This window comes from Diceros bicornis, chromosome 22, assembly GCF_020826845.1.
Source record: "Diceros bicornis minor isolate mBicDic1 chromosome 22, mDicBic1.mat.cur, whole genome shotgun sequence".
NCBI classification, from domain to species: Eukaryota; Metazoa; Chordata; class Mammalia; order Perissodactyla; family Rhinocerotidae; genus Diceros; species Diceros bicornis.
Window position 1 is genome coordinate 41,461,747 of NC_080761.1, and position 144,179 is coordinate 41,605,925.

The window sequence follows — 144,179 nt, forward strand, 5'->3', positions numbered from 1 at the left end:
ATCAAATATTTTTTGAGGGCCTATCATATATTGGTTACTCTGCTAGGTACTGGGGATCTAGAAGAGAATATGACATGTGAATACACAGATGTGACATATGTAAACCCTGATCTCACAGAGCTTACAGTCTAGTATGGAATTCAGACATTAAGAAACCACAAAAATAACTAATTACAATAATCAGATTAAACTATTAGATTTATATGCTTCTGTTAAACATGGAATTGAATAAAACAGATAAAAAGTATAGGGCCGGCCCCGTGGCTTAGCGGTGAAGTTCGCGCGCTCCGCTACTGGTGGCCCGGGTTCAGATCCCAGCGCACACCGACTCACCGATTGTCCGGCCATGTTGAGGCGGTGTCCCACATACAGCAACTAGAAGGATGTGCAACTATGACATAAAACTACCTACTGGGGCTTTGGGGAGAAAAAGGGAAAAAAGGAGGAGGATTGGCATGGATGTTAGCTCAGGGCTGATCTTCCTCACACACACAAAAATAAATAAATAAAAAGTATAGAGGTATAAAGGTCTTTGAATATTCCTTTGAAAGAGCAATGTTTTGAAGTTTTTGAAGAGAATAAATAGGAAGATGAAAATAACATGGCATGCTGCAGCCCAGGAAATGGCTGCCAAAAATATCTTGCTTATTTTAAGAAAATTTTCAACATTTCCATCCAACTGATCCACAGAAATCTGCAGAGAGTGATCATGCTCAGTCAGATGTCCATATTCCCCTTTTCAAAGGGCTGAGTGATTCTTCTAAGCATTGTTGTATTTCTACAGGTTGAACTGAAGCTGTGATACTATAACAATTATAACAATTATGTTGTTAGTGAGCTCTCCAGCTCCTCTCCCACTTTTTAGACAGTCAAATTGGGCACTTAAGAGTGCAGTTGAGAAGGCTGCTGAATCAAGGACTTTCAGACCTAAGAACAGCTCCTTTAGACAAAAAATTAGGCCCAAAACATACAATTTATTCTCTGAAATTTTGGGTAGAAAATGGCAATGAAAATCTATGGTAAAGCTATAGGACAATTAAAATAGTCAAAAAAATTAAAGAAACTCTTAAATCTTACATTGCAAATTGAGAGGAATGTGTCAATCAAATGGAAGAGATATACTGGCTTCCATTTTTCATTTCTGTGGGTGCAAAAAACCAGGAAAAGATGAAAAAACTTTCAATCTATGAGTGTTAATGAAATGTACCCATTAAGACATCTTGTCTATATTCGATGTTTTTAAACTATTAATTAATTAGCCCTTGAAAAAGGAAGGACAAGAAGTCTACAAGCTAAATTTTGAATTACTAGTTCCTTTTTAAACTTCTGTCCAGATTGTCAGTGTCAAACATTGGTTTCCACTGGGCTCAAATTGACTCCAAACTATTACTAAATAAGGCTTATTTCTACTGCTGTGAATTTCTACTGAATCAACTGTGACTGCTAACGTGGTTAGGAAAATAGTTTCTGCTATTGGCTACAAAATTCAAATTATCCATATACGCAATAAACTTTAGAAGTAAATTGACAACGGGGCCTTCATGACGGAGGTCTAATCTCGTACTTCTGGCAAAAATATAGATTCAACAAGGAGAGAATAATTCTCAGAGAATGATCATTATCTATGTGAATACTTATCAGATATGCACAAATCTTATTGGTTCCAATAATCACCTGCCATGTAATCTGTGAAGTCACTCACCAATTTTTTTGGCCAGGAAGTAAAAATTTCTAATTTGTTTCAAACCACTTGCTTCTTCCTGAATAACTAGTTGTTATTCTTTCTCACTATAATAACTTCAAAACGTTGTCAAAAATATCTCGCAAAATTTGCATGAAGGCCAAACGACTATGCACGCGTCGGTTGTTGAGAACGAGGCTACACTTACTTGGGAGGCAGGAGAGGATTGATTATTTAAACAAGCGATTTCCACATTTGGAGTTCCCATCCCGCGACATCGCGGCCGAGGTAGCGACACGGGGCGCGGCCGAGGACCCTCACGGGGCGCTGCAGCCTGGAAGGGACTTCGGGGAGCGCGGGTCAGCGGGTTTCTTTCCAGAGACCCCCAGTTATGTGTGGGAATTCCAACTCCCACCCTGGGAAGGAAACTTCTCGTCCAGAGACCTGCATCCCTCTCGGCACTCTCCTCAGTGACTTTGAGGGACTCGGCGTCACTTTGCCCGTATTTGAAAGACCCGAGAGGCGCAGCGGGCACCTGCCCGAGGGCACGGCAATAAACCCGCACCACACCTCGAGCCCGCAACCCGCAGGCAGGGGTGCAGAGCAGCGCCCCGGGCCCTTGCTCCTCAGCTCCGTGTCTCCTCGGGACCGGCCGCGCGGACGCGGAGGAGGGGCTCGCAGGCAAGGAGGACTCGAACCCCGAGCCCCGCGGGGGGTCGCGGCGGGAGGCGGGGGAGGGAGCGGTGGCCGCGCTGCCTCTTCCCTCCCCGGGGGCGGGGCTTGAGTGAAGCCCCGCCCTCGCGCCCTCCCTTCCCCACCCCTCCCCCACGCCCTTTTCCACCCGCCCCCGCAGTGGGAAAGGGAGAGGGAGGGGGGAAGGAAAGTGCTGTTCTGTGGAAAGGGCGGAAAGAGGGGGAGAAAAAAAAGAAAAAGGGAACAGAAACATGGCCGTCAGCTGTTGAGGCGGCCGTGCCGCGGGCAGCTCCTAGGCGACCCGCCGTCCGCACGGCCGGCCTCGCGTGAGCCGGGCGCCGGCGCGAGCTCGCGCTCCCGGCCGTTACCCCTCACTGCATGCAGCGCCCCTCGAGACCGAGTCCGTGAGGCGGCGCAGGCGCAGATCGGGCCGTGGCGGCGGCGGCGGCGGCGGCGGGCGCTGGAGTGAGTCCCCCGCCTCGCCCTGCCGAGGGCGCCCAGGCCGCGAAGCCAGCGCTTTCATGCCCCTGGAAGAGGCTGTGTTCGGGTAGCGCTGAAGGAGCGGGCGGCAGGTGAGTCTGCGGTGGAGGGCCTTTCGCGGAGGAACCCTGAGCCGCGCCTCCGCCAGGCCCGCGCCCCCGGGCAGGGAGGGCGCCGGGCAGGTAGCAACTCGGCGGGCTGGGTTCCGATGGCCGGCCTGCGGGGGGTCGCCGAGGAGGCGGAGGGTGGCCGGGGCTGGCATTCCTGGCCTAGTTTCCCCGCGGTTTCCGGGGGCGGGGAGTCCCCGGAGCCTGCAGGGTGTGATAGGGGAGAGGCTGCGCCAGGAAGGGCCTCCCCGCGCCGCCGCTCGGGCTCCTGAGTGCCGCTCGCGTGGAAGCGCGAGGGGTCCGGGCCCTCGGGACCGCCTGGTGGGGGCAGGGTGGGGCGGGGGTGGGGATCAGGGGTCCCCGAGGGGGATTGGGGCAGAGCCGGCGGAGAGCTAGGGCCCACGGTCTCGAAAAGGATCGGGAGACAGGGAGGGGGGAGAACCGAGTGCCCGGGCAGGTGTCGCAGGTGAATTGAGGGCATTTCCTCCTCTGCCTTAGAGTGGCGGATCCTCAGGGCTTCTTTGTTGGGAATAACTTTTAGGAAGGTAGGTTCCATTCAACTCCGAGTGACTAAACACAAATAAAACCAACTAATGAGCCCATAGTGCTGACTCTTATAAAGAGCTGTAACTTTTCTGCACTGAGGATGCTGTCATGTCCTTTTTTCTTCCCTTTTTCTGCTTCATAGACCTTTTCCCTCCCAAAGACTGCCGCATCAGAACAAATAAGGAATGACCCACTTTTTAAATAGTACCCCCCGCCCCCAATTATGTGTTTTTGTTTCACACGGGAAAATTTAGGGCAGTTACCAAAGTTACGTGTGGAAATGTAAGGGAAAGTGTCATCTCCAGTAATAAACACTCAGCTGTCTGTGTTTTTGCCGCCGAGAGATTGTCAAGCATTGTGGTCTGGGAAATTGATTTACTGAGCCTGCTTAATTGTGTGCAAAACCGCGTTAAGGCTTTCTCTCTAGACCCCAATTTACGATAGGAGTAGGTCTTCCCTTCTGGTCCCCGGTTTAGAAGGTGAAGGGTATAGTAAGATAGGGGAGAATGTTAGGGCTAAGTCGCTGAGTTCTCAATAAATATTTGATTTGAGGTGATCATGTGTATTAAGCTATCTGAAATGCAGAGTGTCGTGTGATTTTCTGTGTACACGTGATAAGAGCAAAACTAGTTGCAAAGAAAAACTTCATCTCTGAGCATTCAAGGATACCTGTTCTTGATCAATATAACCGTGAAAAAAACCTCCTATATTTTATTTTCTGCCTTGTTCTTTGTAGTACTGTTAAATAGTTGGTAAACTGCCTTCTTGGTGTGAGACTGGGAACTCAGATATCAACTTAGACTTGTATTCATGAGGATGATCTGCCTCTCATGTGGGCTTGCTTTGACTTATTGCTCTAGTAGTGGCAAACTCAATTCACACTTTCCCGTCATTGGTATTTCCTGTGGCCATTTTGCAAAAGAGTTCATTGGGATTAGGAATCTGATCTTTTATATTAATGATTTTAGTGAACTAATATGTGGGTTGATTTTGGCCATAGTACATCACTTTGTGTGGTACCGTTCAGACTTGTTAATTTGGATAATAGAAAAGTTATGATGTTGGAAATGTTGAAGTTGTATATTGGAGTAATTTACTCTTGTATAATTTGTAAATGCGTGCATTCTGTTGTTGAGAGTAAATATAGTATTTTGTAGTATAAACTCGAGCTTTTCAGCTGAGGAAATTGGCAGAAGAGTTGGTACGTGGAGACTGTTCTTAAAAGGCAAATGTTTTAAATTACAAGGAACTGCAGTGGTGTGTAGGCTGTAACATTTCGTGGTGCCAGACTTGGAAGGTTATTTGGTTGAGTTGCTCTCTATATAAAGAAACGTGTTGAGTATCTGCAGCAAAAGCTAATTTGTAGCTATACACAAGGGATTTTGCATGATAAATAATAACCCAACAAGGCACCTTTGCTCTTTATGTATCTGCCGGTTAAGACCAAAACATCTCGGTGGCTTAGCGGTTAAGTTCGTGCGTTCCGCTTCGACGGCCCTGGGTTGGCCGGTTCGGATCCTGGGCGTGGACTTACTCACCGTTCATTGACCCATGCTGAGGCAGCTTCTGGTAGAGAAGAGGTACAACTCTACAACTATGATACACAACTATGTACTGGGGCCTTGGGGAGAAAAAAAAGAGGAAGATTCACAGCAGATGTTAGCCCAGGGCCAATCTTCCTTAAAAAAACCCAAAACATCTCATCTCTTGAATGGAGTTTTCTGCCAAGACAGACATTGATTTTGCATTGGCTTTGCTGCTCAGTTTGAAAGTTAGATTTCAGTCTTATCCTTGCAACTTAAGCACAGGTTGTAAAGTAAAAAAGAAAGCTGCTGAGTCAGAGGCAGGTTGTCTCATTTGGTCTTTCTGATTTGCAAAAATGGAATTTGTTATAATTTGAATTTCCAATATAATATACTTACTGCAACTTAGTAAGAGCAAATAAGCTTTCATAATAATATGGATTAAAATTTTATCTTCTCTATGCTGGTACCACAATTTGTACCTCCTCTTTCAGATTGTCAGTTTGACAGACTTGTAGTAATGGGATGCTTTGTTGGAATTGGAGATTATAAGAGTTAGAACTTGGGGAAAGAGTTTTAAATAGTACAGCTGGTGTAAAATAGTAGGTCTTTAGTATCATTGTAGGAAATTCCAAAATCAGATAATTTTATTATTTGAAATTTAAAAGTTTTTATTTCGTGAGAAGAAGTTAGGTAGTTTATAAACTTAAAAATTTTTCTGCTTAGGTCAGTACATAATACATATAAGTGTAGTTGAGCTTAATGTGCTATATGAAAAGCATGTATTGGAAAAGAATATAACATGATTAAAGGAAATTCAAAAGGAAAAAAAAATTAATTCTCACCTATCTTACAAATACGTTTTTCTGTACAATTCTATTGTACTTGCATAATATATTAATTAGTATAATATACTAATCCTCTCTATACTTGTTTATAATTCTGTGGTTAACGTTCATCTAATTGTCTTTTTAGACATAACATGTTTTCCCTGGTGCTGCATATTACTGTTATTTTATGGTTTTGTAGTAGTCCAAAGTTTTACTGCCACAGTTTATCTAACCATTTTCCTATCTTTTTAACCTTTTAGTAGTTCCACTTTTTTACTCTTAAAATAATGCTGTAATGAAATCATTTTGCTAATATGATGGTCCAAGCCAAATTTCTTTTTAAACTTTTGAAAAAGTAAACATTCTTTGAACTACTTCCTTTGTAGTGGATCCTTAGGGCTCCTATAATATAGTATTTGAGAACTGAATTAAAGCAAGGTGAAAAACTGTAGATGCGCATGTGTGACTTGAATTCCTTGAGTAGGAATCAAAACATAAATTCATAATACTCCCTGCTACAAGTTTCTGTCTGTTAATTTTACTTTTACAATATAATAAGTAATATTCTTATAAGATTCTTAATACTTACAGTAATATTGTGGGGCATACATGTTTCTTAGTGTACCTTATTGCATCCAAACCTAATATTTACAAATCTAGATTCATAATCTTTTGACTTTTAGAAGAGTCATTTTATAGAATTTTAAAATATCTTTGAAATATTTTAAAGGATTCCTTGAATCTAGTTTTTTTATTGTGTATGTGCAGTTCATTTATTTCTTAATTTAGGGATGCTTAGATACTGAACGTAAAATGTTATGAGTCTGTTTTAATTATGGAATAAAGTATCTATTACATAGGTACTATGCTTTCTGCTAGGGATAAAAAGGTGAATAACATACAGTCTGAACATTAAAGGCTAGTAGGATTAACAGTCTTATAAATAAGCACCATAACTACAACACGACAAATCTACAATAGAGCAAACGATGCTATAGGAGCAGAGGGAAATACCTAACTGTGTTTGGTGTGGATTAGAGATAGTTTAAGTGGAGAGTAAGTAGGGGCTATGTCATGAAGGGTCTTAAGAGTCAAATAAGAAATTAAGACCCTACCTTGTGAGGAACAGGGAGCCCTTTAATGATTTTAAGCTGTTAAATATCTTTGGTTCTATTGTGAGGGATGAATTTGGGGGAGCAGCTGGAGTGAGGCTGCAGGTTCATCAGCTATAAGATCTTGAAGGCATCTAGGTGAGCATTGAGAACAGCAGCAGTAGGGATGAGAAAAAATGGATAGAATTGAGAACTGTTATATATTTTCCTCTGGCTTGAAAGCCCTGTCTCTTTAGCCTTATCTCCTTGCCTGCTGTGCACCTATCACACCAGCCTACTTTCAGGTTCTTTCCTTTAGAGCTCCTCATATACTATTCCATTTACATGTTACTTCTGAGAGGTCTCTCCTGATCACACTGGCTAGTTAGGAGATCAGCTATTCTGATAGCACCTTGTTATTTTATTCTGTAGAATTTCCTTCTTCCCTTCCTCCCTTCTTTCCTACTTGCCCTCCCTCCTGCTCCCCTCTTCCCCCTTTACTAGTTTGGAAGTTATATGCAATCTAACTCCTTTTCATTTTTTCTAAGTGTGGGTCTATTTCTGGTCTCTTTCTGTTTCATTGGTCTGTATGTCTATCCTTATATCAACACTATATTGTCTTTATGACTATTATAGCAAGCCTTGCAATCAGGTAGTGAATGTCCTCCAACATTGTCTTTTTTTCAAAATTATTTTGGTTATTTTAGATTTGTAGCATTTTCATATAAATTGTAAAATAAGCTTGTCAGTTTCTACAAAAAGCCTTATGGGGAGAATTGATATCTTAATAATATTGAGTCTTCCAATACTTTAACATGGCGTATCTCTCCATTTATTTAGATCTCTTTAGTTTTCTCTACAGTGTATTTATAGTTTTCATTTTTTAGGTCTTGCACATATTTCGTTCAATTTATTCATAAGTATTTCATGTTTTTTGATGCTGTCTATTGTCAGTGATACTGTATTTTTAAATTTCTTTTTCCAATTGTTTATTAATAGTATATAAAAATACAATTGATTCTTTCATATAGTGCTTTTGTATTCTGTTACCTTACTAAATTCTGTTTTCACTTCTAGCAGCTTTTATGTAGATTCCTTAGGATTTTCTTCATATACAGTTATCATGTCTGCAGAGAAAGCCAGTTTTGCTTCTCCGTTTCCAATCAGTATACCTTTTGCTTTTTCTTGCCTTATTGCCACTACCTAGCTGAATGCTATTTACTAGAAATATAATGTAAGCTACATATGTAATATAAAATTTTCTAGTAGCTCCACACTAAGAAGTAACAAGTGATGTTAAATTTAATATATTTTTTTATTCCACTACGTCCAAAATATTATTCACATACGTAGTAGTTTCCCTGGGGCTGCCGTAACAAATTGCCACAAACCGTGTGGTTTAAAGCAAGAGAAATTTATTCTCTTTCACTTCTGGAAACTAGAAGTCTTTTTTTTTTTTGCGAGGAAGATCAGCCCTGAGCTGACATCCATGCCAGTCCTCCTCCTTTTTTTCCCTCTTTTCTCCCCAAAGCCCCAGTAGATGCTTGTATGTCATAGTTGCACATCCTTCTAGTTGCTGTATGTGGGATGCGGCCTCAGCATGGCCAGAGAAGCGGTGCGTGGGTGCGCGCCCGGGATGCGAACCCCGGGTCGCCAGTAGCAGAGCCGGCGCACTTAACCGCTAAGCCACGGGGCGGCCCTTGGGAACTAGAAGTCTTAAATCAAAGGTGTGGGCTGGGACATACTTCCTCTGAAGACTCTGGGAAAGAATCCTTCCTTGCCTCTTCTTATTTCTGGTGGTTGCTGGCAATCCTGTTTCTGCTTATGTCAGTTTTGGTAATTTGTGTCTTCTAAAGAATTTGTCCATTTCGGGGCTGGCCCCGTGGCGTAGTGGTTGAGTTCAGCACGCTCTGCTTCAGCGGCCCAGGTGTACAGGTTTGGATCCTGGGCGCCAACCTACACCACCCCTCAGCCATGCTGTAGTGGTTACCCACGTGCAAAATAGAGGAAGATTGGCACAGATGGTAGCTCAGAGCTGATCTTCCTCAAGCAAAAAAAGAGGAAGACTGGCAATGGATGCTAGCTCAGGGCGAATCTTCCTCAGGAAAAAAAAAGGAAAAAAATAATTTGTCCATTTCATCTAAGTTATTGAATTTATTGGCATGAAAGTGTTTATAATATTATTCTCTTTTTTTTAATGTTTAAAGGATCTGTAATGATGTATCTTCTTTCTTTTTTTTTTTAAGATTTTTTATTTATTTGTTTTTTTTCCCCCCAAAGCCCCAGTAGATAGTTGTATGTCATAGTTGCACATCCTTCTAGTTGCTGTATGTGGGACGCGGCCTCAGCATGGCCGGAGAAGCGGTGCGTCGGTGCGCGCCCAGGATCCGAACCCGGGCCGCCAGCAGCAGAGCACGTGCACTTAACCGCTAAGCCGATACATCTGGGCCGGCCCAGATGTATCTTCTTTCATTCCTCATGTTAGTAATGCCTGCCTCTCGCTTTTTTCTTAATTTAGAGGTATCGATTTTTATTCTGTTACATGTCCATTTTCAATTTTACTGATTTTTGCTCTTTTAATTTTTTTCCTCTACTTTCTCTTGGTTTAATACGCTTTTCTTTTTCTAGTATCTTAAGGTGAACACTTAGATGATTGATTTAAAAACTTTCCTCTTTTTTAAGACAAGTGTTTAAAGCTATAAATTTCCTTCTAAACACTGCTGTAGCTGTATTTCACAAGTTGATTTCTGTTATTTTCATTCAGTTAAAAATATTTTCTAACTTCTCGTGTGATTTCTTCTTTGATCTATGGATTATTTAGAAGAGTTGTTTAATTTTTAAATACTTGGAGAATTTTATAAGCTATATTTCTGTTATTGATTCCAAAGTTAATTCCATTGTGGTCAGAGAACACGTACTCTATGATTTAATTCTTTAAAATATTTCCGGGCTTGGTTTATGGGCTAGCATATGGTTTATCTTGGTAAATTTTCTGTGTGTTCTTGAAAAGAGTGTCTGTTTTGCTGTTGTTGGGTAGAGTGTTCTATAAGTATCAATTATCTCAAGTTAGTTGATAGCATTCTTCAAATTTTATGTATTCTTACTGATTTGCTGTATACCTGTTCTATGAATTACTAAGTGAGGAGTGTTGAACTCTCTTTAATTGTGGATCTGTTTCTTCTTTCAGTTTTTTCAGTTTTTGCTCCATATGCTTTGACACTTTCTTGTTAGATGTATACATGCTTAGGATTATTATGTCTTTTTGTTGTTGTTGTTGAGGGAGATTGGCCCTGTGCTAACATGTGTTGCCAGTCTTCCTCTTTTTCTTTTTTCTTCCCAAAGCTCCAGCACATAGTTGTGTATCATAGTTGTAGAGTTGCAGCTTCTCCATATGGGACACTGCCTCAATATGGGTTGATGAGCAGTGAGTGAGTATGTCCATGCCCAGGATCCGAACTGGCAAACCCCTGGCCACCAAAGCAGAACGTGTGAACTTAACTGCTGCGCCATGGGGCCGACCCCAGGATTATTGTTTTGATGAATTAACTCTCTTATTGTTATTATGAAATGTTTCTCTTTATCCCTGCTCTGAAGTCTTCCTTTGAGTGTTATTAATATGGCCACTCCAGCTTTCTTATGATTAAAATCTATATGTTATATCTTTTTGCATCCTTGTACCTTTTTGAAAATAGACTATATTTCTTAGAACAATTTCAGATTTACAGAAAAATTGAGAAGATATTACAGAGAGTTCCCCATACCCCAGATCCAGTTTCTCCTACTATTAACATCTTTTATTAGTATGGTATATTTGTTACAATTAATCAAACAATATTGATACATTATTAATAACTAAAGCCTATAGTTTATTCAGATTCCCTTAGTTTTTACCTAATGTCCTTTTTTCTGTTCCAGGATCCTGTCCGTATACATTACTGTCATGTCTCCTTAGGCTACTTTTGGGTGTGACAGTTTCTCAGACTTTTCTTATTTTGATGACCATGACAGTTCTGAGGAGTACTGGTCAAGCATTTTGTAGGATGCCCCTCTGTTGGAGTTTTTCTGATGTTTGTCTCAGGATTAGACTGGGGTTATAGGTTTTTGCGAAGAAGATCACAGTAAAGTGCCATTTTCATCACGTCGTATTCAGGGTGCATACTGTCAACATGATTTATGACTTTGATGTTGATCTTGATTACCTGGCTGAGGTGGTGTTTGTCATGTTTCTCCACCGTAAAGTTACTCCCTTCATCCTGCTTTCCATTCGTACTCTTTGGAAGGAAGTCATTAAGCTCATCCCACGCTTAAGGATGGGGAATTATACTCACTTCTTGAGGGCAGAGTGCATAAGTTATTTGGAATTCTTTTGCGTGAGAGGTTTGTCTCTTTGCCTTTGTTTATTTCTTTATTTGTATCATTAACTTATATCAATATGGACTTGTGGATATTTATTTTATACTTTGGGTTATAATCCAGTACTACTTTATTTTCTCAAATTGTTGCAGCTTTGGCTGTTGAGAGCTCTTTCAGTTGGCTCCTGGGATCCTTTGACATACACCCATCAGTGTGGGTTTGTTTGTTTGCTTGCTTATTTGTTTTTTGAGCACTTACTTTCTGGCACTAAAAAATGCTCCAGACTCATTAATCACTCATTTCTTCAAAAAGCCTTGGTTCATTTTATTGGAGAATAGTATTAGAAACCAAGATCTGGGTGCTAGGTGTGCTGATTGCTACTGGGGTGTCATTATTCTAGTCATTCTCGGCTGATTGAACAAGGAAATAGACTTGTGTATGTTAACCTATTGTATGTATATCTATAAATCTTTCTATATGTAACCATCTGTATTTATATTAAGCTAAATATGAGGTCATACTGAGTCTCCAACTTTAATCCATTACTACATGGCTCATCCTAGCCTCCTCCCCTTGCTTATCTGTAAATTCCTACTCCGACGGTGAGAAACTTGGCTCCTACCATCCATCATCCATTTACGTAATTGTTCAATTCCAGTATACATATATAGCAGTATCAGAATTGTTAACTCATACCCCTGGGGGAAACAATTTTATCGACTAGAATGCCTGTTTGCAGTTCCTTTTGCCTTTGGTTTTACAGACTCCCCTCATTTCTAAAGTTGCTTTGGTCAAAATCTCCCTCTCCACCCCACTTCAGTGAAGTTGGTTCATACATTTGTAATACAGTTATATTCTCATGACCTACTTCACATTCCTCCAGGGCATCCCCTGACTACCTCAATGTTTTTTTGTTAAATTTTGCATATATTAAAGCAGACTCTGTGCTGTAAATTTCTGTGGGTTTTGACAAATGAATAATGTCATGTATCCACCGTTACAGTATCACAACGAATAGTTTTACTTAGGTTAAAAAATCCCTTGTATTTCAGCTCTTCAACCCTCTCTGCCTCACCACAAAGCCATGGAAACCACTGATCTCTTTCTACTGTTTCTATAGTTTTGCCTTTTCTAGAATGTCATGTAAATGGAATCATGTAGCATATAGTCTTTTCAGACTGGCTTCTTTCACTTTGCAGTATGCATTTAAGGTTCCTCCACATTTTTTTCATAGCTTGATAGCTCATTTCTTTTTATCGTAGAATCATCCATTGTATGGGTGTATTACAGGTTATCCGTTCACCTGTTGAAGAACATCTTCCTTGCTCCTAGTTTTTGATGATTATGAGTAATGCTGCTATAAACATTGTGTGTAGATTTTGCACAGACATAAGTTTTCAAATCTATTGGGTAAATACCTAGGAGTGTGATTGCTGGATCATGTAGTAAGCTTATGTTTAGCTTGGTGAAAAACTGTCCCACTGTCTTCCAAAGTGGCTGTTCATCTTGCATTCCCATCGGCAATAAATAAAAGTTCCTGTTTTGCATCTTCATCGGCATTTGGTATTGTCAGTTTTTAAAAACTTTTAGCCATTCTAATAGATGTATATTGATATCTCGTTATTTCAATTTGCATTTCTCTAATGACTAATGATGTTGAACATTTTTTCGTATGCATATTTGCCATATGTATATCTTTGGTGAGGTGTTTGTTCAGATCTTTTGCCCATTTCTCAATTGGGTTGTTTGTTTTCTTACTGTTGAGTTCTAAGAGTTGTTTATATATTTTAGATACCAGTCTTTCATCAGATATGTGTTGTGTAAATATTTTCTCACACTCTATGGGTTGTCTTTTCATTCTCTTTAGCAGTGTCTTTCACAGAGCAGAAATTTTTAATAAAGTCTACCGTATTAATTTTTTGTTTCATAGATTGTGCTTTTGGTGTTGTGTCTAAAAACTCATTGCCAAACCCAGGATCACATAGGTTTTCTCCTGTATTTTCTTCTAGAAGTTTTATAGTATTGCATTTTATATATAGGTCTGTGATCCATTTTGAATTACTTTTTATAGAAGGTGTCTCAGTCTAAATTCTTTTTTTTTTTGCATATGGACATCCAATTTTTCTATCACTATTTGTTGAAAGACTATCCTTTCTCTGTTGAATTGCCTTTGCTCCTTTCAAAAGTCAGTCATCTTTTTAGTTTATTGCGTGTCTTTATATTTAAAATATGTTTCCTGTAGATAGCTTAGAGTTGTCTTATTTTTTTATCCAGTCTAATAATTTCTGTCTTTTAATAGGAGTGTTTAGACCACTTAAAAATTTGGTTTTAAAATCAGCTTTATTGAAATATAATTTATATACCGTAGAATTCACCCACTTAAAGGATATAGTTCAGTGGTTCTCAGTACTTTTACAGAGTTTTACAACCATCAGCATAATCTAATTTAGAGCATTTTCAACACCCCAGAAAGAAACCTTGTGTCCATTAGCAGTCACTGTCCAATCCCTCTCTCCCCTACCCCAGCCATAGGCAACCATTAATCGATTGACATTTCACATAAATGAAATCATACAATATGTGATCTTTTGTGACTGGCTTCTTTCATTTAGGATAATGTTTTGAGGTTCATTCGTGTTGTTGTATGTATTAGTACATCATTCTTTTTTTAAAAAAATGGTGGCAAAATTCATATAATATAAAATTCAGCATTTTAACAACTTAAAATGTACAATTCAGTGGCATTTAATACATTCACAATGCAACTATCACCACTATCTAGTTCCAGAATGTTTTCATCACCCCAAAAGGAAACCACTTTCCTTTAAGTAGTCACTGTTGATTTCCCCTCCCTGGGCGCCTAGCAACTGCTAGTCAGCCTGCTTTCTCTATGGATTTGCCTATTCTGGTTGTCTCTTACAAATGGAATCATACAATATGTGACCTTTACGTCTGGCATCTTTCACTTAGCATAATGCTTTCTGGGTTCATCTGTGTTATAGCATGTATCAGTAGTACTTCATTCCTTTTTATGGCTGAATATTAGTCCATTGCATGGAAATACCACATTTTGTTTATTGATTCATGACTTGATGGATATTTGGGTTGTTTCATGTTTTGGCTATTTTGAGTAGCGCTGCTATGAATATTTGTATACAAGTTTTTGTGTGGACATATGTTTTCATTTATCATGGTAGGCCACTTAAATTTAGTGTAATTATTGACATGGTTGAGTTCAAATCTATTATCTTGCTATTCGTTTTTAATTTGTCCTATCTGTTCTTTGTTCCTTTTTGAATTGAATATGTTTTAGTATTCCATTTATCCCCACATTGGCTTATTAGTTATGCATCTTTTTTTTTTAAGTAGTTGGCTTAGAGTTTATAATATGCATCTTTAACTTACCACAGTCTGCCTTCAAATAGTGTGATACTACTTCATGTATAACTTAGGACTCTCAATTCAGTACACTTCCGTGCTCTTCCATTCTTCCTCATCGTTAAAAAGAATTCTTACCTTGTTGGGTTGTTATGAGTATGAAATGAGTTAAGGCGTGTAAAATACTTTGAACATAGCTCATGCTTTTATTTATATTGGGAATAAAAGAAGGAAACTTTGTTTAAAGTTCTTGAATCTGCAGATTACAGGTTTCTTTTCCAACCTGAGTCAGCTGCCAACTTCCGTGATCACACTTAAAGACTATTGGTTCTCGATTTTGACTGTAGGTTACAGTTAACTGGGCAGCTTAAAAAATATTGATGGTAGTGTGCCATCCTCAGAAATTCTTATTTTATTGGTCTGATTTTTTTTTAAAAGTGTTCCAGCTGGCTGTAATGTGTAGTCAGAGTGGAGAACCATTACCCTAGACTTTATCACTATGATCTATAACTTAAAATATTTTAAGCGTGTAACTCTGACTTCCATCACTCCTTTTGCCAGCTTGTATACTCTGGTACCCTCTTTTGACGTTTCTTGGATTCCATCTAGACCTCCAGGCCATTAGTCACACCACTTTTTCACTGTCCATCATCCCCCTCATATAATAATTCCTTTCCTTACCCAGTTACATTGATTGATGGAATAAAAATTTTAATGCCTACTAGCTCTGTACTATTTTGTGGGGTCAAGTTATCAACTTTCTTGTTCCTGTCTTCCTTCACTGTAAATCAGGGCAAAACTTCAGCCCTGGTTCAGTTCTTTGCCAACTCTGTGCTTCCTTGAAACTGAGCAGCTGAGTGTGACTGGAAAAAACAAACAGCAGTGCTGACTAGTCTCACTTTACATTTATGGCCACAGATATCAGTCATACCCTCAGCATTACCTAGTCATTTTGCTCTTTCACTTTCATTACTAAGAAGACTATTTAATCTCTTTTCCTTCCTTACTCTTAGCTAAATATTTCTATGCCAATCCTTCCATCTGTGCTGTGGCCTCTTGCCTATTTAAGGACTTTGCTTCTGGAGTTATCCTTACTCTCCCCTGCATTATCTTTCTTGCCTGCTGAATCATTTTTATAGGCATATGAATATGCTGTAACATCTCAATTCTCTCTCTCTTTCTCTCTCACATACACCCCTTTCTTTCTCATTTATAGCAAAATTTGTCAAAAAGAATTGCTCAGACTCACTGTCTCTACTTTCTTACTTTGCGTTTTCTCTCCAGCTCACTCCAGACTGGCTCTTCACTCCCACCAACTAAAACCACTCTTATCAACGTTCTCAATCGTAAAGTTACTCTACCTCTCATCAACATTCGGCACAGTTGATTGATCAGTTCCTATTTTTTGAAAAGCTTCAGTTGGTTTTCTGGATGCCAGACCATCCTGATTCTTTTCTGATTTATGGCAGTTCCTTCTCAGTCTTGTTTTCTAGCTTCTTTTTCCTTACCTCTAAAGGTTGGAGTGCCCTAGGCTTAGGCCTTGTATCGTTTGTTTATCAGTATTTGTCACTTTTTTTTTTTTTTTTACGAGGAAGATCAGCCCTGAGCTAACATCGGATGCCAATCCTCCTCTTTTGTTTTTGCTGAGGAAGATTGGCCCTGGGCTAACGTCCGTGCCTACTTTGTATGGGACGCCGCCACAGCATGGCTTGACAAGCAGTGCGTCGGTGCACGCCGGGATCCGAACCTGCGAACCTGGGGCCGCCGAAACGGAGTGCGCGCGCTTGATGGCTGCGCGACCGGGCCGGCCCCACAGTATTTGTCACTTTTTAGGGTATCTTATCTAACTCCATGGTTATAAGTATCATTAATTTGCTGTTGACTCCAGACTTGGTATCTTTTCAAACTTCACACTATATTGGACTGCCTTCTCCACTTGAAGGTTTAGTTAGCATCTCAAACTTGTCCAAAACAGAATTTTTGGTTTATTTCCTCATACCTACCCTTTCCTCACACTTTACCATCTCAGTATATGGCACCACCATTCACCGTCTTTACTTGGTTAGGCCACGAATTGGGCATCATTCTTACTTTCTCTTTTTCTCTCATACCTCCAGTTCATCAGCAGCAGTTTTACCTTTAACTGTATCCCAAATCTTGCTATTTCTTGTCGCTCCCATTCCTTAGCCCTAATATAAGCCATTATTCTCTCTTCTGGACTATTGCAGTTGCCTTGTGATTGCTTTCCCTGCTTCCACTCTTCTCCCGCTAGTCTGTTTACAGCAGCCTGTGTGATTTTTTTTTTTTTTTGAGGAAGATTAGCCTGAGCAAACATCTGTTGCCAATCCTCCTCTTTTTTGCTGAGGAAGATTGGCCCTGGGCTAACATCCCTGCCCATCTTCCTCCACTCAGTATGGGATGCCGCTGCAGCATGACTTGATGAGTGGTGCGTAGGTCTGCACCCGGGATCCAAACCTGTGAACCCCGGGCCGCCAAAGCGGAGCGTGGGAACTTAACCACTGTGCCAGCTGGCTGGCCCCCTGTGATTTTTTTTAAAGACATAAATAATAACACATTACTCTCATCATTATTAATGAGAGTATTCCCATCACACTTAGAATAAAACCCAAAGACTGTACCTTAGCCTAAAATGTCCTATATGATTTCCTCCTTTGCTGACCTTTTCTCCCAGTATTCCCCTAAGATCCAGAGCCATGACCTGCTGTTCCTCGAAGATCAAGTTATTTACTTGCCTTAAGCCTTTTTATTTTCTTCCTGCTTGGAATGTTGTTTTCTATCATCCTGTGATTTACTCCTTCATTTCAGTTAGACTTCTGCTCAGATCTTATTTCCTTACTTCTTCAAAGAAGTCATCCCTGAGTGCACTATAAAAATAAGCCCTTCCATATCACTTTCTTTCCCTCTATCTTTGTTTTTTGTCATAGCACTTATGCTTTCTGAAATTATTTATTTGTAAGTCTATACTTGTTTACTGATTATTTCCCAACTATATTGTTAAGTTCCATGAAGACAGAGCATTTGGTATTTTCATTGCTTTAATTCCCAGCATTTAGAACAATGTTGGAGACTCAGTTGTAGGTTGTTAATATACCAGCAGTGATTGTTTAGTCAACATAAGAACTCCTTCCTGTTAGCCACAAAACTGTAAAATACTTATGAATAATCCAGACAAACAATGTGCAAGACCTGGGTGAAGAAAATCATGAAACTTAAAGGCTTTTTTTAAAATAAGAATATTTTTTTTTTTCTCCGAATAAAACGGAGAGCCTACCATGCTCCTGACTGGAGAACTTAACATTGTAAAGATGCCCATTCTCCTTAAATAATCTGTGTTTTAGAGCAGTTCCAAACAAAGATCTCAACTCCCCCCCCGCCCCTCCGAAACTTGATAAGCTTGGATGAATAAGCCTGGAAATTCTTACAAAAGGGTGAAGAAGGAGTTTATCTACCAGATCAAAAAAACATAAAGAACTATTGTAATTAACTATGGGTAGTACTAGCTTGGAAATTGGCTGAGGAAACAAAATAGAGGTTATATATGAATATATATGAAATATTTTAGCAGATTTTATATTCTACCTTTCTAACTTTATAGAGAATGTAGCTAAAATTGGATATATTCACATTAGCAATTAGGCTTTCCTGCCTGCTTCTTGAGTTGAAACCAGTGTTATTCCACTCTGTTGTTTTCTTACCTTTCCCACTTTCTTCCATTTTCCCCTATACTTTTGTTGAAATCTCAAAGGACAGGAACTGCTTTTTTTGTGCTGACGAAGATTAGCCCTGAGCTGACCTCTGTTGCCAATCCTCCTCTTTTTTCCTGAGGAAGATTGGCCCTGAGCTAACACTTGTGCCCATCTTCCTCTACTTTGTATGTGAGGATGCCTGCCACACATGGCTTGATAAGCATGTGGATAGGTCCGCACTCAGGATCTGAACCTGGAAACCCCGGGTCACCAAGTAGAGTGTGTGAACTTACCCACCACGTCACCGGACCAGCCCCAGGAACTGCTTTTTAAAAACCTTTTTATTTTGAAAAAAATTCAAACCTTTAGAAAAGTTGTAAGAATATTTTAATGAGCTCCCATTATGCTTTTCGCTTAGATTTACCAGTTATTAACGTTTTGCCACGTTAGTGCTCTCTCTCTATGCATATTATTATTTTTTGATTAAACCATTTGAGAATAAGTTCAGCATGTATTTTCTAAGAACAAGGACATTCTCTTACACAACAATACAATGATCACATTAGGAAAATTAGCTTTGTTGCAAAATTATCTAATATATAGTCTACACTGAAAATTTTCCAATACTATGCTTTATAGCAGTTTTTTGTTTTTCTGTTCCCAGATCCCTTCTAGGATCACTCATTGTATTTAGTTGTCATTTATTTGGTAGATTACATAGACAGTCATGTGTGCAAATAGGGACAGTTTATTTCTTTTTCTATCTTTATTATTTTCTTCCTTCTGCTTTTTTTGGGTTTATTTTGATGTTCTTTTTCTAGTTTCTTAAGATCGAAGCTTAGATTATTAATTTGAGAGCTTGCTTTTTTTCCTAATAAGTACTTAATGCTATATATTTCCCTGTAAGCACTGCTTTAACTGCATCCCACACATTTTGATATGTCTTTTTCTTTTTGTTCAGTTCAAAATATTTTGTAATTTCTTTAAAATTCCTCTTGAACCATGAATTATTTAAAAGTGTGTTTAATTTCCAGGTGTTTGGAGATTTTCCACTCATTATTTTGCTGAGGAAGATTCACCGTGAGCTAGCATCAGTTGCCAATCTTCCTCTTTTTTTTTTTTTGGCTTGAGGAAGATTAGCCCTGAGCTAACGTCTGTGCCAGTCTTCCTCTATTTTGTGTCTGGGTTGCTGTCACAGCATGGCTGACGAGTGGTTTAGGTCTGTGCCCGGGATCTGAACCTGTGAATCGGGGCTGCCTGAAGTAGAATGCACCAAACTTAACCACTATGCCACAGGGCCAACCCCTTGTTGTCACTCATTTTTTTTTGTTTTTTTGTGAGGAAGATCAGCCCTGAGCTAACATCCATGCCAATCCTCCTCTTTTTGCTGAGGAAGACTGGCCCTGGGCTAACATCTGTGCCCATCTTCTTCCACTTTATATGGGATGCCGCCAGCATGGCCTGACAAGCGGTGCGTCGGTGTGCACCCGGGATCCGAACCCGGGCCGCCAGCAACGTAGTGTGCACACTTAACCACTACACCACGGGGTGGCCCCTTGTTGTCACTCATTTTGATGCTCAGATTTTGATCTCCTTTGACCTGGAACAGTACCTTGGACTTTTTTCCCCTTTCCCTATATTGACTTTTTTTTTTTTTTTTTTTAGAATTCAGCCCTTTAGTTTGAGTTTGTCTAATCCCTCATAATTAGATTAAGGCTGTGCATTTTTGTCAGGAATACTACATAGCTAATGTGGTGTGCTTCTTAGTGCATCACATCAGGAAGCACATAATATCAGTTTGACCAATTATTAGGATGTTAACTTTGACTACATGGTTAAAGTGGTGGCCATCAGATTTCTCTGATGATATATTTTATTCCTTTGTAATTGTTAATATTTCTGGGGAAAGACTTCGAGATTGTATAAATATCCTATTTCCAATCAGCATCTACCCAGTGCTTTTAGCATCCATTGATAATTCTTGCTTGCATCTGAATACTATAATGATTGTAAAATGGTTTTCCATCATTCCTTCTATGTTTATTAGTTGGCATTGTATTGTGAAGAGCCTTCCTTTCCTTCTCTTCCCTTCATTCATTTATTTTATGATATCAATATGGACTCAAGGCTTAAAAAATTTATGTGTTATTATCCATTACTGTCATTCATTTTAATGCTGAAATTGTTCCCAGTTTGGCCAATGGGAGACTCTCCAAGCTAGTTCCTGTGTTCTTTTGATAGGACCTCCATTAGTCTGAGCAGTGCTTTTTCTTCCTTGCATAGGGTGTTCTACGTGTATCTTGTGCTTTTCTTGCCCAGCCTTGGGACTGGCCATTTCTCCAAGGAATGGTGGGGAATGGTTTTAAAAAAAAAAGATTTAGGTGCTGAGTATGTTTTCATTGCTGGTGGGGTGACATTGCATCTGGATTTTCTTTTTAGCAGATGGAAGGAGGAGATATACGTATACACACACATTTTTAACAGTTTTATTGAGAGATAATTCATACCACACAATTCACCCATTTAAAGTATAGAATTCATTGATTTTTACTATAGTCACAGATTGCTCAACCATCACCACAATCAATTATAGAACATTTTCATCACCTCAAAAAGAAACCCCATACCCATTAGCTGTCACTCCTCCATTTCCCCTCAGCCCTAGGCAGCCACCAGTCTACTTTCTCTCTTTCTATAGATTTGCCTGTTCTGGACATTTCATATAAATGAAACCATACTATTAATAATGGTCTTTTGTGACTGACTTCTTCCACTTAGCATAATGTTTTCAGAGTTCATCCATGTTGTGGCATGTATCAGTACTTAATTTCTTTTTATTGCTGAATGATAGTCCATTGTATGGATGTACTACATTTTATTTATCTCTTCATCAGTTGATGAACTTTTGGACTGTTTCCATTTTTTCTCTGTTATCAATAATGTTGACACAGATGTATTTAAAATTTTTGTTTTTGAAGTATTTTAGGTTTATAGAAAAGTTGAAAAAAATAGTACAGAGTGTTCCCGTATTCCTCTTTGGCTGACAGTTTACAATACTGTAGTACATTTGTCAAAACTAAGATATCAACATTGTTACATTGCTATGAACTAAAATCTAGATTTTATTTTAATTTCACTAGTTTTTACATTGATGTGCTTTTTCTCTTCTGTGATGCAATTCAGTGTGCCACATTGCATTTGGTATATATGTATTTTAAAGTCATGAGTTCATACTGATACCTCTAATTCCATTCTTTTCTTTTTTTGCTGAGGAACATTCACCCTGAGCTAACATCTGTTGCCCATCTTCCCTTTTTTTTTTTTTGTATGTGAGCTGCTGCCACAGCATGGCCACTGACAGACGAGTGGTGTAGGTCTGCACCTGGGAACTGAACCTGGGCTGCTGAGGTGGAGTGCGCCGAACTTAAGCATTAGGCAACCAGGGCTGGCCCATAATTCCATTCTAATACACAGATTCTTACTTGCCTTCTCCCATCCCATATTTATGTCTCCATTTTCTCATAGCAAGAACTGTGGCTTCCAATAATTGTTCAATCATAGAGTACACACAGAATAATTTCAGAATTGCTACAATACCTCTATAAAAAACAAACCTTTTAAGTAAAGGTCAAAATTTCTTTTCAGTTCTTCATATTAGAGTAAATTGTTCGGAAGTTACCTAGATTAGTTCTTTTTTCACTCCCTTCTATGTGGTTATGTTATCAATTTGATAGACATAGTTAGGGTCACTGGTTCACGTATGTTTAAGGGTGGAGTTAGGTATTTAACCAGGTTAGTGTTTTCTTTTTAATGGAATTTAAAAATTGTTCTTTTCTAGACTTTTAACCTTTAGAGTGAATATACCCTGCTTTTGTGTTTTGTTTGAATTTAGCAGTGTTTAAGAATTTTGAATTAGTAGCCGATTTTTTAAAACTTGGAGATTTACATAAAAATCCTGATTTCTGGCTTCTCTTAAAAAGGCAAAAAAAGGTTCTGGTTTTACCAAGTCCATTTGGCGACAGTTGGATGGATCTGACTAGTAGTGGCTGCCTGCGTTCTCTAGTTCCCACGACTCTTATGTCCTGCCTGACCCCTTTAAGCATTTGTGTTTGCAACCCTTCTTTACAACCCTCCTTCTTTACAAAACTTTCAGTGGCAGGTGCAACAGTAGAGAATTTCATTGCTTTGTGTTCTGTAAAAGGGACTGATTTTTATCTGAAAGGACTTACTTTTTCAATTGTGTAGTTTCATAACCTAGCCAGTGTAACTGATGTTGATAATGCTTTCTAAATGGAATCACCAACGCCCTATTTTAAATTGCTTAACTGTAGCAAATAACTTTGATAAAACTGTACTTTGTGGTTTAAACAAAAGTCATCATTCATTCTGTGTGGTTTGGGACACCAAGGGGCACACAGATATCTTTGAAGCTTTAAGAAAATCTTTTTGTTACAGTGAGAGGAATTGTGTGAACTACATTTAGCCTTGTAAATTGAAGTTAATAATGTTAACTTCAGCATTTATTTATTAAAATGTATGCCGTTCTAAACAGTCAAGAGAGGTGAAGTTGATTCTGAAAGATTAACTTAGCTACAGTTGGGAAATGAAATTTAATTACTAAACTAAGTTAGTTTTTATAAACATTTTAATTTTTTTCAAAAACTTTTGTAAATACAGACTAATTTTTACCAGAGATAAAGAAGGTCATTTCATAATGATAAAGGGATCGGTTAAAAAAACATAATTCTAAATGTTTGTGCCCTTAGTAACAGAGCTTCAAAATACATGAAGCAAAAACTGACAGAACTGAAAGGAGAAATAGACAAATCTATGATTATAGCCAGAGATTTCAATACCACTCTTTTAGTAATTGATAGAACAAGTGGACAGAAAATCAGCAAGATATGGTAGACTTGAACAACGCAATTAACCTACTTGACCTGGTGGATATCTGGAGAGCCCTCTGTCTAACAACAACAGAACACACATTCTGCTAAAGTGCATGTGGTATATTTATCAAGATAGACCATGTTCTTAGCTATAAAACTAGTCTCATGAAATGTAACAAAATTCAAGTCATACACAGTATATTCTCTAGCCACAATGTAATTAAGTTAGAAATAATAACTGAAAGATTCTTGGAAAATTCCCAAGTACAAAATTTGGAGACTGAAAAACATACTTTTCAGTAGCCCATTGGTCAAAGAAAATACTTTAAGAAGGGGAAATTAAAAAGTATTTTGAATTGAATAAAAAACACAGGGCCGGCCCCATGGCTTAGTGGTTAAGTGCGTGCGCTGCGCTACTGGCGGCCCAGGTTCGGATCCCAGGCACTCACCGACGCACTGCTTCTCCGGCCATGCTGAGGCCGCGTCCCACATACAGCAACTAGAAGGATGTGCAACTATGACATACAACTATCTACTGGGGCTTTGGGGAAAAAAAAAAGGAGGAGGATTGGCAATAGATGTTAGCTCAGAGCCGGTCTTCCTCAGCAAAAAGAGGAGGATTAGCATGGATGTTAGCTCAGGGGTGATCTTCCTCACCAAAAAAAAACAAAAACAAAACACAACATACCCAAATTTGTGGGATGCCACTAAAACGTTACTTGGGGGGTGGGGGGATTTATAGGGCTAAATAACTACATTAGAAGAGAAGAAAGATCTTAAATCAATGACCTCAGCTTCCACCTTAAGAAACTAGAAAAAGAAGAGGAAAGTAAATTCTATATAAGCAGAGGGAAAGAAATAAAGATCAAAGTAGAAATCAGTGAAATATGAAACAGAAAAGCAGTAGAGAAAAATCAATGAAACCAAAAGCTGGTTCTTAAAGAAGAAGAATAAAATTGATAAACTAGCCAGACTGATCAGGAAAAAAAGTGAGAAGACACAAATTACTAGTATCAGGAATGAGAGAGAGAGGTGACATCACTACATATTCTATAGGTATTATAAGGATAATAAGAGAATATTATGAACAACTTGATGCCAATAAATTGACAACTTAGATGAAATGGACAAATTCCTTGCAAGACACTGCTATAGACTTCACGTTTGTGTCCCCTGCACTTCTTATGTTGAAACTAATCCCTAATGTGATGGTATTTGGATGTGGGGCTTTGGGAGGTGCTTCAGTCATGAAACCCTCATGAATGGGATTAGTGCTTTTCTAAAAGAGACACCAGAGAGATCCCTCACTCCCCTTCCATCATGTGAAGTTACAGCAAGAAGACAGCCTTCTATGAAATAGGAAGCTAGCCCTCACTAGACAAGGCACTGAATCTGCCAGTGCCTTGATCTTGGACTTCCCAGCCTCCAGAACTGTGAGAAATAAATTTCCATTGTTTCTAAGCCACCCAAACTATGGTATTTGGTATAGCAGCCTGAATGGACTAAGATAGTCACAAACTACAAAAGTTTAATCAAGAAGAAGTAGGTAGGGCCAGCCCCGTGGCTTAGCGGTTAAGTGCGCGCGCTCCGCTGCTGTTGGCCTGGTTCGGATCCCGGGCGCGCACCGACGCACCGCTTCTCCGGCCATGCTGGATCCGCGTCCCACATACAGCAACTAGAAGGATGTGCAGCTATGACATACAACTGTCTACTGGGACTTTGCGGGGGGGGGGGGAATAAATAAATAAAATCTTTGAAAAAAAAAAAAGAAGTAGGTAAACTGAATAGCCCCATATATGTTAAAGGAATTGAATTTATAGTTAAAAACCTACGCACAAAGAAAACTCCAGACCCAGATGATTTCACAGGTGAATTCTATCAAATATTTAAGGAAGAAATAATACTGAAGCTATACAAACTCTTCCAGAAAATTGAAGAGGAGTAAATTCTTCCCAACTCATTCTGTAGGACTGGCATTACCTTGATACCAAAACCAGATAAAGACATTCCAAGATAAGAAAACTACAGACCAATATCTGTCATTAACATATAAAATTTCAAACAAAGTTTTAGCAAATAGAATCCAATAATATGTAAAAAGGATAATATGTCATGGTCAAGTGGGGTTTATCTCAGGAATGCAGGGTTGGTTAATAACTTTAAAATTAATCAGTATAATTCATTATATTAAAAAACAGAAAAAGTGTATGATCTCAGTAGATGCAGAAAAAGTATATGATAAAATCCAACATCTATTCCCGATAAGAATCTCAGGAATAGAAAGGAACTTCCTTAACTTGATAAAGAGCAGCTATGAAAAACCTACAAGTGACATTGTATTTACTGGTAAAAGACTGAATGCTTTCCTCGTAAGATTAGGAACAAAACAAAGATGTCCGCTGTCAATATTTCTCTCTCTCCTTTTTTTTTGATCAAAGAAATGTGTATTAATTTCTTTATGTCCCAGCTTTTCTGGGGGTATTCCCCGTTGTTGTTAGTAGCCAGCAAAGCCAGATATTATGACACTTGTGTCAGTTGTGCTGGGTTCAAAAAATACTTGTAGCAGCAATGCTCCCCAGCTCAGGTCCCCTACTCCTCCAGGGAAGGCTGCATACCTTTAGATTGCTCCGGGGCGGCTGTGAAGCCTTGTGGCTTGTGAAGGTGGCGTTTTTTTCTCTCCAGAAGGGAATTTCTGCCTCTTTCACCTCCGTCAGGATTGTTGTTTGTTGCAAGGGTTCCTCTTATCCAGTTTTCAGTTCTCTCTCAGGGGTAATTGTTCCAAGATTAGTTGTAAGTCTGCTCTGTCTGTGGGAGGAGGTGAGTTCAGAGTCTGCCTTTGCTGCCATCTTGTAGGGTCTCAGAAATGTGTATTAAAACAACCTCCTTGCACCAGTTTTACTCTAACACAATAAACATAAATACAATTATATCACCCATTGGACCATAGTTACATTACTGTTGCCATGGTAAATTGGTATATTCTTTTCAAAAGGCAAGAAGGTAACATATAACAATAGTTATACAGGCATTTATATACTCTGATCTGGAAAGCTGACTCCAGGAATTTATAACTTAACAGAGACCCAAAAGTTTAATGTGGAGAGATGTTTATTGATGCATTCTCTCTCTTTTTTTTATTGTGGTAAAATATACATAGCATAATATTTATCATATTCACTATTTGTAAGTGTACAATTCAGTGGCCTTAAATACATTGGCAATGTTGTGTAGCCATTGCCACTTTCTTTTTTTCTTTTTTTTAATAATTTTATTTATTTATTTTTTTTCCCCCAAAGCCCCAGTAGATAGTTGTATGTCATAGCTGCACATCCTTCTAGTTGCTGTATGTGGGACGCGGCCTCAGCATGGCCGGAGAAGTGGTACATCGGTGCATGCCCGGGATCCGAACCCGGGCCGCCAGCAGCGGAGCGCGTGCACTTAACTGCTAAGCCACGGGGCCGCCGTTGCCACTTTCTATACCCAAAGCTTTTCCATCATCTCCAACCTAAACTCTGTACCCATTAAACAATAACTCTCCATTCTCCCCTCTCCCAGGCCCTGGTAACCTCTGTGCTACTTTGTGTCTCTATGAATCGGCCTATTTTAGGTACCTCATATAAGTGGAATCATATGATATTTGTCCTTCTGTGTCTGGCTTATTTCACTTAGCTTAATGTTTTCAAAGTTTATCCATGTAGCATTTATCAAAATTTGATTCCTTCTTATGGCTGAATAATATTTCACTGTATGGATATACCACATTTTGTTTATCCATTCATCTGCTGATGGACACTTGGATTGTTTCTACCTTTTGGCTCTTGTGAATAATGCTGCTATAACTAATAATGTTGAGCATATTTTCATGTGCTTATTGGTCATTTGTATATCTTCTTTGGTCACGATTTCTCTTGAACATTGTACTGGATGTTTTAGCCAGTACAGTAAGGCAAGAAAAAGAAAGAAAGAAGTAAAATTGTCTATTTACACACGTTATTATCTATGTAGAAAATTTGATGGAACCTACAGAAAAGCTCTACAACTCATAAGCAACTTTAGCAAGATTGCATTATACAAGATCATTATATAAAAATCAATTGTAATTCTATGTAGTAGCAATGAACAATTGAAAATTGAGTTAAAAAAGGAAATGATGTCATTTACAATAGCATCTAAATTATTAAGTACTTAAGGATAAATCTGACAAAAGATGTGAAAGACATGCTGTAAACTACAAAACATTGATGAGAGAAATTTTGTAAAATCTAAATAAATGCAGAGATAAACCTTGGTCATGGGTTAGAAGACTCAATATTGTCAGTCTTTCTTAAATTGACCTGCAGATTCAACACAATCCCAATTAAAATCTTACTAGGCATTTTTTTTTGATGGATAGAAATTGATAAGCTAATTCTAAAATGCTCATTGAAATGCAAAGGACCTTTTTCAAAGCAATTTTGAAGAACAACAGAGTTGAAGAGTAACACTCCCTGATTTCAAGATTCATTGTAAAGCTACAGTAATAAAAACCATGTGGTACTGACACATGGACAAATAGATCAATGGAACAGAATAGAAAATCCGGAAATAAACACACACATAATTGAGCAAATCAAAGGTACAAAAGCAATACATTAGAGAAAAGATAGTCTTTTCAACCAGTGGTGCTGGAAAAATTGGATATCTATATGTAAGAAGTGAATCTTGATTCATACCTCACACTATGTACAAAAATTAACGAAGAATAGATCATAGATCTAAATGTAAAACCTAAAATTATAAAACTTTTCTAAGAAATTATGGGAGAAAACCTTTGTGATCTTGGATTAGACAATGATTTTTTTAAATATGACACCACAAGCATGATCCATAAAAGAACAGATTGATAAACTGGACTTCATCAAAAATAACTTCTGCTTTTCAAAAGGCACTATTAAGAGCATAAAAAGACAAGCCACAGATTAGGAGAAAATATTTGCAAAGCATATGCCTGATAAATGACTTGTCTCTAAAATATATAAAGAACTTTCAAAACTTAATAATGAGTAAACAAACAACCCAATTAAAAAATGAGCAAAAGGGGGCTGGCCAGGTGGTGTAGTGGTTAAGTTTGCATGCTCTGCTTTGGCGGCCCGGGGTTCGCAGATTTGGATCCTGGGCGCACACCTATGCACCACTTATCAAGCCATGCTGTGGCAGGCGTCCCACGTATAAAGTAGAGGAAGATGAGTGCGAATGTTAGCCCAGGGCCAATCTTCCTCAGCAAAAGGAGGAGGATTGACAACGGGTCTTATCTCAGGGCTAATCTTCCTCACCAGAAAAAAAAGGCAAAAGATTTGAACAGATACTTCACCGGAGAAAATATATGGATGGAAAATAAGCACATGAAAAGATGGTCAACATCACTAGTCATTAGAAAGATGCAAATTAAAACTACAGTTAAGTGTTACTCTAGACATATCAAAATATCTAAGTTAAAAAGACTGACCTCGGGGCCAGCCCCGTGGCATAGCGGTTAAGTGCGCACACTCCGCTGCTGGCAGCCCGGGTTTGGATCCCGGGCGCGCACCGATGCACCGTTTGTCCGGCCATGCTGTGGCGGCGTCCCATATAAAGTAGAGGAAGATGGCACAGATGTTAGCCCAGGGCCAGTCTTCCTCAGCAAAAAGAGGAGGATTGGCATGGATGTTAGCTCAGGGCTGATCTTTCTCACAAAAAAAGTAAAAAAATAAAAAGACTGACCTCATAGATCGTTGGAGAGGATGTGAAACAACTGGAACTCTCATATACTGATGATAGGAATGTAAAATAATACACTCAGTCTAGAAGATTATTTGGCAGTTTTTTAGAACGGTATATACCTGCTAGGTAATTCAGCCATTCCGTGTTAGGAATTTACCTAAATAAATGAAAGCATGTGTTCATAAGGCTTGTACATGGGTGTTCATGACAGCTTTATTTGCAGTAGCCCCAAACTGAAAATAACCCAAATGTCTATTTTATTTTATTATTTTATTTTATTTATTTTATTTTATTTTATTATTTTATTTTATTTGTAAGATCAGCCCTGAGCTAACATCCATACCAATCCTCCTGTTTTTGCTGAGGAAGACTGGCTCTGAGCTGACATCTATTGCCAATACTCCTCCTTTTTTTTTCCCCAAAGCCCCGGCAGATAGTTGTATGTCATAGTTGCACATCCTGCTAGGTGCTGTATGTGGGACGCCACCTCAGCATGGCCCGAGAAGCAGTGCGTCGGTGCGCGCCTGGGATCCAAACCCGGGCCGCCAGTAGGGGAGCGTGCGCACTTAACCACTAAGCCATGGGGCCGGACCCCAAAATATCTATTAATATAGGTGAATGTGTAAACATATTGTGGTATATTCAACAATGGAATACTAATCAACAATAAAAAGGAATAAACTTATTGATATAAACAACATGGATGAATCTCAAAATAATTATAATGAGTGTCATATGTGGAAGATAAACAAACATGAATAAAGAGAACGGATTAGTGGTTGCCAGAGGTGAAGGGGGTCGGGGGTGGGTGAAAGGGGTAAAGGGGCACATATGTATGATGATGGATAGAAACTAGACTGTTGATGGTGAGTATGATGCAGTCTATACAGAAACTGACATATCACAATGTACACCTGAAATTATACAATGTTTAAACCAATATGACCTCAATAAAACAAAAATTATGATGAGTGAAAGAAGCTAGACCAAAAAGAATATATACTGTATGATTCCATTTATATCAATTCTAGAGACTAATCCATAGGGACAGAAAGCAGGTATCAATCATTGCCTGGGAAGGGAGAGATAATAAAGGGTACAAGAAAATTTTGGATGTTGATGGATATGTTCACTATCTTGATTGTGGTAATACTTTCACAGGTGTATACATTTGTGAAAACTTACCAGATTATACATTTTAAATATGTGCATTTTATTGTATGTAAATTACACTTCAACAAAGTTGTATTTAAAAGGCACTTAAAATCCCTGGAAATATTTCAAACCTCAGAAGCTTAATTTATTTTTAGAATATTGAGTTTAAAGATAATAGAAATCTTGACTCAATCTTCATATTCTCTAGGTTTCTAGCATGTAGTACCTAACTCTCTTAATGTATATTTTGCATAATTTTGCCTTTGGTTATAGTTTTTTATAGTGTATCTGGTATTTGTATATGAAATATGTAATTATTCCTAAATTTACTTAGTTTACATGGTGTTTCTATAATGTTTCTTAGCTATAAGGGACAGACTCCTAACTGAATTGCTAAGAGACTGGTTTAATTATATTTATTACTATTACCTTTGTTTTTTTTGTGTTAGACCTTGACTAATTCATGATGAACTCATTTGGTTTGTTTAAATGTGAAACTTAGCTCTTGGAATTCTGTAACTTAAAAGAGAATGATTTTTCAGATCGTCTGAATATTGTTCATTAAGTGCATTTTGCTCAAAGGAGAGCACCGTAGCCCACCTCTGACAATTTGATTATTCTTAACAGAGCCTTGGGCACCTGAAAGGATCATAGGTGCCGTACAAATGAGTTGGTGCTTTAAACTTGTATCTTATAAGAGGTAGAAGCTGACAAGATGATACCAAAACAGGCTTCTATAGAATGACAACAGTTTGATTATAAATCCAACTGAGAAGTGTGCTAGTTGATCCCTATTAGCTCAGGAGTATTTTAATTTTAATGAGTCAGGATAAAGTATTTTATTTAATTGATGTCTTTTTTTTTTTCCTTTTCTAGGAAACATAATAGCAGCCATGATAGCAGACAAAGGGCCAAGAGTGACCGACTACTTTGTTGTGGCAGGTCTCACTGATACATCTGCTCTTTTGGATCAAGAAATAAATCGTTTAGATACTAAGTCAACTGGACCTAAAGCTCCAATTACAGACATTGCAGTTATTAACAAATCAGCTGGGGAAACAGTACCTGAAGGTTACACCTGTGTTGAAGCCACTCCATCAGCTCTCCAAGCAAACTTGAACTATGGAAGTCTGAAAAGCCCAGAACTTTTCCTCTGTTACAAGAGAGGGAGAGACAAACCACCCCTTACCGACGTTGGGTATGGTGACTTATTTTCTTTTGCTGTAGAGAAGAGAATAAAATTTATTTAAGATACCTAGGAATAGAAATTTGAAATCTTTGATAGTTTTATTATTGTTTGTTACTTCAGGATCAAGTATAGTAAGATATTACATATCTCTGTCCACTCTTACTGAATTTCTCTGTATTGTACTTGAATCATTAGATCATTTCCTTTCAAAAGAATATTGTAATGAGGGCATTGGAGCTTGAAATGTGATTCCATTTCTGTTCTGCTTAGCAGATAAGCTTATTAATTAAACATAAAAGAGCAAGAAGTTATAATAAAAGTATATTTTTAGGGAGCTACTTGAGTTATGTGATGAGTTTTTGTGAAGCCCTGAACTCATTTAACAAAGGAGCATTCCTGGTTTAAAAAACAAAATTGTGCTGTGTGGTTTTTGGTGCCAGGAGGAGGGTATTTACAGTTTAGAAGGAGTGTAATTGTTATGAGGTATTTAGTATCTAGTTCATAGCCAATGAAGAACATTCTTCTTGGTAAAAGCTTTTGTTCCAAAAATGTCTATTTTGACTCTTCTGTAAAGAAGATGTGCTTTTTAGAATACCTGTAATACTTTTTCATGTATACGTGTCATGTATTAAGCTGTTCTGTTTATTGTAATTACCAGCAGTGTAAAAACGTATTATAGGTACTTGAGAACATCTTGGGAAATATTTGGGATCAGCTTGTCCATTTATGCAAAACATGCAGTTGAAGTTTTGATGGGGATTGCATTTAATATGTAGATCAGTTTGGAGAGTATTGTCAGCTTTACAGTATTTAAGTCTCCCAACCTATGAACATGAAATGTGTTTTCATTTATTTAGGTTTTCTTTAATTTCTTTCACCAATGTTCTATGGTTTTTAGTGTATAAGTCTTTCACCTCCTTGATTAATTTTATTCCTAAGTGTGTTATTCTTTTGGATTCTGTTATAAATGGGATTATTTTCTTAATTTCTTTTTCGGATTGTTTGTTACTGGTGTAGGGAAACACAGCTGAATTTTAACGTTATATGTTAATCTTGTACTCTGCAACCTTGCTAATTTGTTTGTTAGCTCTTATAGCTTTTTTTTCTTTTTTTAATTTTATTGAGGTCATATTGGTTTATAACATTGTGTAATTTCAAGTGTGCGTCATTATATATCAGTTGCTGTATAGACTGCATCTTGCTCACCACCAATAGTCTAGTTTTTATCTGGCACTATACATATGTGCCCCTTTACCTTTTGCCCTCCCTCCACCCCCATCCCCTCTAATAGCTTTCTTCTGGATTTTGGGGGATTTTTTAATATATAGGATCATTATTTGCAAATAGGAATAGTTTTACTCCTTCTTTTGCAGTTTGCTCTATTTGCCCCCTTGTCCTGTTGCTCTGACTAGAACTTAGGGTACCATGTTGGATAGCAGTGGTGAAAGCAGGCATCTTTGTCTCATTCCTGATCTTAGGTGGAAAGCTTTCAGTCTGTCACCATGGAGTATGATGTTAGCTATGAGTTTTTCGTAAATGCCATTTATCATGTTAAGGAAGGTCCCTTCTATTCCTGGTTTTATGAGAGATTTTCTCATGAAAGTGTATTGGATTTTGTCCAAGGCCTTTTCTTTGTTAATTGAGTTGATCATGTGGAGTTTTCCTTCATTCTATGAATGTGATATATTACAATGATTGATTTTTTTATGTTGAATCTCTCTCTTTTAATGTAACCATACTATCACACCTAAAAAAATGATTAATTCCTTAATATCATCATATATCCAAATTTCCCTGATTGTCCCATAAAGCTTTTTTTGTTTTTTAAACAGTTGGTTGCTGGTTGTTCTGTTGATAGTTGTTCAGATACTAAGAAAGGTAGTGAGCTGCTGCATTTGACCACCACTTGATATGCTCATCACCTCCTCCACTATTGCAGCCAGAGCTCTGGTAAGATTGTCCTAAGGTCCTCATTATGTTCAAATTTCCAAAGCCAAAGGATGATTTGTCCTTATCTTGCTTGACCTTTATGCAGCACCCATTTAACTCTTTTTGTATCGTCCACCCTGTTTAGCTTCTATGATTTTCCTTCAAGTCAATACATTTAGGATGGTGGTTAAACAACTTTATAAGATCATTGGACACAGGAGCCAGGTTAGAAAGAGTTGAGAAGTGATTGGCTATTGGAGTAATAGAGGCTTCTTTTTGAAAGCTTGACTTTAAGGGACGAAGATAGTTATGTGCTTTGTTATTCAAGGTGTGTTCCATGGACCAATATCGTCCATAAGGCCTGGGAACGTGTTAGAAATTCAGAATCTCAGGCATTGCCCCAGACCTACTGAATCAAAATTTTTTTTTTTTTTTTTGCGGATGAAAATTTGCCCTGAGCTAACATCCGCTGCAATCTTCCTCTTTTTGCTTGAGGAAGATTAGCCCTGAGCTAACATCTGTGCCAGTCTTCCTCTATTTTGTATGTGGATTGCCGTCACAGCATGGCTGACAAGTGGTGTAGGTCTGCGCCCAGGATCTGAACCCGTGAACCTGGGCTGCCGAAGTGGAGCGCGCAGAACTTTAACCATGGGGCCACAGGGCCGGCCCCCCTGAAATCTGTATTTTAACAAAATCCCCAGAAGCGGTGGTTTAGGATATCTGAGGAGTGAGAGGGTACAGAGTCAGGGCTGTTTTTTAACCTTTCTCCCAGAGGATAACCTTGGACATCTTTATACCGAAAGAAAGAAACCAATGGAGGGCCGGCCTGGTGGCATAGCGGTTAAGTGCTTGCGCTCCACTGCTGTAGGCTGGGGTTGACGGGTTCGGATCCCAGGCGCGCACCGATGCACTGCTTGTCAAGCAATGCTGTGGCGGCATCTGGTGTAAAGGAGAAGATGGGCACGAATGTTAGCCCAGGTCCAGTCTTCCTCAACAAAAAGAAGAGGATTGGCGACAGATGTTAGCTCAGGGCTAATCTTCCTCTCACACACACACACAAAAATGCAAAAAAAAAAAAAAGCAACCAATGGAGAAGGAAGAGGGAAAATATAGGAATGAGAGGAGATATTTGATAGAATAAAATTATGAAATAGGTTGAAGGGGTAATATGAAATAGATTGAAGGGGTAATGTCAACAGTGTGGGTGACTGGATTAGTCTTTAATGGGAGGAGCTTTCTCTTTGAGAAGGAGAAAGGAAGTGACAATGGGTGTGAACACAAATTATTGTTTGTAGTGAAGTGCTTCAGGGCATGTAATGGTTTTCCTGTCAGTTCCTTTTATTTTCACTATGGTTTTCTTAAGATAAGTAATATCCGTAGAAGGGTGGGTATAGGATAAAATTTTGGTAATATCCATGTCAGTTGAAGGGAAACCAGCTGGAGAGTTATCTCATGTACTAGCCCTCACTGTTCCCTCTGTTAGCCATCCTTTAAAGGCCGTCTTTTCACATCCTCCTCCGCAACCTCCCGTACCATACAGTCGTGATTGGAAGGATGTGAATCCCTGAAAGATTGTTGTTGCTTGTGGTTCAGGGGCACAACTTAAAAATAAAATCATGACTTAGATATTATGCTTAGACAGTTGCTTTCAGGTTGCAGTTGGCCCTTTCGTATACATCTTTCAGTTCCCTAAGGCTTCTAGTTTATGTTATGGTAGTTTACAGATCCAGGTTTGCTAAAATGTGTGGTTGTCTTTTAGCTAATCGTGGTGGTAAATGTTTTTTTCCAGGTCAAATAATTGTTAATATCTGATGACTTAAATGTGTTGACCTGTCCTCCCCACTTCCCCCCTGATTAAGCACACTAGTGAAGTTTGGAAAACCTATTAGCCACTGTAAAGACAGTCACCTATCTTATTCAACTAAATGTGAAACACTGTTGTCAAACTTTTGATCTTTCTAATTGTTTTATAAACTGAGATATTTATAAAAATAGTTTTTTTCTAGAAAAGACTTTAATTAAAGTATATGAGATCTGTTATTCCCTCATAATGTCAAATACTCTCTAAAGTATAATTTTAATAGGGCAATGTATTATCTTAGATGTGTTTAAGATAAAGAATCACAGACCCTGCTATACAAAGTTCTTATCTTCTGTTTTTCCGATTCATTGACTTTCAAATGAGTTTTTTCTCCAACACTTTTGTTTTTTGAAAAATTTCAAACATACTGAAAAGTTGATAAAATATGTTAAACGGCAGTATTTTTTCCTTATAAATGATAGACTGTAGTATAATGAACAGTATTCTTTCCTCCTATGTTCAACAAAGTAAAATTTTTCCAAATTTTTGCTAAACTATTTGAAAGGAGACTGGAGATATCATGATAATTCTCCCATGAATACTTCACATGCATCCCTTAAGACATGCTCTTGTATAACATAGTATATAGAAAATAAATAATTTCATCATAATTTTCCATATCTGTTCCCTATCCAGATGCTCGTAGTTGTCTCAAGAGTGCTTTTATACCCTTTTTTAAAAAAAAAAAATCCAGGATCCTGTCATGGTTTACCTATTGCATTTGGTTGTTATGCCTCTTTAGTCTGTTTATCTAGATAGTCCCCAACATTTTTCTACGATATATGCACATTTTGAAGAGTTTAGGCCAGTTGTCTTGCAGAATGCCCCACATTCTAGATTTATCTGATTATTTCCTCATTGTTGTTTAACTTGTTCCTTTATTGTCAGTATTTCCTGTAAACTGGACGTTAGGTTTAAAGTCTGGATTAAATTTATGTTAAACGTTTTTGGCAAGAATACTTACAGGTAATGCTAGCATCAGGAAAGCATGTTGTGACAGATTGTCCCATAATTAGTGATACCAAGTTCAATCACTTAGTTAAGGTGGTAATCGCCAGATATCTATTTTAAAGACATTTTTATTTTCTCTAAGTAATTTGTAGAGTTATGGGCATTGTTTAAATATCTTATTCCCTGGCACCTTTTCACTTACTTACTGTTTTTTGGCATCCATTGATCGTTGCCTGAATTAGATCTTACATTGGGGCATGTAAAATGAGGCTTTTCTAATTCTGCCATTTAAAAAATACGTTTTTTAACTGGCATTTTTCTATAATGAAGAGCTTTCCTCTTCTCTCTCTGTCTCATTTTTTATTGTTTTTCTATAACGAAGAGCTTTCCTCTTCTCTCTCTCTCTCATTTTTTATTGTTTTGTGTATGACTGAGGAACTATAGATTTTAATTTATTCTATGTGATAAAAATTGATTACAGTCCTTATTCCGTTTGCTCAAATTGTCCCAAATTTGGCCAGTGCGAGCCCATTCCAGCTGACTGCTGTGTCAGTCAAAATCTGGAGCTATGTGTGGTCATTGTTCTGGGGTGTCTATTGTATATATATTTTATATTTTAATATATATTTTATTTTATAATATATATATTTTAAAATCATGAGTTCATATTAATATTTCAAGATTAAATTTAACATTGAAGAACTTTTTCTTAGCTCATGTTGGATTGTGTCTTGTTTCTCTTACACTGAAAATCTTCGTTCTTAAATCATAAATATATTACTTATTGCTTTATCTTATATACGTAAGGTGATCTCAAGGTTACAATATCGGTATTACTACCAATAATAAACTTGTTTACTGAGTTCCTTGTCCTTAGAATAAAATGCATTAAGCATTTACAGTGTACTGTGTTAAAAAATTATATGAAATAGTTTTTCTATGTGGTTGTGTTACCAATTTGCTATGCAGTTAAGTTCATCTTTCTATTTGTGTTTCATTTGTTTTAAAATAATTTGATATGGAAAATGTTGTCATGGTTCAAAACATGTAAGAAGATAAATTTAGAGAAGTATTGCTTCAGTCTCTATTTCCTCTACTCCTTTCTCTGTACTTCCTGCCCTCTCCTCCCGTTATGTGGTTTCTGATTTATCCTTTTGCTGTGTGTTTTTACAAAAATAAACAAACATGTATGTGTGTGTATTTTTATTTCTTTCTCTTAGAGAAAATGTAGATACTATATACACTATTTTACACTTTGCTTCTTTCACCTAACAATGTATCCTGGGTATCACTCCGTATCTGAACATGGAGATCTTTCTCATTCTTTTTTTACAGTTCTATAGTACTTGTTTGTGTGGATGTATGGGCTATACTTTCTTCAACCAAACTTCTACTGATGGACATCTGGGTTCTTTCCAATCTTGTGCTATTACAAGAACGCTTTGGTGAATAACTTCGTGCATATATTGTTACATATTTCTGGAGGTATATTTTCAGGTAGATCCTAGAAGGGAATTCCTGGGTTAAAAGATAAATGCATATATAATTTCGTTAAATGTTACCAAATTTCCCTCCATTCAGTTGTACCAGTTTATACTCCCACCGTCAACATATGTGCTTCTTTCCCCAGAGTCCCATTAACAAAGTATGTGATCAGATTTTTGAATTTTTGTCAGTCTCACAGTAGAGAAATGGTATGTCAGTAATTTTAATGGGGTTAAGCATTTCTTCACATGTTTAAGGACTGTTTTCCTTTTTTCTTTTGTGAATTGTTAATGTCTTTTGGCATTTTAACTCTTAGTGTCTTTTTAAAAACAGGTTTTTAGCCTTGTTATGTATTATTTTATGTATTTATGTAGTTTTATGTATTGTGTTTTCTCCAAGTTTGTAATTTGTCTTTTTGACTTGGCTTATAGTGTTTTTTTGTCGTGTAAAAGTTTATTTTATGACGTCTATTTTCTTACTCTCTTGCTTCTAGATTTTGAGTCATAGTTATGTTTTTCCCACTGCTAGGTTTTCTTTTAGTACTAGTATGGTTTCGTTCTTTATATTTACACCTGTGATCCACTGGGAGCCCTGCCTGTGTATAGTGTGAAGTATAGATAGAATTTTATTTTTTTCCCAAACTGCAAGTCAGTTATCAAAGCACTGCTTAAGTTAACAAGTCCATCTTTCTCTCAGTATATTGAGATGTCACCTTTATCATATACTAGGTTTTCTTTTGAGTTCGTTGTTCTTTCTGTTCACTTGTTTGTCAGTACTATCCTGATTTAAATATAGAGGCTTTATGTTATATTTTAATATTACTTAGGCTTTAACAGCTTCATTGAGATATAATTCACATATCACACAATTCACCCATCTAAAGTGTACAATTCGGTGGTCTTTAGTATAGTCACAGAGTTGGGCAGTCATCACTGCAATTAATTTTAGAACATTTTCATCACACTAAAAAGAAACCCCATACCCGTTAGCAGTCACTCTCTCATACTCCTTCCCACCCTCTAGTCCTAGGCAACTACTAATTTACTTTCTGTCTCTATAGATATGACTATTCTGGACATTTCATGAATCATATAATATGTGGTCTTTTTTGTCTGGCTTCTTTCACCTAACGTGTTTACAAGGTTCATCCATGTTGTACCATGTGTCAGTACTTCATTCCTTTTTATTGCTGAACAATATTCTGTTATATGGCTATACCACATTCTTTGTATCCATTCATTAGTTGATGGCCATTTGATTGTTTCCACTTTTTGGCTATGATGAATAATGCTGTTATGAGCATTTGTGTACCAGTGTTTGTGCAGATGTATGTTTTCATTTCTCTTGGGTATATACTTAGGAGTAGAATTGCTAGGTCGTATGGAAACTCTATGTTTAACCCTTTGAGGAACTGTCAAACTGTTTTCCAAAGCAGTTGATTTCCACCAACAGTGTATGAGGATTCCAATTTCTCTTCACCCTCACCAACACTTATTATCTTTCTTTTTTGATTATAGCCATCCTAGGGGATGTGAAGTGGTATCTCATTGTGGTTTTGATTTGCAATTCCCTAATGGCTAATATGTTGATTATCTTTTCATGTGCTTTTGGGCATTTGTGTATCTTCTGTGGACAAATCTCTGTTTAGATTCTTTGCTCACTTTAAAAAAAAAGAAAATGTTTATTATAAAATATTTTTAGTTTTACAGAAGAGTTGTAAAGATAGCACAGAGAATTCTCATACATCCTTTGCCAGTACTGTGCCCATTTTTAAATTGTGTTATCTTTTTTTTTTTTTTTTATGGTAAAGGAGATTGCCCATGAGCTAACATCCGTTGCTAATCTTTCTCTTTTTGCTGAGGAAGATTGGCCCTGAGCTAACATCTGTGCCCATCTTCCTCTATTTTATATATGGGACACTGCCACAGCATGGTTTGGTGAACGGTGCGTAGGTCCGCGCTCGGGATCTGAACCTGCGAACCCCGGGCTGCTTAAGCAGAGCGCACGAACTTAACCACTATGCCACCAGGCTGGCCCCTGTTATTTATCTTTTTATATTGAGTTGTAAGAGTTCTTTACATATTCTGGAAAGAATTCCCTAATTAGATATGTGATTTGCAAATATTTTCTCGCACCCTGTGGGTTATGTTTTCACTTTCTTGATGGTATCAATTGTAGCATAGAAGTTTTCTTTTTTTTTTAATTGATGTCTTAATAGTTTATAACATTGTGAAATTTTTGTGGTACATTTTTGTTTGTCAATCACCATATACATGTCTCCCTTCACGCCTCGTGCCCACCCCTCACCCCCATTGCCCCTGATGACCACAATACAGTTTTCTCTGTCCATGTGTTGGTTTATATTCCACATATGAGTGAGATCATACAGTGTTTGTCTTTCTCTTTCTGGCTTATTTCGCTTAACATAATACCCTCCAGGTCCATCCATGTTGTTGCAAATGGAACTATTTTGTCTTTTTTTATGGCTGAGTAGTATTCCATTGTATATATATACACCACATCTTCTTGATCCAATCATCAGTTGAGGGACACTTAGGTTGCTTCCACTTCTTGGCTATAGTCAATAATGCTGCAATGAACATAGGGGTGCATAAGCCTCTTTGGATTGTTGATTTCAGGTTCTTTGGATAGATTCCCAGTGGTGGGATAGCTGGATCAGAGGGTATTTCCATTTTTAATTGTTTGAGCAATCTCCATACTGTTTTACCTAGAGGCTGCACCAGTTTGCATTCCCATCAGCTGTGTATGAGGGTTCCCGTTTCTCCACATCCTCTCCAACAGTTGTTGTTTTTGTCTTGGTGATTATAGCCATTCTAATGGGTGTAAGGTGATATCTTAGTGTTGTTTTGATTTGCATTTCCCTGATGATTAGTGATGAACATCTTTTCATATGCCTATTGGCCATCTGTATATCTTCTTTGGAGAAGTGTCTTGTTCATTTCCTCTGCCCATTTTTTGATCAGGTTGTTTGTTGTTTTTGTTGTTCAGTTGTGTGAGTTCTTTATATATTATGGAGAGTAACCCCTTTTTGGATATATGATTTGCAAATATTTTCTCCCAGCTGGTTGGTTGTCTATTCATTTTGATCCTGGTTTCATTTGCCTTGTAGAAGCTCTTTAATCTGATGAAGTCCTACTTGCTTATTTTTTCTTTAGTTTTCCTAGTCTGAGTAGGCATGGCATCTGAAAAGATTCCTTTATGACCACTGTCAAATAGTGTGTTGCCTATATTTTCTTCTATGAGTTTTATAGTTTCAGGTCTCACCTTCAGGTCTCTGATCCATTTTGAGTTAATTTTTGTGAATGGCGATAGCAGATGGTCCACTTTCATTCTTTTGTATGTGACTGTCCAGTTTTCCCAACACCATTTGTTGAAGAAACTTTCCTTTCTCCATTGTATGTTCTTAGATCCTTCGTTGAAAATTAGCTGTCTGTACATGTGTGGTTTTATTTCTGGGCTTTCAGTTCTGTTCCATTGATCTGTGTGTCTGTTTTTGTACCAGTACCATGCTGTTTTGATTGCTATTGCTTTGTAGTATGTTTTGAAGTCAGAGATTGTGATGCCTCCAGCTTTGTTCTTTTTTCTTAGGATTGCTTTAGCTATTCAGGGTCTTTTGTTGCCCCATATGAATTTTAGTATTCTTTTTTCTACTTCCATGAAGAATGTCATTGGGATTCTGATTGGGATTGCATTGAATCTGTAGATTGCTTTAGGTAATATAGACATTTTAACTATGTTTATTCTTCCAATCCATGTGCATGGGATATCTTTCCATTTCTTTATATCATTATTGATTTCTTTCAATAATGTCTTGTAGTTTTCATTGTATAGGTCTTTCACCTCCTTGGTAAGATTTATTCCTAGATATTTTATTCTTTTTGATGCAGTTGTAAATGGTATTATCATTTTGAGCTCTCTTTCTGTTAGTATGTTATTAGTATACAGAAATGCAACTGATTTTTGTAGGTTGATTTTTTTACCCTGCGACTTTGCTGTAGTTGTTGATTATTTCTAATAGTTTTCCAATGGATTCTTTAGGGTTTTCTATATATAAAATCATGTCATCTGCAAATAGCGAGAGTTTCACTTCTTCATTGCCTATTTGGATTTCTTTTATTCCTTTTTCTTGCCTAATTGCTCTGGCCAAAACCTCCAGTACTATGTTGAATAAGAGTGGTGAGAATGGGCAGCCTTGTCTCGTTCCTGTTCTCAGAGAAATGGCTTTCACACTTTCCCCATTGAGTATGATGTTGGCTGTGTGTTTGTCATAAATAGCCTTTATTATGTTGAGGATCTTTCCTTCTATGCCCATTTTGTTGAGAGTTTTTATCATAAATGGATGTTGGATCTTGTTAAATGCCTTCTCTGCATCTATTGAGATGACCATGTGGTTTTTATTCCTCATTTTGTTGCTATGGTGTATCACATTGATTGATTTGCGGATGTTGAACCATCCCTGCGTCCCTGGTATAAATCCCACTTGATCATGGTGTATGATCTTTTTAATGTATTGCTGTATTCAGTTTGCCAATATTTTGTTGAGTATTTTTGCATCTATGTTCATCAGTGAAATTGGTGTGGAATTTTACTTTTTTGTATTGTCTTTGTCTGGCTTTGGTGTCAGGGTGATGTTGGCCTCATAGAATGAGTTAGGAAGTGTTCCATCTTCCTCTGTTTTTTGGAATAGTTTGAGAAGGATGGGCATTAGATCTTCTTTGAATGTTTTGTAAAATTCACCGGAGAAGCCATCTGGTCCTGGACTTTTATTTTTTGGGAGGTTTTTTTGATTACTGTTTCAGTCTCTTTACTTGTGATTGGTCTATTCAGATTCTCTATTTCTTCTTGGTTCAGTTTTGGGAGGTTGTATGAATCTAAGAATTTATCCATTTCTTCTAGATTGTCCAATTTTTTGGCATATAGTTTCTCATAGTATTCTCTTATAATCTTTTGTATTTCTGTGGTATCTGTTGTAATTTCTCCTCTTTCACTTCTAATTTTATTTTTTTGAGCCTTTTCTCTTTTTTTCTTAGTAAGTCTGGCTAAGGGTTTGTCAATTTTTTTATGTTCTCAAAGAACCAACTCTTTGTTTCATTAATGCTTTCTACTTTTTTTTTTTTGGTCTCAATTTCATTTATTTCTGCTCTAATTTTTATTATTTCTCTCTTTCTGCTGACTTTGGGCTTTGTTTGTTCTTTTGCTAGTTCTGTTAGGTGTAATTTAAGGTTGCTTGTCAGGGCTTTTTCTTGTTTGTTGAGATGGGCCTGTATTGCTATGAATTTCCCTCTTGCGATCGCTTTTGCTGCATCTCATATGAGTTGGTATGATGATTTTCATTTTCGTTTGTTTTCAGATATTTTTTGATTTCCCCTTTAATTTCATCAATGATCCATTGGTTGTTCAGTAGCATGTTGTTTAACGTCCACATCTTTGTCACTTTCCCAGTTTTTTTCTTGTGGTTAATTTCCAGTTTCCTAGCATTATGGTCTGAAAAGATGCTTGTTATGATTCCAATCTTCTTAAATTTATTGAGGCTTGCCTTGTTTCCCAGCATATGGTCTATCCATGAGAATGTTCTATGTGTGCTTGAGAAGAATGTGTAGTCAGCTGTTTTTGGATCGAGTGCTCTGTATATGTCTACTAGGTCCATCTCGTCCTGTTTTTCATTTAAGTCCACTGTTTCTTTATTGACTTTTTGTCTGGATGATCTACCCATTGATGTAAGTGGGGTATTAAGATCCCATACTATTATTGTGTTGTTGTTAATATCTCCTTTTAGGTTTGTTAATAGTTGCTTTACGTACTTTGGTGCTCCTATGTTGGGTGCATATATATTTATAATTGATATGTCTTCTTGGTGAAGCATCTCTTTTATCATCATATATTGCCCCTCTTTGTCTCTCTTAACCTGTTTTATCTTGAAGTCTGCTTTGTCTGATATGAGTATGGCAACACCTGCTTTCTTCTGTTTGCCATTAGCTTGGAGTATTGTCTTCCATCCTTTCACTCTGAGCCTGTGCTCGTCTTTAGAGCTGAGATGTGTTTGCTGGAGGCAGCATATTGTTGGGTCTTGCTTTTTAATCCATCCTGCCGCTCTTTGTCTTTTGATTGGAGATTTCAATCCATTTACATTTAGAGTAATTATTGATATATGAGGGCTTAATGTTGCTGTTTTATCACTTATTTTCCAGTTCTTTTGGATTTCCTTTGTTTCTTGTCCCATGTGTTTCGGACTGCCCATTCAATTTGGTTGGTCTGTCTTATGACTCTTTTAGTTTTCTCTTTATTTATCGTATGTGATTTTGTTCTCATTATTTGTTTAGTGATTACCTTGAGGTTTGTGTAAAAAATCTTGTGTATGAGATAGTCCATTATCTGATGGCCTCTTATTCCCTTATACTAAGTCAGTCCTATCTCTTTCCTCTCCCCCTTCTAAGTTGTTCTTGTCACAACTTATTCTTTTTTTTTTTCAAGATTTTATTTATTTATTTTTTTCCCCCCAAAGTCCCAGTAGATAGTTGTATGTCATAGCTGCACATCCTTCTAGTTGCTGTATGTGGGATGCGGCCTCAGCATGGCCGGAGAAGTGGTGCGTCAGTGCGTGCCCAGGATCCGAACCCGGGCCGCCGGCAGCAGAGCACGCGCACTTAACCGCTAAGCCACGGGGCCGGCCCTGACAACTTATTCTATCTTGTGTTATGGGTGTGTGTTTAAAGTGATGAGGTTACATTTATTTTTGGTGAATTCCTTCCTTTGATCTTTGATTTTGGTATTTAAGTGGTTGCTAACCTATTCCAGTAAAGATCTACTATTTTTCTGGTTTTGTCTACCTATTTTTCTCCTTGCTCCAAGCTTTGTAGTCCCTTTCTCTTCTTTTTTTCAGGCCTGAGGGCCTTCTTGAACATTTCTTGTAGTGGGGGTCTCGTGGCCATGAACTCCCTTAGCTTTTGTTTATCTGGGAAAGTTATTATTTCTTCATCATATTTGAAGGATATTTTTGCTGGATAGAGTATTCTTGGCTGAAAGTTTTTGTCTTTCAGTATTTTGAATATATCATTCCAGTCTCTCCTAGCCTATAAAGTTTCGGTTGAGAAATCCGCTGAGAGCCTGATGGGAGTTCCTTTGTACGTTATTCTTTGTTTTTGTCTAGCTGCCCTTAATATTGTTTCTTTGTTGTTGACTTTTTCCAGTTTTACTACTATATGCCTTGGAGTGGGCTTTTGCCTCTTGACGTATTTAGGCGATGTATTGGCTTCACTTACTGGTATTTCCTGCTCCTTCCCCAGATTTGGGAAGTTCTCAGCTATTATTTCCTTGAATAGGCTCTCTGTTCCTCTTTCCCTCGCTTCTCCCTCAGGAATACCTATAATTCTTATGTTACATTTCCTAATTGAGTCAGATATTTCTCGGAGACTTTCTTCATTTCTTTTTAGTCTTAGTTCTCTCTCCTCCTCCATTTGGAGCATATCTGTATTCCTATCCTCTATAATGCTAATTCTTTACTCCATATTGTCAGCTCTGTTCTTTAAAGATTCCATATTCTTCTTTATCTCCTCCATTGTGTTCTTCATTTCCATCAATACTGATTGGTTTTTCTTTATGATTTCAATCTCTTTTGTGAAGAAACTCCGTATCTCGTTGAATTGTTTATCTGTGTTTTCTTGTATTTTGTTGAGCTTTTTTTCTTTTTGTGAGGAAGATCAGCCCTGAGCTAACATCCATGCCAATCCTCCTTTTTTTTTTTTTATGCTGAGGAAGACTGGCCCTGGGCTAACATCTGTGCCCATCTTCCTCCACTTTATATGGGACGCCACCACAGCATGGCTCGACAAGTGGTGCCTCTGTGTGCTCCTGGGATCCGAACCCAGGCCGTGAGCAGTGGAGCGTGCACACCGCTACACCACGGGGCCGGCCTCACATTGAACTTTTTTATGATAGCTATTTTGAATTCTCTGTCGTTTAGGTTATGGATTTCTGTGCCTTCAGGGTTGATTTCTGGGTGCTTGTCATTTTCTTTCTGGTCTGGCGATTTAATTTACTTTTGCATTGTGGTTGCTGTATTGGCTTTGTTTTTCCTCATCCTGGCAATATCTGTTTGCAGTTTTCACCTGCCGTCACCGTTTGGGGGTCAAGGGCTGTGTAATCTGAGCCCGCTGCTCTCTGCTGCGGCTGCTCCGCCACCGAGGGCTGCCCACGCTCCTCCGGGGCTGCTCTGATTGGTCGGCTGAGCTGTAGCGTCGGGCATGCGGTGGGGGAGGCCTCTCTCTTTTGCCTGCTGGGTCCCTGGGGGCAGGATGCTTTTTGCTCGCCCCTCATTATCCGCTCTCCTGGGGTGCTCAAATGTTGATGGCACCCCTCCAGCAGTCCTGAGTCCTCTGTGTGGGAGTTTCCCACTGGCTGAGAGAGCCTGAAGAGGAAGCCTACGGTTTCCCCACAGAGGGCCACCTCTCCCCTCTGTCTGGGAGCCACGCGACCTGAGTTGCCGATCTGATGGGGAGGGAGAGGATTTCTGCTTACCTCTCCCCACTCCCTCAGGGGGTCCCAGCACGTCCACTCTCAGATGTGCAGCACTGTGGGTCTTTCCCATGTCCCTTTGTGCAGTGTTAGTGTCTCTTGTTGGTCTATGATTGACCCTTTTGTTGTATCTTATTGGGGGAAGAGTTTACGGGAAAGCTCACTCTGCCGCGATGCTGACGTCACTCCTCTAGAAGTTTTTAATTTTGATGAAATGCAGTTTATCTGTTTTTCTTTTGTCACTTGTGCTTTTGATGTCATATATAAGAAGTCTTGGTCTACCCCAAGTTCACGAAGATTTGTTCCCATGTTTTTTTCTAAGAGTTCTGTAGTTTTATTTCTTACATTTAAGTGTTTGATCCTTTTTGAGTTTTCTGGTGTGTAGTGTAAGGAAGGGGTCTGACTTCATTCTTTTGTGTTTGCATATTCAGTTGTTCCAGCACCATTTGTTCAAAAGACTGTGTTTTCCCCATTGAATAGTCTTGGCACTCTTGTCAGAAGCAATTGACTGTAAATGGACAGGTTTAATTCTCGACTGTCCGTGCTATTCCATTGATTTATATGTTTGTTCTTATGCCAGTACCACGCTGTACTGATGACTAGATTTGTAGTAAGTTTTGAATTGGGGGAGTGTGAGTCCTCTAACTTTGTTCTTTTTTTTCCAGATTGCTTTGGCTGTACTGGATCCTTTGCATGTCCATCTGAACTTTAGGATGATGTTGCCAATTTTTACAAAAAAAGGCAGCTAGCATTTAGATAGGAATTATGTTGATTCTGTAAATCTATTTGGGGAATATTGACATCTTATCAATATTAAGTTGTCCTATCCGTGACCATGCGATATCTTTTTATTTATTAGCTCATCTGTAATTTCTTTAAATGTTTTGTAATTTCAGTCAAAGGATTTTTAAAGGTAAAATTTTGACAGGAATTATGAAGGAAAATTTTGTGAAAACATCTGAATACTTGATTAAAACTTCTGGGAATTGACCTGAAGATGTGTATGATGTTGCCCCTTTCTTCTTTCATATGTTTCTTGTAATAAATAAGCAATAAAAAATCAAGTTGTTTGATCCTATTTACATCTCTTAAAATTATATTCTACCTGTTGAAAAATAGTAGTTAAGACATTTATAATTCTTATAAAGTAATAATTTTAGTTTCGGTTTGCAATTAAGATTTGAGAAACAAAGGAGAGGCCAAAGGGGTTTTTTGTTGTTGTTGTTTTCGAGAAGAAAACTGGCATTAACCTGAAATGTGTTTACTTATCTGTCTGTCTATGTCTCCCCTCCCTGCCATGCAGAGTTTTATACGAAGGGAAAGAAAGGCTTATTCCAGGATGTGAAGTGATCCAAGCCACACCCTATGGTCGCTGTGCCAATGTCAACAATAGTTCAACTACGTCACAGAGAATCTTTATCACTTACCGAAGGGCTCCTCTAATTCGACCCCAGAATTCCTTGGCTGTAACTGATATCTGTGTTATTGTAACCAGTAAAGGAGAAACCCCTCCTCATACTTTCTGCAAAGTTGACAAAAACTTAAACTGTGGAATGGTAAGAAGAAAGTTGTTTCATTTTCAAAGTTTCATATGAAAACCAAAAAATATATATATATAATTTTTGGACTCCTGTTTATTATTGCTTGTATAATTTATATTTTCATAATTGTTTTTATTACTTTTAGCTCTCTAATTTTTATGATTCATAATGATTGTAAAAGTCCTTGGCTATCAGATATTTTAGAATAATTTCATCCAGAAAATAGATACTTGAAGTCAGGGATTTTTCTTTTTTTTTTTTTGTACACGCTAATATCGCCTATGTTATGCTAATACAGAGGTTTTATTAGCTTTTACGTTTCAGTGGTGTCTTCAAAGACAACTGCAGGGAGACTTTGCAGAGACTTCCTTTATGTTTAATTATTTTATATATAGTTTTTGGGGCCGGCCCCGTGGCTTAGCGGTTAAGTGCACGTGCTCTGCTACTAGCAGCCCGGGTTCGGATCCCTGGGGCACACCGATGAACCGCTTGTCGGGCCATGCTGAGCAGCATCCCACATACAGCAACTACCAGGACGTGCAACTATGACATACAACTATCTACTGGGGCTTTGGGGAGAAAAAGGGGAAAAAAAAAAAGAGGAGAATTGGCAATAGATGTTAGCTCAGGGCTGGTCTTCTTCAGCAGAAAGAGAAGGATTGGCATGGGTGATAGCTCATGGCTGATCTTCCTCACAACAAAAAAATAAATAAAATAAAATAAATATTATAATTTTTACATACTTATTTTTTTAAAAGGCTCTGATGAAAAACATATACATTTGATTTATAGTTTTATGAGGCTCAAGTTTACTGAGTCAGATTTATTTTGAAAAATATCTTTAGATATCTTTAGATATCTTTAGATCAAACTAATATTAGCTTAAAGTTGGTATAGGCGGAGGTGACTAATGCACCTGTGGCACTTAGTAGACGCAGGTTTGCCTCTAGAGGTGATGACTTCATAGCACCCCAGTGACCCCCATCTTCCCTGGTTTGGGCTCCAGTGCCAACTCCACTTTGTGCTGACTCTTTCAAATAGAGGCAGTCTTTGGGTGATTACAGAATTCTAAACTTTTTGAAACTACCTTCACATCAGTTTAATTTTTGTGGCAGTGTTTTTTACTCCTTTCTTTTCTTTAGTATTGTCAACTTCCTGTTTTACTGTATTTTATAGTATATAGTCTGTTTGATGAACATATGTTTTAAATAGACTTCTCTGAATAAATAATTAGAATCTTTAGAAGACATTCAACAAAATCAATTTATTTTCACTCTTGTCTTTTTTAAACCTAATTTATGTTTTACAGTGGGGTTCCAGTGTGTTTCTGTGTTATAAGAAGTCTGTGCCTGCTTCTAATGCAATAGCATATAAAGCTGGTAAGTACATTAAAAAAATTCTCTATTACTGTACTGCACATTAACAGTTGGTTAGAAGAGACAGTGTATGCTCCCTCATGTAGTTTGTAGAATCGATCTATTCATAAATTGATTATGTTACTTTTAGTATGTAAAGGCATCAGTTTTCTTAAATACATATTACATATTACAAAATATGTTAATATTACCCCCTCCATACACAAAAACGTGTTGTTAGTTAAATAGAAACTTTCATCTTAAGCAAGCATTTGTGGAATAAGCATTCAAGCTTTTAGTCTACACTAATAGATTTAACAGTTCATTGGAAAACTGCTTACTCTCTGACCTTTTATATTTTGGCAATCAGAAAGGTGTCAAACTGCATCTTTACTTCTTATATTTCCTTCTCTTATCTCTGTGTGTCTGATTTGAAACCACATGTTACTTGCCATGAAAGGTGGACTTGCTTCCTTTCTCCCTTGTTGCAAAGAATCAGCTATATGGAGGAGAGGAGGGCCTGAGAAACTTTTCTGCCATGAAGTGTTTGAGAAATCTATCGCCACATTCTTACTGCACAGTAAAGTGTCAAGGGCTGTAAAGATTTAAGTGTGACCTCTTCATCCCACTGGTATGGTGGGATAAAAACTGAAAATACAGGTATGCTCCAGTTGTAAATAGAAGAGATACTGGATACTTCTTTGTGAAAAGAAGCAGTGTCAAATTACTTTTTGATCATGCACAATTTTTGGAATAAAGTTTTACTTAAGAGAAGTCAAGCAAATCCATATCTGAAAAATTTTGTTTGTCCTCGTGAAGACATTCATACTAATGAATCAGACCGTTTAGCTTATATAATAAAATAAAATGCAGCAACTAACAATTATAAATTTCAGTATCATTTTAAAATGTTAACATTGCTGTAATATGTTGGTTGTATGTGATTTCCTAAAAAAATTTTTTTTGGTGGGGAGAAAGTGTCACTTTTTGGAAAAAAAAACTTACAGAAACAAGCTTTGTGAAAGTATTCAGGTATTTGATATAAGACATATTTTAGAATACAGAGTTTTGGAGACTGAATTTGGACTCAAAATTCTGCTACTGATTTTCAAGTGTTTAACTTAGATATGGACTCCATATTAGAGACATCAGAGGCTGCTGAACTGATGCCATGTAGCTGCTTTATTCTGAAGGGGCTTTGTTATGCTTCTCACAGTGTCCCCTGCTCCTACTTCTTTAATCTCACATACTCTGTACTCAGTCCCAAGGGTTTCTGTCTCATTTACTTTTCATATTGCATGCCTTTTACACTGCTTCTCTCTCAGGATGAGTGTAGGGGCTGTGATAATTTCTGTTGCCTTGGCATTATTTCATAACACTTGTCTGTTCCCTGAATTTTTTACAGAAGACTAACTGAAATAGTTGGTAAATTTTCCTGTATGTTTCTTACTATTCTCTGTAAGATGTTGGCAATATGTAGAAGAAAATGCATTAAGATTGGTGATCCTGTTGAATAGACTTTTAACTAGTATATTTAATACATTTTACTGTTAGAATGAACTTACGTCCATGGGTAAAAAATAACGAGTAAATTTATTAATTTAATTTCTGATATGGCAAGAGAAAAATTGATTTTGAAATTTTACACATAAATATTTCCATGGAATTTGCTATTAACATATCCTATTAATAGGTATCACGTATAATTTATGGAAAAGTAACTATTTAAAAAAAATTCATTATTGTCTCCTTTCTCCAAAAGGTTTAATTTTTAGATATCCAGAAGATGACTATGAGTCATTTCCACTCTCAGAATCTGTACCTCTCTTCTGCCTTCCTATGGGAGCTACTATTGAATGTTGGGATCCCCAAAGCAAATACCCACTTCCAGTTTTTTCAACTTTTGTCCTGACAGGTTCTTCTGCCGAAAAGGTATATTTTTTCCTCTTTTATTAAACCTAATTTGTCCGTGATTTTATCCCATAAAATGGTTAATATAGGTTTTATTTGAATGTTAGGATTATTTGGATACAATACAATTTAGTTTAAATTTGTACTATAATGCCCAAGGTGAGAAGTCAACGTGAAAATTGGTATCAAGATGCTGATACCCCTGGAGATTGTACAGAAGCAAATATAAAGTCTCTCTGGAGAGACACCCCTAAAACCCAGGCCTCAAGATCAGAGTATAGTCAAAGTTAGAAGACATAGGTATCATAGGAGAAATCAACAAGACACAATACAAAGCTGGATTAGACCCTCAAGATACTGAAATGATAGAATGACAATATGAAAGATATTATAAATTGAATATATAATTGAAATGATTCAAGACCTAAAAGAGGGGCTCAAAACATCAAAGAAAAAACAGTATTTTGAAAAATGAGTAGACGGATTGGAAAAAGAATCAGATGTCTAGAAATGAAAAATGTGGTCCTTAAAATTAAAAATTTAGTGAATAGTTTAAACAGCAGATAAGATATATATGAAGGGAGAATTAATGAAATGGAAGATAGGTTACCTTAAATGTAGCACAGAAAAACATAAAACATAAAATAATTTTAAAAATGTAGAGGATAGAATCAGAAGGACCAGTAGATATTTAATGAATTCCAGAAGGAGAGAGTAGAAAAGGAAGAGGCAGCATTTTAAGAGCAATGGTTGGTTGCTAGTTTTCCAGCATTAATGAAAAATTAAGTCTTCAGGTTAAAGATGTTCTCTGAACCTTCAGCAAAGAAAAAATAAAAATACAAAACCATGTCTTTTTGTATTATAGTGAAATTGTGGAACACAAGGACCAAAAACAACCAGAAAGAAAAGACATATTTGCTTTCAAAGGAACAACTATTAGATTGATGGCTAATTTCTCAACAACAATGAGGGTCAGAACACAGATGATGTATTAAAATGGAAGGAATAAGCAAAGCTAGTTGAAACTGCATGCATAAAGCACTAGCCATAAAAGAAAAGATGACTAATAAGACCTCAGTGGAGTTGAGAAAATCTGTTCATTCGAAGATACCATTAAGAAGGTGTAAAAGCAGGCCATAGGCTGGGAGAAAATAATGCAATATATGTATTCAACAAGGGTCTTGTATCCAGAATATATAAAGAAGTTCTACATTATCAGCAAGGAAAAGAAACAACCCTGTAGCCCAGCAGTTACACTCCTGAGCATATCCCAAGAGAAATGAGTGTATATATCCTCCAAAAGACATGTATATGCTTTATATGTAGTAGCCAAAAATTGAAAGCATGTATTGTATAAAGCAGTAATAATGACATAGAATGATAATTTAAAATAAAAAAAGATGGCAAAAATAATATTATGAAATAAAAAGTAAATAAAACTACAGATATATTAGAAATTTTAAAATTAAAAATTTTCTTAGGAGATTTGATAAGTCAATTTTATTGAAAAGTATAACTAATCATAGCTGACTCTTGTGAGTCACACACAGTACATCTGTGGTCTCATTCTACAGGCTACAAGTTTACAACCACTGTATTAAGATAATGAAGGTTAAGTATCCAGCACAGTGTCTTGAACATAGTAAAATACTCCCTGAATGAAGACCAATACTGTATTAACTGGATTGCTTTACAACTAAGCTGACTCTTTAGCTTAATAATCATTTACAGTTTTTCTCATTGAAAGCAATAAATATAAATGAAAATTTTAAGATCTTCAAATACTGAGTTACCAAATTTACTTTGACCAGCAGAGAACAACAAAGCCTCATTGAGATGCTTTTGTCACATTGCTTGTTAAAAACCTTTGAAATTACTTTGGAATAATTGTATCTGGGAGTGTTGTATCTGTAAAGACAAGGGTTAATGTGATATCTATCTCTCTCTTGATATATATATAGTGATTAAATAGTTATAATATTTATAAAATTATCACTATCTATTTCCAGAACTTTTTCATCACCCTAAACAGAAGCTTCCCCTACTCCTACCCCAAGTCCCTGGTAACTTCTGTTTTACTTTCTGTCTCTGGGAATTTGCCTATTCTAGGTAGCTCATATAAGTGGAATCATATAATATTTGTCCTTTTCTGTCTGGCTTATTTCATTTAGCATAATGTTTTCAAGGTTCATCCATGTTGCAGTATCTATCAGAATTTCATTCCTTTTTAAGAATGAATAATATTCCATTGCATGTATATACCACATTTTGTTTATCCATTCATTTGTTGATGGACATTTGAGTTGTTTCCATCTTTTGGCTCTTGTGACTAATGCTGCTATGAACATTGGTGTACCAGTATCTGTTTGAGTCCCTGCTTTCAATTCTTTTGAGTATATACCTAGGAGTGGAATTGCTGGATCATATGGTAATTCTTTGTTTATCTTTTGGAGGAACCACCAAACTGTTTTCTACAGCAGCTCCACCATTTTATATTTCCATCAGCAATGTTTGAGATTTTTCTTCATTTATCTGTCATATGTACTCTAAGCAAATATTTCTTGTAGAATAAGAGAAAAGGAGAAATTAATTTTTAAAAACAAACTCAAATCTTATAACAGAATTCTATTACTCTATAGGTATATGGAGCTGCCATCCAGTTTTATGAACCTTACTCTCGGGAACTTCTAACAGAGAAACAGCTTCTACAGCTGGGCCTGTTGACGCCTGTGGAGAGAAAAATGGTCTCCAAATCCATCAATTCAAACAAATGCATTTGTTTACTCTCACACTGGCCTTTTTTTGAAGCTTTCAGAAAATTTCTCATGTTTGTCTACAAACTTTCTGTGTCTGGACCACATCCTCTTCCCATTGAAAAGTATGTGTAATAATTAGATGTCTGGTGGAAAAACGGGATGTATATATATATACATTTCATTGTTTACCTGACTTTAAGCAGCAAAGTTGAGGGAAGGAGAGTCATAGTCACCCTGCTTTTTAACTTGCCCCCTTCTTCACCTGAATCGTTGACTGCACATTTAAAATTGAGGAGTGGTGGTGAGGATGACCAAATAATAATCTTTTGAGAATTCAGCTGAGGAGGAAACTCATATAAGTTGTATTGTATGCGTTCTTCCTATTCATTCTGTTAATCAAGAGAAAAATAGCTGTTGATTTTACACACACACACACACACACTCCAACCATACAAGTGGTCATTCCAAATTCTAACTATAAAACATCTCTAAACTGATGTAGAAATTAATAAAGGTGAGTTAATTGATATTAAAAGTGAGATTTGGGTTTTAGCATTGATAGAATTCTACGTGTTTTCCCTTTGATTTGTAATTTCCTTTGTCGTGGAAATCTTTTGTAAGCAAGAAAAATAAATATGGAGCCACTGTCTTTTTATTTTTTATTATTTATTTATTTATTTTTGTGAGGAAGATCAGCCCTGAGCTAATATCCATGCTAATCCTCCTCTTTTTGCTGAGGAATACTGGCTCTGAGCTAACATCTATTGCCAATCCTCCTCCTTTTTTTTTTTTTCCCACCAAAGCCCCAGTAGATAGTTGTATGTCATAGTTGGACATCCTTCTAGTTGCTGTATGTGGGATGCAGCCTCAGCATGGCCGGAGAAGTGGTGCGTCGGTGCGTGCCCAGGATCCAAACCCGGGCCGCTAGTAGCGGAGCGCGCGCACTTAACCGCTAAGCCACCGGGCGGGCCCCGCCACTGTCTTTAAAACCACATCTTTTCTGACTTCTAGTGGCATGTAGACTTTTGTTTATTATAGTAAATAATTTATGTACCCTGCTAATAAACCAAGAGGTGTCAAGAGCTTTGTGGAAATGTATTATAGTATGTATAAACATAGATTTTTCTTACAATTTAAAAAATTTCACATTGGGGCCGGCCCCGTGGCTTAGCGGTTAAGTGCGCGCGCTCTGCTGCTGGCGGCCAGGCTTCAGATCCTGGGCGTGCACTGACACACTGCTTGTCAGGGCATGCTGTGCACGGATGTTAGCCCAGGGCCAGTCTTCCTCAGCAAAAAGAAGAGGATTGGCATGAATGTTAGCTCAGGGCTGATCTTCCTTACACACCCACACACACACACTAAATGAATAAATAAATGAATTTAAAAATTTCACATTGTAGCCAAAAGAATATCAGCGAAACACTAGTTTAGTGGATAAGGTGGAGGCAATTATCTGTAGGTTTTAAAATAACGCTGCTCAAAAATCAACTTTAAAAAATAGTAAAGTACTGTGCATACAATTATCACAATTTGGTATAAAAATATGGTTTCGACTTTCATGTTGTGCTCCTGGAATGCCAATCTAATGGTTCATAATTCTAGATTTACTTTTCAGCTGTCAGATAAAATAGTTTGAAGTAAAATTTAATGTTAGGGACAAGTTAGCAACCTATTTGAAAAATTAAGGTTCTGTGAATAGTTTGTGAAAATAAAATCCGTAGGCGATCAATTTTTTTTCACTTGAAGTAGTACTTTGCATTTTAGTGGCTCCTAAGTGCTCAAAACTTTAGAGAAACTTAAGAAGCATTATTTATAGGTAGAGAAAGAAAGTAAGTGGTTTGCCCAAAGTTGTAGTAAAAGAACTATATTAATAAAATTAATATTAAATTAATAAGATTGAATTCTATATTAGTTTTAATGCGTTTTATCACAATTAGTTGCTCCCCATATTGGCACTGACAACCAGGGCAATAAAAATCAGCTTCTTTCATGAAAGCTATATTTATATTACTCCTATTTTTCTGCAAATAATAGTCTATTAATATGAACTTTTAGTCAGTAGATACATTGTGCATTTCAGAAGTTTAGCGGGATGAATACATTTATTTACATTAAGTAAATTTATTTATTTAGCATAAGTTTTAGGTAAGCTTCTTTGTCAGATCTGGGATGATATATAATGATATTTAAGATTTGTTAAAATCTATGAAGCATTTTAGAAAAGTAATTATAATCTTTATTTCAAATTTTTTTCCAGGCACATTTCACATTTTATGCACAACATCCCTTTTCCTTCACCACAAAGACCAAGAATCCTTGTACAGGTAATCAAAAAAGAGTGTACTTGAGGGGAGCTCTGCATCTGTTCATTCTAGTCACTGCAGAGTGGATTCTGTGGTTCTTTGGGTTTGAGGTGGAGCAATATGCATTCAAAAAGTCCTTGAATTTTCTATATTTTATATCTTTAGTGAACATCCTTTTGTACTGGCTTTTTGAGTTTCGGGTATACAGAATTGGAATAATTATAATCCTTGGTTCATGACGTTATCATCATTGGTCCATACATGGCCTTTATGTAACTGATTTAATAATGTAAAACGCAGTACAATGTTATGGGGATGTTTTTAATATTGGAGTGACTAATAAATATTAAATATGAAATGAGTTACGGTTAGAGGGCCAAAGTGAAATAGTCTTAAATAGTGCTCTTGACACTGTCTGTGTTAAAGGATGTTTCTTTTTATTTGCAATTAGTGACAGACCTATAGAAGACCTGTATAGTTTGTGACATATGCAGCTTACCATGTGAGATCAGTATAGACATGAACTTGTCTACACCCTGTCCAAAGACATGAGTCCACTGATCATGTACTTGAATGTGGGAGCAGTGTCAAATTGCCTTAAAAGTTTCTAAATGGCTTACTTTCCGTGTATATACTATCTCTTCCTGGACCAGTGACAGTTTCTAGACTGGCACTTTGAGTAGCACTGATCTGTAAAATTTTTTGCAAGATGTTATCAACATTATATGTGATATGGTAGCATTAAGTGAAATATTGTTAATCTTGAATGTACTTTAGTTCAGCAAGTATTAATCTACATGAAGCAACTGCCAAGTGCTTACCAGTCTGTAGAGTAAATAAATTTGAGGCTTTTAAAAGGCAATTATTCCATAATTTTTAAATAACTGTATTTTAATCAGTTAACTGAATCAAAATTCAGTTGAATTAACCATTTAATTAAAAAGAACTAATACAATACCTCTGAATAAATACAGCTGTTGTTTTATATTATAGTATATGTTTCCAAACTGTCAGTATGCATATTAAACTATTTTCCATTTTAGTCTTGATCTAAATGTTTAGGTTTCAAAATTGGCTTGGTTAATTTATCTTTTTTTTTTTTTTAAGCTATCAGTCCATGATGCGTTAATATTATCACAACCAGTTTCTACACCTTTACCACTAAGGTAATTAATGGTATCTAAAATGATATATTTATCCAGTTGGAGCAGAATGCTTGTTAACCATATTAAGGGTTAGGATAATAAAATTAAGTGTTTTTTTTACAAACTATGTAGTGATAGTGTTACTGTTTCCAACTTTGATAGCTGGATGGATGGTGAGGCTGTCCACCATTTTAAAAATGGAACACTTAACAGAGTTGCAAGATTGGATGTAGGGAATACGTATTCTTCCTTTTCCTCTCATCTCCCCTCCTTGTATCCGGTCCATAACTCAATGTTCAAGGTGAACTGATTTTAACCTCCTAAAATGTCTCAAATCTATTAGCTTCTGTTAGTCTGCATCACTAGTCCAGGCTAGCATGATCTCTCACCTGGACTGATTCATTAATAAGCTCTTAGTTGGTGTGCTTTTGCTCTTGTCTTCCTTCTGCTCTTTATCCACACTGCATCCAGTGTGTCCCTTTGAGAATGCAAATATAATTGTGTCATTTCTATTTTGGCATAGTCTCTTGCTATTTTCACCCCCTTCCTTACTATGCTTTAGTCATAATAGGTTTATTTCAATTTCTTAATGTGACAATAGCTTTTGCTTGCCTCAGGGCCTTTGTACGTGTTGTCTCCCCACCCAGCCGCTACCTCCATTCTTTTGAGCTCAGTTCAAATGGTGGTTCTTCAGGAAAATCTTTCCTGATAAATGCCCCTTTGTTACCAAAGGATGAGTTTGAATCATTTTTTTATACTGTCTCATTAAATTTGCTACTTTTCTATGATAACTAAATCAGGACTTGAAATTAATGCTAGATTCTCAATCTGTTAATATTTAGGAAATAATTTAATAAGCAGATCTTAACATGTTTTAGTGAAATAGTTCTTAATCATCTCTTTTTCTCTCTTTTTCTAGTGGAGCCAACTTTAGCACCTTGTTAATGAATCTGGGTCCTGAGAATTGTGCCACACTGCTGCTCTTTGTTTTACTTGAGAGTAAGATTCTGCTGCATTCTCTTAGGCCAGCAGTGTTGACTGGAGTAGCCGAAGCTGTTGTGGCTGTAAGTATAGAATTTCCTTTTAGTACAGAATTACTGACAGGGAATTTTTACTCTAAAGGGATATTTCTTTCAATGAAATTTCCTTTTAGTAGAGAATTACTGACAGGGAATTTTTATTCTAAAGGGATATTTCCTTCAATGAAAGTTCCTTTTAGTACAGAATTACTGACAGGGAATTTTTACTCTAAAGGGAAATTTCCTTCAGTGAAAGCAACTTTGAAATCACCAGTAAAATTTTAACATAAATATAAAAGGGTGGCAAAGAGAAATAGCAAGTATAAAGAAAAAAAGGTGATTTCTATTTGATCGAAAATTTCAGTTTTTAATTTTTTATATTTTAAAGTTCTTCAGAGAATCTATATGATTACATAATAATAAAACTTGTGAATGAAGCTTATTGTACTAAATGAGAGGCTCTGGCCAATTTCAGCTGCCCTAAAGTTATGCAAATAAATTACACAGTTAATTTCTCCCCATTTTAACTTTTAATCATTGTGAGCCTGTAACATATAAGAAATTCTAAGATAGGATAATGTAAAAATGCTTACCTATTGGGTAAAACAGAAATAAAAGTTAAATCAAGTCCTCTCCTGTTTAAAACCTTTTGATGGCTTCCCATTGCAATTAGAAAGAGATCTGATTACGTATGATAGTTTTCACTGAAGGAAATGTGAAGTCCTTGCAAAGTCCTGTGCAAGTGGCTCTGTCCCTCTGCTCTCTGATGTCATTTTCACTACTCTCCCCCTTGTTGGCTCTGCTCCAGCCTTGCTGGCCTCCCTCTACCCCTGGAACATATTAGGCAGCCCCATGCCTTAAGACCCTTGCTCTAGCTGTTCCTTCTCTTTGAAGCACTCTTCTCCTAGATATACCTTGGCTAAATCCCTCACCTTCTTCAGGTTTCAGCTCAGTTGTCACTTGCTTAATGAGGCTACTCTGTTTGGCCTGTTTAATAATACAACCTACTTTCCCTCTCTCCTGTTCTGAACTCTGATCCCCTCCTCTTGGCTTTCTTTTTTTTTTTTTTGTAGCGCTTAGCACTTCCTGGCATAGGACATATTTTATTTATTATGTCTTCTGTTTATTTTCTGTCTCTCTTACTAGACCAGGTGTTGGCAAACTATGGTCTGTGAGTCAAATCCTGCCTGTCACCTGTTTTTGTAAATAAAATTTTACTGGAACATAGGCTATTTATTTACATGTTGCCTATGACTGCTTTCATGCATGAAAACAGAGTTAAGTATTTGTGACAGAGACAGTATGGCTGGCAAGGCCTAAAATGTTTCCTATCTTTTACAGTAAAAGGTTGCTGACTCTTATGCTAGACTATAAACCCCATGAGGGCAGGGATCTTTGTTTTATTCACTGTTGTGACCCCATCATCTCGAACAGTGCTTGGCACATATTAAGTACTTTAATATTTGATAAGTAAATAAATGATTGAAAACAAAAATCCCAGTTCTGAATAACCATCTGGAATAACTGGCATAGGTACTAAATTCTCTAGGCATTTCTTTGGGGTGAGTGATAATGGATGAGGTAAGAATTGAACTAGACCTTGAAAAATAGCAAAGAGTTTTATAATAAAGGAAAAATTTTATCATCAGTCATTAAAATTTTAATATAGACTGATTATTAAAATTTCATCATTTTTACTTATCAAACTTGTCTTTTTTTTTAAAAAAAAGCACATATGATACAATTAAGGTAGAGCTTTGTAAAAGAAGCTCTTGAGGTATGTTTATATTGACTAGTATTTTTAAGATGTCAAGCTTCACTGTAGTTGGATCATTTTGTTTATTTGAGGAGTTAGGGAATTTTTAAATTGAAATTTCAATTGACTGTTACCGTTCCCAAGATAATCACTTTCATTTTTTTTGGTCCTTGGTGCTCTTAGTTGGATTTTAGTCGAAGGTTATTTTGAGAATTAATAGATGGATGAAATACAAAAGAGTTAAAGATAATGAATTTGTTTTATAATTTTTTGGGCAATTCTCTCTCTCTTCTTTGACTTTTTCTGTAAAATGAGAATGAGGGTTTCGTATAGGCATTAGAAGTAACATGCAAAGAGCTGTTAGCATTTTTATTGTGCTTATGATCATTGTTGTGCTTGAACATTTTAATTACATTAAAATTACATCATAGTATTGCTTAGTAATATTTTATAGTCATTTAGTTTTGGGGATGAAGTTTAAGGTAAAAGAAACTAGACTTAACTGCTTTTCAATGATCCCTTTCAGTAATATTAGTTAATTCCATGATTTTCATTGCATATTTAAAATTCGGGTAATTTCTTACACCTTTTTTCCCAGATGATCTTTCCATTTCAGTGGCAGTGCCCATATATTCCCCTTTGTCCTCTCTCACTGGCGGCGGTGCTTAGTGCACCTTTACCGTTTATAGTTGGCGTGGACTCAAGGTACTTTGATCTTCATGACCCACCCCAAGATGTTGTTTGCATTGACTTGGATACAAACATGTTATATGTGTAAGTTGATTCTTTTTATTTTATCTTCCATTTATATTTTTCCCCATATGTAGTTATAGCTCATTGAAAGCATCTAGAAATAATGCTATTTTTTAAAGTTGTTAATAAGTCTTCATCTTTAATACAATGATTCTCAACCAAGGCAGGTATCAGAATCCTGTAAAGCTGTGTAGTTTGAAAAAGAAAATGTTCAATGTTATAATAGTTTATATTTAGATAATAAGGTTAACAGTAGGCAGGAGATATTTATGTTTATCAAAAGAGAATATAGGGGCCGGCCCTGTGACGTAGTGGTTAAGTTTGCGTGCTCCACTTTGGCGGCCCAGAGTTCGCAGGTTTGGATTCCGGGTGCAGACCTACACACCGCTTATCGAGCCATGTTTTGGAGGCATCCCACCTACAAAATAGAGGAAGATGAGCACAGGTGTTAGCTCAGAGCTAGTCTTCCTCAGCAAAAAGAGGAGGATTGGCAATGGATGTTAGCTCAGAGCCTGTCTTCCTCACACACACACACGAAAGAGAATATGGATTTGAAAAAAAAAGGTTAAACACTGCTTTCAGAGCTCAAGAGATGATATGCTTTCTAGGTTTAAGTCAAAATCCGTGTGTAAGCTTTTAAAAAATGGCTTTAGCTGTTTGACTTTAGTCATAATATAGGGTAATATTGCGCCATTCGCTTGGTGGTCAAAGTTTGAATTTTATAAAGATCTATTGTATTGCAGAGAAATTGATATTAAAAATCAGTCATAGTTTGTGTTTATTGGAGGTGATAAATATGTACAGCAGGGGTGTGACTGAGGGTTCAGAGAGTAGCGTACCAGATTAATAAAAGCAGCAGCTCTGGATGGATGCTTAAGAGCCACCTCCTCCTTGCCCCCTGAAAAAAGTGGGAAAGGGCAGTGATTCCCTAATATTGGTGCCAACTTCCAGGTCCTGCAGCATTTTTATTCTTTAGTGTTAGAGATTGGTAGGAAATAAATAGAGTAAGAATTTTGGGTGAGACTTCAATGATCACACAGTACAATTGGTTGGGAAACTGTCCCTAAGTGAACCAAACAATAACTTAAGGAGGGAAGAAGACATTTGCTATAACTTAAGAAATAGTTTTGAAATGGATGTACCATTGTATTTTGAAACTGTATAATTGTGGTAGCTCTTTACTATGTGTAATTAGATTTACTTACAGCCTGCAAGTAATGAACCACTTGCATGCACTAAATATTTCTTGTAGCACACATTTTGTTTTTCAGCTACTGTCCCTGAAAAGCAGGGTTATATATATTATGATGCTTTTGGAAATTATTTATGAAGTTGTAACTGAGATGTTTACCTTATTTACTATTCTGAGAAAAATAATATTATGGAGATTCTTAATTTTGCCCAGTTTTAAATAACTTCTATAAAATTTCTCTTGATCAAAACATTGTTTTCTTTTTCTTTTTTTTTTCTTTTTCTTTTTTTTTTTGTGAGGAAGATCAGCCCTGAGCTAACATCTGTGCTAATCCTCCTCTTTTTGCTGAGGAAGGCCGGCTCTGAGATAACATCTATTGCCAATCCTCCTCCTTTTTTTTCCCCAAAGCCCCAGTGGATAGTTGTATGTCATAGTTGCATATCCTTCTAGTTGCTGTATGTGGGACACGGCCTCAGCATGGCCGGAGAAGCGGTACGTCGGTGCGCGCCCGGAATCCGAACCCCGGGCCACCAGTAGCGGAGCGCGTACACTTAACGGCAAAGCCACTGGGCTGGCCCAAAACGTTGTTTTCTAAAATAACTTTGAACTCTTTGCTCAGTTGTACTTAAACAATTATGAAATGTTCTAGATACCCAAGAATTATAGAGAATAATTTAAATAACTCCCATGTATCCATCACCCAGATTAAGAAATATAATAGTACTACCAATAAATTTGAAACTGCTGGATAGAACTCTGCAACATATCTTGCTCCTGGTTAACCATTATCTTGAATTCGAGGTTTATCATTTCTATGTATTTTAGAAACACAACGTATTATTCTAAATGATATTTTGTTTTGCATGCTTTAAAATGTTTTTGTTTGTATAGTTTTCTGTGACTTACTTTTTTTGTGTGTGTCTGTGTGTGAGGAAGATCAGCCCTGAGCTAACATCCGATGCCAATCTTCCTCTTTTTGCTGAGGAAGATTGGCCCTGGGCTAACATCTGTGTCTGTCTTCCTCCACTTTATATGGGACGCCGCTACAGCATGGCTTGACAAGCGGTGCATCGGTGTGCATTCGGCATCCAAACCTGCGAACCCCGGGCCGCTGAAGCGGAGAGCGTACACTTAACCGCTGTGCCACCAGGCTGGCCCCTGTGACTTGCTTTTTCCCTTGGCATTCTTTGTGAGGTTCATCCATGTTGATACATGTAGCTCTACTTCATTTTCAGTTTTTATCGGTGGTGGATATTTACATTGTACCTACGTTTTTCCAATTATGAACAAGGCTGCTTTGATCATTATTGTGCGTATTTCTTTGAGTACATGGGCAAGAATTCCTCTGAAGCACATACCTAGAAGAGCTAATGTTGGTTGGTAGGCATAGCTAATGCCACATTACTCCCCAAGTTTACCCCCTTTTTAGCAGCAAATGAGAGTCCTCTTTGTTCCGTATCTTTGCTAATACTTGTTATGGTCAGGCTTTAAAATTTTTGCTAATTTGAAGATAATGGGATCTCACTGTGGCTTTAATTCACATTTCCTTAATTAGTAGCAAATGGGGCATTTTAATTTCTTTTTGCCCCTTGGTTTTTCTCTCCTGTGAATTAGATTTTCCTTTTTATGGTGTGTTTTCCTGTTGGGTTGTTTGTCTTTTTTTTTTTTTTTTTTGGTTTGCATAAGTTCTTTATATAATCTGGAATTAATTCTTGGTCTGTTACATGCATTGCAAATAGCTTCTCTCACACTGTGACTTGTCTTTTCATTCTGTTTATGGTTCTTTTGATGAACAGAAGCTTATTTTAATTGATCAAATTTAGCAATATCTTTTCATGGATTGCTGTTTTGGTTCTTGTATATGAAATCCTCCTCCTTGAGGTCATGAAATACTGTCCTGGATATTCTTAAAGTTGTAAGGTTTTGCCTTTCTCATTTAGGTCTTTAATTCAGCTAAACTTGATATTAGTGTATGATATGACATAGAGATACCATTTTATTTTTTTTCACGTGGATAAACAATTGTCACATGGCAGTATTTATAGAGTAGTCAATTCATCTATTCCCCACTGGTCTTCATTGTCAACACCATTACGTACCAATTTCTATATTTGTGGAGATATGTATCCTGGCTTATTATTCTGTTCCTTGGTCTGTGTTAGCCTCTTGTCAGTATCACAGTATCTTCATGACTTTAAAATTAAGTTGTCTGCAACATAGATGAACCTTGAAAACATCATTCTAAAAGAGCTTATGTGATCACATTTATGTGAAATGTCCAGGGCAAATCTAAAAAAATAGACACAGAAAGTAGTGTGGTTGTGGTTGCCTTGGGATAGGAAGAGGGGGAATTGAGTGTTAATGACTAAAGGAGTGCAGGGTTTCTTTTTGAGGTGATGAAAATATCCTAAAATTGATTGTGCTGATGGTTATACAACTCTTTGAATATACTGAAAACCTTCGAATTGCACGCTTCAGATGGGTGAGTTGTATGGTATGTGAATTATATCTCAATGAGGTTGTTGAAAAAAAGTTGTGATGTGAGATGGCAAGTCCATTTACCCCATTTAAAATTGTTTTGATTATATTTGGGCCTTTGCTTTTTCATAATTTTTAATATCAGCTTAAGTCCACACAAAACTATGTTGTGAATTTTGGTTAGAATTCTGTTGAATTTATAGATTAATTTAGTGGCACATGACATCTTTTTGATATAAAGTCTCCCTACCCATGAATTTGGTAATTTACTTCATAGATCTTTTTAAAGTTTTTTCAATAAACTTTGCAGTTTTCTCCATAAAGACCATGCACACCTTTTTTTTTTTCCACATCTTTTGTTAGACTTATTTATTCCTAAGTATCTTATGGTTTTTATTGCTACTGTAAATGGTATTTTTAATTACATTTTCTGCTTGTTAGTTGCTGGGGTATAGAAGTGCTATTGATTTTTATGTATGGTCTGCTGCCCAGCAACTTAGTTAAATTCTCGTATTTTAGTTTGTCTGTAAATTCTTTTCAATTATCTGGCTATAAACAGTCACATCATCTACAATCCTTACATATTTTTAAATTTCTTGTCTTAATTCTCTGGCTAGGATCCTAGTGTAATGTTGAATAGAAATAGTCATAGCCAGATCTTATCTTGTTCCTAGTTTCAAAGGGAAAGCTGTGAGCAGTTCATCATTAAGTATGATTGATTATTGCTTTAAGGCAAGAATTGACATCTGGCCTAAGGCCCATTTTTGTAAATAAAACCTTATTGGAACATAGCCATACTCATTCGTTTACATATGGCACAAGGCTGTTTTCATGCTACAATGGCACATTTGAATAGTTGTGACAGAGGCCCTGTGGTCCTCAAAGCATAAAATATTTATTATCTAACCCTTTATAGAAAAGGTTTGCTAGCCCTGCTTTAGGGTTTTGATTGCTTAATAATAAATTAAGGAACTTTCCTTCTACTTCTAGATTGAGGTTTTTTTTCTTAAATCATAAATGGTGTTGAATTTTATAATACTTTTGTACAACTATTGAGATGAGCATTAAGTTTTTCTTCTTTGATCTCTGTGTGGCAAATTACATTATAAAATCAATTAGTAGTAAACAGTCCTTGCATTCCTGAAATAAACATCATCTTGCTCTTATTTTTTTATATCCTGGTATATAAGTTTTCTAAGAATCTAAGATACTTCCACTGATATTCATAGTGATATTGGCCTGATGTATAGCGTTAGCTGCAGCCCATGGTTGGTAGATAGTGCTTTCATCTTTGTAGAGTTTTAAATGTTTCTTATTTCTAATAAAATATTTTATTTGACTCCTGTATTATTTAAAAGAGTTCTTTTTAACTCACATTTTTTTTTTTTCTTAAATGCGAACTCAGTTGCATTGTGGTCAGAACATGCTCTGAATGTTACTGACTCGGATGTTTGTTCAGATTTGTTTCTAATAGGTAGTTTGAAGTCTCAAGTCAATTAAGTTTGACACTTAAAATATTATAATTCTAAAATGTAACTTTTGAAGCAAGACTTCAGTGTTGTATTCATAACTCCAATGTTGAAAACTGTTTATGCTGGAGAGTTAGAATGAGATGACCAAATTTGACTGAGGTTGATTGAAATGAAAAGAGAACTTCTTTGAAAACCACTTATTCAGACTGTCTGTATCACTTGTAACTTCACTAAAAATACCCTTTCTGTTTTCTTTTTTAGTTTGACATAAGAATGTTTAAGTAAAAGCAGATTATAACAGATTTTGTTAATTTTGTTTTTATTTAATAGATCAGATGAAAAGAAGAACATGAACTGGAAGCAGCTTCCCAAAAAGCCGTGCAAAAGTCTGCTTAGCACCTTGAGGAAATTGTATCCCCAGCTCTCTTCAGGTAAATGTGAGGAAAAAGGAATATTTTTAATGAAAGAATGTACATGAGAAATTTTTCTTAAATTTAAACATAATTTTGCTCTGCTTAAAAGGAGTCTCATTATAAAACAAAATTCCAGTAATAAGAAATTAGTATTGTGGTTCATGATTTTTTGAGCATGTTCTCTGTGCCTTGTCTGTGTGAGCCTCCCTGTTAGCCCCTGCCAAAGATCCCTTTATATTAATGGAGAGAGGAATTTCAGGAAGTCATGGGCTTTATTTTGACAATTTCCTTAATTGTTCAATCATTATATATCTACAATTATATGTTAATGCCATTTTCTCTTCTTACGCTGTTTGTCAGTTCACCGAAAAACTCAAGAAGGTTCAGCAATTGAGATGACTCCAATTGAAGCAGACTTCTCCTGGCAAAAGAAGATGACACAACTTGAGATGGAAATTCAGGAGGCATTTTTGCGCTTTATGGCGTCCATTTTAAAAGGTTATAGAACATATCTCAGACCGATCACAGAGGCTCCTTCAAATAAAGCCACAGCTGCTGATTCATTGTTTGACCGACAGGGTGAGTGGCAGTTACTTTTTATTGAAATGAAAAATATTTTCTATTTCGTATAAGTTCTTAGAAATTTATATTAAAATATAATGAACTTCTGTGTATTTGTAATCTACCTCTATGAATAGAATTGCTTTTAATTTTTATACATCATTTTTTCCAGAGAAATCTGAAACTGGAGGTCTTTAATCATGAAAAGTCAAAGATGTTTATATTTACAATTCTTTATAGTCAGTTATCTTAATAGAACACAGCTGGTGATTAGCTTTTAGATGTTTCCTCAGTTTTGCGTAATTCTTGGATTTATACACTCGGCTTTAAAATATTCCCTAAAAACTAGTTTTTGGAATAAAGCCACCAGTTTTTAAAAATTTTTGAAAAATATAGCCTTGCTCCAGGGGAAAACACTATACTCATTCTTGTTATTTTAGAGAATTATAAAGGTTTTTGTTGTTATTCAGCTGCTCTTATAACATATATGTAGTAGCAAGCTTCCACATTCATCAATATTCATAGGAAGATTATTTTACATTTCTGTATTTCTGTACTTTTACCCAGCAGTCACTTAAAAAAAAATCTGTGTTTTCCCAGTAATCCTTTTGTCTTTTATCATTTCTGCTTTGGGATAACTTATCTGTCAGATTTTAGTCACCACTTATCAAATCTGACTAGTTGTTATATAGGGATATAAAGAAATATAAAATTTAGCTCTATGAGATACTAAATGGACAATAATTGAAAATGTTTTTAAAAATAGAACAAGTATTCAAGAAAACAGATTTTATGCAATTAATAATTCAGTGAGAAATTCTAAAAATTCAGAATAAGGGAACATTCTTCCAAATGAGTATTTTGGAAGACTTCGTGGAAGAAGAGCATGACTTTGAAGAATGGGTAGAGTTTAGATAAATGGAGATAAGCAGGAAAGGCTTTTTAAAAAACAATAGGCATTAAAAGTCAAATCTGAATTAGAATTTCTACGTTGCTATTTATGAAGCCTTTCTGGGGTTCTTTTTTCTCGTTAATAAAATAGGGATGATACTTTTTCATACATGGTTGTGAAGATTAAATGAGAAAATGTATGTGAATCAACTAGTAAAAGTACTTTACAATACCCATGATAGCTGTTATCATTAGTGGTCATAATGAAATGGAAGAAACCTCAAGAACAAAAGCACAAGGCATGTGTATTAGTTTGCTAGGGCTGCCATAACAAAGTGCCATAGATTGGGCGGCTTAAACAACAGATATTTATCTTCTCTCAATTCTAGAGGCTAAAAGTCCAAGGTGAATGTGTTGGCAGGATTGGTTTCCTCTGAGGCCTCTCCTTGGCTTGTAGATGGCCGTCTTCTCCCTGTGTCTTCACATGGTCTTCCTTCTGTATGAATCTGTGTCCAAATTTCCTCTTCTTATAAGGACACCAATCATATTGGATTAGAGCCTACTCTAATTACCTCATTTTGACTTAATTACTTCTTTAAGGACCCTATCTGCAAATACAGTCACATTCTGAAATGCTGGGGGTTAGGACTTCAACATAAGAACTGGGGGGAGTGGGGACATAATTCAACCTATAACAGCATGTTTGGGAAAAAAGATTTAATGGTACAATTTGACCAAAGTGAAGAGCTTTAGAGGTGTTGTAGAAGATAAGGCTGAAAATAAGATTAGAGCTCAGATTATGGACGTCTTAAATGTCAGACTAAGAAGATGAAGTTTTTCTAATGGGTGGTAGTGGGTTATTAATTCATTCTGTCTCTCTGTCTCTAAGTAGGAGAGTGGCATTACTAATGGAATATAGCAAGATAGATATTTAGTGTCTGAGGCCTAAGGTTTTTGTTGGTAACAGGATAGCATTTGGTCTAATGAGGGATATAGACATCAGACAATAAAATAAGACAAATACTAATTACATTTTACTAAGTGTGTTGTGAAGGAAAGTTTTGGTTACTGTGAGAGTGCTAGGTCAGGGAAGGAAACGTTCCCTGAGAAGTAACAATTAAGCTTGGGCCTGAAAAATGAATAGGAATTAGCTACGAGTTTTGGGTTAACTTTTTACTAGGGATACTTTCACAAACATGTGAAAGTAGAGAGACTAATATAATGTATTCTCATATAGCCATCTTCCAACTTCAGCAGTAGTAGCAATCAGCATTCTTCCATTTTTGTTTCATCTACCTTTAGTTAACCCACCCTTCCTTTCTTTCCTTCCCTCCCCTCCCCTGCTTTCTTTCTCTCTTTCTTTCCAAACAGGACATCATTTCACCCGTAAACTGTGTTAATTATCCTTTAGAATTTCCTGGATTTATATCTGCTTTTGGCTGATTGTATCAGGCTGACTGATTGGCTGGTGGTGTTTAACATTTTTTCTATCATCAGTATTTCCTGTAAACTTGGGGTTGGATCAAGAGCTGTATTGTCCAATAGAAATACAATGTGAGCTACATATTTAATTTAAAATTTTCTAGTAGCCACAGTTAAAAAAAAGTATGCAATAGAGCAAATTAAAAATTTTTTTTTTTTTTTGGTGAGGAAGATTGGCCCTGAGCTAATATCTGCGCCAGTCTTCCTCTATTTTGTATGTGGGTTGCGGCCACAGCATGGCTTGATGAGTGGTGTGTAGGTCTGTGCTGAAGTTGAGTGCGCAAACTTAACCCCTGCACTACTGGGCTTGCCCCGGAAATTAATTTTAATAATACATTTTCTCTAACTTAATATATCCCAAATAGTGTCATTTCAATATCTAATGAAATTTTTAAAATTTTAATGAAATATTTTACGTTCTTTTTTACATACTAAGGCTTCAAAATTGGCATGTGTTTTATATTTATAGCACATCTCAATTTGGACCAGCCATGTTTCAAGTGCCACTTGCAACGTGTGGGTAGTGGTTACTGAATTAAACAGTACTCATCTAGAGGTTGATTGGAGTCAGGGTCAGTTTTCTTGGCAAGTGGTGCCAAAACACATGGTGCTTACTATTTCCTATTGTGAGGCACATACATGTCTGCTGTCCCATTTTTAGTGCTCCTAAGATTGATCAATGGGTTGAAGTGTTGTCTGTCTCATTCATTCATTATAGTTTCCTCATCAGCTTTTCATTTAATTGTTTTAGCAGCCTTTGCTGATCATCGCCTAGATCCGTTAGAATAAGAAAAAAAGACTTTTCATTACCACTTGTCAAGAATAATTTATTTCTATTTTATTTAAGCATTTCTCTACTAATTAGTATCTCAAGGGGATGAAGTGAGGACCACAGCATGTGGAATGCCCTGAAGCATCAAAGAAAGAAAGGCTGGAGGGAAAAGTGGCTCAAAAACCATGCTTGAAATGGTGGGTGTGAGCCAGATCATTTAGGATCTTTTAGGACCAGTCAAGAGTTTCAGTCTTTATTCTAAGAGTAATTGCAAGCCAGTGAAGGATATTTAAATAGGTAATAGGATCATATTTGCATTTTTAAAAGATCACTTTGAGTGTTTTTAAAAAAAATCTCTTTGGCTTCTATGCAGAGATTGAATTGGAAGCATCCAAAGTATGAATTAATTGGTTAATGCATTGGTCCAAGTGATCAGTGGAAGGAACCTGGATTAGTTGGAGGTAGTATGAATAGAACAGTGATTTTTAGGAGGTAAATTGAATAGAACTTGGTGATTGAATATGAGATGTTTGGTTTTTTCTTTTTTAGAGTTTCAGTCTCTTTGGTGAAGTACTCCTTCTGTTCATTGATTTTATTCCTGAGCTCATCCAACTGTCTTTTCTGAGTTTTCTTGTAACTCGTTGAGTTTCTTCATGACAGCTATTTTGAATTCTCTGTCAGTTAGAGTGTAATCTTCTGTGACTTCAAGTTTGGTTTCTGGAGAGTTGTCATTCTCTTTCTGTTCTGCCGTGTTATTGTGGTTCTGCACGGTGTTTGATGAATTGATCCTCTGCCAGTGCATTTGTGGTATCACCTTTTCTTATTTGGGTACGGCTTTGGTTACTTTGGTTCTGGGCTGCTTCTGGTTGTATATGAGAGCCTGCACTTTCCACCCTCCACTGCTTCTGCTAGAGGCGTCGTCAGTGCCCTACTTGTGCCACAGTATGCCTCTGATGTTGCTGGTGCCTTGCTGTTGACGATGTTGCTGCAGTCTGAGGTGCCGCCACCAGAGTCACCAGGCTGCAAACACTTCTGCTGCTTCCCAAGTCACCTGGGTCTCATGTCCTCCACTGGCTCTCTGCAGACTCTCCACAGGCTCAGATGCTGCTGCCCTGTGTACCACCTGCACTACTGCTCCCAGGTTGTCTGGGGTTGCTGGTTGTACCACCGCCAGGGATGCTGGGTTCATGGGTGTCGCTGTTGTTGCCAGGGACCTGGAGACTTGTATGCAGCACCCACTCCTGGTGGTGCTGGTGTGGGGAGTGCCACCACTGGGGGCTGGGTCACCAGTTCTGCTGTGGTTCCTGAAGCCTCTGGTTGCAAGTTCCATCTGCCACTGCTGGGGGGAAGCAGGGGCTGTTTTTTCTGCTCCCGCTGGCTCTGCCAGCAGTCGTGCAGGCCGGGGCACCACCGCCTCTGCTCACAGTCTTGCCAGCCACTGCGTGAGGATCCGCATCCTGGATCGCTGCTGCAGGGGAGTTAGGGAGCTGCTCCCCTAGTTCCCCTGCCTCCCCGAGTCCAGGTCACCCACCTTCAGATGTAGAGATGCATGGATCTGTCATGCATACTGTTGTGCTGTGTAGGGAATCCTCTGTTGGTCAATGGATGTCTGATTGGTTGTAATTTAGAGGGGAGAGACAAAGGGAACAACTCATTCTGCCATGATGCTTACGTCACTCTCTGAATATGAGATAAAAGATAGAGGGAGATATCAAGAGCAACTTTGAGATTTTTGTCTTTAACGACAAAATGGATGGTCGAGACCTTTATTGAGAAGCGAAGCAACAGAAAAGGGAAAGATCTGATTATTTGTTAAGAATGAGTTTTTTAAAATGAGAAAGAGAGACTTCAGTATGCTGATAAGTAGCTAATGGAGAGGGAGAATTGTCCTGAGAACACTGAAGGGGCTGGAATCTCAGGCTCCTCTGGTGGGCTTGGCCTTAGGTGGGAGCAGGGACATATCCATTGTAAAAAGAGAGAAGGAGTAAATGATAGCTGCAGAAAGAGTCATAGATTTTGTAGTGAGATAATGAAGGTAGTTCTCATTTAAAGATTTTCATTTTCCCTGCAATATAAGGTATGATCATTCAGGAATAGGAGGCGAGAACATGGAGAGAGAGCATTTAAAATTGAAAATAGCTGTGAAAATATGGGTAAAGGGAAATTAAATGGATTCCAGAAATGTAGTAGGGTTGCTGGTCAGGGATGAAGGTATAAGTGTTTCTGATCCACCTAGTTGTAGAACTTTTTTTCCTCTTTAGCTTGTGCTCAGCCACGAAGGTGCAGATCCAGAGGGAGCAGGCAAAACATTCTTTCAGGGCGAGGTTATACTAGGTGGATTTGACAAAAAAGACAAGAAGGCATAAGAATTGAGTGTTGACAAGAAAGTAATTGATATCATGGACGTGGACATGGAATCAATATTGGGTGGAGAGAGAAGTAAAGACAGGAGGGTGTAGGTAGAACGTAAAAGGGTAAAAGGATTGTAGCTTTCAATGAGCACACCTGTCGTCGTCGTTATCCCCTCCCCCCCAGCCCCCCCCCCAGCCAAAAGCCTTGGTAGGAGTACTTAAGTAAGCAAACAAGAGTCCAGGGAGTTAGTAACTATTGGGTGGGTGATTGAGGTGGGATGGACCATAGATCCTTGAAAGTTACGGAATTAAGAACTCATTAAAGTGTTGAATGGTTTGTACTTTTGAATGTTGAAGAATGATGATGGTAGGAGTTGGAGAGGAGAAGACTTTGAATTAGGTGCCCTGGTCTTTTGTGAATGAAGGAGAGAGTGTCCCTGAAGTCAATAGATGATTACAGTTAGTAGGGGAAAGGATCGAATAGCCAGATGCATGAACCTTCAGTGGGCAGAAATTTTTACAAGACAGTACAAGAATAATTGTGGCATTATGGTGGCATTGCAGAGGAAGGACATTGACCCTTCTCAGCTCAAGAGCATGCAGAGTATCAGAGAAATTTCTACTTGCGAGCTTGAGAGCTGTAGGGCTGGAGGCTCTTTATAGGAGATTCAGATTTCAGTGAAAAGGTTAATGGTATAAGTTGTTTTGTGGTTGAATTAGGCAGAAGGAGCTATGGTTACTAGAATCTGGTTACTAAAAGCTTCTATAAATGTGAATATATATAAAGGGAATATAGTACAGATATGTACAAGTTTAAAATAATGTTTAATATAACATCTAGTTCCACTTTAAAATTTGAATTTAATTGTAATTTTGTTTTCTTCAGGATTTTTAAAAAGTCGAGATCGTGCCTATACAAAATTCTACACCCTTTTATCCAAAACACAGATTTTTATTCGTTTCATTGAAGAATGTAGTTTTGTAAGTGATAAAGATACTGGATTGGCATTTTTTGATGACTGCATAGAAAAGGTAAAAGTTTGTCCTATACAGTGTATCAATGTTAAGAATAAGCTTTAACAGTTTGACTGCCTCTCTCATCATCATCATCACTGTTAGCCCAGATTATCTGAGGGAGACAATATAGGGGTGTGTGTATGTGTATGTGCATGCGTACACAAGAGTGTCCAATTCTAGGCTTAATTATAAGAATCATTTTCCTTTGTGGTATCTAGTTTCTACGTTACATAGCTAATTTTTCTCTTTGAATCTCACTTTGGTTTTATAACTATTAAGTACAAAGAACGTTTTATTGAACCTCCTAAATCTTACATTTTTAATTTAAATGAATAAGATAAGATTTAGTAGTTCATTTAAAAAGTTTAGTTTTATGGATAATGGAAGTCCTGTGTTCTTTTGTTTTAATATCTTTCCAAATACTTTTGTTAATATGTTTCTTTTGTCCTAATGGAGGATGTTTGGTAATATGTTAATTTAAGCTTTACTCACCCATCCTAAGGAAGTTTAAGTTGATTCTTGATAGTCATGACTCACATATTTTTTCTTGTTTTTAATAGTTATTATTGCTAAGTGGATCTTGGGGCTGATTGTTTATGAAAACTATATATTATATAAAATTTGATATTGTATCCAAAAAAGGTAGAATAGTATGACATTGTAATTTTTATGGGCTCCTAATGATTCTTATGCTTTAGAAGACTTGAATAATTTTCTCTCATTCTATCAGTGTGATCTAAAACTCCAGGGATGTGATTAAAACTATTCAACATTTTTGTTTGCTTATAAAATTGCTAGTCCAACATCATCCAGTTAGAGGGAAGCTTAGGTAATATCAGTCACTAATGCAGGGGTTTAATAATGAAATTTTTGATTTGAGAAGCCAGATTCCTTTTGTTATCTTTTGCTTGTGAAGAAGGATTTATGAAAAAACTAACCAAAATAAATTGTTTTCTAGCCTAATAGCCATAAGAGAAATACCATACTTTAGCCTAATAGTATAGGGCTCCCAAAATATATTGTGAAGTGTTTGCCCAGTATTAAAAAGGATAGTTTTTTTAATAAGATTTTAAGATAACCTCTATTCTTTTCTTCTTTTCTAGCTGTTTCCTGATAAAGGCACAGAGAAAACAGATAAGGTATTTTTTCTTAAATTTAAGTTTTGAAATTTCTCAATTCGATTTTACTTATATGCAAATTAATTGGAGAAAATAATTATTTTCAGGTTGATTTTGATTCAGCAGAAGATACCAAATTGATAGAGCTAGATGATTCTCAGAAAAGTGAGCACACTGTATTTATAATGCCACCAGAGCCACCTCCTGATGATGGAAAGGACCTATCGCCAAAGTACAGGTAGCTGGAATTTTTTTTGAAGAGTTCTTTGGGCACAGCTTTAATAATTTATTTTGATCTTTTGCAGTTATTAGTAGATATGTATATTAATCATTAGTGAAGGTCATTTTCAAAATTTATTCAGTGAACTAATGGAGATGAATGTTTTGTGGAGATGTCACCAGGTATGGTAATTTAAGAATTAGACAGCCTTGTTGGAAGGGAAGTCAGATGTTTATTACTATTCACCTAAACATCTAACCGTATTTTGTGTGTGGGGGGGACCGTTGAGGAGGATGAGCCATGGGCTAACATCTGTGCCCATCTTCCTCCACTTTATATGTGGGATTCCTGCCACAGCATGGGCTGATAAGTGGTGCACAGGTCCATGCCTGGGATCTGAATCCACGAACCCCAGGACACCTGAGCGGAACATGTGAACTTAACCACTACGCCACTGCGCTGGCCCCCTAACCATATTTTAATCTTTTAAAATTTCATTTCTGAAGAAGAAAAAATTTACTTTTGTGAAGTTCCCCTTTCCTTTGGGGGTTTTGTTGTCAATAACAAAGACTGTGAAATTCTTATGCATTAGTAAGATATCAGAGAAAACCTAAAAGTAGAGGACCAGGAAACATTCTTTATTAAAATAAACTTAAAGAATAGAATTTTGGGGCTGGCCTGGTGGTGCAAGCAGTTAAGTGCGTGGGCTCCGCTGCGGCGGCCCCGGGGTTCACCGGTTCGGATCCTGGGCGCGCACCAACGCACCACTCGGCAAGCCATGCTGTGGTGGTGTCCCATGTAAAGTGGAGGAAGATGGGCTCGGATGTTAGCCCAGGGCCAGTCTTCCTCAGCAAAAGAAGAGGAGGATTGGCAGATGTTAGCCCAGAGCTGATCTTCCTCATTAAAAAAAAAAAAAAAAAAGAATAGAATTTGGATGGAATTTTTTAAGAAATTTTTTTAAATGTATTTGATTGCTCTTTATCGTTATAATCATGATAAAACAGTTTAATAAACTTAGAAAATCAGACAAAAAAAGAAAACTAGCACATCATTTTAACACCAATACTTAGTCTGTTAACAATTGTATGTATATCTTATCTTTTTTACATAAATTTGCATTTACTTAAATATAAGTTCATCTTGTGCATATTCTTTATAACCTGTGTTTGCCTTTAACGGTCTGAACATTTTTCTATGCCAATAAATATTTTTGTGCCATATCATTTTGAATGACCACATTGCATGCATTTATTGTGATTTGTTTAAGTAGTCTCCTGTGGATTTGTTTGTAGTTCTTTGCTGTCTATATCTTTGTGTATATACACAGTTATTTTCTTAGGCTATATTCCTAAAAGAATTTCTGGGGCAAAGGGAATATAAAATACGTGTCTTCCAAAAATATGGAATTAATATATAATCTCACCAGGACTGCGTAAGAATGAAGAGTATATACCTGGGATTGAGTGGCTTAATTAAGTATTATTTTGATTGTGTGTTAATTATATAATTCTTTTTTACTTTGGCTTAATCACTGTACATTGGAATCCAGGTATTGACAAACAAGGTAAATCGAATAGGGAAAGGCATTATCTCCTAGAAGAAAATTGGCCAAAGGAAATAAGTAGGCAATTTCTGAGAAGAAATCCCAATATTCCATAATATGAAAATATATTAAGCTTTTCTAGGCTTGAAAGAAATGCGAACCAAAATGATGAGTAGAAACATTTATAATCTGTCAAATTGAGGATAGGCTATGCTACTAGAGTGTGTGCAGGTGTAACTTTTCTGGAAATAATTTGATAGTGATTATAATAATAATTGATTCTCTTGCTAAACATTGACCATGGCAAACTCTGTTATTTGGCATTATCCTAAGAAATTAAGTAAAAGTGTTCACAAAGATATATGCACAAAGATATTTAATTGCACAAATTCAGAAATAACCTAAAAATGTGCAATAGTAAAGAATTGGTTAAATTATGGTATATCCCTAAAATAAAAATATTGTAGATTTTTTTTTTCTTTTAAATGCCAATGCAAGGTACTTTTATGAAGAAAAACAAAATTACAAAGTATACTAAATGTTATTTTTTAATATAAATTGTCATTGAACACGATGGGTTCTGTTGAAAGAGTTATTAATTTCTCTGTCAAGATATCAGGGTTTTCGGTTTTCCAGGGATTGGTTGAAAATAAATAGAGTGGGGAGGAGGTCTATGTATCTTATAACTACATCATCTTATAGTTTTGAAAAATATTTTTTTTCTATATAAGGATTTTGGGAAATAATATTGGGTACTATTTGAGGTTTAGAAATACTCACCTAAATTCTGGAATAATATAAAGAGTTAATATATTTTAAATCAGCAGTTCTATTTTTGCTTTTTATTTTAGTTACAAATACTTCCCAAGACTGGACCTTAAGCTTTTTGACAGACCGCAGGAGTTGAAACTTTGTTTTAGTAGACACTCTACTGGGAATAGCATTACAAACAGTCCAGCTCTCATGGCTAAGAGAACTAAACAGGTCAGATATTCTTCATGTAATACATGTTAATTTAAAATGTAAAATATGTGTATGTGATATGCAGCTCATAGTTTAGAATTATCACCCACAGCAGCCATTTGAAGACCCACTACGGTTGTTAATGAATTAAACTAGATTTCTTGCGACCCTAGTTATAATATTGAAGCCGAAGTTTTTGAATGCTTATGTTTATGCTTTAAGAGAATTCTTGGGAACCAAATGCACTTTTTTAAAAACATTTTTATTGAAATATAATTCACATACCATATAATTCAGCCCTTTAAAGTATACTTGATGTCTTTTAGTATGTTTACAGGGTTGTGCAACCACTGCCACAGTCAATTTTAGAAGATTTTTGTCTCCCCAGAAAGAAAGCCCACACTCCTTAGCTGTTAACCTCCACTTCCTCCATCCCCCACAGCCCTACGTAACCACTAATCTATTTTCTGTCTCTATAGTTTTGTCTTTTCTGGGCATTTCATATAAATGGAATCATACAATATGTGGCCTTTTGTAACTGGCTTCTTAGCATAATGTTTTCTAAAATTCATCCATGTGGCAGCAAGTATCAGTACTTCATTTATTTTTATTGCTGAATGATATTCCTTTGTATGGATATAGACATTTTATTTATCCACTCCTGGACATATGGGTGGTTCCTACTTTATAGCTATTATGCGTAGTGTTGCTATATACATTTGTGTACAAGTGTTTGTGTGGATGTATGTTTTCATTTCTGTTGGGTATGTGCCTAGAAGTAGAATTGCTGTGTCATATGGTAACTCTATGTTTAATCTTTTGAGGAACTGTCAGACTGTGTTTCAAAGTGGCTACACCATTTTACATTCCCACTAGCAGTGTATGAGGGTTCCAGTTTCACCACATCCTCGTCAATTCTTGTTATTATCTGTCTTTTTGATTATAGCCATCCTAATGGGTATGAAGTGGTATCTCATTGTGATTTTGATTTGCATTTCCCTCGTGGTTAATGTCAATATAATTTATAGCAAATATTATGTTCTAAAGGGAGTTAAGTTAGGACAGCCTACACATCTTGCTTTAAGGTCTGATTTAGGTATAAAGAGTTAAGCTATGGTTAGGTGTGAGTTAAAATTAAACATCCTTTATACATATACTGACATTTTGAGGGTCTACAAAACATGGAAAATTTCAGAATGAAATTCTTAGTTCAGGTTTTACCAATTCACATACATTGTCCCCAATCCTAGAGGTAACCTGAGGTGTTCCTTAATTTTATATTGTACACATTTCTCTCAATGTTGTCTGAAGGGAAAATATATATATATATTTTTACTGTTATCAACTTAATAAAGGCAAGTTTTTAAAATGGGAGAATTTTGCTAAGTATTTAAATCTCATTTTCACCAGAATTTTTTTTTTTCCAGACTAGCTGGAAAAGAAAAGGACCTTCAGATCTTAGAAAATAGGGGGCTGTGTTTTCAAATATATCTTCAAGTCTTCTGGAAATAGAGCTCATAATAAAAATTAATACGCCAGGATATTTTTATTTTGAACACATCCCAGCAGAGGGATCTGTGGTGCAAGGCACGCAGTGGCAGTCTGACATGTCTGGAAGGCTCTATAGCTTCTTGGAGTATGTGGTTTGATAAAACTCAGCAGGTGATTTTGATACCTATTCTCTCTTCTACCTAGATCAGAATGAAAGTCAGAGGTAGAAAACACGACTGTCAAACTGTTAGGTAGGAGGGTCTGTGATCTTTCTCAGACTATGTGTCCTGCAAAGGAATAGGTCTTTTTAAGGAATTAGTCAGTGGTGAGGGAGGGTAGAGTAGAAATCTTGGAAGGCAATAGCCTAGGGCATCTTAAACTTTTTAGCAGGGAGAAGAGTGACTATCACTTTTCAAGAATGACATTTAACTCTAAATGGTTAAATCCCTTTCATCTGTCAAATATGAGTGCCTTCTGTGTGAAGGTCACCTAATTAACCATTATATTATAAAAATATGAATGATCTCTGCTTTTAAGAAATTTCTAGCCTGTTAGGAGATGCATGCTTGCCAACAGATAGTTACAGTTTAAAGTACTTCTATAAATGAATGTTAGAGGAACCGTGTGGCGGTAAGTAGGAAGCCACTCACAAAAGTAAAACTACGAAATGTTTGATTTTAGAGTCAAATTTCACGTTAAATTTTTCTCTCCCTTTTCCTTCTCACTTTCCCCCCACCCTATTGAATTTTAATAAATACCATAATGTTTTATATTCTCTTTCTAGGAGATAAAAACAGCTCATAAGTTGGCGAAGAGATGTTACACAAATCCACCACAATGGGCCAAGTGTCTCTTCAGTCATTCTTACAGTTTATGGTTTATTTGTCTCCCAGCCTATGTTAGAGTTTCTCATCCTAAGGTCAGAGCACTTCAGCAGGCATATGATGTACTTATTAAGATGAGGAAAACAGATGTGGATCCACTAGATGAGGCAAGTATAACAAATTGAGTTATTGATACTAAGATAAATTTTATTTTTGTATTTTTAAGAAAATTTAGGTCTCAGTGTTTTAAAGTGTCCTCAAGTACTTTAATTAAGCAAGAAAGGTAAAACTACTCTTTTGTTTCATATAGCTAGTACTTATTGTTTATTTTTACATATATTATTTAAAAATTACTGCTTTGGAATGAAGCAGAGACTTCCTTACTTAGACTGTTTGCCCTTGTTAAATAGAAAATAATATTGACTTCATTTTATTCTTAATATGACTTTATTAGGAAGCAAGTAGAGAATGGCTTTTAGTAAGTGGCTCTCCACTTAGGACTTGTGTCCTAGGGTGAGTTATATAACCTATCTGTGTTTCAAATTACATATATGAAAATGTAGATCTGAGTTTCTCAACCTTGGCACCATGGACATTTTGGCCCACATAAGTATTTATTGTGGGGGCTATCCTGTACATTGTGGGATGTTTAGCAGCACCCCTGGTGTCTACCCACTAGGTGCCGGTAACAACCCACCTCACCCCCCATGGCAAATATCCCCTGGAGGACAAAATTGCCCCAGTGATGTAGATAATAATGGTTAGTACATTCCTCATATGGTTAATTTGAGGGTTAAATCAGTTCACGTACATAAGGTGCCTAGAACAGTACCTGCTCATAGTGAGCATTCAGTGAATGAGGTGCTCAATGTTTTACATACGCTCTCTCTCTTAAGCCTCAGAACCATCCTAAGAGATAGGTAGTGATATTATCCAGTTAATGATTGAGGAAACTGAGTCACTTATTTAGCCTTTCTCTTTGCTATTTTTCCCTTCAAAAATTATTTTTGGTGTTAAAATAACTATAAATGATATTTAGAACCAGATTAGAATTTAAAGTGAAGTTGAAATAAAAATTCAGAGTAATGGGTGTCTGGGGGGAAGGAAGAGCCCAGAGAGAAGAGAAATAGGATTGGAGAGGGGCACATCATAGGCTTCAGCAGTAACTAATTTTTTTCTTTTTTAAAACAAAAAAGATCTTGGGCGGGCCCCGTGGCTTAGTGGTTAAGTGCACGCGCTCCGCTACTGGCGGCCCGGGTTCGGATCCTGGGCGCGCACTGACGCACCGCTTCTCCGGCCATGCTGAGGCTGCATCCCACATACAGCAACTAGAAGGATGTCCAACTATGACATACAATTATCTACTGGGGCTTTGGGGAAAAAAAAAAAAGGAGGAGGATTGGCAATAGATGTTAGCTCAGAGCCGGTCCTCCTCGGCAAAACGAGGAGGATTATCACGGATGTTGGCTCAGGGCTGATCTTCCTCACAAAAAAAAAAAAAAAGATCTAAAACTAATACAGCTTGTACAGTGTTAAGATTTGGTAATGCTTGTGGGCACACTAAAACTCATTTTTCTCTTAAGTATTATCTGTATATTAGAAAAGCTTTTAAAATAAGATAAAGTTATAAAACAAGTACAAAATGTCAGTTCTCATATTTGATGACAGTTTCTCTCATCTGTGTTTATAAAACTATCTGGAAATTAAAAGTACTTGATGAGAATCAGTGTTTTGTACCTCATAACATTTTAGTGTTTTAAAACATTTGTTCTGATAGAGTTAGTTTTTATATCTAAGATGTGTTTAACTTTGTGGAAAGCATAGAACATTTTAAAAGTGTTTTAAAGTATGCTCTATGAGGGAGCAAATATGAATTACGTTACTGTACTCTAAATTCAAAGCACAATCCTTAAGTTTCTTTGGTAACATATAAGTTCATAAGACATATCACAACTTGCCTGAAAAGTATGTTCCTCTACAGGTATTAAAGTTTTATGGTACTCTCTGGTACAAATAATTATATTCTCTTGTTTTCTGACATGCAGCAATTATGACTAGTAAGTTAGAAAACCTTTTCAGTCTATTTCCCAATAAACACCATGATAGGAGGTTTAAAATTTGGAAGGTTAATTTGTTGTATTCCTGTGTCTAACAAGTTAGATTGACAGATTTGTAGTCTCCTGAAGTAATAAAATCTCTACAACTGGAAAAAAGAAATGGTTATTTTAAAACTTAAGAATGTATATTTGCTAGGTATATTTGATGCATTTTATCTGTTTATTGATTACACATAGAAGAGCACATTAAAGTTTTCACAGTATTTTCATGTACGTTATTTCCTTTGATATTCCCAGCAACTCTGTGAGGCAATTTATATATTAGCTACATTTTACAAAGAGAGAAATTTGAAACTTAGATGAAATGACACACACATAGGCCACCCAGCAAGTAAGTGGTTTTGATTTTTAGGTCCACATTCCATTAGAACCCACTGTCTCATTCATATGTTAATGTTTTCATTTGACAACTTTGTTTTCTACATGTTATATTTGTAAAAGTTGTAATAACCTAGATTTTAAAATAAAACTTTTGGGCCGGCCCCGTGGCTTAGCGGTTAAGTGCGCGCGCTCCACTATTGGCGGCCTGGGTTCGGATCCCGGGCGCGCACTGACGCACCGCTTCTCCGGCCATGCTGAGGCCGTGTCCCACATGCAGCAACTAGAAGGACGTGCAGCTGTGGCGTACAACTATCTACTGGGGCTTTGGGGGGAGGGAAAGGAGGAGGATTGGCAATAGATGTTAGCTCAGAGCCGGTCTTCCTCAGCAAAAAGAGGAGGATTAGCATGGATGTTAGCTCAGGGCTGCTCTTCCTCACAAAAAAAATAAATAAATAAATAAAACTTTTAGAAGACCCAGAAGTAGCATATGCCACATAGGCTAAATTAAAGTCAAAATGCATAATGCATTTTGCTTTTATTTTATTTATTTATTTATTTATTTATTTATTTATTTATTTATTTATTTATTTTTTGTGAGGAAGATCAACACTGAGCTAACATCTGATGCCAATCCTCCTCTTTTTGCTGAGGAAGATCAGCTCTGAGCTACCATCCGTGCCCATCTTCCTCTACTTTATATGGGACGCCGCCACAGCTTGGCTCTACAAGCAGTGTGTCGGTGCGTGCCCGGGATCTGAACTGGCGAACCCCGGGGCCTATGCAGCAGAGCGTGCGCACTTAACCACTTGTGCCACCGGGCCGGCCCCTGCATTTTGCTTTTAATACTATTTACTGAATTTTTAATGAAGATGAAATATTTGTGTCATGCTTATTCCAACATGGTCTCATCAGTGCCTTCATACAGATATTGTTGTATATTGCTGAGGAACAAACCACCCCAGAACTTACATGGCTTACAACCACCATTTTATTAAATCGTATTGTTTTATTTACTGAGAATCCAGGAAGGATTTTTCTCCTCCACATTGCATTAACTGGAATCACTTGGTTATAATTAGTTGCTAGCTGATCTGGTCTGGAGGGTCCAAGACAGCTTAACCCAAATGCCAGGCAAGTACCTTGGCAAGGGTGACTGGAAGGCTGGGCCCATGTGGACCCCTCTTCCTCTCTGTAGTCTCAGGACCTCTCTGTGTGGTACTTGGGCTTTTTCCATGATAGCTTAGAGCTCTAAGAGCATTTGCTTCAAGAGAGAGGAAGTGGAAACTGGCAGTTTCTTAAGTCTTAAGCCAGGAAATTGGTGCAGTATCACTTCAACTAAATTCTATTGGTCATACAATCTCAGAAGCCCCTCCCCTTCAATTCAACAGTAGGGACATAGACCTCTCAGTGGGAGGAGTAGCTAAGAGTTTGTGGCCATCTTTTATCTACCACAGGTATCCAAAAGATATTAAGTTGTAGGCAACACAATACTGCAGTTGAAAAATTATATCCCTGGCATTATTACTATTTCTTTAGTTGGGTGGCTAGCTCTTATACAGGCAAACCTGGAAGGTTGGGGGGATACTTTGCAGACTTCTGAATAGATTCATTGTCTAGAATGGTTTCAGAAAATTCAGATTAATCCCAATTTGACATAGCAAGTGCTTTATTTCTTCATGGCTCACGGAATCTTAGAGTTGAATAGGACTTTAAGATATTTTAGTACAACGTAAACCTAAAGCTGAGATGCTCTGTAGAAAGTCTCTAACAGTTGGGATCTTGCCTGTGTTTCAATGGTTCTAATTGTTAGAAAGTGTATATGTTTTATGTTGAGCTCAGTTCCACCTCCCTGTGGCTTTTTTGGAGTTATTCAAACTGTTTACTCCCTCGTTTGTGTGACAACTCTTCAGATATTTGAAGAACCTTCTTGTGCCAATTCTTCTTCGTCCCTTCACACATCTTACCTAGTTCCTTTAGTTGTTCCTGATTCATGTAGTTTCCTAACACTTCTTTAACCTGGTCTCTAGGGAGTTGCTCTAGCAGTTTCTGACCTCTTTCTGCTCCAAAACTATACTCTCCATTTCTAGCTTCATAGTACTCATCCTTATGAACCTCTGCCTCTTAAAATCTCTTTTCCTATTTCATTTCTTCCCTTCTCTTGAATGAAATATCCTTTCTCAAGTCTTTTTACTTTCCCTTTTAGTAGAGAGAGCAACTTGGCTTTATGGTACTCACAATTGTTAACCAACTCTGTCATAAACAGAGCACCTTTTACAAGGCCCAAGAAGAGTATCTTCTGTATGTCTATTTCCTTATTTTCAAATTAAGCTATAGTCGTCTGCGGCTGCCCTGTCACTGTTCCTGTCAGTTGGCTCACTACTTTGCCAGGGATCCTTGAGATTCCTGTTTCATTCTTCATGGTTTCTACCATCGTCTTCTAATGTGTGAGATTCTAACTTTTAGGAGTTCCCAATTGACTTGTCCTCTTCTGATCAAATCTAGCCCTCCTCAGTAAACATATATTCTCAGAATAAGCCTTTGCTAATAATATTACAGTGATTTTAACTTGCTTCTCCTACTTTTCTAAGACGTTGGTTTACAGAACCCTTTTTGTTATACAGGCATCCTGGAGATGCTGTCTTTAATTCCTTTGGCATAGAATATAAAACATGATTTGGGAGAGAGCTATTTTAATCATACTTGATTTAAAAAATGAATTCCTTCTCAAATTATGGATAATAATAGTCATTCATTTTGTGTAAACTTAGTTACTGAAACAAATGGCACATGTGCACATAGGTCTTATGTGAAATAGTTAATAATGCTGGTACTTCCATTAATGAATAGATTTTAAAAATAATACACTGAGACTCTCAAATCAGAACAAAAGAGAAGATAGTGCTTAATAACTTTGAAAAGAAGAATTGAATAAAGTTATTTAAAAATCTCTACAAGTCAAGATGGACTAACTACTGATGTTTGGATATTGTTTTTTGTTAGGTGTGCTATCGAGTAGTAATGCAGCTTTGTGGACTTTGGGGTCATCCTGTTTTAGCAGTGAGAGTCTTATTTGAAATGAAAACTGCTAAGATAAAGCCAAATGCTATTACTTATGGTTATTATAATAAGGTAAGTAGAATTGACATTAGGCAATATATGCTGGTTTATTAAGATTGATAATTTATTATCCCTTTTATTATTCATGAAACTTCTTTTAGAGGTTTTGGAGTATAATTCTTTATGTATTACATATTTATTTTTTTAAAAAAGCAAATATTCCTAATAATTATTGTTTTTACCTTTATTTTACCTTTAGGTAGTTTTGGAGAGCCCATGGCCTAGCAGTACCCGCAGTGGTATCTTCTTATGGACGAAGGTACGGAATGTAGTCCATGGCTTGGCACAATTTAGGCAGCCGCTTAAAAAGACCATGCAAAAGTCACAGGTCTCCTCAATATCAGGTAATACATGTGATTGGAAAGATACTTTCTTGCTGAACCATAAGCTTTATAGGCATGTGAATTTTTAATTATATGAATTAGAAAACTTAAATGTAGTTCTGGTTGATATTTTCATGTACAACTCAAGACAGAGATTACCTTAGTCCAAACTTATTTTTTCCCCCACAAATTTAGAAGGTGTTCTGCAACTTTAAATGAACTGTGGGTTATTCATGTTTAGTTTCATAGATTATCAATGCATGTGTTGTTGAACTGCTATTGTCCTTATCTTTAGCTCCTCAGAGTGCCACAGGTGGAAGTGATGGGGACACGGTGAGCCACGGTAGCGTGGATAGTTCTAATGATGCTAACAATGGGGAGCACACAGTCTTCGTCAGAGATTTAATCAGGCTTGATTCCATTGATAATCACTCTAGTACAGGTAGTAAATCTGGATTTTACTAACCCTTCACTTACTCTCATGTTAAGTCTTTCCTTTTTTAAAAACCTTTTACCCTCCTTTCTCAAGTTTGTGCAATATGAGTACTTAAAAAATACTATATATAAATAAGGGAAGAAATTACACTTCTGATTGCAGATCACTTCTCTTTATTTCTTATAGTATAAAATTAACTTTGAAGTGCTCTGCAAAAGGCTCTGTCTAGCATGGTGCTTCTTTGTATTTGTTCATCATTAATTTGTGAAAGTATGTGATATAATTGTTAGGAATTGTGAGCTGAGGAACTTGAATATTTGTGACACAACTTGCAAACCTTTTTGCATTAAGTGCAAAATCTTTATTAAAGATTTGAGATGATGAATATTAAAGAGGGAAGAAAATAAGTCACACGCCATGAGAAAAAGTATTCTCTTTGCATAGTTATTACTTTATTTATTTTTTTGTGAGGAAGATCAGCCCTGAGCTAACATCTGATGCCAATCCTCCTCTTTTTTCTGAGGAAGACTGGCCCTGAGCTAACATCCGTGCCATCTTCCTCTACTTTATGTACAGGACACTGCCACAGCATGGCTTGACAAGCAGTGCGTCAGTGCGCGCCCGGGATCCGAACCGGCGAACCCCAGGCCGCCGCAGCGGAGCGCGCGCACTTAACCGCTTGCGCCACCTGGCCGGCCCCTCATAGTTATTACTTTAAATGACAATTTTTGAAATCTGACAAACTACTGAAGCTACTTTTACATACAAAGCTACGGGCATAACCTCTGATCTTTGAAGTTAGAAATAAGCATAGTTAAAGTGGCACATTGAGCAGATATATGTGTGTTGCACATCCTTCTTCTTGTGTTGTTTTTCTTTTTTGTTGTTGTGTTGTTAATATCTCAAGCTTTTCTTTAAAAAGAATTCTGAGTCTAATTCCTGTGCTTCATCTGATGAAGGTGTCTCAATGACTGAAGTTTCCTTTTCTCTGCTCTTTGTTGCTCTGCTTTTTGCTCTGTGCTGTTTCTTGGTGCTGCATTTGTCCTTGGCTCTCATGGTGTGGGGTGCAGACAGACTTGTATGACGTGAAGCTATGGATACACGTGTGCATTAATTCTGCCTTTGAATATTAACCACTTCAGGTAATTTCCCATTTATTAGGTTAAATTTTCCTGACATGCAAGGGTGGGGGAGAGATCTTTTGTTGTATTTTAAGTATTGTTACAAGAGGAAAACAATTTTCGTTTTCTTGGCTTTTTCTCCTTCAGATAAGTGTAATCATATATGTACTACTGAAAATATCCAACTAACATTTTATGATCAATTTGCAAAGCATATTCGTTATCTGATTTGAAAATATACTATGCCTTGCTATAATTCTTATTTTGAGGTTGGTTTGTAGCATCATTGTTTTAAATAGTTTTTTGGGCATTAAAGTTTTCATTATTCTAGCTGTTGAGGTGGTTTTTGCTTGCTAAAACTGGTCTGCTGAATACTTGTGCTAAAAACTACCCCCATAAATACAGAAGCATGTCTAAATCATTGAAAGTCAACATAAGGCTATAAGTTACAATCCTGTTTGTAAATTAACTTTCTTTCAACAACTAGGAATTTTTACGAAACTTTCATTTTAAAGCCATCTTATTGTATTTCCTCTTGTATTTTTTCCTAATACTTGTAGATGAAATGGATTTCATTTATGAAAAACCAAGAAAATAATTTTGTGGTATGAAACCATTTCACCAGCAATGATAGTAATAAATACTAGATAAACATTCTGCTTATCCCTCTAGATTTTTAAACTTGTCTCCTTTAATGGAAAGAACGATCTTGTAATCCTGGGTAATTGGCATAAAGATTCCAATACTTGGGGAAGAAACTTCGGATCCCTTTTCCATATATTTCTTTTTAGCTGCATTTCAAATAGCTAAGCTCCAAAACTGAATGTATAGTGACTGTGTGTCTCTGTAGAGTTTCCAGTGATGTCATTTGCTACTTACGGAGACTTCCAGCCCAGAAGCTTAAGTTATTCTTTTCTTTAAGGATTATCTTGTAGAATCTTTCCAGCTGGTCCTTAATACTGAGTCACTTAGCTTGTTGGGAGGCATATCTGGATTTAATCAGTTTACTCTGTTCCCAGTCTAGTGTTCGTTTCATGGCAGCATAATGCTTTACCAGACTTTCTGAGGGGCCAATAAAAAAGTGACTGAAGTTAGTCATTCTAAATAGCAGTATTTAAAGAAGTTTAGTTCTTTTGTTATACGGCAAACCCAAAGTTTGAGTGGCAGTGTAACAGGTGGTAGAAAGTGGAAGGCACTATATTTTTTGTTTTATGTGTTTTTCATTAACATTGTTTATAATGATTCTCTTGTAACTGGTCTTAGTTTTGGCTTTAAATGATAGAATTTTAAAGCCAAAATAGACTTTTGAAAAACTTTATTTTGGGGGCCGGCCCAGTGGCATAGTGGTTAAGTTTACGCACTCCACTTCAGCCGCCCGGGGTTCGCAAGTTCAAATTCTGGGTGCAGACCTACGCATCGCTCATCAAGCCATGCTGTGGCAGCGTCCCACATACAAAATAGAGGAAGATGGGCACAAGATGTTAGCTCAGGGCTAATCTTCCTCAGCAAAAAGATGAAGAATGGCAATGGATATTAGCTCAGGGCCAATCTTCCTCACCAAAAAAAAAACCAACAAAACAAAAAAAAACTTTATTTTGAAATAATTTCTAACTTATAGAAATAGTGCAAGAATAGTGCAGAGAATCTTGAATAACTTTTATCTAGATTCACTCACTTTTAGTTTACCACATTTGCTTTATCGTTTTCTTTCTATACACATACACACATTTTTTTCTTTTTTTTTTTTGTGAGGAAGATCAGCCCTGAGCTAACATCCATGCTAATCCTCCTCTTTTTGCTGAGAAAGATCGGCTCTGAGCTAACATCCATTGCCAATCCTCCTCCTTTTTTCTCCCCAAAGCCCCAGTAGATAGTTGTATGTCATAGTTGCACATGCTTCTAGTTGCTGTATGTGGGGCGCGGCCTCAGCATGGCCGGAGGAGCGGTGCATTGGTGACCGCCCGGGATCCGAACCCGGGCCGCCAGTAGCAGAGCATGTGCACTTAACCACTAAGCCATGAGGCCGGTCCCCACACATTTTTTTTTTTTAATCATGTGAGAACAGGTTGCATACATCTTGCCCTTTTACCTCTTAACACTTCAGTGGTATTTTCTCTTACATAACCACAGTATAGTTACCAAATTCAGGGAAACATTGATATACTATTTTAATCTATAATAGTCTTAGTCTTTAAAGTAGACTGTAGTAGTCTTTAGTCTATGTTCCAATTTTCTCAATTGTTGGAATCTCCTTTGTGGTACTTTAACTGCCTCTCTTTAGTCTCCTTTAACCTGGCACAGTTCCTTACCCTTTGTCTTTCATGACCTTGACCTTTTTGAAGAATTGAGTCCAGTTATTTTGTGGAATACTCCTCAATTTGAGTTTGTCTGATGTTTCCTTGGGGTTAGATTAGGTTATGCGTCTATGGCTCTGCTGCAAAAGTGATGATGTATCCTTCTCAGATTATCACATCCTGGAGGCACACAATATCTGTCTGCCCCTCATTGGTGATGTTAATTTTTATCACCTGCTCTGAGTGTTTGGTTTCTCTTAGTTACTATTATCCCCCTTGCAGACAATAAGCTATCTGTGAGGAGACACTTGGCGACTATGCAATAATATCCTCTTCCTCATCACCCTTTCTCCCTCTCCTTTCTCCCTCTTTTTTTTTTTTTTTTTTGGTGAAGAAGATTAGCCCTGAGCTAACATCTGTTGCCAATCCTCCTCTTTTTGCTGAGGAATTTTGGCCCTGGGCTAACATCTGTGCCTATCTTCCTCTACTTTATATGTGGGATGCCTGCCAGATCATGGCTTGATAAGCGGTGTGTAGGTCCATGCCTGAGATCCAAACCCATGTACCCTGGGCCACCAAAGCGGAGCGTGTGAACCTAATCACTCTGCCAGCCCCCACACTTTCTCTTTTAAACTTAGCATCCATTGATGATTCTTACCTGAACCAATCTTTACTATGATGGTCATAAAGTGGAGATTTAGCCAACTCTATCCTCTCTCCACGTTTATAAGATGGTGTTCTTATGTCCTTTAGACATGCCCCCATCATGTTTTTTTTTTTTTTTTTTTAAATAATGTAACTTGTTGACTTACATGTATTTATTTATTTATTTTTTGGTGAGGAAGATTGGCCCTGAGATAACATCTGTTGCCAGTCTTCCTCTGTTTTGTACGTGGGATGCTGCAGCAGCATGGCTTGATGAACGGTGCATAGGTCCGCGCCCAGGATCTGAACCTGCAAACCCCTGGCTACCAAAGCAGAGTGTGTGAACTTAACCACTACACCACTGGGCTGCACCCCCATCATGTTTTTGAGCCCTTCCTTTCTTGCATAACAAAATGTTCTTAGCTCATTCTTATACCTTCCCTGCCTGAGTTCTGGAGTCAGCCATTTCTGCCAGGATCCCAGGTTCCTTTAATAGGCAATAGATTTTAGAAACCAAGATCTGGGCTTTTAAGTATGCTTACCACTACCAGGGTGTTACCACTTCTAGACTTTTTTAGCAGAGCTAGAAAATATGTATATATATTTTAAAAATACTTCCAATTCCAAATCAACCCCACGGGTTTTTCTTTGCCTTCTCTCATTCTATTTTTTAAAAAATCTCTGTTTTTCCACATTAAGAATCTTGGCTCCTAAGAATTCTCATTTACTCATTTGCTCAGTCCTACAGTACACATAAAATCATTTCAGAATTGCTACACCCATTCCCCTGTGAGAAACAAGCCTCCTAAGGAGTCCAGGATTTGGCTGTTCCCCCCAGGCTTAGGGTATATACTCAAAATAATGTGTTCAAAAGTTACTTGGATGAGTCCTCCCCTGGTCCTTTCAGTGTGGTCATATTATTCCTATGAAGTACAGTTGGTTTCATTTTTTCTGTTTGCGTTCAATTTTAGTTACTCCCGCCACCCCAGTTTTGTTGATTTAATTTTTTTGAATATGTAGAAGTCAATACATTTCCAAAAATAAAAACAATACAATAAGCCACATTTAGAGAAGTATTCTCTCTCTTTATTCCTTCCGTCCTACTTCCCCCCATCCCTCATATGTAACCAGTTTTATTGTTTTCTGGCTTATTATTTCTGCATTTTTTTTTGCAAAAGTAAGCAGATAAATGTTTATTTCCACATCTTTCTTACACAGAAGGTAGCCTTCTATAGACACACTCCAAAAGAAAACTTGCAAAACATCTTGTCCAAATCTTTTAATTTATAGGCAAGGAAATTAAGGTTCACTGCTTCCAAATATGTAATGGATGTTCCTGCTTGCACTGTTCTTTGCTTCTTATCATTCTTATAAAATGTTTGGTGTGCTTGGTTAGCTTTCTTGTCTTCCTTTTCTCTAAGTTTAATTGTGTAGATCTGTGGAATTTTCTTTTGACATTTTGTAGCTGGACTATAAGTATATGAAAACGTTTGTATGTAAACCTGCATTTTTTTAACAGGTGGTCAGTCTGACCAAGGCTATGGGTCTAAGGATGAACTTATAAAGGATGATTCGGAAATTCATGTACCTGAAGAGCAAGTAGCAAGAGAATTGAAAACTAAAACAAAAGTGCAAAAAGAAGGTTAAGTACTGATATTTACTAGCTTTAATTAGAAAAATACCTATTTTAATTAAAAGTGTTATTTGATAATTTTGGTGATAATTTCCAGAAATGCAAGGTCTGGGCTTGTAAGATACTATGTACTGTTATATACGATAGATTTTGGTAGTCTCTGAATTTTAGAATTTAAGAGACCTTTAGAGACTCTGTGGGTCAGCCCTCAGTTTTGTAGGAAACTGTGACCCATTGAGGTATTTGCCAAAGTCATATAACTCCTTTGTGACAGAACCAGGACTCAACTGAGTCATCAGACTTGTATTCCAGTGCCCCTTCTATTTTAACATGCTCTTCCACTAGAAGTCCTTCAGATATCTAAGGGAATCTGTTTCATTGTAGGTTAAATACAGTCTGTGATTTTCCTGTTTTTTTTTTATGGGGCTCATTGAGGTAGAAGTGATTTGTAGTAATCTCTTTATGGAAATATGGAAGAATATTTTGGCTTTCTGATAATAAGATGTTCTTCCCGTCCTCTTACACAAAAGTACATTCCTTTAATGATGCCACTTATTTTGTGCTCCAGGGCTGTGCAGAAGCAAGCCCCTCTCCTCCTTGACACGTGATGAGGAGGAGTATAACTGAAAGCCAAAGCCTTAATTTACACACTTAAGAACGCTCAAGTTAAGATTATTGAATGCTAAAATAAAGCAATTATTCCAGTCAATACTGGCAACATTTATGGCATAAAGTAAATCAGACACAATAAATCTGTAATAAAATAGTCATGTGTTCACCCTTGCTTGAGGAAAAAATACATAAAATATATAAATATCAATATATGGTTTCTGTTCGATTTTGGCAAAAGTAGGAATGATGACATCCAAATATTTTTTCCCAGATATGTGTGATATCTCTGCTGTTGTGGCAAAACATTCACAGCCTAGCGCAGAGCTCCAGAGTCCTACTGAGCCTCCCGCATGGGGCAGCAGTATTGTGAAAGTTCCCTCTGGTGTATTTGACATCAGCGGCAGGAAGAGTAGCACTGGTGAGTCTTTACATACTGGGTATTAAATATTTAAAATATACTTCTACGGCTATACATGTGCCTTTAATGACATTAAATTAACTTAATTATAGTGAACATGTTAAAGAGCCAGAAGTAAGTTTGAATCCTATAAATGGGCTAAAGAAGAAGGTATAAAATAGTTGTTCAAGATATTTAATTTTTGAAAAGAGGAGTATTTAGTGTGTTTAATTGTTACTTGGAATATCTTTTCTTGTTGTAGTGCCTGTTCTCAGTGTGGTTCCTCTTTCTCATGGTAGACAACGAGAGAGGACTGTAGGGCCTCCTATACTCTTCAGGAACAGAGAGGCAGTGATGTGATTGAATTTCAGAGGGCTTATGTGTGGCAAGGTGGTTCCTAACACGGACGGGAAATGGAAGAAAGAGTCACATCACTTACTCTCTACAAAAATACCATTGGGTCTTTAATTTTGGCCCAGTTACTATAGGGACTCTGAGCCACTTCTTATATGTGATTAAGTATTTGTAATGAATAATTCTGTTGTATATGACTCCCTTGAATTTGAGATTAGTACTTTCAGTTATGTTGTAGGCCTCCCAAGTACCCTTAAGACATATAACCTAAGTATATGATTTTAGAGGACAATGAAATTGGCCTGTGTCCTTTGCCCTTCGGTAGTAGTAGCTACAGTTCACTTCTCTAAAGTCTACTGTCTTGTCTATAAGTGTATCTATTGTATGACTTTATAGAAATTAATTTGCTCAGCTTCTTAAATCAGTGTAGAAATACTCCTTATTCCTAAAGTTTTGTTTTTTTTATTTACTATGATACTAAGTTCAGTTTATTTTTAGGGATTGGGTAGTGCTCAAGAGGTGGAGCTAGATGTGTCTTTTTTGTGTGTGTGAGGAAGATCAGCCCTGAGCTAACATCTGATGCCAATCCTCCTCTTTTTGCTGAGGAAGACTGGCCCTGGGGTAACATCGGTGCCCATCTTCCTCTACTTTATATGGGACGCCACCACAGCATGGCTTGACAAGCGGTGCGTCGATGCGCGCCTGGGATCTAAACCTGCGAACCCCGGGCTGCCGCAGCGGAGCACACACACTTAACCACTACGCCAGCATGCCGGCCCATAACTAGACAGCTTTTGTTTGTGTGTGTGTGTGTGTGTGTGTGTGTGTGTGTGTGTGGAAGATTAGCCCTGAGCCAACATCTGTTGCTAATCTTCCTCTTTTTGCTGAGGAAGATTGGCCCTGGGTTAACATCTGTGCCCATCTTCCTCTTGTTTTACATGTGAGATGCCTGCCATACCATGGCTTGATAAGCGGTGCATAGGTCCTTGCCTGGGACCCTAACCTGTGAACCCCAGGCCGCCGAAGTGGAGTGTGCGAACTTAACCACTATGCCACCGGGCTGGCCCCTATGTGTTTTGAAAAAATAATTGATCATGTTCTGTATCTCATTTTCCCAACCTATGATGGCAGGGGAAAAAAAAAGGGCAGAATTTTCTTCATCAAAGGTTTAGAATCTTCTCAGAATATTGAAATGGACAGAGTCTGGGGACTGCTGTGTTTCCTTCCCTTTTTACTCATTTCCACATTATATCTTGATCTAAGATTTATTCTATTAAGAAAGGAGGTGGTAATGGGGCTTTGCTAATATATCAAACAGTCAAATTTATTTTAAAATCGAACAGATTGTGCCACTAAATTCCTGGAAATACATGAGAACCAGTAAATTTGCAAAGATCTGTTTCTCAAGTATTGGTAAAAGTTTTCAAAGAAGGTACAAATTTTGGAGATGTAAAATAGACTAACATAACTCTCTTAAAAGCTTTAAAATATCTCTAATTGCTTATTATTAGTTCTGTTTAATTGGTGTGATTACGATTATTAGTTGGTACCAGTTTGGAAGATGAAAAAGAGCCTTGAAATCAATTTGGAAGATTAAAAAAAGACCTTATCAAAGACTTTCCCCCCAAATCCCCCAGGTCATTATGCTTTTCAAAAAACAAATGAGAATCCTAAATGTGAATGGGTAGAGTTAAGTTCTGATAGTGATTCAAATAGGAAATAGCTTTTCGTCTTGGAGTGGAAAAAACTGCATGGTAGCAAAGAGTAAAAGACTGCTTGCTTCCCCCAGAGCTGGGGGAGGTTCCTACGGCCACAGGCATAATTTTGTTCCACTTGCTCAAACAAGACTGACCTCTGTGTGGGCTGAGATATGTTTGTTTTATTCGCCATTGTATTTCTAGCACCTCACATAGAAGATACTAGTAGGCATTCAGGTATTTGTTGAAGGAATGAATGTATCTGAAAAACTTTTAGCTACTCAGATTTTATCAGCCTTCTTGTAATTTGCCAATTCTGAGCACTCCTTTCTAGATTCTTTTACTTCGGGGCAGTTATTTTGCTTTGGAGCAGTAAGGCTTTGGCTATAGCCAATATATAATTCCTTCATGATCATGAATTTGTGCAGAGTCAATTCCTGGCAAATATTTGTTGAATTATATATGAAAGCTAAGATAGAAGAGATTATTTCTTTTTAGATCTGCTGTTTATCACAGAGTATATTTCTTAAATTGAATGTAAGACTCTTAAAATGTAAGACATGTTTATAGATCTATTTTTATTGATAAATGTGATATATTTTAGTGAACAATACAGGTATATAGAGCATATATTGCATGATTTTTTTAAATGTATGTGTGTATAAAAGTTACATCAGAAAATAGATTCATTTTTAATATTGTACTTTCTGTTTTAGGTAGTACATCGAATGTGCTATTTTCTCCTGAAGATCCAGTTGAAGATGCAGTTTTTGGTGAAGTTACTAATCTCAAGAATGGTGATAGAGGAGAAAAAAGACAAAAGCATTTTCCAGAGCGGAGCTGTAGTTTCAGTTCTGAAAGTCGAGCAGGAATGTTACTTAAGAAGAGCAGTTTGGATTTGAATTCAAGTGAAGTGGCTGTCATGATGGGAGCAGATGCCAAGATTCTCACAGCAGCATTGACATGTCCTAAGACTTCTCCACTTCATATTGCAAGAACTCATAGTTTTGACAGTGTTAGCTGTCATCTTGCTGATACTAGGACTCGTGTGTCTGAAAGCACTTGGGATTCTGAGCACAGATCTTCTTCGGTGTTAGAGATGCTTGAGGAAAGCCAAGAGCTCCTAGAACCTGTGGTTGATGACAGTGTAGCTGAAACTACTATGACAAAGGGTACATGTGACAGTCTACAAAATGATAGTAACAGTAATCAGTCCAGAGACTTGAAAGCAGGATCCAAAGATCTAACCAATAAGAGGAGTAGTTTATCTGGTGTTGCTAAAGCTGTTGAGAGGGAAGACGTTGAAACGGGACTAGATCCTTTGTCTCTTTTAGCCACTGAATGTATAGGAGGAAAAACTCCTGATTCTGAAGATAAGTTGTTTTCTCCAGTTATTGCACGTAACCTGGCTGATGAAATCGAGAGCTATATGAACCTGAAGAGTCCCCTGGGTAGCAAGTCTTCTAGTATGGAATTACACGGAGAGGGAAACAGAGAGTCTGGCACTCCTATTGCCTTTAGTCACCCTTTAGAGAGGAGATCAAGCCTACCTTTAGATCATGGTCCACCAGCACAGGAAACCCCTGAAAGTGAAAAGCGCTCCCCTACAGTGTCTAGGTCTAAAACTTTTACTGGGCGTTTCAAGCAGCAGACTCCTTCTCGAGGTCATAAGGAACGTTCATCTTCTTTATCAGCACTAGTGCGTTCTTCACCGCATGGCTCGTTGGGTTCTGTGGTCAGTTCTTTGTCAGGGCTGAAGCTGGATAATATACTCTCAGGGCCCAAGATTGATGTCCTAAAATCTGGTATGAAACAAGCAGCGACAGTAGCCAGTAAGATGTGGGTGGCTGTGGCGTCTGCTTACAACTACTCAGATGATGAGGTAAGAATGTTTTATGTGTGTAAGTCTGTCTGATATTGGAATGTTTGTAGTATTTTTTTATATATAAATTATTATTTAGAGATTTCTGGTAACTTTGGGTTTTTAAATTTTAAAACTTTATGCATATCCTATTTCTTTCTTGAAATGACTTGAACATACATGTATGGAAATTAATAATGAAGAGGTAGAAAATCAGGACTACTTTATAATTCCCTAGATCAGTCTAAACTAACACGTTAAGTTGGCTTCTTTGAAAGCATTAATGATTAGTGTTTGAATTTAATAATAATGCCATGTTATAGTTGCATAGCACTTCACTTTTTAAATAACTTTTACCTGCATTATCTCTGTAAAATATATGAAGTCACTCTATAACTTAATCCATAGATTTCATACTGCATAAAAAAACCTGCTAATTCTTTTTAAAAATCATTGTAAAGAGAATTAATCATTAGATCTTTTAATGAAAAAACAAGTGGAGAAATTTTGCTTGTTTTATCAAAAAAAATTAATTGCAATTTCACCATTGTGTTCAAAGAATTATATAGGACTTAGGTACTTTAATCTAGTAGAAAAGACAGACATCTCTAAATGTTCACTATTATTATTGTGACACTATGTTCTAGGTACTGTCATAAGCTCTATATCTATTTTGATATTGGAATATATATGTACATATATATATTTGTTTAATTTTCATAGCAACTCCATGGATTGGTACTGTTGTTATCCCCATTTTATAGATGTGGTATCTGAGATTCAGAGAGATTAACTTCCCCAGGTCACACAATTAGTGAGCAGCAGAACTAGAATTTGAAGTCTGGGAGATGGGCTCTAGAGTCCATGCTATTAACTATTATAGTAGCAAAGAAGGGAGCAATATCTTAGAAGAGGTTCCAGCGGGGGGCTGTCCAAAAAGAGCAAAGCAGGTGATATCTAAGTTGAGTTTTGATGGATAAATTTGAAATTGTGGGTTAGTCAAAGTGATAGGGTGGCAGAAGGTATATCTGAAAGAATAATGTGAAAAAGCATGGAGGCTTAAAACATCATGCATTTTCAGGATAATATAATCAATTTCAGATAGCTAAAGTTCTAAATAGGAAGTAGAGACACAGGAAATGAAATTGGACAAATAAGACTTGTATACCATTTGAAGGAAAACTTTATTCTATAGGCAAGCTATTAACTGAATTAAAAGTATAATATTGAGTATTATAAGACAAATCACATTTTGTATTTAAAGAGCTTACAAGGTTGGTTAGGAAAAGACGAAATAAGCTAGCTCCAAGTGTCTTACCCTGGCATTATGTTAAAAAAAAAGAACAAGAGTGAGCCATTTTATTTTTTGAAATTTTATCTAACAGTGTTAAAAAAAAAAAGCTTTCAACAGAGTAATTTGGACTTGGAATATATGACTGTAAATTCCAAGTGGTTGCAGGTCATAGTTTTTCTTTTCATCACTATAGCCCTGGTGCCAGTGCCTGGCAGAAGCAAATAGGATATACCTCATAAACATTTTCAAATGAAAGAATGGATAAAAAGTCTATAAAATGTTCATAACTGTTATCCAGAATTTAAGGAAATAATTAGGGATATGTGTAAAAACAGCTCAAGGGAATTCATCAGTATAACTTACACAAAACTTAAAGCATTCTGAATGTTTAAGCAATAGAGGATTTACTAAATACATAAATAGTACATCAGTAAATCGGATTAGGTTGTAGGGGTTTAAATAATGTAGACAATTTAATGACAAAATTAATTACATGAGAAGAATAGGTTAAAAAACAATATCCTGTTTGGTAAGAATATATTATGTATGCTTATTTAAAAAGGGCTAGAAGGATATACGTCAAGATTTTGATTGTACTCTGTGGGTGTTGGTATTATAAGTGCTTTTATTTCCTATTTTGCATATCTATATTTAATTTTTTTTTATCATTTAACATGGTTTTACAACAAGGAAGACACAAGTCTGTTTTCTTTAAAGCAAAAATCAAAGAGGAAACTGCTTATTGAAGTGTTTTCTATCTAAACTAAAGCGTCAACAATCACAGTGGTTAACAACTACAGTGTTTGGAACTTTATTCCTCTTTTATATCTCTAATGGTTGTTATTCTGAACTATCATATTGCCAGCTGAAACTCTCACAGCAACCTTATTTTAAAGGACTCATAGTATCCCTATTTTTCAGATGATAGAATTAAAAGTTAGAGAAGTTAAGGGATTTCTGCAAGGTCACATACCTAAAAAGTGATGGGAAGCCAAGATCACAGTCTGGCTGTGTGACACTAATGTCCCTACTTTACTTGTGCTGGGATCCCTGATTGCAGTGGAGACAGTGAGCTCCTAGAGCTCCCTCATTTGTGATACTGAATATTGACAGACACTCCACACCCCTAATATACACCAGGGGCACAACAAAATCTTAAAGTATTATAGGTCATTGCTTGAATGTCTTAGAGTATGGAAGGGAAATTCCAAATAATAGTGAGAAGGGTTCATGTTTTTGAATAATATGGGGATGATGATTTATTTAAGGATTATAGAGGAGTTTAATTTTGAAAAGAGTAGAGTGAATATATTCTCATTGAAGAAGGTATTATTTATATATGTGGGGTTTTATTCTTTTCAATTAAAGGAGGAAACTAGTAGAGATTACAGCTTCCCAGCTGGCCTTGAAGACCATATTTTGGGAGAGAATATATCACCTAACATGAGTATCCCAGGGTTGGTCGCCAGTGAACTTACCCAGAGCAACACAAGCCTCGGCAGTAGCAGTAGCAGTGGAGACGTAGGAAAACTGCATTACTCAACAGGTATGGGAAGGATTGTCCTCTCTTCTCATTTATGTGCCCATACTTTTCCCTCTCCCCACCACACATACAATAAACCCCATTTGTTGAGATGATCTGATAAATTTTTAATATGGCCACACCACACTATCACTGTTATTGTAAATGACTTTATTTTTAGTTATGTTTATTTTTAGTTGTGTATATTTGTGGATTATATCATTAGTTCTCAAACTTTAGTATGTATCAGAATCACCTGGAAATTTGCTTAAAAATATATACAAATGGGGGCCGGCCTGGTGGCCTAGTGGTTAAGTTTGGCACACTCCGCTTTGGTGACCCAGGTTCAGTTCCCGGGCATGGACCTACAACACTTGTTGGCAGCCATGCTCTGGCGGCGACCCACATACAAAATAGAGGAAGATTGGCACAGATGTTAGCTCAGGGCAAATCCTCCTCAGGCAAAAAAAAAAAAAAAAAATACAAATGTCCAAGCCCTAGGCTAAAACTTTTGAGATTGAAATTGTAGGATGGGGCCCTAACGAATGTGTATTTTTAACCAGCTCTCTATAATATGTATACCAGTTTGAGAGTGCCTGGGCTGTATCACTGAAATTTCTTAGCTCTCTATTGTTTGTAAAAATTGTAATTTTATTCATTTTCTCCAACTTTCTATTATGAAAAATTTCAAATGTCCTGAAAGGTTGAAAGAATCAATTAGTGAACACTCATATTCTCCACCTAGATTTAGTTAACTATTGCTAACTTTATCTATCTATGTATATACATACATACATTTTTATACTGAACCATTTGAAAGTAAAGACTTCATGATACTTCCCCCTAAATACTTTAGTATGCATTTCCAAAGAATAAGGATATTCTCATCCATAATGTGTTATGATGTTTACTTCTCTCTAGGTGAACTTCCATTTCCAAGAGGCATAAAAGGGCAGGACTTGGAAAAATCAGACCATGGTTCTTCTCAAAACACCAGCATGTCTAGCATCTATCAGAATTGTGCAATGGAGGTAAAAGTTCTTTATTCTGCCAGTGATAAAGTGGCTGTAAACATATTTTTTTAGCCAGCCCTGGTGGTCTACTGGTTAAGATTCAGCACTTTCACCACTGCAGCCTGGCTTCATTTCCCAGTCAGGGAACCACACCACCCGTCTGTTGGTTGTCATACTGTGGCGCCTGCTTGTTGCTGTGATGCTTCAAATACCAGCAGGGTCATCCAGGGTGGACAGGTTTCATGGAGCTTCCAGACTAGATAGACTAGGAAGAAGGACCTGGCCACCCACTTGCGGAAAAATTGGCCATGAAAACCTTATGAATAGCAGCGGAGCATTGTCTGACATAGCGCCAGAAGGTGAAAGGATGGCACAAAAAGACTGGGCAGGGAGCTGCTCTGCTGTACACAGAGTCACTAGGAATCTTCGACTTGAGGGCACTAACAACAACAAACCTTTTTATTTCAGAATAGTATTTAACAGAATGCTATGATACTCTTGTGGACAGAATAATAAAACAAGTCATTTTGTTGAATTTGCTTGATGTCTTATGTGTAAGCAAGGCAATAAACTGGTAGTTTTACCTATAAAGTAATTGAACTGTTAATTCCAAATTTGATCAACAAAATAAATAAAATTCTCTGTTTGTCTCAAGGGAGTGGCCTGTTAAGATGAATATTCACGTGGAGGTCTGCACTTTGTCCTCTTAGGTTCTGATGTCAAGTTGTTCCCAGTGCAGAGCTTGTGGAGCTCTAGTTTATGATGAAGAAATTATGGCTGGATGGACAGCAGATGACTCAAATTTGAATACAACATGTCCATTCTGTAAAAGCAACTTCTTGCCTCTTCTCAATATAGAATTTAAGGACTTGAGAGGCTCTGCAAGGTTAGTATTATAAATGCTCCCTTAAGAGGTAAGTGCCCCCCAAAAGGCATGATTCCTGGGGGAAGAGTGAAGTCCCCTTCATGGTTTTCTCCAGGTGTCCCTTTCCTTTTTCTCCTTCACTTTCAGTATTTGAGTCGAAAATACTAGTAATGTAGGAGACCACTTTCCATTTTATTTAACATATGATTATCAATAGTAGTTAATCCTTTGAGCTAAACTTTATAGACAATTTAAAACTCTGATGTTAGTCATTATCTTAAACTTGCTGCCTCAGTGACCTTAGTTATGTCTTCTAGAAGCAAAAAAAAAAGTGAGGGAGGCTTCAACTCTTCTCTTAACTTGTTGCCGTTTATGGTAGTGCTCTGTACAGTGAAATGACCGAATTCTAGGCAATAGAAAGGAGATTAGCTGATCTATAGTCAATCATTAAGTAATTGAGAGTTTGGTAACTATATGCTGACCTAAGCCATTATACTTAATATTCTGTTAGTTTTATGGCGCAAACAAACTTCATATTATTGTCTACCATTAGCTGCTTTTTAAAAATCTCCAGTCATAGAGGTGTTTCCTCTCTCTTTTTCCTTTTAGCTTCAGGCGAGGAGCTGAGTGAAATCATACTCATAACTGCTGACACACTGTCATCATTGGTTTGTGTGAGGGCCCTCTTTTATTATCTTCCTCCGCTCACCCATTCCCACTCTCATTCCTTTATCCAAGAAGGACGTTGACTCTCCTGTGTGTGATATATCCTTGAATATATATCCTTATAAAATGTGTTGTTTTGCATGATTATGTATTTTTAAGGTAATTAGAATAATGCTAAAAGTCTCTGTTTCTTTTTATTTTTCAGTTTAAAATCTGAGGTGCTATATGCACATTTAGTTTATTCCTTTTCTCCTATAGGAAGTTAATACCTCATCTTACTTCTTCATATTCCTAGTGTTGGATACTTCACTTGTTTCCAGTTCTCTGTCACTATAAGTATCCCCGCAGTGATGCAGAGCACTGCAAAGTATCTGTCTCCTTCTAGGCTTGTGAAGTAATTTCTCTTAGAATTATAGTCTTAGGAATGACATCATTGGGTCTTTTTTGTACATGATTTCAATCAACACTGGAAGATTCTTCCCAGATGGCTACACTCCCAGTAGTAGTGCCCAAGAATTCTCATTTCTGTACATCCTTACCAGTATGTGGTATTATCACTTTTCTGATTTTTGCATTCTAATGAGTATGATGTGGTATCTTGCTTTTGTTTGCATTTCTTTGAATACTAGTGTTTGAGTATCTCTTCATATACCTGTTAGTTATTCCAGCATTTTCTATGAATTGCTTGTTTATATCCTTTGCCTATTTTTATATTAAGCTTTCTTTTTCTTGTTAATCTCTGTCTTGAATATTCTTGATATTAATTCCTTGAAGACAAATTGTTAATTTTGATGTCATTATCCATTAATTTTCCACCTTATGATTTGTGCTTTTGGAGTCTTATTTTAAAAGTTGTTTCCCATATATAGGACATGAAAATTTTCTCCTCAGTGTTCTGTTAACTTTATATTTTACCTCTGATATTTAGGTCTTTAATCCATCTGGAGTCCACCTTTGTAAATGATGGTAGGGATCCAGCTTTATTTTTCTCCATATAATGAGCCAGTTTTCCATCCTTTCCTCATTGATATGTAGTATCACCTTTATCATATATCAGGTTCCCACTTGGACCTCACTCTGGTTCTGTGTACCTGCTCTTTTTCTCAGTACCATATTTTTCTATTACTCTTTGTGTTCTGTCTGGTTGGTAGGGTAAGTTCCCCCTCGTGGAATTTTATTTATTTATTTTGCTTATAGTTACTTTTTTTTTCGTATTTTAGAGTAACTTTGAGTTCCTTAAAAGAAAAAAAAATCCAACTGGAGTTTTCATTGGGATTACATTAGATTTATAGAATCATTGGGGAAAATGGACATTTTCAGTATTATTCTCTTATCTATGAGCATGGTATATATCTCAATTTTTTTAAGATCTTTTATGTCCTTTAATAGAGTTTTAAATTATTCTATATGTCTTGTACTTTTTTGTTGAGTTAATTGTGTTTATTAAGCTATTGTGGTACATTATTTTATATTTTCTAATTGGGTATAAAAGAGCATTGATTTTCCTCCCCAATATGTCATTATGGAAAATTTCAAACTTACTGCTAAGTTTAAAGATTTTTTTATAGTGACACCCAAATATCTACCCCTACATTCTACAGTTAGCATTTTACTGTACTTGCTTTATCACCTATCTGTCCCTCCATCTATCTTCCAATCCATCTTTTTTTTTTTTTTGGTGAGGAAGATTGGCCCTAAGCTAACACCTGCTGCCAGTCCTCTTTTTTGCTTGAGGAAAAGTGGCCCTGGGCTAACATCTGTGCCCATCTTCCTCTATTTTGTGTGTGGGATGCCACCACAGCATGGTTTGATGAGTGGTGTAGGTCTGCACCCAGGATCTGAACCCATGAACCCTGGGCTGCCGAAGCAGAGTACGCTGAACTTAACCACTGCGCCACCAGGCCGGCCCCTCCATATTATATTTTTATTCATTTAAAATAAGATATAAACATTAATACACTTCTCCCTCAAAGACTTCAGCATGCATATCATTAACTAAATTTCAGTATTTATTCACAGTTTTTTTCTTTTGAGGTACAGTTATATACCATAAAATATACAAATCTTAAATGTACCATCTGAAGAGTGAATGTGTACATTTGTACAAATCAAATCCTTATCAATATACAGAACATTACTGTTACCTCAGAAAGTTCTCTTAATGTCCCTAGCAAGGCCCAACTTTCATCCCATCCCCATCCAGGAGAAGGAGAGAGATAAGATGAAATAAAATAATGAATAGAGGAGACGGGAAATGATTAGAGACAAAATGGAGATTTATAAGGGGAGAAAAAGGGTATTATAAACAATTGTAGGTTAATAACGTTAAAATGCTGCTGTTGCTGCTCTCTTTTTTTTTAACTCAGAAAATTAATGAAATATTTTGCTTTCCATCTTCCTTCATAGCTTCCTTTAATGGTTCTCAAAAACTGAAGGGATCTTATATTGAACTATAATGATCTCCTGTAAGACCTTTTCATTCGGTTAAGAGCACTGGGTTTGCACTTTTTTTGTAATGCTGTCTTTTTTCTTTGTTTGTTTTTTGAAGAAGATTGGCCCTGAGCTAACATCTGTTGCCAATCTTCCTCCTTTTTTTTTCCTTTTTTTTTCTCCCCAAAGTCCCAGTAGACAGTTGTACGTCATAGTTGTACGTCATAGTTGTACATCCTTCTAGTTGCTCTATGTAGGATGCTGCCTCAGCATGGCTTGATGAGCAGTGAGTAGGTCCGTGCCCAGGATCTGAACCGGCGAACCCTGGGCCACCGAAGCAGAGCGCACGAATTTAACCACTACACTACCGGGCTGGCCCCCAGACCTTTTCAATGAAAAGTTTAGGACAGGAGGGGAAGAGAAAATAAGAGCAAGAGTGTGTGTGTATGTTTGAAATAGGCAGTACTTCTATGGATTGTATAATTCATTAATGACTGCTTTACCATAAAGTAATTCTAAATAGGATGAAATTTAGTGCACCTCAGGATTTTTAAAGACTTGTTTTTTCTTGGACTGCTCCGTATTTAGCTTTTTCCTGAAACCAAGTACCTCTGGTGACAGTTTACAAAGTGGCAGCATTCCATTGGCGAGTGAACCTCTGGAGCACAAACCTGTATCCAGTTCACTAGAGCCTGATTTGATCAACTTTATGGATTTCCCAAAACATAACCAGGCCATAACTGAAGAAACAAACTCTGCAGTTGAATCAAGGTACCATAGGCTACAGAGAACTCTTATGTCATAGTAAATTGTGTACCTTTGTTAAAATTTCATCTTTACAGACAACCTGACTCATGTAGGCATAAGTTCTGGCATTTCAACAATTTAACCTTAACTTTTACTGCCATATATTGTTTAAATATCTAACGAATGGATCAGATGATGAACATTTTTGGAAGTACATTTAATGTTTACAGTGGTATTTTACAAAATGAACTTCTCAACAAGGATAAAAGTATTTTCCCCTTCAGTGTAGTCATTGACAATTTCCAGAGACATGTTCTCTTCACTATGAATATTGATTGAATCAAACATTTATTGAGAGCCTGTTGTATGCTAAGCATTATGCTAAACACTAAAAATAAAAAAGTAAATAAGATCTGGTCTCTATCCTTAGGTGGATCATTAGGTAGAGATTAAATACTTGTCAATGAATCTACATTATTTATTTGCATGCAGTATATTTCTAGGTGATTTTGTTTAATAAAGATGAAATAATTTTTGAATAAAGCAACTGAATGGGCACTTAATCTTTTTAAAACAATACCTGTTATCTACCACATGTCCTCTTCCCACCCTTCACCAGAGTCATTCACTCTATCTTGTTCTTCTGACCAGTTTTACAGAAATGCCTGAAGAAAATTTAATTCTTACAAGGCGGTACTGAGTCTTCTCAGATACATTCAGTAGACTCAAAATTCCTTGTAGAAAATACTCTAGTTCTACAGATTTAGATTGTTTCACAGCCCAAACACAGCATTTCTTTTTCATTTTTTTAAGTGATGAAATAAGGAAAGCCAGTGGAGATGTCCAAACTATGAAAATTTCACCTGTGCCTAATAGTTTCTCAAAGCGAAATGTATCTTTGACTCGAAGTCACAGTGTTGGAGGTCCCTTGCAAAATATTGACTTTTCCCAGCGACCGTTTCATGGCATTTCAACAGTTAGTCTTCCAAACAGTCTGCAGGAAGTTGTGGTATGTAACGTTATAATTATACTGTGTATTCATGTATTTATTAGAATAGCACATAATTCTTCTATAGTAGATTTATTTTAATCACAAGAAAAGTCATAGATAAGAATTTTTCATAAACAGATTAAGAACTTTTAAAAATTTTAAATACGTACAAAAATAAACGGAAGAGTATATGTCCCTTTGACCCGTCATCTGGCTTCAGTCATTTTCAGTTTACGGCCATTCTTCTTTCATGTACCTCCCTCATTCACTTCTTTCCTAGGTTGTTTTGAAGCAAATTTCAAACATCATATATTCCATTTGTAAATATTTCAGTATGTATCTCTGAAAGAAAAGGACTCTTTTAAAACTACAGTGCCATTATCAGACCAAAAAAATAATAAACTCATATCAAATTATTCAGTCTTTGTTCACATTTCTAATTGTCTCAGAAATGTCAGGTATGTGTGTGTTTTGTAGTTTGAGGAATCAGGATCAAATAAGGTCCATGCATTGCAATTGGTTGATCTGTTTTTTAGTCTTTTTTAAACTGTAGACTCTCTTTTTTTCCCTTGCAATTTATTTGATGATTACAACCTTATAAATTGGTAATTGTAGCAAGAAACTTTATCAGATTCAGGTTTTTTGTTTTGTTTTGTTGTTCGTTTGCTTATTTTTGTAAGACAACTTCATCAGTGGTGGTATATTCCTCCAGTAGGAGACATAAACTATCTTTGTGATGTTAGTAGCTATTAATGCCTTAATGCCTAGATCAAGTTATTCATTTGTTTTTTGGTTTTTTGGGTTTTTTTGGTGAGGAAGATTAGCCCTGAGCAGCATCTGTTGCCAGTCCTCCTCTTTTTGCTGAGGAAGATTGGCCCTGGGCTAACATCTGTGCCCATGTTCCTCTACTTTTTTTCTATGTGGGACACCTGCCCCACAGCATGGCTTGATAAGCAGTGCGTGGGTCTGAGCCCAGGGTCTGAACCTGTGAACTCTGGGCCGCTGAAGCGGAGCATGTGAACTTTACTACGCCACTGGGCCAGCCCCCAAGTTATTCATTTGGAGCTATAAAATGATGATAGTCTAATTCTGTAATCTTCTTTATTATATGGAATACGTCGATAAAGAGAAACTTCCCCCATGTCTTCTGTTTGGTTTTCCAAAGATGCAATTTGTGTTGGAAAGGCAGGATAAATGTTTGATTTTTATTTTTTTCCTTTTATTTACCAATTTTCAAAATAACAAGTTGGGTTCCTAGCATTTAGGGTATCATTATGACTTCATTGATATAAACATTTATGTTTCCATCCATTGCTGTTGATACCTTATTGACGCTTATATTATCCCATCTTTGGTCAGCTAGAAGTTGGCACCTTAGTCCTTCCACACAACTCTAGTAGCCTCCTTGTAATTTTTTTAAAAACTTCCTGTTTTCTTATATGACAAGATGTTTCATGATCATTTACTTGTCCAGACCTAGAATCAGCCATTTCTCTAAGAAACTCTGATTCCTTTTAGAGGGAAATGGTATTTGGAGACTTCAGTCTGAGTTGAGTTGGTCATAAACATTTTATTCTGATTATAATATGCACAACTTATAAAGTCTAGGTTGGATTTTTTTTTCATTTGTTATTTCATTTGATTTATAAAACCGCTCTTTAACTACTTTAGTTTTTGTGGCAATCTAATATAAAAACGAGTTAGATATAATTTTAAAAGGAGTCATCAAAGAATATTAACACAGAAAATTGCCCCATCTGTTTAGAGTTGTAAGAGGAAGATAAAGTTACACATTTTTTTGGTATCATCATTATAAAACATCTGAAATGCAATATTTCTTATAAAAAAAAGTGAAAAGGAAAAACCAATCATACATAGGCCATTGCTTTTATCGGCCATTGCTTTTATCAACATGATAGAGAAACTCTATCATGTTTGAAATAGGGCCTATCGTATAGATTATTAATTTTCTCTTGTAATCATTTAACTTCAGGGTATTTATGATTAGGTATTTTTTCTTTTTTAGGTTTTCATTAGGGTATTCTACTGCATGTAGCAATGGCCCTGAAATAACTGATTTTGAAAGGCTAGAGAAGCCTAATCTCATTGAGAAGTAATCTTAGACAGAATTAAATACATAATATTCACTTCTTTTGTATTTTTTTTTTTAAGGATCCTTTAGGAAAAAGACCCAATCCTCCCCCTGTTTCTGTGCCCTACTTGAGTCCTCTAGTGCTTCGTAAAGAACTTGAATCTTTGCTAGAAAATGAAGGCGATCAGGTGATTCACACATCCTCTTTCATCAATCAACATCCAATCATTTTCTGGAACCTCGTTTGGTATTTCAGACGTTTGGACCTTCCTAGTAACTTGCCAGGACTTATCCTCACATCTGAACACTGTAATGGAGGTGTACAGGTAGGGTACCAACTTCTATACTTATACTACATTGGTGTTGGCTAGGATGAGGCTTAACTTCAAGTAACAGAAAGTATATAACAATAGAGGCTTAATAAGACATAGGTAATTTCTCTCTCACTTACAAGTTTGGATAGGTGGTCCAAGGATGGTACAGTGTTAGGCACCTGAATCCTTCTATCTTTTTGCTCAGCTGTGCATGACCTCCATTTCTAAGTTCTATACCTGGTCCGGGATGGCTGATTCTACTTTCAGGCTATCACATCCATGTTCCAGCCAGCAGTAAAGAGAAAAATAATGTCTTATTTAGAGACAGTTCCTGGAATTGCACATAAGATTTCCATATGTGTCTCTGGCCTGAATTTAGTTATATGGCCATTTCTAGTTGCAAAGTTGGCTAGAAAAGGTAGCTTTTATTCTGAACTATCATATTGCCAGCTGAAATTCTCACAGCAACTTTATTTTAAAGGACTCATATTATCCCTATTTTTCAGATGATAGAATTAAAAGTTAGAGAAGTTAAGGAATTTCTGCAAGGTCACATACCTAATACGTGACGGGGAGCCAAGATCACAGTCTGGCTGTGTGACACTAATGTCCCTACTTTACTTGTGCTGGGATCCCTGATTGCAGTGGAGACAGTGAGCTCCTAGAGCTCCCTCATTTGTGATACTGAATATTGAGAGACACTCCACACCCCTAATATACACCAGGGGCACAACACGATCCTTTCTTAAAGTATTACAAACTTTATTTTGACTCATTTATTTTAAGTAGTAATTAGTACAACAAGATAGTGGAAACTATTGCAGTTTCTCTTACCTTAAAATTTGTTGTAATGGCAGTTAATCTTTCATGTGGCCACTGTGCCAGTTACCGAGTTGTCATCCCAATCCTTGAAAGTCAGAATGAGAAACCTGCACCTCAGAAAATAATAAGAACATTTATCATCAAATATATACAAAAAATAAAATTTTTACTCAGAATTTTAGGTCCAGAGTTTTGAAAGAACTCATCTGTTTTATATAATCAAGCTTTGCCAGGTCCACTAGTAATTATCATGCTTGGGGCACTAATACTTTCTAATTGATCTCTTTTAGCTTCCTCTATCATCTCTGTCCCAGGATAGCAAACTTGTGTATATTCAGCTGTTATGGGATAATATCAACCTTCATCAGGAACCAGGAGAACCTCTCTATGTCTCATGGAGGAATCTTAGTAAGTAAAATAGAATTAAAGACATAAAAGATTCAAATGGAAAGAACCCAAATATCCATCCACAGGTGAATGACTAAGCAAATGTGGTACAATCCATCCGTACAGAAGAATACTATTTAGCAATAAAGAAGAATAGACTACTGGGGGAAAAATAGAATTAAGGAGATGAGAAAAACAAATTATTTTGCTTTATTTTAAAAATTTTAATTCATTTTCAGTATCTCTTCAAGATTCTTTCCATTTTATAGTTGAAATTGATTTGCTATTGTATTGACCCATTTAACTGTGTCAGGTCTCCAGCTGAGTTGAAGAGTGTTTTTTTTGTGATTTTTCTGTCAAATAGCAATTTGATTAGGTATTTGGAGAGTAAATTCTATATAGTGGAAAACTGATTTGGATGTGTTGGTATAGGATCATAATTTCAATTATCTGGATACTAGTCTCACAGATTCTTGCTTCATTTTTAGTCTTTTATATTTAGAACGTATTTTTACAAGGGGTTTAAAGGGTTATCATCCAGTATTCAGAAGCCCTGTGAGTCACTAAGAAACCACAAACAACTGAGTAGATAAGTGAGCAAATGATATCAATAGGCAGTTCACGGGAGAAACATTAAATGGCTTCTACAAACTGTATTCGTTTGCTAGGGCTGCCATAACAGAGTACCGCAGACTGGGTGGCTTAAACAATAGAAATTTATTTCTCATAGTTCTAGAGATGGGAAGTCAAAGATCAAAGTGGCCGCAGGTTTGGTTTCTCCTGAGGCCTCTCTCTTTGGCTCACAGATGCCCTTTCCCCTGTGAGCACCTGCATCTCCCTCGTGTCCTTTTCTCTTCTTATAAGGACACCAGTCATACTGGAATAAGGCCCCACCCTTATGACCTCAGTTAACCTTAATTCTCCTTTAAAGATCCTATCTCCGAATACAACACGTTGGGGGTTAGAGCTTCAACATATGAATTTTGGGGGAACATAATTCAGTCCATAACACAAACATGAAAAAAACGCTCAATCTTATTATTTAGTGAAATATGACTTTTTTAAAAAAAAAAAAAAGGAAATATAAACTTAGATACATCAGGATGGCAAAAAATTTTAACCATTAGTAATATCTAATATTGCTGAGGGTATAGAGTAAAGGAACACTTTGATATACTGTTAGAAATGTAAAATGATACAGTTCTGGAGAACAATATGGCAGACATTACCCAGATTTAATATGTAGATACCCTTTGACTCAGCAGTCACAATAAGATGACTTTGTTCTATAGAAATACAGTGTATAAAGCTGTCTGTACAATGATTATTTATAATAATGAAAAACTTTAAGTAAATACCTAACAGGAGAATTGTGATAAATCCACACTATGAAATATTGGCAGCCAAGAGAAAGAATGAGAGTCATTTGTATATGGGTGCCTGAAAGGATAGATGTCCATTATATATTGAGTGAAAAAAAAAGACAAGTTGTAGAACAGTATATAATCTTTTCTCTTTTTTGTATAAAAACAAAACCAAAAATATATATGTTTTAATATATGCATAGAAAAAGGTCTAAAACCATATATACCAAGCTGTTAACAGTGGCTACTCAGAAGAGAAAGAGAAAAGTTCACTTATTATTTTATACTGTTTTGTACTTTTTCAACAATCTATCACTGATTTGCAATTTTTTTACTTAAAACTGGAAGAAAAAAATCAGATGTTTTCTCTTGAAATATGCCAGTTGCAAAATTATGGTTAAATATATTATAAGTTATTTTTTTGTCTTTTTGTGGTGGTTGTTCCACTTCTGATATTTGAATGTTTTTTTAGGTAGGAGCAGAGTAACCTTGAAATTTATGCTAGAAAAGAATAGAATTAGAGCTGCCATTTCTTTAGTTGTTTTCTTGCCTCTCTTGAAATAGACAAGTGTTTCAAGATGTTCTGTAATTTGTGGTGGGAATAAAATTTAGAGCTCTCAAGAATGGCCTTGTTTCTTTACTTGATTGGCTGCTTTAAATGAAGAATCGGCATATAAATAACATTAAAAGATATATAAGATATATAAGAATTAAGTGAGTGATGACTTCTGGAATGGCAGTATCCGGAGCTCGGCAGACCCTCTTCCCAGCAACACAACCATAATTGGTGAAAATTATTAAAGAAAAAAAAAATAGTAACGTCTAAGGCTATAGAGCAAATGAAGAAACATTTATTCAAGAAAATATATTAAATTTCAGTAAAAACAGCGAGTTTTGTGGCACTTAAGCTATGACTTGCTGCTTCCCCTCAGCTCCCAGGCAAGGGCTACAGCATCTCCCTGGGAAAGACAGGCTGTCCGGCAGTTCTCACCCTCCCAGCTCTGTATTACACAGGTTAAATTTCAGGGGAGGTGGTGGAGGGTCACTTCTTCCACTCAGCCCCCATTCACTGGGCAGAGGCTCTACCCCCATTTCGGCAAGCTGAGAATACTGGGGCTCCAAGTGTTCTCACTGCATCTTGCTAATAGGGCAGAGGTTTTATGCCAAGAGAGGCAAACTGAAAGGACCACAGGCTACTCCTCCTACCCAGCACCCCATTCACAAAGCAGGAGTGTCATTCCAAGAGAAGGGCCACTGTTCGCAGCCCCAGCTCCAGAGCAGTGGCTCAGAGATTTTACTCGGGGAGAGGCAGGTCATAAGAACAGAGGGCTCTGAAACTCTTCCCCAAAGGAAATGACTTTTATTTGGAATAGAGTGTGGAGAGGTTCAAGCCTGAGGGCACTCTTAGAAATAGTGGAGATTTTGGTGAGAAGGCCAGTATTACTCTACTACAAAAACCAAAGACAGCATAAGAAAAGAAAACTAAAAATATGTATCGCTTATGATTATGGACATAGAAATCCTCCACAAAATACTAGCACACCGAATCCAGCAATATAGAAGAAAGATTGTATACCATGACCAAGTGCAGTTTATCCCTGGCATGCAGTGTTGGTTTAACATTTGAAAATCATTAATGTAATATACCATATCAATAGAATAAAGGACAAAATCCACATGATCATCTCAATGGGCACAGCTAAAGCATTTGACAAAATCCATCACCGTTTGTTAAAAACACTCAACAAGCTAGGACTAGAAAGGAACTTCCTCAACTTGATTATGAGCATCTATGAAAACCCACAGTTGACATCATACTTAATGGTGAAAGACTGAATCCTTTCCCCCAAAGTACAGAAACAAGACAAGGATGTCTGTTTTCATCATTTCTGTTCAAAATTATACTGGAGATTCTTGCTAGAGCGATTAGGCAAGAAAATTAAAGGCATCCAAATTGGAAAGGAAGAAATAAAACTGTCTCTGTTTGCAGATTACGATCTTTCCTATAGAAAATCCTAAGGAACACACACACACACAACATAGGGAACTAATAAATAAGTTCAGCAAAGTTGGAGGATGTAAGATCAATGTACAGAAATCAGCTGTATTGCTATACTTTCAATGAATAATCCCAAAAATGAAATTAAGAAAATAATTCCATTAAAAAGAATAAAATAGATAGGAATAAATTCAATAAAAGTACAAAACTTATACTCTGGAAACTAAAATCATTGTTGAAAGAAATTAAAGACAACCTAAATAAATGGAAAGAAATCCCGTGTTTATGGATCAGAAGAGTTAATATTGTTAAAATGGCAGTACTCCCAAAGTGATCTACAGATTCAACACAGTCCCTATCAAAATTCCAGGTGGCTTTTTTACAGAAATTGACAAGCCTATCCTAAAATTCATATGGATACTTAAGGGACCCAGAATAGCCAAAATAATCTTGAAAAAGAACCAAGTTGGGGGCCGGCCCGGTGGCGCAAGTGGTTAAGTGCGTGCGCTCCACTGCGGCGGCCCAGGGTTCGTCGGTTTGGATCCCGGGTGTGCACTGATGCACCGCTTGTTAAGCCATGCTGTGGCAGCGTCCCATATAAAGTGGGCATGGATGTTAGCCCAGGGCCAGTCTTCCTCAGCAAAAAAAAAAAAAAAGGAGGATTGGCATTGGATGTTAGCTCAGGGCTGGTCCTTCTCACAAAAAAAAAAAAAAAGAAAAAGAACCAAGTTGTAGGACTCATACTTCTCAATTTAAAAACTTACTACAAAGATAATAATCAAGAAAGTGGAATACTAGCATAGAGATAGTCATATAAGTCAATGGAATAGAGTTGGGTTTCCAGAAATAAACCCCTCACATGTATAGTCAATTGCCTTTCAACAGGAGTGCCAAGACCATTCAGTGGGTAAAGAATAGACTTTTCAACAGATAGTGCTGGGACAGCTGGAGCAACGTGCAAAAAAATGAAGTTGGATTGCTTCCTCAAGTTATATATAAATATGAACTCAAAATGGATCCTAGACCTAAATGTAAGAGCCAAAACTATAGAACTCTTAGAATAAAACACAGGAGGAAATCTTCATGACCTTGTTTGGGATGAGGCCTTCTTAGATACCACACCACCAAAAGCACAAGCGACAAAAGAAAAAGTAGATAAATTGGATTTAATCAAAATCAGAAACATCTGTGCTGAAAAATAAACCCTTAAAAAAGTGAAACATCAACTCACAAAATGGGGGAAGATATTTTCAAATAATATATTTTAAAAGGGATTTGTACGCAGAATATATAAAGAACTCTTACAACTCAATAATAAAAAAACAATCCATTTAAAACATGGGCAAAGGATCTGTCTTAGTCTGTTTGGGCTGCTATAACAAAATACCACAGACTGGGTAGCTTATAAAAACCAGAAATTGATTTCAACAGTTCTGGAGGCTGGAAGTCCAAGATCAGGAGGCCAGCATGGTCAGTTGAGGGCCCCTCTTCCAGGTTGCAGACTTTTCATTATATCCTCAGATGGTGTAATGGGTGAGGGGTCTCTCTCCTTTTTTTTTTTTTCTAAGGGCATTAATCCATTCATGAGGGCAGAGCCCTCCCTTATCACCTCCCAAAGGCCTCACCTAATACCATCACATTGGGCATTAGGTTTTCAACATATGAATTTTGGGGAGATAGAAACATTCAGACCATAGCAGGATCTGAATGGACAGTTCTGCAAAGAAGATACACAAATGGCTAAAAGCAAATGAAAAGACGCTCAATATCACTAGACATCAAGGGACATGCAAATCAAACCCACAAAGAGATACCACTTCACACTCACTAGATTGGCTATAATCAAAAGGACAGATACTAATAAATGTTGGTGAGGATATAAAGAAATTGGAACCCTCATACACTGCTGATTGGAATAAAAAATAGTGCAGCTGTTTTGGAAAACAGTTTCACAGTTCCTTAAAGGGCTCAATAGAGTTACTGTATGACATAGCAGTTGTACTCTTAGGTATAAACCCAAGAGAAATGAAAACTATGTGTCCATATAAAAACTTGCACACTGTTCTTAGCAGCATTTTTCTTAATTGCCAAACAATGGAAACAACCTAAATGTCCATCAACTGATGAATGGATAAATAAAGTATGGTATATCCTTATAATGGAATATTATTTGGCAATAAAAATAATCAATACTGATACATGCTACATCCTGGATGAATTTGAAAACATTATAGAAGAAGCCAGTCACAAAAGAGCACAGACAGTATGATTCCATTTATATGAAATATCCAGAATAGGCAAATCTGTCGAGACAGAAAGTAGATTAGTGGTTGCCTAGGGCTGAGAAGACAGAGGAGTGACTACTAATAGGTAGGAGGTTTCTTTTGGAGTGATAAAAATGTTCTAAAATTGATTGTGATGGTTGCACAACTCCATGAACATACTTAAAACCACTGAACTGTACACTTTAAGTGGGTGAATTGAGTGGTTTGGGAATTGCATCTTAACAGAGGTGTTTTTAAAAAATTGAATTAAAGGAGAAATAATGAAGTCGCATATTACATTTGGGTTAGGCTCTAAAATCACAGCATAACATGCAAGTCAAATCTATTCAAAGGTTATCATTTAGCAGGTAGAAGAGCTAGGATCAAAACCCCTAGCAGCCAGTGTTTCCTCTTGTATTCTAACAGAGAACTTTGCTATTTCTTTGGTTGAACACAAATGAAGTATTACTAGTTGCCTTTATTAAATAAGGGGCCGTGTTGTATGAAAAATACAACAGCTTGCTTTATGACAGGCACTCAAAATGAGCCTGCCTGGGGAGCTATTGAATACATATTCCCCTCTCAACTAACGTCGGCATAAATAAAATTGTATGGTTGCTGGAATTACCTACAGTATTAAAGTTTTCCCTTTTTCTGGGCAAAGCACACATTGTTGATTTTGTATATTTTTAATGTTAGTATGATTCAATTCCAGTTTACCATTGAAGCACTTTTGTAATCTATGAAATCTGTATAAATGTTTGTTCTTAATAATTCTAGAATTACCCTTGTATCAATTAGGATTATACTCTGCTATAGTTAATAGAAACTAACATGCTTAAACAGGCAAAGATTATTTTCTCATATAAAGAAGGAATAAAGTAGACATTGCAGGACTGGTAGGCAACTCGTGTGTCATCAGGGACCCAGGCTCCTTTTGTTGTGTCTGCTTTTCCATCAGTAAAGGTTACTTCATGGTCACGAGATGGCTGCTGGAGTATAGGCTGTCACATCCCAGCCTCCATCAGGAAGCCAATCCAGGGAAAGAGAACAGGGATAGGCCTCTCCTATCTGAAGAAAGCAGGAAAATATTTTTTTAGCTGGTCCCATTGCCACATAATTTTACTAGTAGGAGGGAGGTAATGTTGAATAAAAAACTAAAAAATGCTACAACTCTGGGAAAAAACTTCTTTAATAGTTAGAGTGGATAAATGTATTCTTAATTACTGTGTTCTTATTATTAGATTCTGAAAAGAAATTGTCTCTGTCAGAGGAACAACAAGCAACAAGCACTTTAGTAGAAACCATCAGGCAGAGTATTCAACATAATGATGTTCTTAAACCCATCAACCTGCTTTCACAGCAAATGAAGCCAGACATGAAAAGACAAAGGTAATAACCCAGTATTTTTTGTTTGATATCACTCAGAATAATTTCATGTTTTTTAAAAATTATTTTTTAAATATCTTTGGTTGTAAAAGAAACACATACTCATTGTAGAACATCTGATTGTTTTAAAAAGTGCTACCCAAATGTATACATTCATACTTGAGCACAAACATAATAAAAGTGTCTGTCTGGGGGAATAGATTAAATTTTAAGAGGTAATTCATTCATGTCTAAATGTACGGAGTCTTTTGGGTTTCCTGCTGTTCACTGGAAACCTTCTGTGAACTTGTTAACATTGATGTTATACATATGTACTCCTTGTTCGGGCCTTGTCATACCCACACATCTTATCTTTTCTTGTGGGATGTTAAAAAAAAATATGGGTTTAGGACTAGAAACAATTTAGGAAAGTGATGGAAGCAGTGAATTACAAAGGATATGGAGCTATCCCGATCCTCTTACTATTGTCTGCCAACATGCTTGGATCAGTGCTCACCCCAATCTCAGCATAAGTGAATTCTGCAGTGGAAGCTTCAGAAAAGGGGACATCATAAATTCTGTCAAACATTAACAGTGTTTCCAGGTCCTTTTCAAGATTCTTCGGTCATGGCATCTTTGAAGATAATCTCAGAAGTGATAGGGCAAGAATTGATAATGAAAATGGATGGATCCTCTTGTAATCTCAACGGTTGAGGTAGAGATGACCTCCTTCACAGTCTAAAGAGCAGCTAGTTTCAAGCATCTGTAGTTTAGGGGCAGGGAGGGAATATTAGAAATGACATTTTATGGCTTCTGAGGCTTCTAAAGAAAGCTACTTGGAGCATCATCAGAATCAGCATTACTCTCTAATTTTTCTTCTATGTAAATACTTAGAAATCAGTTCATTTCTTAAGTTTTCTCCTCATTTTTAACAACTGAGTCATGAAACTCATTTTAAAGGTTTTATTTGTGACATTTTTATGTTCACAAATCAAATGAAGGTGATTTATCCTTTACTGTTGGATTAAATAGTAGAGACCACACCATCTTTCACACTGTTTGTGTCCAGGGGTTTTAGACTCCCAGCTTACTTACAAATTAATCTGTTACTTTGTCAAGCAGCAAAAGATGAGAGAAAACTCTGCTTTTGTAAACTTTAATTAGAAATTACAGATAAAACAGTTATCTACTACTTATATTGTTTAAAAATTTATAATAAAGTTAAAATAAGCCATTTTTAATTGTAAAACAGTGTGAAGCTTTATGCCCATTAACTTTCGACTTTTTAATTTGAAATAGAAATACACAGGAAGTTGCAAAAATAGTACAAAAAGTTCAGTGTACCCGAGCTTCCCGCAAAGGTGACATCTCATTTAACTGTAGTGTAATATCAAAACCAGGACATTGATATGGGTACATTACTGTTAACTGGACTACAGAACTTAATCTTTTTTCACCATTTTAAAAATCCTTTGTATGTGTGTATTTTTATGCTCTTTTCCCATTAACTTTAAAAATATTTGTTTTATAGGAGTTTATACAGAGAAATCCTCTTCTTATCCTTAGTGTCTCTTGGAAGAGAGAATATTGATATTGGTAAGTTGGTTAATTAAGGATTACTAGAAGTTCTTAATTTTATTTTCTAAAGTAATTTAAAAAATTGTAACTGGTATAGGTAAAAACTCCACTTGCCTTTAAAAAGATTTCTACCTTTAAATATGCAGTTTAAATATATAAATAAAATGTGGTTTGACTACTGTTTTTAAATGCATGGCTTTTGCCTTCTTGAGTAACAGATACTTACTGCATTTTTGAAAATGTCTTTCAGAGGCTTTTGACAATGAATATGGACTTGCATACAGTAACCTACCTTCAGAGATTCTTGACAAGTTGCAGAAAATTGATGCTCCACCAAGTGTCAATGTGGAATGGTGCAGAAAGTGTTTTGGAGCGCCTCTCATTTAAATAAGAGATTCAGTAGATTTTTGACACAAAGCTGGGGGAATAGATTCAATCTGGAAGCATTCAAAGTTTGTTCCAAATGTTAAGAATTGGTGAAAACTGAAATCAGGTAACTCTTGGGACAATATATAATGAAATGTAATTCATACTGAATCATCTCGCAATGTAAAAATGCCATTAAAACACCCCAGGGTTTATTGATGTTGAAGATTTGCAACTTCTGAACTGTTTATCTGCCTCTGCTGAAAACTGTTTTTGGATTTCTCAGTATTTGTAGTAGTTTGATAATGAGAAACCACATTCATCCTTGGCATTGTTTATATTTGAAGCTCTGGGGTTTGGGGAATGGCAAATTAATATAAACTTGCCTAAGCCCAAAACAAATGAAATAATCTCAAATTATAAGAGCAACTATTTGTGTATGTGTGTATATATAAGTGTGGCTGTGTAGGTTTGTGTATATACAGCCAAATTATATTTATTAAAATTCTTAGATTGCGTGTTGCAATACAGTTTTCTGAAAGGGGTCTCCAACTATTAAATAAGTGACTACTACTAAATTCATCTGTAGTCATTAATCTCAAAATTATACCTGAAAGTCTGATGACAACTGCGTTGCCTCCGGTTTTGAATTTAATATGTATCTTCACCCTTCATATTATGTATTATCTTCCTTAATGGATTTTATCTTGAATATCCAGTTGCTTCCTTTCATCCTCTTCCCAATACCATGTTAATTTGCAGCAGCTTTAAAATTGGAATAAATGAGCCAATCAGATAGTTTAAATGAAATTAACTCAGCTTCATAATTTACAAAATTGGAACATGCTTAAAATGCGTGTGTATATTGTCTTTGGACCTGAAATTGTTTAGGCACATAAATTGTTGCTATTGGTCACTTTTAAAAACCTGTGGGATAAACTTGCACTGCACAGAAATTTTATTCTTGTATAATAGATTTGTATGCTTATTATTTGTGCATTTGTAAATACTGTTTTTTAGGATGAATCAATTAAGTCTTAAAATTTTAAGCTTATTGAGCTTGTTGCCAGTAGGTTTAAGAAAATCATGACCTCACATGCCTCACTCGGACATTTATCATGCCTTTTGTTAAAAACATCCCTTACGAAAAGTCAAATTTGCCTTAACTCCGTATGGTTTAAAAAGCCAATGGTAGTGTGTGTGCTTTTACAGTAATTATGCAGATGACTAAATCAGTTGATACAAAAAATTTTTTCCAGGTGGTACATTTAACAGCACAAGTCTCCCTTCCACCTGGTATAATCTTTTAAAAAATTAAAAATTGTTACTGTAGTAGTTTTTCTACATTTCAGGGTTAATCTGACCTATGCAGAATTCTAGTTTCAATTTAGTACTTAAGTACTTGTGAACGTACGAAGTGAAAGAACTTGTCAGAAATTATGTACAATTCTCATTACCTTAAAAACGGATTTTTTGCACTGTCTCAGAGTATATATTTTTGCAACTTAAGGCTTGGTACTAGTTTTAATATACCTAACACTTATTGCCCCAACAGAAAGTTTGGAATTGCCTTGCATATAAAAAAATTGAGGTTGAATAAAATGAAAAATTCTTATGTTTGCTGTGCTTGTCTCTGTTACACTTTTAAGGCTCTTGAAATGTGTGCAATTAATTTGAACCTTTGTGATCTTTAGAATTCCAACATTGTTTTTCCATTTCTTCTCTGTAGTCTTCATTAACTTGAACTAAATTACTTAACAAAGCACTTCCCACTGAAAAACAAACCTGTAATGAACATGTCCTTACACATTTAAGAATACTTGGCTATATTGTATCAAATTATAAGTTTTCTAATAACTTTTTATAACATTCAAAATAACTTAGCCATTATATACTGGAAACCTTAGCGTGCTGCTGTCCTTTAGACATTGGAGCTGATCTGTTAAAATTGCTTAAAGGCCTTTTCTAGCACCTATCACAGAAAGGGTACCACTAAAAATTTATAGCTAAAAACCAGATATCAAATCATTATAGAAAGATTTAGAAGTATCTAGAATGACTTGTAGCACTATATAAAACTTAAATCCTGATAACTTCTGAAAGTAATCTTTCAAATTAGTCCAAATTTTTTAGTTTTACCTTAATAGAGGCTTTAGATCAGACAGCCTGATTAACTTTAGCTGCATTTTGTAGGTTGATTATAGCAACCTGCATGGTTAATTTGTTAACTAATGAGCATAAATAAGTCTCCTATAACTGTGAAATATTCTGTTATTGCCCTTTTACTTCATTTTTGGTACACACTAGTAAATACAGGATTGAACATTTTTCTAATGAAATATTCTCCAACATCCCTAAAAAGTTCTCCATCTTAATCTGCCAGATTCATGAGCCTTTAGTCTAGACCACCCGTATCTATCCACTTTAGTGACTGCACTCCTTAAAATGAGAAAGCAGGGTTGTTCTCATGTTTTGTGCATTAGAACCAAACAGGTTCTGGTGAATACACAGTTCTGGACTATACCCCCAACTAACCTTTTGGCCTTTAAGTTACCCCCTACGACTGTAGTATGTCAGTCCCTTTTATTTTAGCTTTTTAAAATGCTGCATTTTCCTTTTAAGTTCAATTTACACTGTCAATTGACTTCTTTCCATGTTATGCAACTTTAATAGTATGTATTAAGAGCAATGGGGATCTTACTATTGTCTGGGAATCTTGCTGCTCACAGTACAGTCCAGGGACTGGCATTGGCTTCAACTGGGAACTTACTAGTAATGTAGAACCTGGGGCCCCACTCAAACTACCCAACCATAGTCCATAGTTTAGCCAGATCCCCAGGTGATTCATATGCACATTTAAATTGTGAAGCACTGCTTCAGTCTCTGTTAAAGCTATTTAAAAATTCTGACCTGTGGTTAAAATATATACTTCAGCAAACATGGAGCTCCTTTTCTTCACCCTTAAAGCCTAACGTGCCTTTTTTTTTAAGACCCTTTTAATCTATGAAGATTAGTTCTAACGATTACTACAGAAACTAGACATGGTACATTAGGAAACGTATACTTTCTCTTTTTGCATTCTTCATTGATGCAAGAGCGTTTAACTCCTTTTCAGAGTGTGACACAGAATAAAAGCATGAATAACAACTCAGAGAGCTTTCTGTTAATGCAATAAATTTGCACTGGTTTTAAAAGCTCTGTGAACTGTTTTAAAATGGTATCCATTACCTATGCTTTTAATGAGTTTTTAAAAAATATGACAAATGTCCATCTTCAGAGGGCACTTTTCATGTATTATGTATAGATCTTTAAAAACTGTATTCCTCAAAATAAAGTGTGTAAAAGATTAATAGTCCTAGTCATTTATTTCCCCTAAATTGTTCCATTGCTTTGCTGAAAAGGCAATAAATCCTTATACTAAGAATCCTTTCCTGAGCCACCCACCAAAAGAAACCCTGTCCTGGCATTTCTTCCACTACCACAGTACAGTCTCAGTCTCTGAATTTGAAGGATTTCACTTTCAAGTATCTCTTGCAGACTTTATTTATCCACCATTAGATTGCTGGATACAATACCCCCCCTTTTCTATGACCTGAGTCTCTCTCCCTTCATTTATGTAAGTTTTATCATCAACAAAAAGTCAAAGGAGATTTGATATCTGATCTTATTTATTTGTTACTCTTAGAAAATCTCATTTTTGACTGGACTCAGACTTAGAGGTAGAAGCTCTCAGAGAGGACAGCCTCCGTCTCTTGGCAATCTGTTCCTGGCGTTTTTCTTTGGCCTCCTAAACAGAACAAAAAAGCAGAGTTAAAGCAAAAAGCACAGTTAAAAGCTTGTCTGGATTAAAAAAGCAAATCAAAAGCCAGGCCTACCCACTCCCCTCATCATCTTAGACTCACCTTCATTCTCTTGGCCAAAAGTTTAGCATATTCTGCAGCCTCTTCCTTGTTTTTCTTAGTACGCTGTTTCTTCAAAGCAATACGCCGACGTTTGTGTTGCAGGACACGCGGAGTAACAAGACGCTGAATCTTGGGTGCTTTGGTCCTAGGTTTCTTACCTAAAAATTCAGATAATGACTCAATCACTTCTCAAGAACACCCTTGTTCATTAGGATCCACATCTACATTTTCAAAACATTAGAAACAGATGCAAACTTGAGGTAGCAGTTATCTATGAAAACTCATACTTACTTGTATGAGGCCTTTTAAATCAAATCTGAACTATTCTACAACTTAAAATACCATCTTGTCAACAAAAATCCAAGATAGGCTAAATACTGTCAAAATATCAAGAAAATTGAGAATTCCTTCTAAAAAGTGACCAGGCTTACTTTGTTTACTAGATGCCAGTGTTTTCCTAATTAGCACATGTAATCCTCATTCAGACAGCTCACTAAACCACATCAACAGGTTGGATGTCAAATCCAAGATCATATGTAAATTTAGGTTACTTTGCTTAATAATTTACTCGTACCTCAAGCTTTTTCCTACTCACTTCCATTTCCCTTCCACAATTAGATTGTCTTAGTAGGGTATTATATATGCATGTACTGTAAGACACAGGAGCATTATTTAAAAGCAGTGTCAACTGCATATTTCAGTTGTCTGTGAAAACTAAGGAAAGCATTATCTGCATCACTATCCCACCATGCTTTAAAGTCCCATTTATGCTTGAATCTGTATTTTTCAAGATAGATCCTGCCAATCTGGGGAACCAAATCATTAACATTAGAATGTGTGGCATGCTGTTCATAGAATATCTTCATTTAGTCTGTATGATTTGTAATCTAAAATCCTATGGATTAGAGATCTGCTTTGGAGAAGTCTTTTCAGATGTAATCATTGTAATTTGTGGACACCTTGTGGGAGTAATAAACACCTCAGGTAAATACTCTAAGAATAAACGCTCAATTGTTCAGGTTATGCTAAAAGTTACATAACAATCCCTTAATTATAAAAATACAAGAACCATTTTATGAACACCTATCAACTAGCACCTTACTACACTGATGTATGGTACTGCCAGGGGTCTGATTATGGGGAACTACCATATATTTGCCAATTATTTTTTTTAAATGTAAACTTCAAGAGGAAAGTAATTCGTGTGTTCATACCGTATCAACACTTAAAATAGCACCTGGCACATAGGTGTCCAAATATTTGGAATGAGTAACCAATGAGCACTTAGTATAGGCTAGGTATAGGTTTAAGTCCCCAGTCCTGAAAACCAAAACTCAAATTTTTTCAGATTTGTCAGGAGAACCCAACCTGAACTGACGTGCTATTTATTCTATTTACTGTAAATATTCATACATTTCACTACAGAAATATCAATGTTACAGAGCATTGCTGCCAAAGACTTCACTGGTGATGGGTTATGTTGCTTAATAAACATTATACCGTCTTAAAATATAAAACTCCAAAATCCCAAACACCTGTTCCCTAGTGTTTTTAATAAAATATTTTTCTAATTTCTAATTCTCACAACTCTTACTATCGCTACTCGCATCCTACAGATGAAGAAAACAAGGGCCAGAAGTTAAAGCAACTTCAGTTGATGAAAGCACGTATTTCTTTTATAAAGAAAAAACAAAAAAATTAGAACTTCTGCTATGGAAAGACTGCTATGCAAAGAAAAAGCAAAAGTGTGTGGGAGTGAGAGCACATTCAATCATAGTCCCAGAATTTTCTATCATTCTTTCCACTAATTCAAAAGCAAGATCTTAATGTCTGGTAAGTTATCTTTGGGTAGACTTACACATCAATTGACTCACAGGCACATTTTCAAGGAAAATATAAGAGGGCACTGGATGTAACAAGGATTAACACCAACTGCATATCTTGACACTCTTCCCCAATAATTTCCTGAAAACTCAGACTCCAGGTAAATAAAGAGTGGGCACAGATTTTATCATCTAATATGCACACAAAATGCTAGTGCCAAATTACTGAAATTAAGCCAGCGTTAACTTACTGACATTAAGATTGCAGAATCTCCCTTACCTTCTTTGTTTAGGGGCTTTCTCACAACATACTGGCGGACATCATCCTCTTTAGAGAGATTGAAAAGTTTGCGGATTCTGCTAGCTCTTTTGGGCCCCAGCCGACGAGGCACAGTAGTATCAGTGAGTCCAGGAATGTCCTTCTCCCCTAAAAGAGACAAGTGAACAAAGACATTTTAATTCAACAACTTCCTCACAAACAAGAACTCTAATTTATTGTTTATGCACTGGTAAAAGTCCATTGGTCAAACTGTGGATACTGCAAATGAAAAAGCACTCGGACAATCAACTTTAAATCAATGTCAACAAAAATTGAACTCAAGAACACAAGCAACCCTCACCTTTTTTTACAATGACCAAGTTGAGAACACTCAGGTTGGCATCCACAATGCAACCCCGAACAGATTTGCGCTTTCTTTCTCCAGTCCTCCTCGGTCTGTAACAGGAATGCCCCTTACTCAATAGCAGGCGGACACGGCCATGGGTCAAGACACCCTGCTTCATAGGGAAACCCTGCTTGTCGTTCCCACCACTGATCCGGACCACATAACCCTGCAGGAGAATACAATGACACGTTATAAAATAAAGGACTGTGGCCTCTACGAAGGTGTACCCCTCAATTCTAGGAAGTACAGTTAATTAAGACCGATTTGAAACTTCTTAATATTCTCTGGCCACTAAGTTTTATCTACATTTCCAATTTGCCAAGCTCAATTAGCAAATTCCTTCCAATCAAGTCATATTCCTAGCCTTTGCTTTACCAGCGGTAACAGCTCCAGGGGGAGAAAGACTACGTTAAAAAACCAAAGGACCAACGAGCAACAAATCACAAACAACCCTTCTTGGCACTTTTAATTCAAGATACCCTTCGGAGACCATTAGCTTGCAGGACAAGAACTTCAGGTATATTTTCCCATGTGATCTACATAACCCTGCCAGGTGACAGCTCAACCTTATAAAGTGACATTTAGAAGTCACTAACCCAAGATCAGAAGACAGAACCCTGAGTCTGAAACCCATTACACACCCCAATTATCAACAGCGTTTACCATCTCTCAACTAGTTCCAACAACTCAATGCTGTACTCAATTTTTACCTTCCACTCTTCACCCAGAGCGTCAGCAGCAACTTCTGTGGCCATACGCTTCTCATAAAATGTACGAAGTTTGCGTTCATCGTCCACTTCAATGAGTTTCTGGCAGCCAGTGGCTGGGAAAGAGATGTTCAGCTAAGGATTAAACGGGGGAAAAAACAGCTTTATGAAAACCGCAGAGCCACCAACAAAGACAATCCTAATGCAAAAAGCTTTTCATGTCACCCCCACACAACCAGCAGAAAATCTGAGATGTCCATTTTATTCTCTAAAGCACATGTGTACGCAACAGCGCGCAACGAGCGCCGCACTCCAATTGGGAAGTCTTTCCTCAAGCCTCGCGGAATGATTCCGCGGGCCACAGGCGCTCCGCAGCCTTCACCCTCTCGGAGCAAGGAGGCCGACCCGGGGGCCGCCACCCGGGCAGCAGAGCCGCATCTGTCCCGGCAGGGTGCCAGGACGCCACCATAGCTTGCGCTGCCGGGCGCCGCAGCTCCAGCAGCAATCGCTCGCCATCCGCTTTCCCAAAGAGCTCTGGCCCCAGAAGGGCGAGGCTTGTCCTGCCTCAGACCCTTCCCCAGCTAGAGCCAGGATTTTGGAGACGTAGGACTGCGGCAATGCCGTGTTCTCGAACTCGATTCACTTTCCCCGAGCCTAATTCAACGCCCCCCGCCACTGCCTACCTTCATGCTGAAGCAGCCGAACGCCTCCGAGGCGCCACGAAAAAGAGGCCCAACTTCCGCTTAGCGCAGGTCACATAGGCTCTTCCAGTTCTCGCGAGAAGGGCAGACGACTGGGAAAGCGGAAGTGAGCCTGGGTAGGCTGCACTTCCGGGAGTGGGGCTATTCAGCGGCGTGGGGTGGCTTTGCGCGGTGGCAAGTACGCAGCCACCCTAGTGGCGGGGCTTGAATGAGGCGGCAGAGGCTTAGTTCTGAAGGTTAGCCTCTACACTGCCTGATGTTTCCCGCGTTCTTCTGGGCCAGGGCGGGGCCCCAGTCGGTCCCGGACACTCTGCATCTGATGGTACCAAAAAAGGAGGGCAGGACCGGAGGTCAGCTCTCGGGCTGTCCGGTACCTCAGACTCCGGCCGAACATTTCCAGATCGGGAGCGTGTCCGGCCCTGGTTCCGGCGGTTCACAGCAAGACGCCCTGAAAACCGTGATTTGTTTTTCCTTTAAATACTCTGTGGTCCTCTAACCGCTCTGCAGTCATCGTTGTTCTGTTGCAGAATGACACCCTCAGCTACCCTGTCGCGCAAATCAATAACCACAATTACCCCAAGTCCAGGGAACCATCGGTGCCTCCTAAATAGTCTCCCTGCTTTCTGTGCTGCCTCTACGATCTTTTTAAAACGCAAAATTGTATCACTCCCTTGCTGGAAATGCAGCATTTACTTCCCACTGCAGTTAAATACTTTCCCAACTCCTTACCCTGGCCTCACAAACCTTCCAAAGTCCCAGACTCATCTATTGCCGCTCGTTGATGCCAGGCAGGTCTTTCTGATTAGATATCCCTCGTAAGAGAAGCCTTTCCTGCCCACACGACCTAAAAGAGCGTCTTTCTACTTATTCTCTAGTATAGCCCTGTTTTCCTGTATAGTACTTAATCACGATACATAAAATGATATCTGCTAGATGATAAATTAAGCCAGGGCTCATGTCTTGACTTCACTGGTATAGTTAGGCTGCAGCAAAGTGCATGGCGCATAATAATTGCTCAGTAAATATTTGTTAAATGATCGTAACCCCAGCTCTGGTATGCATTAGTCTATTAGAGTGTGGTAGTATGGAGCTAGCCAGCAGAGGAAGAATAAGTGAATGTATTGCAGTAGATCTTGAATCAGCAATGATGCAGCTCCTAAAGTACAGAAAAATGTGAGAAAGATACAGTGCATTTGATAGTCTGGAACATTCCTGGGAGACCAAGAATGGGAACCCAGGTGATCTAACTCTGAAGCGCACACTCTCCATCAGTACGCTGAAGGAAGGAACATTTATTGTCTATTATGTGTTTACTCCATATTTTTTATTCAAGAAAAAAAGTCTGCATTTCAAGTAAACAAAAATAATTTTTACTTTCCAAGATTATTACATCCCGTCTTCCGCTTCAGTGTCACAATCAAAGTTTTGAGTTTAGGCCTGCTTCACATTCAAAGTTGAAAGATTCTACTAAATCCTGTTCGATCATCTGATATTAATGTAGAAGACGTTGGTGAAATGATGCATTTAAAATCTGTATATTATTTTTTATTGTTGAGGTGAAATTGACATAAAATTAATCATTTTTAAGCAAGCAATTCAGCGGCATTTAATACATTCACAATGTTGTGCAACCACTATCTCTATCTAATTGCAAAACATTTTCATTACCCCAAAAGAAACCCTATACCGGTTAAGCAGTTGCTCCCCACTCTGCCCTTGTACCAGCCACTGGCAACCACAGTCTGTATTCTGTCTCTATGGATTTACTTATTCTTTATATTTCGTATAAATGGAATTATGCAATATGTGACTTTTGTGTCTGGCTTCTAATGTTTTTGAAGTTCATCCACATTGTAGCATGTATCAGTACTTCATTCCTTTTTATGATTGAATAATATTCCACTGTATGTGTAGCCTACAATTTGTTTCTCCATTCATCCATTGATGGACATTTGGGCTGTTTCCAACTTTACTATTGTGAATAGCACTGGTATGTTTGAGTACTTGTTTCTGTTCTTTTGGGGATATATCTAGGAGTGGAATTGCTGGGTCATGTGGTAATTCCATGTTTAACTCCTGGAGGAACTGTTTTCACAGCAACTGGACCATTTTATATTCCCACCAGCAATGTATTAGGGCTCCAATTTCTCCACATCCTGGCCGACACTTGTTATTTTATTACTTTCTCTCTCTTTTTTTTAAATTATAGCCATCCTAGATTTGCATTTCCCTAATGACTAATGATGTTGAGTGTCTTTTCGTGTGCTTGTTGGCTATTTGTATATCTTCTTTGGAGAAATATCTATTCAAGTCCTTTGCCTATTTTTTTTTTTTTACCTCTAATTATTTTTATTGAAGTAGTGCCTCTTTTGTGAGGCAAAGAGGACAATTCCTCAGGTTTGTTTCTTTTCTTTCTTTATGCCTTTTTTATTGTGGCAAAAAACACATAAAATTTACCTCTTAACTATTTTTAAGTATACAGTTCAGTAGTGTTAAGGAAATTCACATTGTTGTGAAACAGATCTCCAGAACTTTTTCATCTTGTAAAACTGGAACTCTATACCCATTAAACAACTCCCTTTTTCCCCCTCTCCCAGTCCCTAGTAACTACTATTCTACTTTCTGTTTTTACAAATTTGACTACTTTAGATACTTCGTATAAGTGGAATCATACAATGCTTGTCTTTTTGTGATTGGCTTATTTCACTTAGCATAATTACCTCAGCGTTCATCCATGTTGTAGCATGTGACAGGATTTCCTTCCTTTTTAAGGCTGAATAATATTTCATTGTAGCTGTGTACCACATTGTGTTTATTCATTCATCTGTTGATGGACATTTGAGTTGCTTCTGCTTCTTAGTTATTGGGAACAATGCTGCCCTGAACATAGGTGCGCATATATCTCTTCAAGACCCTGCTTTCAATTCTTTTGGATATATACACAGAAGGATTGCTAGATCATATGGTAGTTCTATTTTTAATTTTTGAAGAAACTCTATACTGTTTTCCATAGTGGTTGCACCGTTTTATAATCCCATCAACAGTGCACAAGGGCTCTTTGCCCATTTTTGAATTGGCTTGTCTTGTTGTTGAGTTGCAAGAGTTCTTTATGTATTTTGAATACTACACCTTTATTAGATATGTGATGTGCAAATATTTTCTCCCATTCTTTCAATCTTTCCACTTTTTTGATAATGTCCTTTGATGTACAATAGTTTTTAATTTTGATGAAGTTCAATTTACCTATTTTTTCTTTTGCTGATCATGCTTTTGCTGTCATATCTGACACAGATCCATTGCCAAATCCAAAGTCAGGATTATTTACCCCTATATTTTCTTCCAAGAATTTTATGGTTTGAGTTCTTATATTTAGGTCATTGATCTATTTTGAGTTAATGTGTTGTGAGGTAGGGCGTCCAGCTCCATTCTTTTGCATCTAGATATCCAGTTGTCCCACCACCGTTTGTTGAAGAGATTATTTTTTTCCTCATTGAATGATCTTTTCACCCTTGTTGAAAATCAATTGGCCATAGATTTATGAGTTTTCTTCTGGACTCTCAATTCTATTTCATTGGTCTCTATGTCTATCCTTATGCCAATACCACACTGTTTTGATTTGTAGCTTTGTAATAAGTTTCAAAATCAGGAAGTGTGAATCCTTGACTTCGTTCTTCTTTTTTAAGATTGTTTTAGCTCTTTGGGATCCCTTGTAATTCCATATGAATTTTATGCCCATTTATGCAAAATATGTTCTTGGAATTTTGATGGAGATTGCATTTCATCTGTAGATCAATTTGGGGAGTATAGCCATCTTTACAACATTGTCTTCCAATTCATGAACACAGAATGTGTTTCCATTTATTTAGGTCTTTTAAAATTTATTTCAGCAATGTTTTGTGGTTTTCAGTCTGCAAGTCTTTTACCTCCTTGATAAATTTTATTCTAGTTATTTTATTCTTTTGGATTGTTTTCTTAATTTCCTTTTCAGATCATTTGTTGCTAGTGTATAGAAACACAATTCATTTTAGTGTGTTCATCTTATTCTCTAAAACATTGCTGAATTTGTTTATTAGCTCCGAGAGCTTTCCTGTGTTTTCTTTGGGATTTTCTATATATATGATCATGTCATCTGTGACTAGAGATAGTTTTACTTCTTCCTTTCCAGTCTGAATGCGTTTTATTTATTTTTCTTGCCTAATTGCTCTAGCTAGAACTTCCAGTACAATGTCAACTAGCAGTTGTGAAAGAAGAAATCCTGTGTATGTAATCTTGATTGCAAGTTTTAGAATCACCTGAAAACTTTTGAGGACTAGAAACAATAGCTGGGATTTCAGCTCCATTTTCTAGTTAGTCTCTCATTATTCTCTATATGCCTGCTCTTCCTTCAGAGTTCCCCATCTCAATGATGGCACCCCTGTGACAAGCCAGAAATCTAGCTGTCATTCCTGACTCAGCACTCTGCCTCTATTCCCACTTCCCATTAGTTACAGAGTTCTGTCCATTCCACCTCTTGAATCTCTTTGTTTCTTACCTGTTTTTGCTCTGAAAAATGTCAGACTTGGGGGCTGGCCCCATGGCGTAGTGGTTAAGTTTGGCACACTCCCTTTGGTGGCCCCAGTTCACAGGTTCAGATCCTGGGCACAGACCTACGCCACTCATCAGCCGTGCTGTGGCAATGACCCACATGCAAAATAGAGGAAGATTGGCACAGATGTTAGCTCAGAGCTAATCATCCTCAAACGAGAAAAGAAGAGGAAGATTGGCAACAGATGTTAGCTCAGGGCCAATCTTCCTCAGCAAAAAAAAAAAAGAGAGAAAAGAAAAGAAAAATGTCAGACCCAAAGAAAAATTGAAAGAATAATATAATGAACACCTGTATACCCTTCACTAAATTCACTATTTGTTAATATCTTTTATATTTGCTTTTTCTTTTTCTTTCTTTCTCTCTCCCTTTATATCTCTCTATCTTTCTATCTGTCTTTCTGTATTTATCTATCTGTCTATCTATCTATCTATCTATCTATCTACCTACCTACCTACCTACCTACCTATATATCTATACATACTATTTTTTTCTGAGCCATTTTAAAATAAATTACAAACACTATGGTATTTCACCTCTGAATACTTCAGCATGGATCTCCTAAGAATAAAGATATTCTGCCACATAGTCTCAATACCATTATCACACCTAAAATTTAACATTATTTAGGCAATACATTCTAATATACAGTCCATATTTAAATTTTACCAATTGTCCCCAAATATCTTCTTTAGCTTTCTCTTCTCCATCCTCACACTATCCAAGAGCTAATCAAAGTTCATGCATTGAACTTGATTATTAAATCTCTTTGGATTCTTTTAATTGAAAGCAATTGCCCCCAGCACCACCACTCTTGTTTTCTTTACTTTTTATGACATTGATTTTTAAGATTCCAACTCAGTTGTCTTGCAGAATAGCCCACATTCTGAATTTGTCTGATGGTTTCCTCATATTTACACTCAAGGTACATACCTTTAAACTACCTCTTTGTTCTTTTGTCCCAAATCCGTTAGTCTTTGAGACATTTCTTTCTTTCTGGTGCAAATATTAGATTTGTGCCGGAAAAATAGATTCACTTTGTTCTTATTTTGCTCGGATCTGGAGTCAACCAACTCAAGAACTCTGTTTCCTTTGAGTGGGGCACGGTATTTAGAAACCGAGATCCGAGTATTAGGTGTGCTCATTGTTACTAGGGTGTCATTGCTACTAGGCCCTATCATTAGACAAGCTGAGATGAGTACATACTGATACCTCCAATTCAAATCTAACTCTACAACATTCTTCTGTTTTTTTTCCTCCATTTTCATATGCCACAGTGAAAATTCTGGTTCCCAAGACATCAATGAATTTATTTGCTCTATATCTTATCTGCTCTATATCTCTAAAATAGTTTCAGAATTAGGAGACTAATAGAACTGTCATTAGCAAACATACTAAGTAAAGTTTAAGATCTCCTTGCAGTTCTTTTGGTCCTTAGAATATATTCCCCACCAGAAATGTACATTCAGAATTCTGTATTCAGGGGCCGGCCCTGTGGCGTAGTGGTTAAGTGCACGCACTCCGCTGCTGGCAGTGCAGGTTTGGATCCTGGGTGTGCACCGATGCACTTCCTGTCTGGCCATGCTTTGACAGCGTGCCATATAAAGTAGAGGAAGATGGGCACAGATGTTAGCCCAGGGCCAGTCTTCCTCAGCAAAAAGAGGAAGATTGACATGGATGTTAGCTCAGAGCTGATCTTCCTCACACATACAAACAAAAAAGAATTCTGTATTCACAAGTTTCTTGAAATTAATTTTTGTCTGATTATATTTCAGTTTGATATATATTGTTAGGTTAATTTGTTTCTGTTTATATTAAACTTTGTGGTTTTCTTTTTTATCCTTTTAATTTATTTAAAAAATATTTACAACATTTACCTAGAAGTCAAAACTTTATAAAAGGAATCTCAAAGTAGTAACATCAGCCAGATGGCTGAATAAGACGTCCCTTGCTCCTATCCCGCTCACGAACAACAATCATTTGGCATCCATCTGGGGACAAAAGTGCCTTTGTGGAAGCTTTGGGATCCAGATAGATTGTGAAACTCTGGTGCAGTCAAAGACCCAGAAGAGCCACTTTGAGAAGGCAGGCCAGCATCCAGGTAGCTAACTTGCCAACCTCAGTTGTGGCTACAGACCCAGAAACATCTCTGTACCCCTGAGGACTCAGCTACGGCCCTGTTTGGCTTTGGTTCTGTCACCAGCACTATGTGCTAAGGGACCCAGCAAGAGTCATGCCCACCTGTGCATCGAGTAGTAGGTAGTAGGCATACAGACCTTGGTCCTGGCTGTGGATCCTGAAGTGGCCTGTGAACTGGGCCTAGCCACTCTCAACTATGATCTGGGAGCCCCTGGGAGTAAACCTGTCAAACTTGGTCAAACTGTAGATTTTGAAACAGCCCTATAACTGGGCTCCAGCCTGTCCCAGCCACAGTCTGCAAACATTCCTTCTGGCGCAAGAACCAAGCAGGAGACACTCCCAGCTGCGCCCTGGAGATCCTGAAAGGGCCCTATACTTGGCTCTGGCCCCTCCAGCCATGGTCAAGGAGCAGTCCAGCCCACCCAGGAACCTGGCGGGAGTCACGCCAATCCATGCCTCCAGAGCCAGGTCTGCAGACCTTAGTCTTGGCTGTGAAACCTGAAACAGCTCTGGCCTTTGTTTCAGCCCTTCTCAGCCACAGTCCAGAGCTAGTCCTGCCCACCCAGGGATCCATCCAATTACCAGGTCCTCCCAGGGACCTGGTGGAAGCTACATCTACGCACCTGATAATCGGCTTGCTATCTGAGGACCCAGCTGTGGAACCTGAAGCATACCCTTGTCCCAGCCTATTGGACAAGGTACTGGAGGCAGTCCCATACTACCAGGGACCAGACAGGATACATGCCCACTGAGCCTCTGGTAGTAATCCCGTCAACCATGGACCCCACTGCAGACCCAGTGAAGTCCTCATAACTGGCTCCAACCTAGTGAGACCGAGATTCTGGAGGTAATTCCATCAGCCTAGGGAACTGATAGGACCATGAAGAGATATCTGCACCACCAAGTTCATTGCAGCATTATTCACAGTAGCCAAGACATGGGAACAACCTAAGTGTCTGTCCATTGACAGATGAATGGATAAAGAAAATGTGGTATTTATATACAATGAAATATTTGGCTGTAAAAAAGAGGGAAATTCTGCCATTTATGAAACATGGATGGACCTTGAGGGCGTTATGCTAAGTGAAATAAGACAGACAAATATGTATGGCCTCATTTATATGTGGAATCTGAAAAGAAAGCCAAACTCATAGACACAGAGATTAAAATAGTAGTTGCCAGGAGCTGGGGGGAGGGGGAAATAGGGAGATGTTTTAGATACACTGAGTGTGAAGTGTCTATGGGATATACAAATGGAGATATCCAGTAGGCTGTTGGGTATACAGGTTTGGAGGCTGAGGGTTTGACACAGTGAAAGAGGTGGGCTTTTAATGGGGGCCTGTATTAATTTTCCAGGGCTGCCATAACAAAATACCACAAACTGGTGGCTAAACAGCAGAAATTTATTTTCTCACAATTCTGGAGCTAGAAGTCTGAGACCAAGATGTCAGCAGGATTGGTTTCTTCTGAGCCCTCTCTCCTTGGCTTGTAGATGGCCATCTTCTCTCCGTGTTTTCACATGGTCTTTCCCCTTTGTGTGTCTGTGTCCTAATCTCTTCTTCGTATAAGGACACCAGTCATATTGGATTAGAACCCATCCCACGAAACTCATTTTAACTGAATTACCCCTTTGAAGACTCTATCTCTAAACATAGTCACATTCTGAAGTACTGGGAGTTAGGACATCAACATAAGAATTTTAGGGGGACACAATTCAGCCCATAACAGGGCCTGAAGTAGAGTCTCTCCATCATGAGGATCCTGACTAAACAGAACACATTTTTATACTCAATAACATTAAGTTAAAGTAATCCTAAAAGCAATCAGTAGAGGTAAAATTTCCCCTCACCCACTGGTAAATGAGTTCTTCAAGTGTGTTTGGGAAAAGGGATATTTTGCAAAGGGAGGTATAAATACCAAAAGGAAGAGAGGTCATAAGGGAGGTGATGTTTTGTGCACTTTAGTAAGCTGTCTCATATTTGACTCAAGTAAAGGAAACAGAAAAAATATTGTTTTAGACACAAAAAACTAAATTTCAAGGGCAATTTATTCTTGTAGGAAGAAATTAATTTTAAAACATGCCATGCTGTGTTTGGGAAAGGAAGTTAAATCAAAGAAACGAGGCTAGGAAAACTCCTTGGCATTATTTCTGTAACTATATCCAGAGCAAGAATTACAATAGATTTCTCACTCCTTGGATCAGGGACTAAGGGATGTTTTTGCAGAGTTGTGGAAAATAAGCTCTGGCATATATTTATGAAATACTTGGTGGTGGGCAGGAAGGAAAGGGGATGACAGGAAAAGTGCAAGAATAAGCCTGTTTTCTCTCAGATCAAGTGACTATATCAAGGCAGTCTTTTTGTCCCACGTATTTTCATTCCTTAATAGCTATGTGACCTTGGACAACTTACTTGCTCTCTCTGTGCCTTAGTTTCCCCATTTGTAAAATGGTGATAATACCTTCCTCATAGAGTTCTTGCCAGGAATAAACAAACGAACACACGAAAAAGTTAAACAGTTCTTGGTGCACAGTAGACTCTAGATGAATGTTAGCTGTCCTCATCATCCCTACCACCACATCATCATCACTGTCATTACCCATGTCTCTCTAACTTTGCTCATGTCATTCGCGCTGCCAGCAATGCCTTCCTTTGTCCTCTCCATCTGCTTTGTTTAAGTTGTGTTGCTTTGGGGAGTCTTTCCTTAAAGATTCCAACCCAAGCTGACCTTGCTACAAGGAGGAGATGGAAGCCTAAACTTGGTGCTGAGGTGTTTTGGATTGACTCAGTTGGTGGACAGCCATGGGGAGGGTCTTCTACAACATCATTCAACAAACGTGTGCTGAGCACTGACTTTATGTCAGCACCAGCCTAGGGGCAAGAGATACAGATGAAAAGGGATGGTCCTCGCTTTCAGGGAACTTTTTATCTAATGGAGAAAGAAACATATAAGCAGACAAAGACATATAGTGGAGGTATTTAAAAGGTTCAGTAATATAGCAAAAAGCAGGAAACAATCTAAATGTCTGGATCATTCTCATCAGCCTAAAAATATGCTGGAATATCTCCTATCTTAAAAAATCCCATATTGACCCCACAACCTCCTCTGGCTACGGTTTCTTTGCAAATCCCCTCTCCCCTCCTTACTGCAAAGCTGTAAATAACTGTGCTATAGATTGAATGTTTGTGTCCTCTCAAAATTCGTATGTTGAAATCCTAACCCCTAGTCTGATGGTTTTAGAAGGTGGGGCCTTTCAGAGGTGGTTAGGTCATGAGAGTGCAGCCTTCATGAGTGGGATTAGTGCTCTTATAAAAGAAGCCTGAGAAAGCTCCCTTGCCCCTTCTGCCCTGTGAGGACACAGGGAGGAGATGGCCGTCTATGAGGAAGTGGGCTCTCACCAGACACTGAACCTGCCAGCACCTTGATCTTGGACTTCTTGGCTTCCGGAACGGTAAGAAATAAATTTCTGTTGTTTATAAGCTTCCCAGTTTATGGTTTTTTTGTTACAGCAGTCCAAACAGACTGATAAATGGCTTTACTTATTATTTCCACTTTCTCACCTCATATTCCCCCATCTTTTCTCAAAAATATGCTTAAAATTTCAAAAAGTATGGAAAGGTATACAGCTTACTTATTCTACCTTCCAGTTTCCCCCTCTCACTTTGCAAGTTATCTAGTATTATTAGTTTCTTTGTTTATACATTCAGAGATTTTTCTTGGTTGGTACAAATATATTCTTTCTATTTTTTTCATATAAATGGCAACATACCATATATGTCATGCTGCCCCTTGGATTTTTCCCTTAACAATACATCATGGGTTGGGCCGCCCCGTGGCTTAGCGGTTAAGTGCATGCGCTCCGCTGCTGGCGGCCTGGGTTCAGATCCTGGGCACGCACCGACGCACCACTTCTCCAGCCATGCTGAGGCCGCGTCCCACATACAGCAACTAGAAGGATGTGCAACTACGACATACAACTATCTACTGAGGCTTTGGGGGAAAAATAAATAAGTCAATAAATAAAATCTTTAAAAAAAAATACATCATGGGGAACTTTCTCTGTCTTTTTTTTTTTTTTGTGAGGAAGATCAGCCCTGAGCTAACATCCATGCCAGTCCTCCTCTTTTTGCTGAGGAAGACTGGCCCTGGACTAACATCCGTGCCCATCTTCCTCCACTTTATATGGGACTCCGCCACAGCATGGCCTGACAAGCGGTGTGTCAGTGCGCGCCCGGGATCCAAAGCCGGGCCGCCAGCAGCGGAGCACACGCACTTAACCGCTATGCCACGGGGCTGGCCCGGGAACTTTCTCTTTTAATACATAAAGTACTTCCTCATTGCCGTTTATCGGTCTCCTCCTAATGGACATTTATTTGCTATTACAAAGAAAGCTGCAATTATATGAATGACCCTGCATGTAAGTCGTTGTCCATGTCTGGAAGTAAAAAAGTAAGATAATTACTAGAAGTAGAAATGCATAGTCTAAGTGTTAATACATCTGTATTTTGATATATACTGCTAAATTGCTCTCCATGAGGTTGTTCCAATTTACACCCCCACTAGTAATGTATGAGAGTAGCTGTTCCCCTAGTGTCTTGCCAAGTGTTATCAAATTTTGGGATTTTGTCAGTCTGATAGATGAAATTAATGTTATTTCAATGTAATTTCAATTTAGAGTTCTATTACTATGAGTTAAGCATCTTTTAATATATTCTTCTGTTCTATCTTTTACTGTTGGTTTCTGTTAAATTGTTAACACTTTCTATATAAGGGAAATTAGCTCTGCATACAAGTTCCACATTTTTTCCCAATGTATGTCATTTTCTTTCTTCTTTCCTTCCTTTCTTCTTCCCTTCCTTTTTTTAACAGTTTTATTGAAATATAATTCACATACTATAAAATACATTCATTTAAATAGTACAATTTAATTTTTTAAAATACAACTCAGAGTTGTGCAACCATCACCACAAGCTAATTTAAAGACATGTTCATCACCCCCAAAAGAAACCTCATATCCATTAGTAGTCATTCCCCATCCCCATCCCCCCAAACTGCCCCACCACCCCAGCCCTAGGCAACCACTAATTTATTTCTGTCTCTATGGATTGGCCTATTTTCGATCTTTCATATAAAGCGAAAGACACAACATATGGCTTTGGTAACTTGCTTCTTTCACTTTGTTCTCGTTTTTTCTTAAACTTACTCTAATCAAGATTTTGTCCCCACCTAACTATCCTTTAAAAAGGATAGTTTTTATTATTAACTATAGCCATCTTGCTCTCTCCTGTTTTTCCTCCTACCTCACTAGCTGTGCCTTCTTAGCTTCCTTGCTAGTTCTTCCTCCTCTTCCCTCTTGACATGGGAGTCCCTGGGACTCAGTCCTTGCTCCTCTTCTCTTTTCTATCTGCACCCCCCTCAGCCACTCATCTGGTCCCTTGGTATTGGAGAGGCCACTAGCTTGCTATTAAAATCTGCTGCTATAGAATTCTGTTTCCAGGAATATGGAATAGACATGCTTTCCCTATTCCTCCTGCTAAGTACAACTAAAAACCCTGGACATTGTCTATAAAACATGCATCTGAAAGGTGGAGAGAAGAAGGCAGTCTGGCTAGAGACCTCAGGACCCAAGGAATAGCATGATAGTGAGTTCCCTAGGTTTTCTTTTTGCCTATACATCCTAGACTTGGAACTGGAGAAGCCAGAAACTCAAAATGGCAATAGGCATAATCCAAAAAAAAAAAAATCCCCAGCAATATGAACAGACGTTTTCCCAAAGAAGATATACAGATGGCCAACAGGCACATGAAAAGATGTTCAACATCACCTATCATCAGGGAAGCGCAAATCAAAACTACAATGAGATATCACCTTACACCAATTAGAATGGCTATAATTACCAGGGCAAAAAACAACAAATATGGGAGAGGATGTGGAGAAAGGGGAACCCTCATACACTGCTGGTGGGAATACAAACTGGTATAGCCAATATGGAAAACAGTATGGAGCTTTCTCAAAAAATTAAAAATTGGAATACCATATGACCCAGCTACTCCATTATTGCATATTTAACCAAAGAACTTAAATCAACAATTCAAAGAGACTTATGCATCCCTATGTTCACTGCAGCATTATTCACAATAGCCAAGACGTGGAAGCAACCCAAGTGCCCATCAACTGATGACTGGATAAAGAAGTTGTGGTATATATATACAATGGAATACTACTCAGCCATAAAAAAAGACAAAATCATCCCATTTGCAACAATACAGATGGAACTTGAGGGTATTATGTTAAGTGAGGAAAGCCAGACAGAGAAAGACAAACACCATATGATTTCATTCATATGTGGAAGATAAACAAATATATAAACAAAGAGACCAGATTAGTGGTTAGTAGAGGGGAAGGGGGTTTGGGGGTGGCATAAGGGGTAAAGGAGCACATACATATGGTGACTAACAAATAATGTATAACTGAAATTTCATGATGTTATAAACTATTATGACATCAATAAAAAAAATACAGAAAAAAAAATCCCCAGCAAAAGCATGCTTTCTGTAGTTAGAGGACCAGGGAAGGGGCAGCCTATCATAACAAGACAGAAACTCTCAGATAATAACAATCAACTCTAGTGGCTGGCATGGTGGTGTAGTGGTTAAGCTCATGCACTTCACTTTGGCAGCTGGGAGTTTGCATGTTTGGTTCCTGGGCGCAGACCTACGCACCACCTATCAAGCCATGCTGTGGCAGGCGTCCCACACATAAACTAGAGGAAGGTGGGCACAGATGTTAGCTTAGGGCCCAATCTTCCTTGTCTAAAAGAGGAATATTGACAACAGATGCTAGCTCAGGGCTAATCTTCCTCATCAAAATAATAATAATAATAATAACAACATTAATAATAATAAGAGTGATATTCAATTCTAGCCAAACACCACAGGAAAAACCCCAAAAAACTATCTCAACCCCAACCACACAAGCAAAAGCTGAATGGAAACCTAGACTTCCACCCTTATGAAGCTGTAATGAGGTTTCCCAACACTCCTGCCAGGGTGATTTCAGAAAAAGCCAAGTAAAGAGTTGAACTTTCCTTCCAGCTTTCCAGTAATCAGCCTTCCCCCACCCCCTGTGATGTCAGTGGAGAATACATTGAGAGTCTGGATTTCCACCCCTGCCATCAGTAAAGAGAAGTCCCTTCTTGGGTGTCAATTGGGCAAGCTGGATGCCTATCTCTACCTGACATAAATAAGGCAGTGTCTCCCCATTCCCCTACCACAGCAGCATCAGAGAAAGCCAGCTAAAACAGAAAGTTTAGATAAGATCCAGAGTTGCATAAAATACTGCAAAATTGTCAAGGTTTCAATAGAAAATCACTCATTATTTCAAGAATGAGGAAGGTCTCAAACTGAATGAAAAAAGAAAATAGATGCAAACACAGAGATGACAGAGATGTTACATTATATGGCAATGATTTTAAAGCAACCATGATAAAAATGCTTCAATGGGCAGTTAAGATTATGCTTGAACTAAATGAAAAAGTAGAAAGACTTAGCAAAGAAATAGAAAGTCTCATCAAAGTAATACAAGCTATAAAGAAGAACTAAATGTAAATTTTAGAACTGAAAAATATGATAACCAAAATAAAAAGCTAATTGGGTGGACTCAACAGCAGAGTGGAGGGAATGGATGAAAGAATCAGTGAACTGGAAGATAGAAAAATAGAAATTACCTAATCTGAACAACAGAGAAATAGATTGGAAAAAAATGAACAGAGCCTAAGAGAACCAGGAACTATAAAAAAAGGTCTAATATTCATATCATTGGAGTCCTGGAGGGAGAGGAGAAAGAAAACAAGGCTGAAAAAGTACTTGAAGAAATAATGGCTGAAAACTTTCCAAATTTGTCAAGAGACATAAACCTACAGATTCGAGAAGCTGAGCAAACTCCAAGTGGGAAGAACCCAAAGAAATTCACATCAAGACACAACATAATGAAACTTCTGAAAAATAAACACAAAGAAAAAAAGTCTTAAAAGCAGCCAGAGAAAAACAACATCTTACTTACAGGGGGAAAACAATTTGAATGACAGTGAATTTCTCATCAGAAACTGTGGAGGTTAGAAAGAAGTGACATAATATTTTTTCAAGCACTGAAAGAAAAGAACCTGTCAACCCAAAATCCTATACCCAGCAAAAATATCCTTCATGGATGTAGGGGAAAGCAAGTCATTCTCAGATGAAAGAAAATTAAAAGAATTTGTTGCCAGGAGACCTGCTCTAAAAGAATGGCTAAAGGACATTCTCTAAATAGAAACTAAATGAGGAAAAAATGAAGCTTGGAACATTAGGAAGAAAGAACACAGTGAACAAAAATATGGGTAAATACAATAGAATTTCCTTTTCCTCTTGAGTGTTCTAAATAATGTTTGATGGTTGAAGCAAAAATTATAAGACCATTTGATGTGGTTCTAAATGTATGTAGAGAAAATATTTAATACAATTATAAGTGGGGGAGAGTAAAAGGATGTAAAAGGAGGTAAGGTTTCTGTAGTACTTCACTTGAATAGGTAAAATGATGACACTAGTAAACTGTGAAAAGTTATGCATATACGATATAAATATCTAGAGCAACTACTAAAAGAACTACAGAAAGAGATACACTCAAAAAACACTATAGACAAATCCAAATGGAATTCTAGAAAATGTTCAACTAACCCACAAGAAGATGGGAAAAAGAAAAAAAAAAAAACAGAACAAACACAAAGCAAAAAATAAAATGGCATCATTAAGCCCTAATATATCAATAATTACACTAAATGTAACTTTGTTTCAGTTACATATTTATATATACTATATATTGATTGATATTTTATCTAAAATATTTCTTGGGCTAGGCCTGGTGGCCTAGTGGTTAAGTTCAGCACCTCCATTTCGGTGGCCCTGGTTCAGTTCCCGGGTCCAGACTTACACCACTTGTCTGTCAGTGGCCATGCTGTGGTGGTGACTCACATACAAAAAGAGGAAGAGTAGCAGCTGATGTTAGCTAAGAGTGAATCTTCCTCGGCAAAAAATAAAATAAAATAAATAAATAAAATATTTCTTATTGTGCACTTCAGTGAAAAAATTTTTTCAAGTCACTGCCTTAAGGAATCATTGAGGGCAGAGCTTTGCTGGTCACTCTGATCAAGCAAATGAAATTCAGGTTCTGATCCACTTAGGAGAACCAAGGCTGTGTCTAGCTAGAGGCTGGCGGATGACCATTCTTGGCCTGACAAGTTCAGATGGCAATTCTGGCAACAATTGGCACTGGAGTTCCAGCAGTTTCTTCCATGGGTGGAAGTTGACCGTGAGATTTAATCTGGTCGAGCTCATCATCCAGTAGGAAATCACACAGACCCCAGGACCACCACAGAGAGGGCAGGGATAGCTGTGGCTCAGAGACAACCCGGGCCTTATCCACTCCTTGTTTCTAATTGACTGGCCAGAAAGGTGGGCACTACGAAATCGGTGAGTTGTTTAAGGTTAGTTGGTATATGCGAGGAGATGATGAAATGATTCTCTAAAATTGTCACTACAAATCCTGTCAGAGGTTTCGTCAAAATGCTCATCCTAAAATACATTAGTAACTTTTTCATGTGAAGGGAAGTCTAAGTCCTTGCAGTGTGTCTGTTCATTTTGGGAACCGTCAAATATTTCTAGGATTAAATTTATTCAAATTTTCAAACTTCAGAGGAAGGTGAAGTATCTCCTAACTTCTGTGTCATTTCTTTCCTCTTTCTAATGAGAAAGATTAAAGATCCGTGGCTCTTTTTGGTGTCCAGTCTGGAACTTTCCTGGCAATGACTGTCCCCACCTATAGACTATATATACTGCAGTTCAGATCCTTGCTTCCGACTGTTATAATGATTAGAGAATTTAGTAAAAAAGGATGATATTCTGGGGCTGGCCCCGTGGTGTAGCGGTTAAGTGCACACGCTCCACTGCTGGCGGCCTGGGTTCGGATCCCAGGCGCACACTGATGCACCGCATGTCAGGCCGTGCTGTGGTGGCGTTCCATATTAAGTAGAGGAACATGGGCACAGATATTAGCCCAGGGCCAGTCTTCCTCAGCAAAAAGAGGAGAATTGGCATGGATGTTAGCTCAGGGCTGATCTTCCTCACAAAAAAAAAAAAGGATGATATTCTCACTGGTCCCAATCTTTTCCACTTTCTTCAAGGTCCCCTGACCTCTCATTTTCAGTAGACAACTTTTTCTCCCACTTGTCTCAGAAGTATGAACTGTTTCAACCTTCTCTTATCCTCGAAATGAGTCCAGGTGTTCCTGTATATTCTTCACATTCCCCCTTTTTTTAGCATAGAGTTTTGTAAGGACATTTGGTTTTAAGTCACAGAAACCTAACTCAAATTAGCTTAAGCAAAAATATGACTTTACTATAAAGTTTCTGGGGTATCTTGGGAACATTTGTATGTGGCTAGATCCCTGGGCGTGGCTGGAGCTTGTCTTGTCTTGTCTATATAGCTGTCTTTTGGGATTGCTTCATTGTTCTCTTGCACTGTATACCAGTTCTGCCTCCTTCTCCATCCATTGGAACAGGTCACCAATAGTGTCCAGGTTTAAATCTCTATTCCATAAGGCAGCCAGATGGAGCTGGAAGAACTCAATTCTAATTTCAAATTCCCACTGATGCATTCCAATTAGCCAGCTTGGGTCAAGACCCACTCTTGGACCAATGAACTCTAGCCACAGAGTCAGGTCACTAGGTATTACTATGGCTGTTTCTATGGTAGCCATCTGAATGGAGTTGGGGGCAGGGGAAGGTGGGAGGTGAGCAGTCCTCACTGAAGAAGCAGGAAGTCTCAGAAAAGGAGGGGATGCTGGGACAGACAAAACAACACGTGTCTACTCCATGCCATCCCTTCTCTCCAGGCAAATTGCAAGACCTTGAGTTTTCAATTCCACCTCTTTCCATCCCCTTCAGGTTGTAGTTTCATTAATTACCCTTTTTTTCTTCTACATTTTAAATCTGTTCCTCTACCTGGGTGCCTTTTGCTTAGACTCAAATTTCCTCAAGCCTCTCCTATACTAAAGGAATGTCCCGTAACCATTCTTCAAGCTCCTGTCCAATCTATGTACATTTTTTCTCTGCAAATAAATGTCATCTGCCCCTTATTCACCTTTTGCCCCAATCTAGGCTCCTCCTCTTGACT

At 37.2% G+C, this 144,179-nt stretch overlaps 2 protein-coding genes across 6 annotated transcripts; one reads left to right on the plus strand and one right to left on the minus strand.

The window, feature by feature from the left end:
- The first annotated feature begins 2,584 nt into the window (after nt 1–2,584).
- DENND4C (DENN domain containing 4C) lies at nt 2,585–120,071 on the plus strand. 4 transcript variants are annotated; one of them, XM_058565862.1, is made up of 33 exons: nt 2,585–2,946; nt 31,049–31,370; nt 47,423–47,675; nt 48,970–49,039; nt 50,778–50,947; nt 53,566–53,804; nt 55,940–56,006; nt 57,093–57,151; nt 58,050–58,194; nt 60,504–60,679; nt 66,131–66,231; nt 66,574–66,792; nt 73,157–73,302; nt 74,391–74,426; nt 74,513–74,643; nt 77,020–77,152; nt 79,407–79,613; nt 84,885–85,013; nt 85,201–85,345; nt 85,620–85,766; nt 91,340–91,462; nt 92,337–92,483; nt 95,230–96,395; nt 99,037–99,214; nt 100,112–100,221; nt 100,914–101,089; nt 104,753–104,935; nt 105,725–105,920; nt 108,075–108,320; nt 109,421–109,538; nt 116,389–116,536; nt 118,044–118,108; nt 118,341–120,071. In XM_058565862.1, the coding sequence occupies exons 2-33, from the start codon at nt 31,066–31,068 to the stop codon at nt 118,475–118,477; spliced, it is 5,871 nt and encodes a 1,956-aa protein (XP_058421845.1). In that variant the 5' UTR covers nt 2,585–2,946; nt 31,049–31,065; the 3' UTR covers nt 118,478–120,071. The 4 variants fall into 4 exon arrangements, with proteins under 4 accessions (XP_058421845.1, XP_058421847.1, XP_058421849.1 ...); XM_058565864.1 differs by lacking the exon at nt 85,620–85,766; XM_058565865.1 differs by lacking the exons at nt 2,585–2,946; nt 31,049–31,370; nt 47,423–47,675; nt 48,970–49,039; nt 53,566–53,804 and having other exon boundaries at nt 50,890–50,947.
- Nucleotides 120,072–122,106: 2,035 nt separating this feature from the next.
- Nucleotides 122,107–126,309, minus strand: RPS6 (ribosomal protein S6). 2 transcript variants are annotated; one of them, XM_058565873.1, is made up of 6 exons: nt 126,237–126,309; nt 125,557–125,688; nt 124,802–125,012; nt 124,462–124,608; nt 122,359–122,516; nt 122,107–122,243 (listed from the first exon to the last, which is right to left on the minus strand). In XM_058565873.1, the coding sequence occupies exons 1-6, from the start codon at nt 126,240–126,242 to the stop codon at nt 122,148–122,150; spliced, it is 750 nt and encodes a 249-aa protein (XP_058421856.1). In that variant the 5' UTR covers nt 126,243–126,309; the 3' UTR covers nt 122,107–122,147. The 2 variants fall into 2 exon arrangements, with proteins under 2 accessions (XP_058421856.1, XP_058421857.1); XM_058565874.1 differs by lacking the exon at nt 126,237–126,309 and adding an exon at nt 126,067–126,188.
- Between the last annotated feature and the right edge of the window lie 17,870 nt (nt 126,310–144,179).

Bases quoted from the DNA above. Each gene is read 5' to 3' on its own strand.
- DENND4C (XM_058565862.1), top strand. From the start codon at position 31,066: ATGATAGCAGACAAAGGGCCAAGAGTGACCGACTACTTTGTTGTGGCA. The intron at 49,040-50,777 runs GTAAGTACATTA...TTTCTCCAAAAG, and splicing joins TGCAATAGCATATAAAGCTG to GTTTAATTTTTAGATATCCA. The intron at 108,321-109,420 runs GTAGGGTACCAA...GATCTCTTTTAG, and splicing joins ACTGTAATGGAGGTGTACAG to CTTCCTCTATCATCTCTGTC.
- RPS6 (XM_058565873.1), bottom strand. The intron at 125,013-125,556 runs GTAAAAATTGAG...ATTCTCCTGCAG, and splicing joins CTCTGGGTGAAGAGTGGAAG to GGTTATGTGGTCCGGATCAG. The intron at 124,609-124,801 runs GTGAGGGTTGCT...TGTCTCTTTTAG, and splicing joins CTTGGTCATTGTAAAAAAAG to GGGAGAAGGACATTCCTGGA.